This window comes from Mizuhopecten yessoensis, unplaced genomic scaffold, assembly GCF_002113885.1.
Source record: "Mizuhopecten yessoensis strain PY_sf001 unplaced genomic scaffold, ASM211388v2 scaffold7087, whole genome shotgun sequence".
NCBI classification, from domain to species: domain Eukaryota; kingdom Metazoa; phylum Mollusca; class Bivalvia; order Pectinida; family Pectinidae; genus Mizuhopecten; species Mizuhopecten yessoensis.
The window spans coordinates 1047242-1181062 of record NW_018406874.1 but is presented as its reverse complement, the minus strand read 5'-3'; the positions used below and the strand labels follow the sequence as shown (position 1 = coordinate 1181062).

General features: G+C 36.9%; 6 protein-coding genes and 1 long non-coding RNA gene across 10 annotated transcripts in view; 3 read left to right on the top strand and 4 right to left on the bottom strand.

Moving 5' to 3' along the window:
• The window catches only part of LOC110453098 (NADH dehydrogenase [ubiquinone] 1 alpha subcomplex subunit 13-like), an 11360-nt gene extending 5092 nt beyond the window's left edge, over window positions 1–6268 (bottom strand). The window contains exons 1-3 of the mRNA XM_021501935.1: window positions 6138–6268; window positions 2079–2157; window positions 351–422 (exon numbers count right to left, since the gene is read on the bottom strand). Of these exons, the coding sequence (XP_021357610.1) occupies window positions 351–422; window positions 2079–2157; window positions 6138–6225 (239 nt within the window). The 5' untranslated portion in view covers window positions 6226–6268. The remainder of the gene's footprint in view (window positions 1–350; window positions 423–2078; window positions 2158–6137) is intronic.
• A 6488-nt stretch (window positions 6269–12756) lies between these two features.
• Window positions 12757–23584, bottom strand: LOC110453084 (vacuolar protein sorting-associated protein 45-like). The gene is made up of 14 exons (XM_021501915.1): window positions 23440–23584; window positions 22105–22300; window positions 21405–21484; window positions 20970–21038; window positions 20525–20662; window positions 19655–19765; window positions 18130–18264; window positions 17380–17490; window positions 16863–17030; window positions 15114–15272; window positions 14819–14926; window positions 14576–14697; window positions 14187–14318; window positions 12757–13605 (listed from the first exon to the last, which is right to left on the bottom strand). Exons 1-14 carry the CDS (start codon window positions 23530–23532, stop codon window positions 13530–13532), a joined length of 1698 nt encoding a protein of 565 aa, XP_021357590.1. The 5' UTR covers window positions 23533–23584; the 3' UTR covers window positions 12757–13529.
• A 10813-nt stretch (window positions 23585–34397) lies between these two features.
• On the bottom strand, window positions 34398–106551 carry LOC110453082 (furin-like protease kpc-1). Of its 2 annotated transcripts, XM_021501913.1 has the most exons (22): window positions 106108–106551; window positions 95058–95162; window positions 77113–77202; window positions 75968–76120; window positions 54717–54793; window positions 53554–53642; window positions 51576–51748; window positions 51148–51360; window positions 50419–50519; window positions 49764–49867; window positions 49354–49471; window positions 48773–49095; window positions 48120–48211; window positions 47871–47956; window positions 47523–47713; window positions 47060–47200; window positions 45799–45898; window positions 44905–45005; window positions 43760–43860; window positions 42790–42961; window positions 42113–42148; window positions 34398–38401 (listed from the first exon to the last, which is right to left on the bottom strand). In XM_021501913.1, exons 1-22 carry the CDS (start codon window positions 106327–106329, stop codon window positions 38355–38357), a joined length of 2835 nt encoding a protein of 944 aa, XP_021357588.1. In that variant the 5' UTR covers window positions 106330–106551; the 3' UTR covers window positions 34398–38354. The 2 variants fall into 2 exon arrangements, with proteins under 2 accessions (XP_021357588.1, XP_021357587.1); XM_021501912.1 differs by having other exon boundaries at window positions 34398–42148.
• LOC110453083 (flocculation protein FLO11-like) lies at window positions 72928–74421 on the top strand. Its single transcript, XM_021501914.1, has 2 exons — window positions 72928–72998; window positions 73054–74421. The coding sequence occupies exons 1-2, from the start codon at window positions 72928–72930 to the stop codon at window positions 74399–74401; spliced, it is 1419 nt and encodes a 472-aa protein (XP_021357589.1). The 3' UTR covers window positions 74402–74421.
• A 1402-nt stretch (window positions 106552–107953) lies between the features above and the next one.
• LOC110453065 (28S ribosomal protein S36, mitochondrial-like) lies at window positions 107954–110692 on the top strand. 2 transcript variants are annotated; one of them, XM_021501889.1, is made up of 4 exons: window positions 107954–108054; window positions 108640–108712; window positions 109115–109284; window positions 110150–110692. In XM_021501889.1, exons 1-4 carry the CDS (start codon window positions 108028–108030, stop codon window positions 110165–110167), a joined length of 288 nt encoding a protein of 95 aa, XP_021357564.1. In that variant the 5' UTR covers window positions 107954–108027; the 3' UTR covers window positions 110168–110692. The 2 variants fall into 2 exon arrangements, with proteins under 2 accessions (XP_021357564.1, XP_021357563.1); XM_021501888.1 differs by lacking the exon at window positions 110150–110692 and adding an exon at window positions 109882–110091.
• A 6146-nt stretch (window positions 110693–116838) lies between these two features.
• LOC110453081 lies at window positions 116839–118734 on the top strand. The gene is made up of 3 exons (XR_002463251.1): window positions 116839–117202; window positions 117295–117356; window positions 117682–118734. It is a non-coding gene; the product is annotated as an uncharacterized LOC110453081 (long non-coding RNA).
• Window positions 118735–118837: 103 nt separating this feature from the next.
• Window positions 118838–133101, bottom strand: LOC110453080 (protein AF-9-like). Of its 2 annotated transcripts, none has more exons than XM_021501911.1 (6): window positions 132833–133101; window positions 126213–126302; window positions 124512–124698; window positions 123304–123530; window positions 122733–122840; window positions 118838–122343 (listed from the first exon to the last, which is right to left on the bottom strand). In XM_021501911.1, the coding sequence occupies exons 3-6, from the start codon at window positions 124690–124692 to the stop codon at window positions 120139–120141; spliced, it is 2721 nt and encodes a 906-aa protein (XP_021357586.1). In that variant the 5' UTR covers window positions 124693–124698; window positions 126213–126302; window positions 132833–133101; the 3' UTR covers window positions 118838–120138. The 2 variants fall into 2 exon arrangements, with proteins under 2 accessions (XP_021357586.1, XP_021357585.1); XM_021501910.1 differs by lacking the exon at window positions 132833–133101 and adding an exon at window positions 127863–127992.
• Window positions 133102–133821: the final 720 nt, after the last annotated feature.

Here is a 133821-nt window from a genome sequence, read left to right as displayed (position 1 = left end):
TTCATATACACTCCACTACCTACCCCTATCATGTTATACCTTCATATACACTCCACTACCTACCCCTATCATGTTATACATTCATATACACTCCACTACCTACCCCTATCATGTTATACTGTACCGTATTATATATTCAGATACACTCCACTACCTACCCCTACCATGTTATTTTGATCATTGTTTCTATATCCCCGGTTTTAAAAATATATTTGAAATGCATGCCCTACATTAAAACCCAATTTTTCCTTCAATTATAATTTCTCTTGGTATAAATGATAAGCTTTTAAAGCATTATGGTATAAAACTATTACAGTTCTATATAAAACACAATGTGGTGGTGTACTTACAGCCTCTGTTCTTCTGCAAGGAGAAAGGGCCACATGGCCGTCCTAGAGTCCGACATCTCTCTGTTCTCAGATCTGTTCAATTACAATCAACTTACTATAAGGTTAGGGTAATAGTGAACATCGATTCTGTAAATTATGTACCCTGTAACACTAAACAATTGCACTATAAGCAGAGCCATATACGCCCACAATAAATAAGAGGAGTTAATGTAATTCTTGTAAAAATTGACACATGTATGCCTAAAGGAAAAATCTGACAAGGACAGGACTAAAACTCTTGAAAAAATTTGCTGTAGTGTACTGATATTATGACATGCAAATTTTCAGATGATACCAGCTGGGACACATACAAATTTTCAGATGATACCGGCTGGGGCACCTACAAATTTTCAGATGATACCGGCTGGGACACCTACAAAATTTCAGATGATACCAGCTGGGTCACATACAAATTTTCAGATGATACCGGCTGGGACACCTAAAAATTTTCAGATGATACCGGCTGGGACACCTAAAAATTTTCAGATGATACCGGCTGGGTCCCCTACAAATTTTCAGATGATACCGGCTGGGACACCTAAAAATTTTCAGATGATACCGGCTGGGACACCTAAAAATTTTCAGATGATACCGGCTGGGACACCTAAAAATTTTCAGATGATACCGGCTGGGTCCCCTACAAATTTTCAGATGATACCGGCTGGGACACCAACAAATTTTCAGATGATACCGGCTGGGACACCTAAAAATTTTCAGATGATACCGGCTGGGACACCGACAAATTTTCAGATGATACCAGCTGGTACACATACAAAATTTCAGATGATACCAGCTGGGTCACATACAAATTTTCAGATGATACCAGCTCGCACACATACAAATTTTCAGATGATACCGGCTGGGACACCTAAAAATTTTCAGATGATACCGGCTGGGACACCTACAAAATTTCAGATGATACCAGCTGGGTCACATACAAATTTTCAGATGATACCGGCTGGGACACCTAAAAATTTTCAGATGATACCGGCTGGGACACCTAAAAATTTTCAGATGATACCGGCTGGGACACCTAAAAATTTTCAGATGATACCGGCTGGGACACCTAAAAATTTTCAGATGATACCGGCTGGGACACCTACAAAATTTCAGATGATACCGGCTGGGGCACCTACAAAATTTCAGATGATACCGGCTGGGGCACCTACAAAATTTCAGATGATACCGGCTGGGGCACCTACAAATTTTCAGATGATACCAGCTGGGACACATGCAAATTTTCAGATGATACCAGCTGGTACACATACAAAATTTCAGATGATACCAGCTTGGACACATACAAATTTTCAGATGATACCGGCTGGGACACCTAAAAATTTTCAGATGATACCGGCTGGGACACCTAAAAATTTTCAGATGATACCGGCTGGGTCCCCTACAAATTTTCAGATGATACCGGCTGGGACACCTAAAAATTTTCAGATGATACCGGCTGGGACACCAACAAATTTTCAGATGATACCGGCTGGGTCACCTACAAATTTTCAGATGATACCAGCTGGGACACATACAAAATTTCATAATAAAAACATTTAGTCAGATTCATGAACCAAAGTCATATTCTCTTCTCTAAAATGTGAAAGTACATTTTTTACCAACTGGAGTTTTCTGACTTTGTGTTAGACAGATATCACTGTTTATGAATAATTTTCGAAGACTTGTACTTACAAATATATCTCGTTGAAGTAAAGCTTCTTCGCCACACATAAACCCCAGAATGCAGTAGCACCTAGCAAGATGCGAGTACCTATAACACACACAAAAATATTTGACCAGTCATGCACCATATGTAAACTTTTCTATTTCATGGTAGCATAATCTTCTTGATGTTTTTGCTGGACTTCATTACAGGTATATATTGTAAGTGTAAAATTCTTTGTTTTTGAGATCTCTAATTTTCATGGCCATNCCCCCCCCCCCCTGCAAAAATCCAAACAATATTGATAACCCTGCAAAAACTTAAACCCATTGAATTAAATAAACAAGAGGCCTAGAGGGCCTGTATCACTCACCTGAATACCACTATATGCCAAGCATTTGTATATAGTTCTGGGGTGGGGATCTCAACCGTTTCAAAGTTATAACCCAGGGACTATGTCTCTAAGGGTGGGGCCAGACCATAGGCCATCCTGGAAGCAAATGTGCATGCTTCTCTTTATACTCCAAGAAATAAACTTTCTTTGGCTCAACCCCTGGTCGGCCCCACCATTTGTACAATTTTGAATCCCTGCCTCCCATGAATGCTTCTGACCACATATGATCGATATCCAGGGCATAATTCTACAGAAAAAGTTGTTTATAGCAATATAGCCAAATTGCCCCCCTTTCGCCCAACCCCTCAGCCCCCTGGGGGGTCATCCCAACCATTTGTACAATTTTGTATCCCCACCACCTAGGGATGCTTCCAGTCAAATATGGTTGATATCCAGTGCAGAGTTCTACAGAAGAAGTCGTTTGTAGCAATATAGCCAAATTGCCCCCTTTTGGCCCCACCCCTCAGGCCCCTCAGGGGCCAGACCCCTGGTTTATACAAAATTGGATGCTTCAGACCAAATATGGAACAAATCCTTTCATTCTTACAGAAGAAGGATTTTAAAAATTTGCTTTATTTCCCCTATTGGGCTTCGCCCCTCAGCCCCCAGGGTGGCCAGACCCACGGTTTATACAAAATTGGTTCCCCTTTACCCAAGGATGCTTCAGACCAAATATGGAACAAATCCTTTCATTCCTACAGAAGGAGAAGGATTTTAAAGAATTTGCTATATTTCCCCTATTGGGCCCCGACCCTCTGGACCCTCGGGGGCCAGACCCACGGTTTATACAAAATTTGGTTTCACCTAAAGATGCTTCTGACCAAATTTGGTCAAAATCTGGTCAGTCGTTTATGACAAGAAGCGATTTTTAGGAAAAGTTGACGGATGACGGACGCCAGGCGCCGCACCATGGCATAAGCTCACTTGCCCTTTGGGCAGGTGAGCTAAAAACAAAGCAACAATACAGTACTTAAATAAAATTATGTTTATGTCACTATTTGTACAGCAAAATGAAAAAAAACCAAGAGGCCCAATGGGCCTGCATCGCTCACCTGGTATTAATCTCATACTTGTAATCTTAAAAGTGGACTAAAATACAGCTACAGGCAGAATATCAGTGTTTGATTCATAAGAACCTATTAAAAGATTTAAACATATGATGCCTGTGACCTTGAATATCGAACAAGGACATCAGGTTGAAAGTGGATCAAGGTCATTCATTTGAACAAACTTGGTAGGCCTTCATCCCAGCATGCTACAGGCCTAATTTCAGAACCCTGGGCCTTTTGGTTATTGAGAAGTTGTTTTAAGATTTTAAAACATTTGACCCCTGTGACCTTGAAAATTGGTCAAGGTCATTCATTTTAACAAACTTGGAAGGCCTTCATCCCAGCATGCTACAGGCCCAATATCAGTACCCTGGGCCTTTTGGTTATTGAGAAGAAGTCGTTTGAAGATTTTACGACATCTGACCCCAGTGACCTTGAAAGTGGGTCATGGTCATTCATTTGAACAAACTTGGTAGCCCTTCATCCCATCATGGTACAGGCCTAATATCAGTACCCTGGGCCTTTCGGTTATTGAGAAGAAGTTGTTTGAAGATTTTAAGACATCTGACCCCAGTGACCTTGAAAGTGGGTCACGGTCATTCATTTGAACAAACTTGGAAGCCCTTCATCCCAGAATGCTACAGGCCTTATATCAGTACCCTGGACCTTTCGGTTATTGAGAAGAAGTTGTTTGAAGATTTTAAGACATCTGACCCCTGTGACCTTGAAAGTTTCAAGGTCATTTATTTGAACAAACTTTGTAGCCCTTCATCCCAGCATGCTACAGGCCCAATATCAGTACCCTGCTCGTCCCTGGGCCTTTTGGTTATTGAGAAGTAGTTGTTTAAAGTAAAAAGTTGACGTTCGGGCAGGTGAGCTAAAAATTGGGGTTGTCCCAGTGGCACACTGCTCAGGACTATCTAGAGCGGTCATTCATTAATGCATGACCACCAGTATACTATGAAGGCCGATGTTGGTGTGAGGTTAGCGCCCCCCTATATGTAGACCGATGTTGGTGTGAGGTTAGTGCCCCACTTGCTTGTCCCACTAATATGTTTTAGGGTTTCCTGTTATATCTCTCCAGTGCTTCGGTAGCTGTGATCGCTAAGGCACAGTCATTGTACTATGTGCAATCAGGCGTGAGCTTGCTTCAGACCACTCGCTCTCCCAAGAATTTTGGTTCACTCCCCAGCGGTGGCAGAAAAAAGAGAGTGATGTCTGATAGGGTTAGTTGTTATCCGTCCAATGGCACAGTGGTTTTCCCTCTATCACGAAAACATCATTTATTCCATTAGCGGCATAAAAGCTCTACAGAGCTTATCTTTGTTGTTGACAATTGTACACAACTTTAGATAGATATTATTATTGTAACAGGAGTGGAAAAATGCACAGGTCGGCCAGACCAGGGTTCGAACCCGGGACCTTCAAACTCTAGACGGATGCTCTACCAATTGAGGTACCTGGTCGCCGACGATCGACCCAGTCCAGTTCCGCTACATTCCTCCCTCCTTTTTCTAAGTCTTCGCCCCCGAAGACCCAACTAGTTACAACCAAGGTTTGGTTATCCCCTTGCCAAGTGTACACTAAATGCTTGAAACAAGGGTTGGTCACAGGCACCACTTTAACGTACAGGAGAGGAAAAATGCACGGCAGGACAGGGGTTCGAACCTGGGACCTTCCAAACTCTTCATGGATGCTCTACCAATTGAGCTACCTGGTCACTGACGATCGACTCAGTCCAGTTCCGCTACATAATTATTATTAGTGACAAGATGGTTCTCTCTGTGTATTAAGGCTTCCTCCATCACTGAAAAGTTGGCCTCCTGTTACTCTTACCATGGTGATGATGGGTCAGAGGATCAGATCGGTAGTGGTGGTTGGGTGGGGTGTCAGGGAGGTCTGCCTTATCACCTCAATAATATATTAAGGGTCCTCCATTGAAGGAGGGTGAGACTCCTATTACAAACATGGCAGTAATATAGTAGGTGGGAAAGACTATTTCAAATTTTTACATGTTTACATACCAAATTGACAGAACAGCCGTCAGTGTTTACTCTTGTTACCTAACACTGACAGTGTTTTCTTTACCTAAATCTTACAACAGCCTGCTCTTTTATGAATTAGGAAAACATAGCATTATTTGTTTTGAAATTGGGAATATATTCCTCAATTTTTGGTCATTTTGGGTAGGGAAACAGCCTGTATTCGGCAAGACATGTGGTATGCGATCAGCAATGCTTATTTGATCGAAGGACCGAAAGTGGACCCTCCAATAGCCTTCTTGACCCCCAGCCTCCCAATTATAACTTAATGAAACCTGAAGAAACTATGTACATATTTTAGCCTTCTCCCTGGTGAAAAATTAAGTTAGAGAACCTTGGCAAGCATCATTCTAGCCCCATGTTATAGGCCTACACACGAGAAAAATATTACATATCCCTTGCAACAACATTTGACAGGCTCTACTATCATTGAGTGTAAATCTAAAATATGACTGCAACTAAGTCAAGGACAAGTTAGTGCAAGGTGTTGAGAATGTCAATAGCGACTGACCAAGGTGAAAACGTATGGGTACTTTCAGTACCTTTTTGATAGATATCGATCTCTGGTATTAACGAAAGACATAATTTCTTTTGAAAGATTACCTGACAATGCTCTTGGTATTCTCTGTTTCCAATCAATTGGCCCATAGCCACCTTTCGGTGGCATTTCTTGCTTGATGGAAGCAGCCATATTGCCGATGAGGTCACAGGGGAGACCACTCCTGACAGCGATATGGTAGAACACCATCAAAACAGCGTACGCGTGTCACATAGTGAAAAATAGTTCCAATTTTTTGAATATTTAAAAAATCGATTTATCAATATTTCGTATCCATTTAAAAAGAAATAATATTTAAGAAGAGGCCCAGAGGGCCTGTATCGCTCTCCTGGATATCTAAGCAATCATAGCAAAATATTCTCCAAAAGAGATCCAAAGGAATATGCCAGACCACAAGGCCAATTCTTGTAGTATGTCTGTATTAGATTTTTCATGCCCAGCAATTTAATGTATGGTTATGGGGTGGGGATCTTAACTGTTTCCAAGCTGTGACCCGGAAACTAGATCCCTAGGGTTATGGCCAGACCCCAGGATCAATTCTAATATCATGAATGCATTCGTCTCTTCATGCCCAACAATTGTATATATAGTTTTGGGGTGGGGATCTTAAACATTTCGAAGTCATCACCCAGGGGTTAAGTCTCCAAAGATGGGGCAAACCCCAAGGGTATCCTGGAAAAATATGTGCATTCATCTCTTTATACATTTATGTACTCAGCAATTGTATATATGCATTGTTATAGGGTGGGGATCTCAACTGTTTCCAAGCTGTGACTAAGAAACTAGGTCCCTAGGGGTTCGGTCAGACCCCAGGGTCTATTCTAATACCATGACTACAGAGAAGAAGTTGCTTAAATCAATATCGCCCAAAAGCCCAATTGCCCTCTTTTGGCCCCGCCCCTCAGGTCCCTGGGGGGCTAGACCCACGGTTTGTACAAAATTGGGTCCCCTTCACCCAAGGATGCTTCAGACCAAATATGGAACAAATCCTTTCATTCCTACAGAAGAAGAAAGATTTTAAAGAATTTGCTATATTTCCCCTATTTGGCGCCGCCCCTCAGGCCCCTTAGTGGCCAGACCCCTGGTTTATACAAAATTGGTTCCCCTTTACCTAAGGATGCTTCAGACTAAATATGGAACAAATCCTTTCATTCCTACAGAAGAAGAAGAAGAATTTTAAAGGATTTACTATGTGTTCCTTATTTGGACCTGCCCCTCAGGCCCCTCTGGGGCCAGACCCCCGGTTTATACAAAATTGGTTCCCCTTCCCCCAAGGATGCTTCAAACCAAATATGGAACAAATCCTTTCATTCCTACAGAAGAAGAAGGATTTTAATGAATTTGCTTTATTTCCCCTATTGGGCCCCGCCCCGCAGGGGCCAGACCCCCGGTTTATACAAAATGGTTCCCCTTCACCTTAAGATGCTTCTGATCAAATTTGGTCAAAATCTGCTCAGTCGTTTATGACAAGTAGCGATTTTTAGGAAAAGTTGACGGACGACGGATGCCGCGCCATAATTAACTGTTCAGCAAAAACTGCCGAGTATGTTCCATACCAGTTTATCAAAGGAGTACAAGAAATACAAATTACGAGAAGGACTTCATGCAAACCTGTTGAGTCAGTAAGACACCAAGAACATGAGTGTATTCTTTATGTCTAGCATCTTTGTAAATGGTTATGGCATGGGGATCTCAACTGTTTACAATCTTTTACCCAAGGAGGCAGTCTCCAGGAGTTGGTCTGGACCTCCGGCCAATCCTGGAAGCATGAATAATTTCTTCTCTTCATGCCTAGCAATTGTATATTTGGTTATAGGGTGAGGATAAAATCCCTTCTTCTTTGGAAGGAGAAATTTCAAATATTAAGCTCTATCTCCCCTATTAGGCCCCAACCTCTTTCGGGCTCACCCTCCATTTATACAAAATTTAGTTGTATTTGCCTGCTGGTTCTCTTGACCAAAATTGGTTAAAATCCCTCAATTAGTAATGGAGAACGATTTTGAAAATGGTTTCCTTAATTTACAATAATGGGCCCCATCTCTCTGCCAAAATGGGGACCACAACCTCCATTTATGCAAAATCAAGTCTCCTTTGCCTACAGATGATCTATAACGAATTGGTGATAATCCCTGTATTCACACAGAAGGAGAAAGCTTATAAAAGATTTACCTCTATTTCCCCTATTGGGCCCCAACCCTCAGCCCCAAAGGGGGACCTAACCTCAGTTGGGGACCCAAAAATGAGTCCTCTTACCCGAAGGATGCTCCAGACCATATTTGATTTAAGTCCCTTGATTTGTACAAAAGGTTCCCTCTGCCCCCAGAGGGGTCACACATCCCGTTATACAAATTTGATGCCCCTTTGTCCAAAGATGCTCTAGAATAAATTTGGTCAAAATCCCTCTATTGGTTGAAAAAAAAGAAGATTTTTGAAGATTTACCGGTTTTCCCCCTATTTAGTCCCGCCCCTCTGCCCCCTGGGGGGCCATACTCTTCGTTTATACAGAATTTAGAACCCTTTGGCCAACGATACTCCAGACAAAATTTTGTCAAATCCACTGTGCCGTTAAGGACTAGTAGCATTTTAAAGCGAAAAGTTGACGGACGAATGCACACATTCTTCCTTTCCATAACAATTGATTACCAGGTTAAAAGGACCAAGATGCCTATGGAACCCTTTCAGAGAGGAAATGCATTATAACATATATATAGAGTATGTGTCCTTAAAACAAAACAAACTCTGGACTCTCTTTCTTACCTTTATTGTGAATACATGAAATGGTCAACCAATGTTTTATGAAAAGTTTGAAACCTTGCATCATACTTAGGATACATGTTATACTTAGGATACATGTTATACTTAGGATACATGTTATACACTTATATATAAGTGTTGAAATTTGTAACTGTAAGAGCTTGCTGAGACGGATACGTATTGAAATTTGTAACCGTAAGAGCTTGCTGAGACGGATACGTGTTGAAATTTGTAACTGTAAGAGCTTGCTGAGACGGATACGTGTTGAAATTTGTAACTGTAAGAGCTTGCTGAGAAGGATACCAGAGATAATTTAAGGAGATAATTATGAGCTGGAGGTTTCAGATAAGCAGTTAGACATCATAATTTTAAAACAATTTTTCAATTTATTTTACCATAATACAGTTTATACAAAGACCGAAAGCCCTCTTTAATAAAAAGACAGAAAGCCCTCTTTAGTAAAAAGACAGAAAGCCCTCTTTAATCAATAATACTATCTCCTCAGTTGTCATTTAATTGTCAACCAAATATTTAAAGCAAGAAATTCATTGACTGAATATATTAAACTAAAAAATAAAGATAAAGCAAAACTGACTAGTGTTTGTATACCCTTACTGCCGCCGCTTACTTTAAATGACAAATAGGATGCACTAAGCCACAAAAATCTGGCTATCTTACTATTTGTGTAATGAACATAATCTTAATGATAATTATCTGAATTAAAGAGATATCTTAGAATACTCACATGATACAAAGATAATAGCAGCAATGACACTTCCCAGAGACAGTAGCAGTTAGCAGATTTTTCAGAGATCCGAGTTAATCTGGACAATCTTGGTCCTCGTATCTAAACTAAAATGAACCAAGGTTTACAGGTCTGTTTACAGGGGGTTGGGGACACAAGGCCTGATTTCAGTGTGCAACACTCCAAGAGGTATTCGTAAACGGAATTTGGCAATTGTAAGCGAGATATGAGGTGTGCCCAGACAAAGTGAACAAAGGCCCATAACTCTGTAAGCAGTATCACACAAGGACTAATTTCGACAACATCTTGCCAAGAGGGGTTCATATACAGAATATGGCAGTTGTAGGCGACAGAGTAGGTGTGATTTGCCCTCGACTAAATGACTCGTACACTGAATGATGGACAAAAGGATTGAATGCAAATCCCATATACTGATACACTGTACCAGGATATTTTACCCAGTCAAAGTCGACGCCCTTCAATGTTTTAAATCCATTTTCGCCCAATATCAAATTTGCCCTTCACATTTAATCACTATTTGTAGCATGTTGTTCACAGATGTTTTCTGTGTTGATATATTTGCCCTCATTAAAGGGGGCAAAAAAGGTGAAAAATGATCGGTATACAGTAACTAAAATTATCGATATATAAAGGGGTTTAATTTTTTTAAATATTTTGTAAATTCACAGTATTTATCAGTTTAGTAGGGCATAACCTACTGTAAGAAACCATGTTATTATAAGTGAATCATGTCATGACATTATGACTGGCATAGTAACAACAACAATGAATTCTCTACTGTTTTCTAGTCAGCACCTGGCTAACATTTCTTACAGCCACTTTTATATACAGACACTAGGTTCCAGGAACATCAAAAGTTAAGATCTAAGCCTAACTTGATTTGTTTTATGTTCAATATGAAGCGAGTTTACATACATGGTTTACATACATTTACATGTATGTAGTTTATATATATACGAACTAATTCACCAAATTTAGACCAAATTCAAAGAGAAATTAAATACGTTAACATCTAGAATTGCACTTAAATCTACAGTTGTTTCAAGTTCCAGGGGCCTGATACAGGTAACTTAACAGTATGTAACCATAATGTACATATTTCTATTGAAAGTATAAACATTGGAATGAATAAAGAAAGTACTTTCTCTTCTGATGCATCAACATGAGTCTTGAAAAAATTACAACAAATAAAATTTAACATGAAGGTGTTTATGTCACAAACTTCACAAAGCTGCTGAAAACATGTACAATGCTGTTTCCAGCTGTGACTATACATGAATGCAGTAAATCAACGTTCACATACAACATTACTTTATACAGTCAATGAATTTAGGATATCTCACTTTAATCAATTTCCACAATAAACAACAAGAAAGTATCTATACATGTACAAGTAGTACAAATAAAAAAAATATTCTAACAATTGTAAGGACCGCACAGATATCCCCCAGACTGGATGTAATTTATCTCACGCAGTACATATACAAACATATTTCCTCAACAAGATTTCTAGGTTTACAAATGATGCAGATATACCAGATAAATATATCAGTCAATGTCCAACAAGATGCCGAATATGACGGGGTTGTACACATCGGTCATTGGTTATATGTATAAAATGTACGATATTTCTATATCAACTATGTATACTGTAAATATTGTAATTTCACTAACATCACAATTGACCTTTGTATAATTTAACTTGCATCACCTTTCACTGTAATATAATTTTATTTACATTGAAATTCAACAAAGTTGAATTTCACTCACATCTAGTTTCACCATAGAATAATTTCATCTACAACACCTAATTTTTACTCAAGTAATATTTCACCTTGTATAATTTCACTCACGTAATATTTCACCATGTATAATTTCACTCACGTAATATTTCACCATGTATAATTTCACTCACGTAATATTTCACCATGTATAATTACACTCACATAACATTTCACCCTGTATAATTTCACTCACATAACATTTCACCATGTATCAATTGACTCACATAACATTTCACTATGTATTAATTCACTCGCGTAACATTTCACCCTGTATCGATTCACTCGCATCAAGTTTACCATGTAAACATGTCAACTCTCAGGATCTGAGCGTGAGTCTTACAATCTCGACTCATTATCCCATGTAATCAAGGTCTCGTGCTCTTGGTACTAAAATCTCATGCTTTATGTAGCTCCATTTTTTTTTTAAAGTTAGTATAATAATTTTTGTTATAATCAATTAGTTAGTTTCACACAAATTCTGTTTCACCATGATATAATTTCACTTCCATCACAAACCACTTTTGTCGACTTAACTCTTTACACCTTTGTACTTGATATTGTTGTGCATAGTAAATGTGTTGTACATAACCTTCCATTTCCACAACCATCCGTGTTCTTATGTTACTTATATATGAAGGTGAGGCTGTTTTTGTGACCTAGTAAAAAGTATGGTACCGTGATTACATTTATATTGCACTGACCCTTAATTGAACCATGAATTATCTGTACAACAAGTAAATACACAGACAACCATTAATTAAACTGTTTCTGAAAAGTATTGCCAAAAAGATTTTAACAGAATGAACCACATTAAGACTCTTAAATAATGTACCATACAGCAAATTTACAAATAAAATAGATAAATATATGGCTACACTAAGAAACTAATGGACTAACATGTATGTTAAAAAGATCAGTACAGATTCGACAGAAAAGGAAAAGGAAGGAGCAGACTGGGGCAAACCCGAGACCTCAGAAATCTAAACAGACGCTCTAAACAACTCGGGTACCTGGTCACAGGCAATCAAGACCATTCAATTCCACAACACAGCTACCAGATAATCACAAACAACGGGATTTGTACGGAATGTAAATTTGACTTTTGTATTACAATTCTTATAGGAAATTAAATATAAATATTAATTTACAAATAACTGACATTATTTACATGAATTTAAGACTGACTATTTTTGGTCTTAGTGAACCAACATCACAAGACACCCATCAGCAGTTATAACAACCTACAAAACCCACTAAAACATGGCGGTGGTCACGTTTTACACAGATTGCATGTGCCCCAAATTTCTTTATTCATATTTCCATTATACACAAGTCTCCCTCAACAATATGTTCCGAGAAGTAATAATTTTCAACACTTTACATACATAAATCGAAACATGTCAATGTTGCTCCAATGAATTCCGACGTTTGGAAGAGATTTGCCGTGTTGTTCCCACTTTTTCCTGGATTTTCTTTCACCAGCATGAACTCTGTATAACTTCTTAATATCCACTGTATAATCGACAAAGATATAGAAGATACATCACTTATCTAGGATGATGTGTCTCCACCCTTCTGTGACTCCACACACACGTTTATCCTGGGTAGGTGTTTCTGTCCTGTTCACGTCTTCTCCTTAATCACAGATTATCATCAGACTAGGACAATTATAATGTGCACACTTACAGGAATATATATTAACAGATTTTATAACAAAACGTAATTGTTCAAGAGAGTATTTTTGTTGATTCATTTTCTCCAGGGCCACTTTCTTTTATCACAATCCAAACGGTTGGACCAGAGTTGTTCGTTTATGAAATAAGGTCAGACCTAGTTATCAGGTGCTGTTTTCAGGCGAGCCTTGACAAAACCTTGCAAGGCCTGCATAAACATTCCCATGTTCGCAATAATTTACACCCAAAAATGTTGCATTTAAAAACAGGCAAACCTGTTGTTCCACATAAACGAACAGGCCCCAGATGTCAGGTCAGCAAATCTGTTTTATGAGGATATAAATAATTGTAATGGTAACATTGTTTTTGATATTTGTGTAAACCACTAATCGTTGATCACCACTGATCACATTAATGGTAACATTGTTTTTGATATTTGTGTAAACCACTAATCGTTGATCACCACTGTCTTGACCTTCCCTCTGACCGGCTTGATGGCTGACCTCCAACGGCCTGGGATACCTCGTCTAAAAAGCTGGAAAATAACAATATCTGGAATTATGTTTTGTTTCAAAAGATATTTAGATAAGTTTCAATACAAGCCAAGTGGGCATAGAAATTCTAAATACAAATTACCTAAACATGGAAAATCAGGAAAAAAATTGAGTTGGACACGTTTTGCAGCTGCATTTTTCAAGGACACTTTGCCAGGGAAATGCATACAGTGTATTGGGATGTGATCCCCATAGTTTATCGTTTGCTGAACATAACAATTGACATGATTATCATATCAGTAAAAGGTACACATCATACTTATACAAAGGAGATGATGTTAATACTTGAAGAGAATTAATTTTACCGGAAAATAGCAAATAGTGGGGTTCTTTACTATGTGGAAGTTTTTTTGTATAGAGTATGTCTACTGGTCCTTGAACATGTGTTGTTTTGATATAAAACAATCATATTCTACACATCTAAACCAAGAATTGACCAAATGGATTAATAACAGTCTTGAAACAATTTTCATAGAAGTACATGTGATTCATTCAGCTGGAACAGATTAGTAAGATTAGCACCTCAAAATCATGAAAGCTGTGATAATCGCTTTAGACATACCTTTTAAAGTTGTGTACGGTGGTTCCCCCAAGGACGATCCTCACCCCAGGACTTGATCTATTTAGGGTGTGGACGGCTAAAGCCTCCTCATAAGTTGCTCCACCTATCATAAACACCACAATGTCCTGGGGCCTGAAAAAGGGAGATAACCTTAAACTCCTTCATAACATGGAGCCTGAAAAAATCCTATAGTTATCTAAAACACCGAAAAAGTGTGGAGCATGTTATATAGGGAGAATAACTTTCAGCTCACACATAAACGGGACCTGCAGGAAAGAGCAGGAAACATTGTTTGCTCAAGATCTTTGGGGATGTAAAATTTAGCATAAAGAAATATATAGAAATCAAATCAGTTTACAAACAAAGCAGTTTATGGTAGGTATACATACTTATCTCTTAATTGACCTGTGCCCAAATAAGGATAGGCTCCCTCCTTGAGCTTGCCCTTGATCAGCTGGTCAAGGATGCTGTACATCAGAGGCTTATGTTGTGTATAAACATTCTCCACTCCCTGAATAATCAAAAGATGTACTCAGTAAAATCTATTCCAATTTTACAGGGAACAGAATCACTGAATTAAGAAAATGACACATCATGAACTTTGATAGGGATTTATTTTGGACTCGGTTTACCTTTAAACCCTTGAGGAAGCGTTTGGTGATGGCAACTGGGTCCTGATTACCAAACAGATCACTGCCACGGGCCTTCCTCCCCCCGTACTGTAACACTGCATGTACCATCTGTCAGAACAGAAATAAATCATTTTTTATTGTATTCAATGTCATGTCACAATAATGTCTAACTTACAATCTTTATGTCCTCAATATATTTGTAAGACATAGCAATTTCAAATTTCTGCCAAAATGTTTAGAGTATCTGGCTTTGTCCGTTTCCCTTACTAGACAAGCCGTCTGTAATTTAACATACCGATCGGTGTTTTTCGCTGAGACCTTTCCTGCGTAGAGCCTCGACCAAGCCTGACACGTCATTGTTGCTATGACTCTCATAACGTAGGGCATACAGCATCACCAGACGCAGCATGTCCAGCTGGGGCGTCTTGTCTCCATTAAGCAGACCCTTAATTTTCTACAAAACAGATCACAGGAAAATAACTGTAAATGAGTTATTTGGATACTTTTGACATTATAGGTATACCAGAAAAGTTGGTCAATAATTAGTTAAAAGAATATATATCAACTCTCAAAAATAATATCAGGATTTTTTCAATCAAAATGAATTATAACTGGATATTTTAAATGAAATTTTGACCTATGATCTTACATGCAAACAAATACATACCAATCAACTTTTACAAATGACCTTTCATAAATACAAATGGATACCAATTACACAATTAAAGAGGAATGGAAATGACCCTTCATGTATACAAATGCACATACCCATTAACTTAGGCCTATGATGTTTAGTTTATATGTATATATACACACTCATTCACATTGACCTATGACCTTTCATGTATACAAATGAATACTGATTGACCTGTGTCTATGACCTTTGATAACCCATCATTGACCATACATACAATTATCCATTGATGTTGACCCATCACCTCTCATGCATACAAATATATAAACATACCCATCAACCTTGACTTACGATCAGACGTGTATAGGTTGATAAACCTAGGAATAACGCCTGATAATTACTATAAAAAAGAGGCCCACAGGGCCTGAATCTCTCACCTGGATATCTAAGCAATCATGGCAAAATATTCTCCAAATGAGATTCAAGGGAATATGCCAAACACCAACGCCAATTCTTGTAGTATGTCTGTATTAGATTTTTCATGCCCAGCAATTTAATGTATGGTTATGGGGTGGGGATCTCAACTGTTTCCCAGATGTGACCCCTGGATCAATTCTAATATCATGACTGCATTCGTCTCTTTTTGTGCAGCATTTGTATTTATAGTCATGGGGTGGGGATCCCAACCGTTTCAAAGTTATGACCCAGGGATTAAGTCTGCAAGGGTGGGGCATACCCCAAGGCCATCCTGAAAGCATATGTGCATTCATCTCTTTATACTCAGCAATTGTATATATGCATGGTTATAGGGTGGGGATCTCAACTGTTTCCAAGCTGTGACTAAGAAACTAGGTCCCTAGGGGTTCGGTCAGACCCCAGGGTCTATTCTAATACCATGACTACCTTTGTCTCTTTGTGCCAAGCATTTGTATATGTAGTTCTGGGGTGGGGATCTCAACCGTTTCAGAGTTATGACCCAGGGACTATGTCTCAAAGGGTGAGGCCAGACCCTAGGCCATCCTGGAAGCAAATGTGCATGCTTCGCTTTATACTCCACAATTGTATATATGGTTATACTGTGGGGATCTCAACCATTTCCAAGTAATAAACCTTTTTTTGGCCCCACCATTTGTACAATTTTGAATCCCTGCCTCTCATGAATGCTTCTGACCAAATATGATCGATAACCATGGCATAATTCTACAGAAGAAGTTGTTAATAGCAATATAGACAAATTGCCCCCTTTTGGACGAGAGGGCAAATTTAACACAGGCAAGCAGTATTACATAGAGTTAGCAGCACAAGTAGATATAAGTGGGGGGATTCAACATTGGCTGCATTTGTTTTAAACCAGATCCTTGACCTCTGACCTGGTGGGCGGTGATCTTACCTGTTAACCTCTGACCTTACCTGTAGACAAGCTGAGTGATCCCCCTGACATGCCAGCTCCTGCTCTGTTTCAGACACCTCAAGGAGGTTGATCTTACTGACCAGCCTGGAGAGCTCTCCCACCACTGTCACATGCTTAGCTACAGCACCAGACATCTTCTTAAACTGGGGGTACGTCTCTATAAACGCCTGAAACAGAAAATTAACTGGGTTTACGTCTCTATAAACGCCTGAAACAGAAAATAAACTGGATCAAAACAGGAACATTTTTTTATATTCAACGGAAGTTCTGAAAACCTGACCATGCATGAGACAAAACAATGTGCTTTATCTGGCTTTGTGCAAACGAACTTGTACAACTGAAATCTAACAAAAACAAGTTGTAGTAAAATCAGATGCTAGGAAAATGAAAGCCCCAGTTGTATTATGTTTGTTTTGTCTCTATTCCATCATTTCCCCCCGTGTACTATAAAACTCCAGAAGTTATAAAACTATTCAGACAATGCCCAAACCGCCTCTGATAGGATACATTGCTTACCTTCATATCTGCTATAGATTCCACCTTGGCTTGACTTTTGGACTTTTTCTGGAATTCCTCCATCAAATCTTTTATGTTTGTTCCAATTTCTCCAAAGTTATTGTACATATTCTAGAAACAAAGACAGACCACTGAACACTTGTAGTTAAAGCCCCCAAATAATAACCTGTTAATGTTACTTCTGTCATCAGAAAGATTGATCAAATAAAACATAAAATCATACCTAAATGATCGTCATCTAGCTAGAAAAATCATCAATGGATTAAATCAGTAAATTATTTATAAGTATCTTTCCAGTTATGTAGATATTTTGTCTAACAAACAGCACATTACGATAAATGCTTCACTCTTTACAGAAAGTTGAAAGACACACACTTCATAAGTGGTTTATAACAGATAACTCGACAATTTAACTTGTGGTAGAAAAAAACAGAACAGTTTGACAATAACTGTTAAAGATAGAACTCAACTGACTGGCTTTAGCCCCTTAAGAGGTACCAGAGTCTCAATTTCCACAAATCTGCATCTACACATTTAGGTGATTATATTGATGAAATACAGAGCATTATAGGTCAAAATGGAATTTGAGAGAAGATTTTCAAAGCTGTTTATAATCCATGTGATTTCTTACATGGATGTATAACTCTTGGTTTTTAAGGTTCTGATTCAAACAAATATCTGAAGAAGAATTTTGAAATCATCTCAAAATAATCTCTTTAGGCAAAGTCTGATCGTGGGCTAAAAACTTACATTTGCATAAAACTCATCATGTTCAGCAGAGAGGACAACTTCCTGTAGGTCTTTGGTGACACCGGGTATGTGTGCAAGGTTGATACGGTTATTGTTGATCCCCAGTAACTCGTGTACCATAGCCTGGTATGTCCACTGGTCAACAGAAGTAGGACTGCTCTTTATAACTTAAGTTAGGGACTATGACATATAACAATCAATAGACTGTGTCTTCTCACAATGATCTTACTGGGACAATCATGTGAATTAATCTATAGATCCTTCCCTCGGTTCTGAACATGTCATTAAGAATCTTTTGAAAAACAATTCTTCATGAAATTCAACATCTGATTTGTAGTGTAGATATTCAAAAATCACAGAATCCAAATATTATCTACTTAGAGTATGCATCATCAGTGGTCTAAAATTACTGCAGCTCTGTATCGGTACATGGTAATCTAGTGAAGCTTCTGATCCTTAGGGATATCTTTCAGATGTTTTTTAAAATTTCAATTTCAACATGTGACTAATCTTTCTCCATAATCCATGAAGATCGTTTTAAAGAATTAATCAAAACAACACAAACAAAATTCTTACTTCATATCATCATCCCTTTTACATTCATCTATATCTAGATACATTTTGCGTGTACATACTAAAGTAAGAGAGTGACAGGATTATCTCCCATGTTGAGTGAGACGATATGTTTGTACATGATTAAGTAAGAGAGTGACAGGATTATCTCCCTGTTGCGTGAGACGATATGTGTGTACATGATTAAGTAAAGGAATGGCAGGATTGTTTCATCTGTCTAGTGACACATTGAAATATATGTGAAAGTGAGTGACAGGATTACCTTCCCTGTCCAGTGATACATTACGGTATGTGAGTACCTGATTAAGTAAAGGTGGGACAGGATTATCTCCCCTGTCAAGTGAAACATTATGGTATGTGTGTTCCTGATTAACTGGTAAGTAGAGTAGTGACGGGATTATCTCCCCTGTCCAGTGATACATTACAGTAAGTGTGTACCTGATTAAGTAAAGGTGGGACAGGATTATATCCCCTGTCCAGTGATATTTTACGGTATGTGTGTTCCTGATTCAGTTAAGGGGAAACTGGATTATCTCCCCTGTCCATTGATACATTTCGGTATGAGTCGAGGAGTGACAGGATTATCTCCCCTGTCAAGTAATACATTACATTATGTGTGTACCTGATTAAGTAAAGGCGTGACAGGATTATCTCTCCTGTCCAGTGAAACACTACGGTATGTGTGTAACTGATTAAGTAAAGGCGTGACAGGATTATCTCCCCTGTCAAGTAATACATTACATTATGTGTGTACCTGATTAAGTAAAGGCGTGACAGGATTTTCTCTCCTGTCTAGTAATACATTATGTTATGTGTGTACCTGATTAAGTAAAGGCGTGACAGGATTATCTCCCCTGTCCAGTAATACATTATGTTATGTGTGTACCTGATTAAGTAAAGACGTGACAGGATTATCTCCCCTGTCCAGTAATACATTTCATTATGTGTGTACCTGATTAAGTAAAGGTGTGACAGGATCGTCTCGTCTGTCAAGTACTAATAACACTGGAGCTACATCAGTCTTTCTGAACTCAAATAATGCTGCCTCCTTACTGATTGTACTCTGAGAATAGAAATATACGCCAATGATTAACATATTACTGGAAATATATTTCAAAGGTCAAGGTCCATATTTATATAATGAATATAACATATGTGAATTCATTGGAAGTTTTGTTTTTAGTTCAAATGTTTTTATGGGTAACATGGTAAAGTACTTGAGATGTTGTGATGTAATTATAGTCATAGTAGGACGAGGCTCTATGGGCATAGTAATGAACAAGTCATAGTAGGACGAGGCTCTATGGGCACAATAATGATCAAGGTATAGTAGGACGAGGCTCTATGGGCACAGTAATGAATAAGGCATAGTAGAACGAGGCTCTATGGGCACAGTAATGAACAAGTCATAGTAGGAAGAGTCTCTATGGGCACAGTAATGAACAAGGCATAGAAGGACGAGGCTCTATGGGCACAGTAATGAATAAGGCATAGTAGAACGAGGCTCTATGGGCACAGTAATGAACAAGGTATAGTAGGAAGAGGCTCTATGGGCACAGTATTGAACAAGGCATAGTAGGACGAGGCTCTATGGGCACAGTAATGAACAAGGTATAGTAGGATGAGGCTCTATGGGCACAGTAATGAACAAGGTATAATAGGACGAGGCTCTATGGGCACAGTAATGGACAAGGCATAGTATTAAGCTGGTCCATATCCTAAACAATCAAGCTCCAAATTAACCAGTCTTATTAAAATAAAGGTAGCCTGTGTCTACTCATTTTTATTATAACAGCAAGAAATCAAAGATGAAAAAGCTTACTCTGACATTCTCTGCCAGTCTGCGGGCCATTTCAGAGGAGTTCTGGTAGCGTATCATTGGACATTTCTTCAGGGATAACAACACAGCTGTTAATCCCTGGGTAGTCCTAGTGAGGGAGGAAGGCGACCAATTCAGGGCCTGAAAGTACATGTGCATGATACATGTGTGTTTTCATCAAATTCTATAAATCGTTTCAATATTTTACAAACTACTGTGAAAGAGAAATTTTCGCTGCAGTTTCTTTTTCTTCTTTAAGCGCCCTCTGTAACGAGGGCAAATTTATTATTACAGCAAACACTACTAAACAATTAAATAAAAGTAATTAACATCAGGCAATGTGGGTTATAACCAACATGGCAGAGAGCGATAGTATGACTGGGAGAAAATTCCCTGATATACAGCATTTCAAAATTTGTATATGGATGAATTTGAAATATATATTTACCTGACTACAGCCAAGAATATTCAGAGTAAATAAGTGTGGATTGACTGCTATGAAATCACCAAAAAATTCCTGAAACAAACAGAAATAAGTGTAATGGTCAACATGTCATACAGTAGCAATCTTTTCTGATTACTATAACCATATGTTTAGATTTTATACTGTTGGACTAATCATATCCTGGTTGTTTAGGTTTACATTTAACAGGGGGAGCTAGCTATACCATGTATACAGGTTTATGTGATCAAATCTCAAGCGTATTTCGGTCTATACAACATATGTTTAGTCATCTTAGTTTTGGGAATGTTAAACAAAAAGAAATGAGGCTGTACTTGTAACTACTTAGAACCTAATAGAAGATTAAAATCTTACTTAAAAGATAACTTATGGAAAACTGCAACATATATTATAAGGGTGTCATATTTCAGCTGTACTTACCTGTACTTCTCGTACAACTTCCTGGTCATCTGCCTCTGCTAACACCTTTACATCCTGTTTACTGATCACATTGCTGAAATCTGGGGAGGGAAGAAAAACAATCGACAGTTTTCTTTATAGCTCATCATCTTTACAGAAATACTGATGGAACTATGAAATATTTTGATGAGTCTTTTTTTTTAGTTGATATGACCATGCTTTTGCCAGTACTACCTTTCTTCATTGAAACTTTCCTTGGCAAAATCCTATGGTATATTCAGTGAATTGGTAAAATGTGCAAACTTTCAAAAAACAACAATCAGAGCAATTATAGTATATATATTATGTTCAAGGCATTTCTGGATCAATTAGGTACTAAATGTGATATATTTAGTGATTTTTAACCTAACTTTTACAACAGCCTGTTCCAACATGAATTGGGGAAATAGAACCTATTTGTTTTGGAAATCGGGAAGATAATCATGATTTTTTTCTTCTTTTTGGGAAAATAAAGCACTATTTTTGCCAGGGTAAGCAGACTGTATTAGGCTGTTAAACTCGGCCAAATAAATCCCTGATATTGTTTGTATAACATGGGAACAAGATGGAAATCTGTTTTTGTTATTTGAACAAGTGATTTAAATTTGATTTTCTTGGAATTGTAAATTAAACTGTGCAGAATCAAAGCTGTCTAAACATTCACAATATCACTTGAACTTACATATATAATAAAGGCCATATTTTGGCATCCTCAGTTCCTGTGCCAGCAGTTCTACATTGTCTCGGGTTGGTCTCAGGAAACATATACACTTCAGGTGTTTCATAGTTTCTCTGGCTGACGAATCTATCCTCTCAAATAGGTATACCTCCTTCTGTAGAATTTCTGACTGGGCATACACCATACTCACAATACTGGTCTGGAAAAAATAAAGTAGAAATATTAAAGAAAGGATATGATGGCTCCTTGTATATTTAAAACTCTATTATGGCCATGATGTTTTTTTAGATATTAGACCTGCAGGGTTAAGATTTGTTACAGAAAGTCCAGATATGATTGCCTAAAATGAAAATAGTTTTTTTTTATGAAGTTAAGATATGTTAGCAGTGAAATAATTTTACAGACTACTGATGTTAATTTTCCAATTTCTTTAATCTGATAGTAATCAAGCATTTTACCTAAAATTAAGGGTCTGTGCACATGGAGTTTAATTTCAATATATAACTGGAATTGTTCATTTAGCCAACAGTGGAATGCTTAACAAGTAATTAATTGTTAATTACAACAGTCACCAACACTGCGCATGCTGTCCTCATGAATTAGAATCACCTTAAGCTTCCAAACATATACGTTGCTTTCATATTACTATAGTATAATTACTCTTTATTTCAGTCTTTAATTGAATCCAATTGACCAGGGATCCTTTATAACATATTAGGTTTAAATCACCCAACCTGAGCTGAAAGGTTATTTTTTTCAAAATATTTGCATTATGTACCGTTCTTTCGAATTTTAGGCCATAGTCTACTACTATAACATAAAAGACCGCTAGTCGGCCTTTTTTTCTATCGGATATGATTTTGCCGACTGCGACACAGCGCCTGTCAAAAGCATCTCGCCATGTAAACTTCTAACACTGTTGGAGTAGGTCATAAGGCCTGTTTTTCTTCCCCTGGGGAATTACTTTACATCCCTAGGTTCTACAACATTTTGCCGCATTCATTCAGGGATCCTAAATATTGATTGGCAAATTATGTTAAAATCCCGTTACTCGTACATGAATTTAAGACGTTTCGATACCCCGTAGTTAAATAGGATATTACGGTTCCCTTTCGTAAGTAGTTCAAAATACTTTCATTTCTCAAATTTGGCTTTGCCCGTCCGTCTAAAGAAAGAGGAGCGTTCTTTGTTGTACACTTCTGAGTTCCCTTGTTTCTGGTATATCAAAATTATTTTGAGATAGCGAGTGTGGTCCGAAACTGACAACGAGTGTTTGACAGCCGAAGGTGACGTTTCACATCTAGAGTGTCTTATGCAGCGATGCTGTATCATGCTTACAGTCTCTTTGTCCATAAGTAGGACTTTCATTCCAGGCCCACTTTCGTCAATCATCTTACTGATGTACTGCTTCACGGCCAATATAACATTCATTTTGAGTGTTTACGTCTTCCACGACTGTTGACTGAAGAAAACGGAAGTACCGTTTCATCGCTTCCGGGTTAATTTTGCGAAATACAGCACGCAAAATAAAACGGAACGACACAAATAAAAAAATTATGACGTTGTCCATTTATCTTCATGCATGTAAAACGTTGATTAATTATATTATGTATTTTTTGTTATGTATATCACACAACTTAATTGTCAATAAATCTAGATTAAATGAACATACCGAACATCTTAACCGTAATTCGAACTGAAAAAGATAAAACTAGAGCAAATAATCAACAAAGGAAACACACGAAAACTATTAAAAAAGTACAATGAGATTTAAGACCGAGTGTTCCAGAAGGACAAGCGCTTCTTGCTTCATCGACAATACACGCCATGTAAATTTAAGCAAATCCAAGTAATGTCACGTCCTCAAAGCCAGATAAAGGGAATGTCAACGAAGCAACAATTAGGCAAGGTATAATGAGCATAATCATAAACATTGTGTGACACCCCTGATTGGACATGGGTGATCTCGGGAGTGTTTTCATCTGAACGGCGGTAAAATGCAAACGTCACCCTTGTGTACAAAAAGAAGAAGAAGATAAGTCCGTTATAACTAACTACATGTCTATATTCTATACTATATATAGTCGGTAAATTAATGGAAAAATGCGTCTATACGTATATCTATAATTTCCTACATAACCACTCCCTTTTGTCATCTAACCAGTCAGGATTCCGACATGGCGATTCACCCGTCAACCAGCTTCTTGCCATCATTCATGATGTACATTTTTTACTCTAGATAACGGTAAAGAAATAAGAATGGTTTTCTGTGATATAAGCAAAGCTTTCGACCGTGTTTGGCATAACGGTCGTCTTCATAAACTATTTTGTTTTGGCATTCGGGGTTCATTACTAATTTGGTTTGAAAATCATCTTTGTAATCGTAAACAGAGAGTTGTTATCAATGGAAAAAGTTCAAATTGGTCAAACGTTAAAGCTGGGGTTCCTCAAGGTTCCATATTGGGCCCCCTTTTGTTTCTTATTTTTATCAATGATATTGTAAAATACATTAATGCTACCATTTAGTTATTTGCAGATGACACTTCCTTGTACACCATCATCGATTCTCCAAGAATTAGTGCCGGAATTCTAAATAATGACTTAAATAAAAATTCATGACTTGTCCAAGAGATGGTCATCCTCGATATCCAGGGGTTTCGTTCACTTTCGCTCTCTACACCCCTGGAATATGTCATAGCAAGATTGAAGGTTCAGTGTGCATCACCTTGTTGATGAGACAAGAAGGCTAGTTCGATCCTTCGATGTACATCAAAAGAATCTCGCGGTCGCGAAACGGTAGAAAAATACATGCTTTGAAGTCGAGTGCCGGTCCTTTTGATTCTTCAAAGGACAGGTATCAGCGTAGCGGTTGGTCAGGTGTTTTTTTTACCTGAGACCAATCAAACAGCTATCTTCGTACCTTCAATTTTGCTATGACATATTCCAGGGGTGCAGAGAGCGAAAGTGAGCGTAACCCCTGGAAATCGAGGATAATTTCAGGGGTGCATAGATCGAAAGTGAGCGTAACCCCTGGATACCGAGGATGAGAGATGGTTGATAAATTGTAATCCTGAAAACAGAAACCGTACTGATAAGTAGGAAAACTATTACCCGTCATCCTCCTCCTCTAAGCATGAATAATATAGCCATTACTGAAGTTAAGTCACATACACATCTTGGTTTACTTCTGTCTGGAAATGGCTGTTGGATCGAACACATTAACTATTTAAAATCAAAGATATCACGAAAATTAATATTTTACAGAAATTTAAGTTTACCTTAGATCGCAGGTGTCTTCAAACTTTGCAGTTCACTCTTATTCGGCCCATATTGAAGTATGGAGATATTATTTGGGACTGTCCGACTGATTAGAAGACCTCCAACTGGAAGTAGCACGTACGTGTAGAAATTGGTGGTACTCGGCTCACTAGTAGAGTTAAACTTTACCTTGAAACGGGCTTGCTTCCTCTCGAGCAAATGCGTAAACATCACAAGGTAATCCACTTTCATAAAATGGTCCATGGTCTCGTCCCGAAATACCTAGAAGAAATTCTCCCTCGGCGTAACGACTACAATACCCGTGAAGGCAACGTTTTTCGTCCTATCTGATGTCGTACTAGTCTATACAGGAATTCTTTCATTTCAACAAATGTTATTGCAAAAAATATGCAAAGGGATAGGGCATCAGGCAAAGTCTATATAAGCCTTCTCCTTACAACTTCGGTATGGTATATGTACAGTCATTGAAATCATTAAGAAAACATAAACAATTCATATAGTGTGTCTCCATGTCCCTACCAAGTCCGAATTATTCTGACGTTTTATTGACTTTTTTATATCAGTCTGTCGTCGATTAACGTCATTAATCGACGACAGACCGATATAAAAAAGTTGATAAAACGTCAGAATAATTCGGGACTAGTCCCCACCGTACAAGGTATAGTTATGATTAAACAAATCTTTTAGTGTTGATAATGTACTCTGATATACATTGTAGTACAAATGCATTGGTTTCGGTCATGGGTTATATTTTGGTTAATCAGCTGATTTCTAAGTGTCAATCGAGAATGGTTGAATAGCTGATAGAGGACAGATAAAAAAAATGTTCCGCAGTTTCTTCACCAAGGTTGCATGTGCATATTGGAGAATCTTTTAAATAGTCAAGAAAAAGGTCAGAGTTCAAATTGCTGGCTTCATTTCTAAGTTGACACATACTTTTATTTGTATTTCGACTGCCATCATTTGCAAACGTTTTTGTTGTAGCAGAGACAGTTACATTATTTTTGAAGAGTAGAGCTTTAAATTGTGATAGAGAGTTTACATTGGATAAATCAAAATTGAGAGCGAATGAGTTGAATTCCCTAAATCTACTTGGGGAAAAAAGCTAGTAGAATACTGTAGCTTACTGTTCTACATATTGGAGTGTTGAAATATCTAGTCGTCCTTAATGGATTTCTTTCATTAATTTTTCAATGTGATATATAAACGGTTGCACTATATCTTTAAGATGTTGCGGGGCCATGCCATGAAGTATCTTAAACATTAATATTAATTTATGTTTTTGTCGTCTATCTGAGAGAGATTCCCAGACAAGTTCTTTGTATAATTTATGATGAGAGGTACCTCTGCGCAATCCTGATATGACTCTAGCAGCTTCTAAATGAACAGACTCAAGCAGTTGTTTAGATTGTTCCGTGAAATTGTCCCACAAGACGTCTGCATAATCCAATATAGGCAAAATATATGTTTTATATATCTTAAAAAGAGTTTTTCTTGAGACTCGTTTTTTAAGTGATTTTAATATATTTACCCTTTTAAACGCCTTTTCATACATATAATTTACATGGGGAATCCATTTACCATCTTCAGATAAAATAACACCTAGATGTTTGTGAGTAGGGATTGAACTGGGCTATTGTTGAACTGGGCTATTGTTGAACTGGGCTAATGTTAAAATATATATCTGGATGTTGCGTGTCTCTTTTCCTAGTAAATATCATTGATACAGTTTTTGAAGGGTTGAAATAAATATCCAACTTTTTACCCCAAGTACTAATATTTGAAAGATTTCCTGAACTTTTACTAGCTATTTCAATATTGTTATTTTCAATTATTTTACTTAAGGATGCTTCATCAGCAAACAATTTTATGCCACTAGTTTCAATATCGGCTATATCATTAATATACAAAAGAAATAAAAAGGGACCTAAAACAGATCCCTGTGGAACTCCAGCGTTTACAGATTGATAAGTTGAGAAAATACCCTCGGTTAAAAGACGTTGTTTTCTTTCTGACAAGTAATTTTTAAACCAACTTAGCAAGTTTCCTTTAATACCATAGGAGTCTAGTTTGTATAATAACCCTTCATGCCACACTCTATCGAAGGCTTTACTTATGTCACAGAATACAGAGTGGATTTCTCGTCCTTTATCAAGGGAATCCATAATCGTATGATATATCAAAAGAAGTTGATTCACAGTTGAATCTCCTGGAATAAAACCTTACTAGTTCTTAGTAATGATTTCACATTCTCGCAAATAGTTATATAGATATTCAAAAATTACTTTTTCTATTACAATATTTTGCTAAAGCAAGAGGTATCTGAAATAGGACGATAACTAGAAACATCATTTTTCTCACCGTTGCATTTATAAATACATTAATGTTTGCAGCTTTCCAAGACAATGGGATTGAGCCAGTTTCCATGATTTTATTACAAAGAAGGGTAAGAGGAAAGTTTTTCCTGCCTTCCGTAATTGATCGTTGGAACTACTTGCCAGACTCAATAAAAGGTGACCCCTCCACATCTAGATTAAAAAATTACCTGTATGAACCATCCCACAAAGTCCCACCTTTCTACTTTATCGGTAGAAGGCTGGGTCAGATTCACCAAGCTAGACATAGAATGGAGTGCAGTTCCCTAACATTTTACTTGTATCGTAGAAAATTTATTAACAGTCCCTTACAAACGAACATTATTTGCTACAATGCCGCATTTGTTCACAACACCGTGTCGTCACTGAGACAATTTCAAGTATATTACTGCTGTTTAACGATGACGAGTTGTCAGATGAAGAAAATGCATTAATTTCCTCCTGTACTTAAAATTCTATTATCAGTTCTCGGAGATTTGAATGAGTTTTTCTTCTTTTTCAATATATACCTGTCGTTTACATTGGCGTTCATGATGTGCTTAACGGGTTACAATCAATTAATACAGGGTTAATCTGAGCAATTATTTTCCACCTTTTTCCTATCATATCATCCCCTATTTCCCGTTTTTACTCATACTATACTCATCGCATTGCTGCATATTTCGTTCTCAAATATCATAGTCATAAAACGCGTGGTCCTCAAATCTTCCGTGTAATGTTCCTAATGGAGTCTTCAACTTAATATTGTGTTCGGGTGGGCTGTTGTAGTCTATAGTGGTAGGACGCCGCGCTCATGACCGAAGGGTGGCGAGTTCGAGTCACGGCACGGCACTGTGTTATATCTTTGACCAAGATACTTTACTCCGCTTGTTCCAGTCGAGTTGAGAAAGATATTGGCTGGTTGCAAAGGCCCTATAACCACGGATACTAATTTATGAACCACTTTGAGCCGACCTACGAACTAGGTTGTGATAAAGCGTTGTATAAGAACCTCGAATTATTATTATTATTATTATTATTATTATTATCCTTTGACTACGGTTACGTCCACATGAACGAAATCATTACATTTGTATGACTGACTTCTGGAATTGACTTTCCTACATAATTCACATAGTCGTTGCATCCATATAAAGCTCAGCAGTTTAAATCACAGGAAAGCTTATTCTTGCATACTAGACCGAGATATCCGCATTTCCGGCGGTGCTGGAAAAGTCTATCCAACCTACGGGTCTAGATCCTTACACGCGCAGACTGGCGGGATGATTATAGTGACCTTTCGAGACCACGATATTGTTCGTGACGTCATTTTATGCCGTTTTAGGTTCAGTCAGGGTCATTGACGTCACTAACAATTGCCCTCCGGGCTTCATATGCAAGAGCAATAAGCAAGAAATAGAATCCATCCCTGATGTGAGGTAAGGATAAGGTTATTCAAACCCTCGGGATAAAATATTGAGCAAAATACCCTCGGGTCTCCTGCTCAATGTTTTATCCCTTGGGTTTGATTAACCTTATCCATACCTCACATCACTGAAGGGATGGATTCTTTTAATCTGGACGATGTGATTGTTAAAGAGCACAGGACCTGAGAATTTGATACAGATAAGAATTACTTTTACGCTCTAGGAAAAGGGACCTGATAATTTGTAACAGCTTTATTTGGACCTAAATCAAGGTGTTCAGATTAATTTTACGTTTTAGGCAAAGGGACCCGAGCATTTGTAACAGCTATTTGGGGACCTAATCAAGGTGCTCAGATTATTTATTTAGGGGTTCAGATCGACTATCGGTAAACAAGCCACTCCCAATGATGATATAATTAATGTCAGTAATTAACTTCGAAGGTTTTCTGGTATACACATGTACAGCAGTCTATTGTTTGTATCAAACATTGAGCAGTAAATGTAGCCTGGTATTGGGTAAAGCTTGTAGAGTTAGATCAGGTATTCACAAGACTTCACTATGACGTCATGGAGTGTTTATGTAGACCCAATTGGTTCCCACACTCAATGCGTCACTAAATACTTTGTTGATACGTCATGTTATGTCCATTATTTCCCACACTGGTGTACCATTATCTACATTATGCAAGATCTTCATTTTCACCTAAAGGTGTGAGGAGTCAATTGCAAGTACATGTACCAGGAAATAGTCGTCACAGTTAAGCTGTTGCCAATATTTGTATACAAGATACTATACATGGGAATAACATATACAGGGCAAAATTAACTCTCTGAGCAGAAATGGATTGTACCAGTAACGTCAAAATTAACTCGGAGCAGAAATAGATTGTACCAGTAATGTCAAAACTTACTCTGAGCAGAAATGGATTGTACCAGTAATGTCAAAATTAACTCGGAGCAGAAATGGATTGTACCAGTAACATCAAAACTTACTCTTGAGCAGAAATGGATTGTACCAGTAACGTCAAAATTAACTCGGAGCAGAAATAGATTGTACCAGTAATGTCAAAACTTACTCTGAGCAGAAATGGATTGTACCAGTAATGTCAAAACTTACTCTTGAGCAGAAATGGATTGTACCAGTAATGTCAAAACTTACTCTTGAGCAGAAATGGATTGTACCAGTAATGTCAAAACTTACTCTTGAGCAGAAATGGATTGTACCAGTAATGTCAAAACTTACTCTTGAGCAGAAATGGATTGTACCAGTAATGTCAAAACTTACTCTTGAGCAGAAATGGATTGTACCAGTAATGTCAAAACTTACTCTTGAGCAGAAATGGATTGTACCAGTAATGTCAAAACTTACTCTTGAGCAGAAATGGATTGTACCAGTAATGTCAAAACTTACTCTTGAGCAGAAATGGATTGTACCAGTAATGTCAAAACTTACTCTTGAGCAGAAATGGATTGTACCAGTAATGTCAAAACTTACTCTTGAGCAGAAATGGATTGTACCAGTAATGTCAAAACTTACTCTTGAGCAGAAATGGATTGTACCAGTAATGTCAAAACTTACTCTTGAGCAGAAATGGATTGTACCAGTAATGTCAAAACTTACTCTTGAGCAGAAATGGATTGTACCAGTAATGTCAAAACTTACTCTTGAGCAGAAATGGATTGTACCAGTAATGTCAAAACTTACTCTTGAGCAGAAATGGATTGTACCAGTAATGTCAAAACTTACTCTTGAGCAGAAATGGATTGTACCAGTAATGTCAAATTAACTCTGAGCAGAAATGAATTGTACCAGTAATGTCAAAACTTACTCTGAGCAGAAATGGATTGTACCTATAACACCAAAACTTACTCTGAGCAGAAATGGATTGTACCAGTAATGTCAAAACTTACTCTTGAGCAGAAATGGATTGTACCAGTAATGTCAAAACTTACTCTTGAGCAGAAATGGATTGTACCAGTAATGTCAAAACTTACTCTTGAGCAGAAATGGATTGTACCAGTAATGTCAAATTAACTCTGAGCAGAAATGAATTGTACCAGTAATGTCAAAACTTACTCTGAGCAGAAATGGATTGTACCTATAACACCAAAACTTACTCTGAGCAGAAATGGATTGTACCAGTAATGTCAAAACTTACTCTTGAGCAGAAATGGATTGTACCAGTAATGTCAAAACTTACTCTTGAGCAGAAATGGATTGTACCAGTAATGTCAAATTAACTCTGAGCAGAAATGAATTGTACCAGTAATGTCAAAACTTACTCTGAGCAGAAATGGATTGTACCTATAACACCAAAACTTACTCTGAGCAGAAATGGATTGTACCAGTAATGTCAAAACTTACTCTTGAGCAGAAATGGATTGTACCAGTAATGTCAAAACTTACTCTTGAGCAGAAATGGATTGTACCAGTAATGTCAAATTAACTCTGAGCAGAAATGAATTGTACCAGTAATGTCAAAACTTACTCTGAGCAGAAATGGATTGTACCTATAACACCAAAACTTACTCTGAGCAGAAATGGATTGTACCAGTAATGTCAAAACTTACTCTTGAGCAGAAATGGATTGTACCAGTAATGTCAAAACTTACTCTTGAGCAGAAATGGATTGTACCAGTAATGTCAAATTAACTCTGAGCAGAAATGAATTGTACCAGTAATGTCAAAACTTACTCTGAGCAGAAATGGATTGTACCTATAACACCAAAACTTACTCTGAGCAGAAATGGATTGTACCAGTAATGTCAAAACTTACTCTTGAGCAGAAATGGATTGTACCAGTAATGTCAAAACTTACTCTTGAGCAGAAATGGATTGTACCAGTAATGTCAAATTAACTCTGAGCAGAAATGAATTGTACCAGTAATGTCAAAACTTACTCTGAGCAGAAATGGATTGTACCTATAACACCAAAACTTACTCAAATTAACTCTGAGCAGAAATGAATTGTACCAGTAATGTCAAAACTTACTCTGAGCAGAAATGGATTGTACCTATAACACCAAAACTTACTCTGAGCAGAAATGGATTGTACCAGTAATGTCAAAACTTACTCTTGAGCAGAAATGGATTGTACCAGTAATGTCAAAACTTACTCTTGAGCAGAAATGGATTGTACCAGTAATGTCAAATTAACTCTGAGCAGAAATGAATTGTACCAGTAATGTCAAAACTTACTCTGAGCAGAAATGGATTGTACCTATAACACCAAAACTTACTCAAATTAACTCTGAGCAGAAATGAATTGTACCAGTAATGTCAAAACTTACTCTGAGCAGAAATGGATTGTACCTATAACACCAAAACTTACTCTGAGCAGAAATGGATTGTACCAGTAATGTCAAAACTTACTCCGAACAGAAATGGATTGTACAAATAATGCCAAAACTTACTCTGCGCAGAAATGGATTGTACCAGTAACATCATAATTAACTCGAGCAGAAACGGATTGTACCAGTAGTGTCAAAATAAAATCGGAGCAGAAATGGATTGTACCAATCATGTCAAAATTAACTCCGAACAGAAATGGATTGTACAAATAATGCCACAACTTACTCTGAGCAGAAATGGATTGTACCAGTAACATCATAATTAACTCGAGCAGAAACGGATTGTACCAGTAGTGTCAAAATAAACTCCGAGCAGATATAGATTGTACCAGTGGCGTCAAAATGAACTCGGAGCAGAAATGGATTGTACCAGTTACGCCAAAATTAACTCGAGCAGAAATGGATTATACCAGTAATGTCAAAATTAACTCCGAGCAGAAATGGATTGTACCAGTGATGTCAAAATTAACTATGAGCAGAAATGGATTGTACCAGGAACAAGCAAAATTAACTATGAGCAGAAATGGATTGTACCAGTAATGTCAAAACTTACTCTGAGCAGAAATGGATTGTACAGATAACACCAAAACTTACTCTGAGCAGAAATGGATTGTACCAGTAACAGGCAAAATTTGGACTGGGCGAAAGTTTGTGGGTATACAGTACCTCATGATTACAAGACACATTGATGTAATTAAGTAAGATAATTTTCTTTTGTGAATTTTAATCCTCGAAAATTCTGACAAACAACAGACAACAGTTTTTGTGCAAACAATAATATTATTCATTTCCATGGTACATAAATATTACTTAATACATGTGATTACAGTGATATTGCAAAAATATATTTTCTACAATATTTTTTTCTCATCAGAATAATGAATAAAATCATAAAATTGTTCAACAATTTCTTTATCTTACACATCAATATAGAGTCTCCATGCGATTCTGAGAAAATATCGCAATTTCATTCATATCATAAAAAAATCACATTAACATATAGACACATCAAAATACATGTAAAATTATATATTTAAAAACAAAGACCACCTTTGTAGCATCACAGACTAAAATGGCGTTAATTTGACATCCACAAATCAATTTCACCTAAATTGACATGGAAACCATCAGAAAATACACGAGATTGTGAACCTTCTATTGAGACTAAATGGATCATAAAAATATGCTGATTCCATTTCTCACAGCAATTCCAGCTGATGGTTAACCCCCATTATCTTAAGTAGAGTTGCTAAGAGACTGACACAGCATGACATATCAAATGTGTAGTCCTACAATTGCACTTCTTGAATGGTCCCATCATCAGTGTATTATGTAACTTCACTTCACAAAGATTTTATTGAAAATTGCATCTTATACAAATTCAAGTGTGTTATATAATCAAAAGTATGATCAGAAAAAAAAGAAACAGCAGTTACCACGACTATCTGTAATCACTAAACCAAGTCTTTATCAGTGATCACTGAACCAAGCCTTTTCTGTGATCATAGAACCAAAACTTTTTATGTGATCACTGATAAAGACTTGTATCTGTGATCACTGAACCAAACCTTTATCTGTAATCACTAAACCAAGTCTTTATCAGTGATCACTGAACCAAGTCTTTTCTGTGATCATAGAACCAAAACTTTTTATGTGATCACTGATAAAGACTTGTATCTGTGATCACTGAACCAAACCTTAATCTGTAATCAATGAACCAAGTCTTTATCAGTGATCACTGAACCAAAACTTAATCTGTAATCACTGAACCAAAACTTTATCAGTAATCACTGAACCAAACCTTTATCTGTGATTAGTGAACCAAGCCTTTTCTGTGATCATAGAACCAAAACTTTTTATGTGATCACTGAACCAAAATTCTATCTGTGATCACTGAACCACGACTCTATCTGTGATTAGTGAACCACGACTCTATCTGTGATCACTGAACCATGGCTTTATCTGTGATCACTGAACCACGACTCTATCTGTGATCACTGAACCATGGCTTTATCAGGGATCGTTGAACTTAGATTTGATGCCATTGATGTACCAAAGTTTTTGTATGATAAAGTCAAATGTTTAGTGATATACAGCATAGGTCCATGACTTTAATAACTGGAATTGTTTTTTTGTCAACTTGGGTTACTTCCCCTAAATTAACCTCTGATCCACCTCATTATCCTCTAGTGATCCCCTACCCTGTGTTGATAGACCACACACTCTCTAAACAGGATGTTCATCGTTACAGTTTCTACGGTATTCCTGGACAGAGTCTGGAGAGTAGTGAAATGTTGTTACAACATATATACTTCTTTTATCATGTCAACTATCACACTACCGAAGTTTAGCAGTGATAATGGTGGCTGTTCTCGGCACACCCAATATAATTACTCAAGGATAGGCCGATTTCTTTAAATTGATAATTGTTTGGCAGACATGGGTGAGATTCAGTCTGGCTGAATATTGAACCATTCTTCAGTGCACAAATAAATGATTTATTTTTCTAATTTCTAGCTTTTTCATAGCCTTATCTTAAATCTTTGCATTAAGTTTCACATACATCATATTTAAATCTGAACCTAGTACATAAATAAACAAAGAATTAGTCTGCAAAATTTGCAGCACACCAAAAAATGCTAAAGCTCTATTTTTGACTGAATACAATCAATAAGAATTTGGAAATAAGATCTCAAACATGTACAAGCTTTGGAAATAACCAGTTATAGGAAAACAATTCAATCAAGAATTCCTTCAACCTATCACAAATAATCATGCTTCTGGCTGATTCTGATCATAAAAAACAAATACAGGCCACAGCAATTGGTCTTACATTAAAAGTTAAAAGATAAATACAAATGAAAATATTGATATGATACATTTCACTGGTAACGGGCATGTGACGGGTTGTAGAGGCCTCAAACCTTAATTACAGGTAAATTACACATTCAGGTGAGTCAAATTTAAGCAGACATTTAACTACAATGTATATATGTTGTACCCAATGATGAAAGTAGAATGTTTTATAGGTTGTGCCCACCTTAGGGGGATACGTCCTCAATATGTAACGACATTACAGAACAGAACATGTAAATGAGGTTTGGAAACACACCTGGAATATTTCCAGGTATACAACAAACATTTTGTTTGTAGACAAGATGATATTGATATTTTGTAACGACCCAGGTGGCCTCCTAGATGCTAATCTATATCAACATATCAACAGGTATATGTGGAAAACAGAAATTCATCATTTTACATTTTCCTTACAATGGTACAAATATATGCATATTCGGCTCTTGGGCAAGAGTTTTTGACAGTAATGTTACTGTCCTTGTGTCGAGAACACCATTTCTCGATTATTTTTCACACTCCTTTTGTTTGATGGTGTAAAAATGACAAAAGTTATTCTAGACGAGGCTGACTTAACTACTCTCATCGAAAGTACTGCTGAAGAACACCCACAGGGTTTAACTCTGCTTAAATTATAATACTATGATATTAATGGTAATGATTCAAGTCTATATATAATATAAACTGAAGGAGGTCAAGGTCACAAGTATGAAACTTTTAAATGAACAGGATGAGATTCGAACCATAAATAATCATTTTAATTACACTGACACACAACTTTCACAATATAACACAGTATGGTACATGTAGCATTCAAACAAAAGCAAATCATTTTGAATAGAAATTTTCCTGACAATATTTACAAAGACCTAACTTGGTAAAATGTTTGCTCCAATTTCTTTGGCTTCCTGTATCATTTGCGTATGTAAACACCAAGTTAGATATGGCCTTTTACTGATTTATTAATGTTTGCTTTGCAAACACATTTCTATTAACAAGAAACAAAATTAGATCAGTAACGAAGAATAGTTAAAAAAAAGCCCATGATTTGATAAGGACTGTCTCTGTGATAAAATCAATACTTTAAAATTATTTCATACCTAAACATCACTTTCTTTATTTCAATATACATGTACCCCATTTTTGAAAAAGAAAGTTCTACATATTGAATTTCAGATGCTCCCCTATACACACTTGTCAAATATTGAAATTTAAGTAGTTTAATCATTCATAGACAGTCATAGAACAGGCAGCATGCATTTGTTCTAGTCGCTACACATGTATAATGCTATAACAACAGTGTAATACACACAGTTCCTCATTCCCATGTCACACCAGACCCAAACAATTTTAAAATAGGACTAGAGGTCATACATCCCTTCCCCCCAAAAAAAAGTCAGACTTAAAGACATAAACATTTGGTGAATTGAAAACAATATATTCAAAAATTAAAATTGTGAAATTTATATTGAGATCAGAGTTTTATGAATTAACATAAAGTTTGTGTGACTGGGTATTATTCATGGAGCTCAGTCAATTCAAATTATCAGAAATAATTGGGACCTATCCAGCTACAGGTGAAGGATCCCAATCATTACTGTACACTGTACTATGATTACTGTACACTGTACTGTGATTACTGTACACTGTACTGTGTGCTATATCAGTGTATCATGCTATTATCTATATCACAGTGAATAGGTATGAAATCACACAATACGGGATCCAATCAGTATGATAGATAAATCAGAACTCAAATTATACGTAAAAACAGAAGTTTAAATGACACATTCAAACTGTGAAACATCTTTAAAGGATGATGAGGTCACATAAAACAACATAGGATTTCTCATAACAATGATCATACATCCTGTAACATAGGATATCTCAGGCAGCAACAACTTACTGCACAAAATTACTGGTAGATAAATGTATAGTCAGTGTTGTGATTATCATAGAGATTCAAAAGTGTTCCTTCGTCTTCATTTTGTCACTCCTATGTACCGTAACTTATCTAAAGAGAACTGCTCCTACATGTGTATCATTTGATATCTTTGGATAGTCAAGCTATAGAAAACAACACACAGATAATTAACAGAGAAACATTATGGCCACAGATTAAAGCATGTGCATGACACAGACCACAAACTTTGACATGACAGAGATCAAAGTGGCTGTCCATCCTAGTTTTCTGGAAAGCTTGGCATACAATTAAACACGAGTTAATGTTACTTGGTCAGTTTGGTTCCACACTGACCTTTGTTTATATGTTAGTATTCAACTACAATAGTATCTCGGCTCAACCATCAACAAACCCATGCACACGGAACTAGAACACAGTAATCCATTAAGAATTGTCTTTTATAACTGAAAGCATTTATTTTTTATTTGATTTATAACAGATTATTGAAAAATTGGCCGATCCTTAACAAGGCACTTTCCAAAGTAATATTTGTTTCCGTATCCGACTTCTTTGATGTCATGCAAACATATAAAGCATTTGTTCTTCGTGCACCTCTCCTACAATTTGTCTTTTTTTTTTTTTAAATATGTTCTATCTAATAATAGAAATAACAAGAATGAAGGATTTTTTTCTTTTTTTTTTTTGAAAAATAATGGAATTCCAATGTTTGTTTAAATAACCCACACAATGTAATCATTGATTAACCCTAGTATTTAATTGCCCAGTGTGGTTGCACCAGCAACCGTAATCATGCACCAAATAACCTATAACCCTTTCATTACCCCGATATATAGGCATGCCTCAAGGTCAAGCTATTGTACCTCAGGGTCAAAGGTCATGCCACTAGCAGACCTTTGTACCTTATTTTATTCAAATGAAAGGGTCAGAGGTCAATGCCAACCTCAGGTTTCACAAACCTGGGACATGTTACTACTTATGTACCACTATGAATAACATATTGATGCACTGCATGGATATACGGTGAAAGATCCCACAAAATATACAAACTCAGATTCTGTACTTCGCTCACCAACTATTGGAGTTGAGCCATTTTACCAGCCATTTTTTCCGCTCTGTAATTGACAAGGAGAACAACGTTCAAGATCAAGACTGCAAATAAAAATTATCAATGCTTACTGTTCTTAAGGAAAATGTCAGATAATGCTGGTCTAATCAGAAACTCTTTATTAGGTCATGGCCCGAAGCTCTGATAAAATAAAGTTTATCATTACACAAGTTAATCTATAAAATTAAAACATCATACTACAAAGATGTCAAACAGTTTTAAATATTTCCATTTGGATACACTCTGTTAGAACAATGAGACAATTCACATTGACAGAACCTCCTTCAACATGCTATCCTATTCAATGTTATATTGAACATTGAAAAATAGGCAAAACTTCCTAAGGCTACTGCAGAAGTAAATTTTGAGGAGGAATCCATCAGAATCTGCGATGACAACTCCAGGTCCAACACTAACTACATAACCGAGGAAACACTTATATGCTACAGAAATAAATCAACAGCACATCCACATGCAGATAATACTAAGGACAAGGAGATGAAATGATTACAGTATCCACCACCACCACAGGTCTGGGCACCATCAAGCTGTTAGGTAGTACAGCTACCAAAAGCTGTTATAATCATAAATACTTCTATCTGTACCGACTATCACTCTGTAGATCTCTCAAATAATGTGGGGGTAGGTAGCTAGGAGGGTGTTGATGAGCTGATAAATTAATTCATAATAGAAGTACTAAGCATTCATTATTTAATCTTGCACTCATCAAAACCATCTAATTATCAGGAGAACAATATAACAAAAATGTTCAATGAAAGTTACCAATGTGTAATTGTTTTAGGAATGACAACATACAATATATCGGTAGTACTGTCGTAGAGTTACTTAAACATGTACTTTGTACAAAGATCTTACTGTCCCTCCATTGTACCTTGTCCCTCTGGGTACTACAATTTTACATGAGTACAAGATCAAAATTTCACCTGAAAATTACGAAAATGATAATATTCTACATATATTTGCACAAAAAATAAAGTGTTTTATGTGTATAAGTATGGCACATCCAAATGTTATGGACCATGGAAATGATGGTGGTCACATATCCTGGTCAACAAGTGTCCACAGGCAATGAGAGGCCTACAGAGTTCACATATACGTACATAAGGTCCTGTGTCCAGCGTAAATAATACAACAATGTCAAACATCACAGGACGATAAAACCGACTTATGTACAGACGATCAAAAATAGCAGACGACGGAGTAACGTAGGGGAATCAAAATCTCATGATCATTGTTAAATAAAATAACATTCCTCAGCTTATTCTCCGATAACATACCATTAAATTATTTTTTTCAACCGATACTTATCTGCTGTATCTGAGATTTTTAAAGATATCCCTAACCTCACGTTGAATTCACTTTGTTCTGTGCCTTAATAAACAAAAAATCCTGTTTTATTATACTCAAAAAACATCTGTGCATGGTCTTCAGTTAGTCTGTGCCCGCAGCTTGATTTTCTGAAATCTTCATAAAAAATCAAACATGATAAAACAGTAAACATGCAGGCCCCCTATAACAAGGACTCCACACATTGGTGTTATGCTAGCTGTGAAAACCTAAACAATTCTAAAGCATGATGATTAAAAATAAACATGAAAATAATTAAGTGTTACACATGAACACTCAACAACGGTCAATAAGCTAATGTTACGGACAAAATAAGATCAACAATATTATTATAGCAATATGTCGGTACGTCAACCCATACCTCTGATCACAACATACAAACAATAACAGTACCCATACCTCTGATCACAACTAGAAGATCAATATTCTCACACAGACTAGATAACGTAATTGTTCATACAATAAACTTGAATAAAATTATGAAGAAATATGTATACAAACTTATATTTAATGGAAAGTCTCTTCTTCAATAGGCGATGATCTTGCTCCGAACTTGTGAATCTTTTGAGTGCAGGAATATGCACTTGGTCAAATAGGAATATAATATTTGATGTGAAATGTAATTATGAGGATGTGTGAGCAAATATGTACAGGTAGTTCATGATGAAGTCAGGCAAAGGGCAAGTGGTCTACGTAAGGCAGGGCATGTATCACACAATTTGTGTCGAAGTTCATCCTCTCGTAATGTCCGTATTTACAGGTAATGTTTACAGGTAATGTTTTAATAGGCATTCATTCATAAGGCTATGTCATAAAATCACAACAACTTTTCATTCATCTTTCTGACCTGGAAATACACACATGGACAAGCATGTGTGTGCACAAAAAAAAAATACTGTTTAATAATCTTAATATTGGCACGTAAGTTCGTGGCTCAATATGGTCACACAATTTATATTATTAATATACTATTGTAAACACAGTGACATCTGCCTTAAAGATACCTTTGCAAGTAAAACACTGGTTCATTAGTCAAAGGAATAAGCATATTAAAAATGAAAACAGATCCGTGTCTGATAATAAGGTAGCGGCCGAGGCAGGTTTCACAGTATCTACAATATATCTATGATACCATCAAAATCCTACTATTCCCTCAATTTTGTTGGTTATACATGGATTGTTAGCAGCACAGAAACAAGACACATGGATAATTATTGGCGTGGTTGTAGGAGTACCGTCGGGTAATCCCACATCCTTCCCAGACATAGATCCTGCCTTGCCCCTGTGATAAACGGGTTATTCCAAACTTTCCACATACAACTGTGTATCTGATACAGACCGGGACCTCTCTGAACATGCAGTTGATTAGCCAAGTAAATTTTGATTTTAACTCAGCTATTCTACAGTGCATAGAACAATAAAAATCTGACAACACTTCTTTATAATTTAAATTTAATATCATGTAACAGAATAATGTCAATTTTATGAAAAATGCCAAACTTTAAAAAAAATATATATTACTGTCTTAATAATCTAAATGTCTGTGGGAAAAAGAACAAGTTCAATTATTTGAAGATTCCCAGCTGATTCATTTTATACTACTAACATTGGAATTTTGAAAAGCACATGGACAGGGGAGATAACTGGTAATACTATGTTATCAGTACACAGTTGTATAATACGACCCTAAACCTCGGACAAGCACACCACGGTCATGTAAACGTGACGACAAATCATCAGCTGAGGCTGTGTAACATATCAATAAACCCTAATTCTTCCAAATAGTTCTGATAATAATTCCTTTTGTACATATCACAATTATTTTCTTTTAAATCATGCAAACAAATACCTTTGGTATCTTAAGATAATTTCACATATCTAAAACATTCTCTAACCATTAGGGTCTATTAGACCATAAATTGTGCTAAGACAAGTACAGAAAATATCAATTTACAAAAAAAATAATTAGCAAATTATGTTTTTTTTCTTTTTCTGTTTCACATATAAACATGAAACGTTACCTTATAATAATTTTTATATTTAAATTGAAATAATAAAATAATAAGATGCAAAGGAAAGACATTTTTTAAAAACACCATTTTGAATCTAGCATCCATGTGAAGTTGATATAAAAAACTATAATTCTAATAAGATATCAACTGTTAAATGTCATTTTGAGCTAGCCTTTCGTATTTCACTGATGATAGCTTTTCAGTCTGTATTTTATTTAAAGTTGTCTGATTGTTTCTGAGCATAAAGAATATTACAGCAGCCAAAAGAATGATGACTAGAGCGATCACCACGACAACCACAGTCAGTATGACTGTAGCATCCCCAAATCCTTTCTCACCTTTCTGGTTTTTAGAGGCACCGACAATGCATTTGCCTGAAATAAGAAAGTAAAGGTGTGCAAATAAAATTGCTAAGAAATCTTTTTAAAGTTAAACACGGTCTCTGCAAATCAAGTGTACAAGAAAATGCATAAAGGATAAAAAAAAACAAATTGTGAAAGAAAACAGAGACAGTATATCATTGATAAAATAGTACAATCATGCGCCAAATTTGGTGCTTACACAATATGTGTATGTTGTAATGAGGTTGTTGTCTAGGTGTTTCTATGGAACTCCCGAACAGCATTAACTTCATTTTTATCTTCTACCTCAAACTCCATCTTACAAAACCTGGAACTGTGGTAATGAAGACAGTATGTTACCAGCAATAAAGACTCGGAAAAGTGTTCCCAGCATTAAAGACTAAGATTTAATATACTTCAAGATGAAAATAGCAAAAGGAAAGAAATGGAAATTTCATAATTGAAAAGCAAAATGTTCTGATTGTCAGTCATGATTAAATAGGTTTCATGATGGATAAACAAATCAAGCCCCGGTCAAGACAGGATCTATATCATTTGTATGAGATAGCCCTTGTAATAAAATGGTACGGGTAATTAAAACAGTACCGGTAAATAAAACGGTACCGGTAAAAAAACAGTACCTGTAAATAAAAGGGTACCAGTAAATGTCCTACCTTTACTGATGTCACATTTACAACAGCTGGTCGTATCCTGGCTGGAGCCGACACAACAGGACAGACAGGCTTGTAAGTAGGGGTGGAACATCAGCGGACTGCGACACGAGTTACAGTCCGTCGCCTCCGGTCCATGACAGGTGTTACAGTTCTGATGGCAGGCTCTACAGGACTGGACAAACAAACAAAGTCGCTTACAGATACTGATCTTATTCTGTATACTGACAGTGAAGCTATCATTATGTCAGTGTGGCAGTCATAAAATGAGTTATACAATATAACATATAGCTGTATACACAATAAAATGTACAGGATTCTAAAACTGACAACAGGTTTAACACCTGGAACAATCTGCTAGTGTTGAAGTAGCCTGACAATGATTGAGGAGACTTTTCCCTACAAGATGATGGCTTAACGTAAACTAAATCATATACATTACGCTTATCTCTTTAATCTAAGTTTTCTTTTATTGTCACACTGTTTTATATCAATTTTTAATTTCTTTTAATGTTTCTTTGAAACTTTGTTTTTCTGACTATATGGTAAGTAAATTTGACTGATGTTTCCATTAGCTAGTTTCCATCACATACAGTGTTATGGTTTTATCAATATACAACAGAGACTCGACTTCAGATCAGAGTCATTCACAAGTAAAGTAGTCCTTCTCCTCTTCATGACAAGAAGTGGTATTCAGTCATCAAATTTTGCCTACCATAGCAACTAACAAATTTTGCCTACCATAGCAACTAACAAATTTTGCCTACCATAGCAACTAACAAATTTTGCCTACCATAGCAACTGAAAAATGTTCCCTACCAAAGCAACTTACACATTTTGTATACCATAGCAACCAACAAATTTTGTCTTCCATAGCAACTTACAAATTTTGTATACCATAGCAACTAACAATTTTTTCATACCATAGCAACTATCAATTTTTCCTACCATAGCAACCTACAAATTTTCTTACCATAGCAACCCAGTCATAGAAGTTGTTGGTACTACAGGCGCTCTCCTGGAAACAAACACTGTTGGACATCCTGAAGCCGTTGGCACAGCTGTTACACACACCTACAATACATATCAACAATGACAAGTTACACAAATTCCATCCATAAAGCAGGAAACAAACAGTTCATCTAGTTAGGCCAAACAAAATTTGATTACTTGGTTCTCAGGGACCGCGCGCATTTCATTTTAGGGCACTGCACAGCTGATTTTATCGTGAAAATAATAAAAAAAAACAAGGTTACCGCGAGCGGTATATAATACGCCCGTCACACATTGAATGAGCAGTTGTTTGTATGATTAACCTTTTTGTGAAGTTTGAAGTTAATCCGTTAATAATTACTTGAGATATCGAGCGGACACTGTTTCGGCAAGTACATAAAGGGGCATAACTCCACAAATTATGTTCGGATAATGGCGGATATCGAACTTGTCCGAGCTTTCATGGTAATTAACCTTGTTGTGAAGTTTGAGGTTAATCCGTTAATAATTACTCGAGATATCGAGCGGACACTGTTTCGGCAATACCAACCAGGACCTGGAACCTACATACCAACCAGGACCTGGAACCTACATACCAACCAGGACCTGGACCCTACATACCAACCAGGACCTGGACCCTACATACCATCCAGGACTGGACCCTACATACCAACCAGGACCTGGAACCTACATACCAACCAGGACCTGGACCCTACATACCAACCATGACCTGGAACCTACATACCAACCAAGACCTGGAAATCGTCCCAGGGGTAACCCATGATCAGTATTGAAACCACACTCACAATTTAAGCCCATTCTCAAAGTCCACACCCAAGTCTAACCCCATTAGGTAGATTTTAAAGAGAAAGTGAACGGATGGAAATGATGTTCTGCATAATTAATACAGGGTCGCATAAAAATAAACCTAGTATAGATTTTACCTCATTTAGTGGTAAGATAGGATATGTTTTTCCTCAATAGAAAGATTTAATAGGATATCATGGATATGTTTTTCCTCAATAGAAAGATTTAATAGTATATCATGTAACTTATCTACCTAGACCTCGATAAATATGTTTAACTAGATGATGTTTGGATAAAAGTGTGATTCTTGTACGTTACCTTGGTTACATTTGCGACACTCCCGGTGGCTCGCAATCTGCAGCACATGTGGCAGGTATCCTTTCTCACAGGAGGTGACACACCTACCATTCTGGATATAGCTACAAGGGATGTGCAAAGCAATATAATGTAAACGGCTTTATTATTTATCAAATTATTTTACAACACCAGAGCTTATCTACTCTTTTTCATATCATGTTGAGAATGATACTTGTACATGTATTATGAGAGCAAAATCAATATAAGCTAAGGAGAGGCAAAAATTTAGTAAGACAGGTCATTGAATATTTACCCCATTCCTAATAGGCCAAAACCTAATGTTGATCATTATTACCTTTTATTCCATTTCCACACTTAGCTACACTGGGTTGTACTCTGCTGTTAAAGCTGTTAAATACCGTTTATACAAGGATTCTCTGGGTCAAGTTAAAATCCATTACCCTGTACTCACTCAGCTCTTACATCTTCAATAAGATTAATCAGTTTGGGAAAATAACTAATATCAAAATTTTACTTTCTACACAAACAATGTACATATTAGACTTGACAAACGGACCAGTAGGTCTATAAATGTTGTGACATGTTTAATATGTACATTGTTTGTGTAGAAAGTAAACTTTGATATTACTCAGCTCTTTATTTGTTTTGCCTCCGTTTTAGCGTAATACATTTAAAAAGTATTTTTAGCAGTAGGTTAACATACTTGACAGTGGGTTTCATTCTTTGTGGTCAGTAAACCTACTTAAGTCACTCATTTTGTAGTAAGTTACAAATATTTTGAAGTAGTTTCATATTTTGTGGTAGTTTACATATTTTGTGGTAGGTAACATATTTTATTGTAACTTAATCTACTTTTTGATAAGTTAACATTTACTTTGTGATAAGTAAACATACCTGAAGTTGTTTTTGCAGTAGACACATTGCCCTGGACTGTCACAGATACGACAACCTGGGTCACATGACTGACAGTGTCCCATCCTGTTCTTGTACAAACCTGAAACACACCACATCTTAGCAACCAATTGTTTACCTTGACAACAACTTTTAAATTACTCTGTCACTTGGATCAGATAGAAGATAGAGACGGGGAGAGGGAGGTCAATGTGATTCTGTCTATGTGAACTGAATTCTGAATTGATTACCGACGATTGAAATATTTTTAATTTCAATATCATGAGTAAATGTATGCTCACAGAAAAAATTGAAATGATATTCAATGTTTTCATTATATTTGCAATTTTTTGTAATAATCTATACACATTTGTAGATGACCCTCATAAATACATTTCATTAACCCAATATCCTCATACTCCAACAACGAGCAAAATTTACTTGCAAGGAAAAAAAACATGTTAGTCAGTATAGCTTTACTTTTTTTTCATAGTTTACACAGCTAAGACCATGAGGAAGAAATCTTCAGATTCAGGAAAAAGTACTGACCAGAGAACATTTACCGAGGAGTTAAGAGGTTTTGTACTAGTTAGAATTGTCTCCCATTTGTCATGCTATTTGATGAGAGAATTATGTAGATATTAAATAGATGGTCATGCTTACACTACCTGGTATTTCTGGATTTTCTGATTTCTGATGTAAGAGTTATGCACGATATGGTGTCCTAATACGGTCGTTATAACTAAAGTTAGTTGTACATGTAAACGAAACAGAACTGCAACTATATATTAGACACCTGTCATTAATAGTTTGGATCTTGAAAAAATTAGATATAAATCTGTTAAAAATAATGTTTTAAAGCAATATTTTTCTGTAACATTTTTCAAATTTCATTGATTTAAAACTGAATTGATTAATAGCTCTGAACAGATAGAAATATTGTAAATTTCTGAAATAATCCATGTTTGGAGTTTGATCATGTATTGATGGGAATCCCATCAGCGTATAACTTGAATTAATATCCTTGCTTTCGTAACACATTTCTTCTGAGGTGTCTTGATATCTAGATTTCAATGACAGGCTTACCTCACTAATACTAATTATCCGTAATATTTGAAATTCAAATTTATTCATTAAAATCATTCTCAATATGTAAGGAACACATTCAAGACTTCTTAAAACTTGCGTGGAAATGTGTCCCTAACAATTTTGTTTTTAATATACATGACCTTCTTCTAATGAGGAAGCGAGGGAGATAACCTACCTTCAGGACAGAGTGTAGGTGGCAGCACACATTTGTTGTTTTTAAGCACCATGGCAGCGACACACTTCAGACAGTGGGAGGAGGTACCTTCACATGACTCGCACTGCTGGGAGCATTTACGACACACTGAGGAGGTTCCAACTGTCAGCAACAAAGTGTAAGGGAAATAACTCTAATTCTCTATATTATAATATTTCATCAATAAATTTGTTTGTCCATAGAAAAAAAATTGATTTAAACATTTGTTTCAGGTCAAGTAAAGATTTTTACCATTTTTAACTTTAATACAACTTTATATCCATAAGCTTCAGCACATTAAACTATAGTTTTTGTAACTGGTATTAGACAAAACAATTCTTTAGTTTTTTAGATCATTATATTTTTATTACAATCTCATACAGTTTGTTATGAGCAAACATTTAACATGTTGAAGTTGACAATGTATGCGACCATTGTTACTTACCTCTGAAGTAGCCGACCGGACAGGAGCTGACACAAGTTCCTTCGTTCTCTATAGAAAACAAACCTCCCTTACACTGCCGACAGTGTTCCCGAGACCCAGGAACAGTCACACAATACTGACAGTTAGTACTGCACGGCACACAAAGGTCCCGGTCCACTCTGTAGGCAGTCGGACATCTTTCTACACAGGGGCTACAATCAACAGAGCATAATCATATAAATTAATTTATTATTAATTTATGCTTGAATCAAGTCGAAAGTTAGTTGTGAAAAATAACCTTAAATATGTACAACAAATATCACATTATCCCTAGTAATTTTTTAATGAAAGAGGCGTCAGAAAACTAACCCATCTGTGATCCGGTAGTGTTTACAGCTAGTACAGTCCTCAGGATTGGGTCCCTTACATGTATCCACACATTCTGAGTGACAAGTCTGTAAAACAATTAAAAATTAGTTAAAATGATACAAAAATCCTTTAACTACAAACACAGATCTTACATGTGATTCTCTGATAGTAAACAACGGTACAGTTGTACACAATTCCTTATTCTCAACCAATTATGGTATAATTACAGTTACATCAAATAACACTTACGTATGTGGGCGTGACTGATGAGGGTGCTTCCTTGAGATTGACTGGCTTGTCCTTTGTTCCATACAACACTAGCGACCAATTCACAAGTGTTCCTAAAACATCAAACACAAGTAGATGTGTAGAGCTGAGATTTATAAATAATATTATTTTGTTTCAGGTATACTAGCTGCTACAAAGAGAACTCCTAAACATTCTGAATAACTAACTACTTTGTGGTCAAATAAGACCAGTAACATTTGTATGACTGAATGTACATGTTGATGTGTACCTTGCTTCAGCAATATTTCATTATACCTGTAAGGTTTTATTGGAATAAGCTTTCAAGAAAATTAATCCATGTAAAACAACTTCTTTGTAGTCAAAGTAACATACAGTAGATTTGATAACCGCAGGTATTAGGTAACCCAGCCACTTTTACAGCAGATTAGGTAACCCAGCCACTTTCAATGAATGTGGAAATGTGTGAACCCTACCTTACTTAAAAAGTTTTGTATAAAAATAGCCAATATGTCCACATTAAAGTGGTGTCTGTATTCATTCACCCCTGAAATTTCATAATGGACTATTCAAACCTTTGAATTGGAAGATTTCAAATGTGTCTTCAGGGGTAGATGAGTTAATCTAAGCAGTAGACCTGATAAGAGAACACCCACCTTGCTGATCATTGCCAGCGTATGGATTTATTTGATCCACTATCACCAATTTCCAGCTCCCTGCTGGGTTCTCCTCCCAGAAATGTACAGACAGAAACTCCCAGCCTTTGAAACCACCGTCACTCATGTCACGGTTCCTCTTGGGTAAAATGGTGGAGTTTGTCCCACTTGGAGAGACTAAGTTGATAGAGAGGTCGCCTCGACGTTTGTAATTGAGGGTGATTTTGACATGGACGTGCTCCAGGTAGCGGACCTCATTTGCTTTAGCAGCACAGCCATCCGTAGTCACTTGGTTTTCAAACATTGTGTATTTGTATAATGGTCTGGAGATAAAGAAAACTTGTATATAAAAAAAGACGCAAGATTGTTGTACAATTCAATAAATTTATCAATATTTAGCTCAAAACAGAAATGTCATAAATCAATCAAATGAACAGAAAGAAAAATCAAACAGTTTACTTCATTTAATGTTTAAGTAAGATGACAACATATTAGTATGCAATACACATTGATTTCGGCAACACAAAGCTAATATTTATGTCTTTTAAATTTCAGGGGATAATACATGAAGTTATACATACACATTCTGTTTGGACCCATTGATGGTACAGATATGTTGTGCTGGTACCGTGGTCCATCGCTCGGCAAGGTAGACCATCCCTGTGGCATTCATCAGACCATAACCATACCTCAGACTCACTACAAACAGAAAGGTGTACTGTGAAAATAGGCTGCAGCTGGTACTTCAAGTCACTTCAATATGGTGTATACAAAATAGAGTTGTTGATGTGTGTCTCTGTATCTATAAAACAGAGATCAAAGTCCAAATGACACCTTAATTAAGAAAGTATCTTCATAACGTCAATAATTTCTGGGTGAAATTTGAAAGAAATTCAGAAATTTCCTTAAAAAAATACCTGAGCATGATTGATTTGTTTTTCCTATTCAGCCTTAAGACGCCTTTACACCAGGAAAGCAGTCTTACACTCACCTTTCCTGCCCATGCCATTCTCACGCCATTGTCCATCTGCCATTGGTTCTGGGTTGGCTGACAACAGTGTGATGTACTGTACATCTCTCCATGTCAGACTTGGACTATAATTGAAAAATATCTCAAATCAAAATCAGAAAATTATCTTCATCTCTTCTAAATCTCATGTTTGTATGTAAAAGAGCGTGTAGAAAAAAAATGTGGGGGATCTTAGAGTAGGATAGGCCGATTTATTATCATTCACAACCAATAATTAACTTGGCCTTGACTTTGGAATCCTGAAACAAGTTTGTTTGAGGTATTTTCGTACTTGATCTCACTACATATTTGATAAAATTGATTAAGGAATTAAGTTGCTACAGCAATGACAGTGAATAAGGATGGATGTGATTGGATGAATGTGGGTAACTCTATACGCCCCCATAAAATGGCGTGGCAGAAAAAGGTATCCCGATACGGTCCAAATACCGGGTATTTTTTTCCTTAAATGAGGACAACATTTTCAAGTCAACAGATTGAAGTGTTCAGCAAATTTGTTGCAAATTTTGACGGGTTATTGAATACAGTATTCCACCTAAATAAAAATGGCTGATGTAGTTAGTCACTGTAATGTTTTAGTGAGCTATTCTATAACTTACACCTATGTTCTACTTACTTGGCCTCCAGGGCCAGAGCCACAAGTCCAGCAGCCAGTGGTGCAGATGCTGACGTCCCTGTGTGTGTCTCTGTACATCGCTTGCGGAGATCTGTTGTTATCTGTAAAAACGTCATTAAGCTCTTGAATCCCAACTAACCAAGATGATTTTTTAACTTTTAAATTCAAATCCAGTGAAAAAATTGTATAGAACTGAACTGGCACTGTATGAAATTCAAGATTTTCATGAAGAAAGAATGCACAATTGTACAATGACTTAGGATAACACAGGGAGATCATCTGCCTTACTAATACCCGCAAAGTATATAAATGAACACATGGACTTACAATCATGCAGAAAGGTCATATCACTTATGAATGCACAGTAATTTCATAAGATTTACCTTCACACAGTTATGTCATGTTATGTGACTTACCAGTACACATTAAGGTCATGTGATTTACCAGTACACAGTAAGGTCATGTGATTTATCAGTACACAGCAAGGTCATATGACTTACCAGTACACAGCAAGGTCATGTGACTTATCAGTATACAGTAAGGTCATGTAACTTACCAGTACACAGTAAGGTCATGTGACTTACCAGTACACAGCAAGGTCATGTGACTTACCAGTACACAGCAATGTCATGTGACTTACCAGGACATAGTTCGACCATGTGATTTATGAGTTAGGTAATGTGAAACACAGTCAGGTATTAATAGTGCCCAGTGAGGTAAATAACTTACGATCTGATGTTCGTCGGGGGCGCCACTGCTGTAGGTAGTAGCGAGGGTGGAGGAGCACTCCTCTAGGTACCAGGGTTTACCGCCATTTTGAGAGGTACTACTGATGGACAGGGTGTATATACTGTTAGTGTAACCGTCACAACTACAGCTATCTTCTGCTCGCCCACCGTTACCCGATGCCCACATGAAGATGTTCCCTTTGTTGCCTCGACCCTACAGTGTAATATGGAGATAGTGAAATGATACAGCATTCTCTCTAATAAAACTTAATGAGCACAACAACAATGTAGTATAGCTGATATCTTAAATAGTTGATAGTAATATCATAAATTAAAGAAACCTTTTATTCTGCAAAATAAATTTCTAAGCCAAAAATTTCAATTCAGCAGTAAACTGTAGGACTGCTCCCACTACAATTGCCCACTTACGGTCTTGATGCCCTGTACAAAGGACTTCTTGGCCAGAGGTCCTGGTCCATCCACCACACGGCCATCGTCGTCCGGCCCCCAGCTGGCCGAGTAGATGTCAACGTGAGTGTGGTTGTGGCTGAGTGAGTCGGCCTCAACTTTGTCGTACACATTACCATCCAACATACGCACACCTAAAAATGGACCAGTCATCAATATCAATGTATAACCAGTTATCAGTAACCTCAGGTAAACCAGTCATCAATGTATAACCAGTTATCCAGGGTTATCAGTAACCTCAGGTAAACCAGTCATCAATGTATAACTAGTTATCCAGGGTTATCAGTAACCTCAGGTAAACCAGTTAGGAATATTGATATGTCTCTATGGTTTGGTTATGTAAATGTATTACAATGGTATATTTTATCATTGAAGTACTATGTAATGAGAAGGTTATGTGTTTTGGTTAATAATGTCTAACTTAACAAGCGCATGTTTATCACCATGATCGTATATTGCATTTCTCTACGTAGATGTTGGTGTGTTATGAAGTGTTTGAAATGTTGATTCCTGTTGAACAACTTCGTGTTCTTCTTCAGCATATTGTTTTACTGCCTTTACCAGGTACTGACATATGTGGATGGGTCTGGTATGCAGAATTCCCATATCAGTAATCTGTGAACAATTAAAGAAGGTTTTGAGCCATGTTCTTTTCTTTCATTATTTTCTTAGAAATGCGAGTCGAGGAAAACAGGGACACAAGCAGGACTGAAGCCCGTATGTACTTGATGGATCAGTCCTAGGATGTATTATTTCCAACCTACCTGAAAGATGTTTTTGTTATTATTACAAACAAATGACACACCTTTGTGTACCTGATACACTATGTAGTCTGAAGCCATGATCCCATCCCTAACTCAGCACAATGATCTCATTGTTAGATAACCTGTATACCGACCTGTAGATACGGACGGACAAGTACAGCTTCTGTGCCACTTCACTAATTGGTAACACATATATGACAGTTATAGAAAACAACATCTTTAATATGCAAATTGTATGTAAATGAGTACATGTGTTACAAGGTAACTATCAGAATAGTTTATCTCTAAACGTTTCTTCAGGACAGCAGAGGGTTCACAATCCTCTGAGAGGTGTAAACATGTGTACAGAGCTCTCTACCCAATCCTTAAAGGGACTGTTTCCCGAGCTAACACTTATGGTACAATCTGTTTATCACTGTCAGAGCATGGGCTGATCACAGGTAGACAAGGTAATTAATACCTGATCAAATTTCGCAAAAAATCAACTCATTTATGAAAGCTCCACTAAATAATCAAACCAAACGAACATGTTTACACAGCAAAAGATGTTGATAATAAATAAACGTGAGGTTACCCTGGTAACTATGAAAAAGAGCTGTTAATTATTGTTATCAAGTGAATTTGTTGTTTCCCTTTATGCTTGATAACGCTATGATTAGGGCAGCTGTACGTAGGAAGCAAAAGTTGTAGATTGATTTCATATTTCCTTAGTTGCCAAAAACTTTTTTGAGTGATAAAAAGTACAAAGACAACTGCCGAGGACAACGCTTTAGGACTGAACACCTTAATATATCTGATCATCAAATCTCGTCGTTTTTGCCCAGTCAGTAGCCTGAAACATCACATTCACACTCCTGTTGGCTATTGTCTGTGAGCCTGTAACAAACATTGATGTTCTGGGCCCTAACTTGTATGTGCATTAAACAGAATATTGCGTGGATGTGACACATGGATAGATGTATGACTTCAAAACAATGAGGCTACATTTTAACACTATGCTTTACTATGTAAATTTACTACATTGCTATGACATATAAAATTTTGTGTTTAAAATGAAACTCATACATTGTAGCCTGTCAACACATTTTCATTGTTTAATTCTCTTAAGAGACCGGCAACCAAAACAGATATTAATTTTAGGACTTCCATCAATCACCAATGGAGCGATTGGTTACCTCCTATGCCCGAGTTGAATGCTACACCAACAATACAGTTAGAGTTATTGGCCTTGGCAGCTACCTCTCCTGCACATCGAGTTCCATGCCTGCAAAAAGGCGAGCAAGAAATTCAGTTACAAGGATCTCAGTTCTTATGTTTTCTTTACAGAACTAAAGAGAGGCACATTATATAATTGACAAGATAATGAGTATATAAATATCCATTAATTGATGTCTGGTTGCCTAAAGTAGGGACAATTATTAACACAACAACTGACATTGTGAAGTATGTTAGAGTAGTTTCCCACTTATCTAATGTTCTCCAGTCCTAGCCTTGTAATTAGGAAGTAATTTGGAAATGACTTTTTACTGGACACCCAAGTTAAAAGGTCAAGCACGCAATAAAATATATCCTTTTTAATATACTTTTGTAATGGCTAAAAATTTACCAGTATTTACATATACTTGCTGATGGTGAACTTCCAGGTAATTATAAAATACCTCTAATATTTCTACTGAGTATAACATAGGATCCTAATACTGTATCATACAAAACACATGTTTTACTATGGAACATGTTTGACCTCTACAAATGTACATATATGTATAATATATAACAGAGGGAGGTCAGTCTTCTGCTAACAACTCCCAGAGTACAACATTCAACCAAGTCAGTAAATGAACACCGTAAATTGGCATGCTCTCTCGGTAAATAATTCATACACAAAATCTATCAGCTAATCAATAAAGCCTACTTTATCGTGGATGCACACAGAGTACCAACATAACTGATAAGATCTAATTATAACTCTAAAGATTAATGAGCTTGCTCTAGAAAATTTGCCTCTAGTTTTAGTTTGTACCAATGCAATGCGAGCTTGGTATGATTGTGATAAAATAAAGAACCAGCAAAATTCTAACATCAACACTTGAGTGGCAAAAAAGACGAGAGAACTTTTCCTTTTCGACTCAAAAATGTACTAAACTAAACACTGACAGGATTATTTGAAAGTAACCCTGCATTATTTTTCAGCACAGTTAAATATCATGATGAAAAATATTTTTCCTTCACAAAGGAAGTTTCTATGGTAAAGGTGTATTTTTTGTGATACACTGGTACAGGTCCTTAACCCAAAACAACACTTTTGTATCTTTATAGGTCTACTAGAATTCAAGCATACCTGTTCTCGTTGCTGAAGTCGTATCTTGGCATGGGGTCGGAGTCATGGCCGTTGATGTCAGTACTGGCATATGGATCCTGTGTGGAGAAAAGCGGAAAGGTTATCTTTGACAAAGCACACTTGGCGACAGAGGGTCCTTTATCTGGCGACAATGAGGACCTCGTGAGACTAAGGTCCTCATCCTTTATCTTGTTGGAGCAGCACACTTTGATGCTGAAGGTCTCCTCGTAGAACCTGTTACATTACTGGCCTCATTGCTATCTTGTTGGCATGTATTAAACCTAGATGTTAGGCAACAACACAGGACATGATGGTCTAGTAAAACTTTTATCTCAAGGTTTTGACAAAGATTTCCTGTACCTATAACAGATCCACTTAACCTTGAAAACATTGATTACCGACCATCACGCATACAAAATAGCAGACGGTTATTTACGCAAATGTTTACATGGATGTCTTATTCTTCATCACCACCTTACTACAACAGAAACAATTCTGTAAAATGTCTGAGGATTGTTACTGATGTCATTTCTGAGGTCTGAAAAGTCCACTAACACAGAAAATCATAAAGGGCCATGTTATCTAAGAAATGATCACTCTGGAGATTAATCACTCTGAAAACTTACAACTTCAACAACTGACCACTTGACCACTCTGGATATTATACAGTAAATACCACAAAAACATTCATGAGGACTGACCACTTGACCACTCTGGATTGACCATTCTGAGGACAGACCACTCTGGTGGCTGACCAATCTGGATATCATATGGTAAATACCACAACAAGATTAATGAAGACTGACTACTCTGGATATAATACTCAGAGGACTGACCACTAGAAATACTGACCACTCTGGATATAATACTCCGAGGACTGACCACTAGAAATACTGACCACTCTGGATATAATACTCCGAGGACTGACCACTCTGGGACTGATTACTCTGACAGTTGACCACTTTTGACATATATACAACAATGAAATCTCTTCTTTAACAATTGAAGATAAAAAACAATTCATAATCACACATAGGAACTGAAATACAAACACTGTAAATGATTAAACTACACACAAAACCTTTATTTTGGACAAGCAAAATAAACATACATATATACAAATGTATAGAGTTTATAAAAGATAATTGAATGCAGTGTAATCAATAAATCATGTGGTAGAAAAGTTAAGGTCAAAAATTTTCAAAACAAGAAGACGCTGAATACCAAGTCAAGATCCCAAAAAACAGAAATTCACTTAATACAGGGTCAAAGTCACATGAAACTGGAAGTTACTTAATACAGGGTCAAGGTCACATTAACAGAAAGTTACTTAATACAGGGTCAAGGTCACATAGAACTGAAAGTCACTAAATACAGGGTCAAGGTCACATAACATGAGAAGTCACTAAATACAGGGTCAAGGTCACATTAACAGAAAGTTACTTAATACAGGGTCAAGATCACATAGAACTGAAAGTCACTAAATACAGGGTCAAGGTCACATAACATGAGAAGTCACTAAATACAGGGTCAAGGTCACATTAACAGAAAGTTACTTAATACAGGGTCAAGATCACATAGAACTGAAAGTCACTAAATACAGGGTCAAGGTCACATAACATGAGAAGTCACTAAATACAGGGTCAAGGTCACATTAACAGAAAGTTACTTAATACAGGGTCAAGATCACATAGAACTGAAAGTCACTAAATACAGGGTCAAGGTCACATAACATGAGAAGTCACTAAATACAGGGTCAAGGTCACATTAACAGAAAGTTACTTAATATAAGGTCAAGGTCACATGAAACAGGAAGTTACTTAATACAGGGTCAAGGTCACAACTAAATACAGGGTCAAGGTCACATGACATATGAAGTTACTTAATACACAGTGCATGTCAAAACACATTTGGACGTTCCTAATTAATACCAAATAAAAGAACCTGAAAAAAGCAGGTTTAGGGCCTTTTCAATTTTCGTCTAGAGACATTTTTTTATTGTTATCAATTGCCACCATGAAAAAACTCAGGTAGAATGAGGATGAGAATGGCTTGGTTAATAAAACCCTTAAGATCATTTACACCACACTTAAAAGCTTAGGGCTGAGAACAGCTATAAAGTGGCCGACACTCTCACAGGAAGAGTATATAGCTGTAGTGGCGACACTCTCACAGGTAGAGTATATAGCTGTAGTGGCGACACTCTCACAGGTAGAGTATATAGCTGTAGTGGCGACACTCTCACAGGAAGAGTATATAGCTGTAGTGGCGACACTCTCACAGGAAGAGTATATAGCTGTAGTGGCGACACTCTCACAGGAAGAGTATATAGCTGTAGTGGCGACACTCTCACAGGAAGAGTATATAGCTGTAGTGGCGACACTCTCACAGGAAGAGTATATAGCTGTAGTGGCGACACTCTCACAGGAAGAGTATATAGCTGTAGTGGCGACACTCTCACAGGAAGAGTATATAGCTGTAGTGGCGACACTCTCACAGGAAGAGTATATAGCTGTAGTGGCGACACTCTCACAGGAAGAGTATATAGCTGTAGTGGCGACACTCTCACAGGAAGAGTATATAGCTGTAGTGGCGACACTCTCACAGGAAGAGTATATAGCTGTAGTGGCGACACTCTCACAGGAAGAGTATATAGCTGTAGTGGCGACACTCTCACAGGAAGAGTATATAGCTGTAGTGGCGACACTCTCACAGGAAGAGTATATAGCTGTAGTGGCGACACTCTCACAGGAAGAGTATATAGCTGTAGTGGCGACACTCTCACAGGAAGAGTATATAGCTGTAGTGGCGACACTCTCACAGGAAGAGTATATAGCTGTAGTGGCGACACTCTCACAGGAAGAGTATATAGCTGTAGTGGCGACACTCTCACAGGAAGAGTATATAGCTGTAGTGGCGACACTCTCACAGGAAGAGTATATAGCTGTAGTGGCGACACCCTCACAGGAAGAGTATATAGCTGTAGTGGCGACACTCTCACAGGAAGAGTATATAGCTGTAGTGGCGACACTCTCACAGGAAGAGTATATAGCTGTAGTGGCGACACTCTCACAGGAAGAGTATATAGCTGTAGTGGCGACACTCTCACAGGAAGAGTATATAGCTGTAGTGGCGACACTCTCACAGGAAGAGTATATAGCTGTAGTGGCGACACTCTCACAGGAAGAGTATATAGCTGTAGTGGCGACACTCTCACAGGAAGAGTATATAGCTGTAGTGGCGACACTCTCACAGGAAGAGTATATAGCTGTAGTGGCGACACTCTCACAGGAAGAGTATATAGCTGTAGTGGCGACACTCTCACAGGAAGAGTATATAGCTGTAGTGGCGACACTCTCACAGGAAGAGTATATAGCTGTAGTGGCGACACTCTCACAGGAAGAGTATATAGCTGTAGTGGCGACACTCTCACAGGAAGAGTATATAGCTGTAGTGGCGACACTCTCACAGGAAGAGTATATAGCTGTAGTGGCGACACCCTCACAGGAAGAGTATATAGCTGTAGTGGCGACACTCTCACAGGAAGAGTATATAGCTGTAGTGGCGACACTCTCACAGGAAGAGTATATAGCTGTAGTGGCGACACTCTCACAGGAAGAGTATATAGCTGTAGTGGCGACACCCTCACAGGAAGAGTATATAGCTGTAGTGGCGACACCCTCACAGGAAGAGTATATAGCTGTAGTGGCGACACTCTCACAGGAAGAGTATATAGCTGTAATGACGGACACACTTGATATTATAAGTTGACAGAGAAGGGGATGATGTGTACCTGGAAACAGGATGTGAGCCACTGTCTCCTTTATAAAACACGAAACACTATCTGCCACAGGAGACGACCTTTCCCTACATACAGCTGTAGTACAGTAATCATTAGACCTTAATTAGTTAATTGCATTAAAAAATGGTAATTCAACATTATATTAAAAAGAGACCTGGATTGCTAATGGTGATTTGTTAAATTTATAAATAAAATCTGTCTTTTCATTTTAATCAAGTTCAGAAAAACAATGGCTATATGATGTCATATCAGAGCAGAGTGTTACTTTGGAAACAATACACAATTATAGGCCATTCTCAAGTTCACATCACATCACATTTACTATCACATCAGTCAATGTTATACTTCAGAAGTTTAACTAATAAAAACTTGAGGTTCTTTCTGGGAATGTTTCAAAGCTAAGTTTTCTAACATATTTAATGGAGGTTCCCAATAGTACAGCTTGACGTAGCAGACCAATTATGCTGTCCAATATAATACATTTTATATTAAAAGATAACAAAACTTGTCAACCGACTTTCATATATTTATTTATCAAATAAACTATTTGGCAATGGTGAAGGGATTCCCCAAAAGACTATAGAAACCCATATTCACTGGAAATGGGTCCACATGAGTTTCTGAGAACTGGTTGTCATGTTTATAGGATTATCATTCAGACAGAAATCCGTAGATTTGAGAGGATTATAATCTGCACTTAAAAAAGGTGACATCCACTAGATTTGTAAGGTGGTTTGAACAGATTTTATGTTTCATCAGTTTGTTATGAATAAAACAAACAACCCTACATTTATTTGAAATTTAAACATTTAAATAGTTTTGAGTCTCTGGAGCTTACATGAATGACTTCCACTTTACAATGTGTTAATGTCATTAACCTGGTTTAATAAGTTCAGTGACATAGTGACCCATCATTACCTCCAGCTCCTTAGCCATCAATACACATACCATAAACTCCTAATCCATGGGAACCCACACCATCACCAAAAACCTGACTCTCATACCTTACCATAATCTCATTCTACAAGCAGCCCTTTAGATTGCTTCTTTACAGCCCCCCCCCCCTATTTGAAGTAGCGGTCATTTCCTAGTTTTAGTTTTAACTCTAACAATATTTATTATTATTATTTAAATATTTCAGTAGCTACTTGAAATTATAGATCCTTTGTCTAATGTCTGTTGTGACATTCAGCAAACCCAACTCCATATCTTAAAGGTTGACAAATATATTGGTTAAGTACCAAACAACATCAGAAACAGACTTGGGAAATATATTTCACTGTCCTCTAGACATTTCTTGAAATAGAAACTTGAAGTCCTAAAAGCATGAGCTCTGAATCAAAGTGATTATTGTGGTGGCAGTCCCCAGCCAGTAATTATCCCATCAGCCCTTCTTATCACTGGAAATGTTATCCCTAACAATGCTGTACAGTCTAGATCAATGCCCACAACTGTAGCCACCAGGGAAGCCGAACATAAATCATAATTCTCACATCAAAGCGACACACAGAAAGATAGTCCTGGGGAAATCCACATATAGAAAAGATATTGATTCTGATGTGAAACTTGCATAAGGAGAAAATATTGTGGCAGTTATATAGAAAATGAACAGTAAGATAACTGTAAGATAAGTGGTTGGTTCATCTCAACGTACGACTGTGATGTCTAGGAAACTAACTATGCACCTCTGTAGACCACACATACTGTAGGTGTACTTATTTAAGGGCACTCAAATTTTAGCGCATTATCAATTTTAAACAAATTAATTTGCACATTGATGAATGGGCACACTCAAAAAATAATTTATTTTGTGCATTGAAGAATTGACATGCCTAACAAATATTTAATAGAACACAATATACAGTAACTTCAATTCACTTAAATTTGTACATTTACAGTATATGAACTACAATGCATGGTATACCAGAACCATGTCGTATAAAACTCTGTGTTGTCTATAAACATCTCAGCTTTACTATGTGATGTCTATAAATCACACAATTGTATGGAAGACCAACGATGTAAACACAAATAGTACCAAAAACTAGAGGTAGTACACCGTAATATTTTTATTTTTTTTAAATGTACAAAACCACAAAACTATATCCAATAGATGTTCACTATTTAAAGCGTACTTGTGATTATATCCTAGGGGATGAGTTGTAGCGCTATCAGAGGAAACCTGTCTTAGTTACCGACGTCTCAACGTTCCCACTGAATAGCATTTTAGTTCTACGTAGTGTAACAAACAATCAACGCGCACTCAGAACCAACAAACATGGCCCACACAAAGAAACACTTTTTTGCCAATTTAAAATTGAATATAGGAATAAAAAGACATTTTTAAGACCCATTAGCAACACCAGATATTTGTTTCGTAGAAGTTTTTATGACGTTAGTGGAACCTTAAATGACCTGTGGCTGTTCACTCTCCAACCGAGATAGAACATAGCCAGGGGTTTTATCACCAACACCGCCTTGTGACTGGTACACCTATCATTATTAGCCTCCTAGACCCAGGTAATGACAACCTAGACCCAGGTAATGTCAACAGGACTTAAGGATACCCATCCCACTGCAGGCAAAACACTTTAGAACTACACTGTACATGTAGGGTTTTCGTAAATATTGTAACTTCCCCTCAATTTCGCTTCAGATATACATGTACATTGTAACTGTTGCATGTATGCATACCAGTAATTACATGTCTGGTAATGGTATGGGGACCCTTAAGTACTGTACCACAATCAGCAAGTCGCACAGTATGTATGATGATAGTTTGATATTTTAATATTAAACTATAGTTTATATACAATGAGTTTGCCTTGCTGCCGATGTTTTCTGTTTTCTGTAATANGTATGGGGACCCTTAAGTACTGTACCACAATCAGCAAGTCGCACAGGTATGTATGCATACCAGTAATTACTTGTCTGGTAATGGTATGGGGACCCTTAAGTACTGTACAACAATCGCACAGGTACTCCCAGCAGTACTGGTACTGTGTCGGAGTAAAGTGTCACACAGAAAAATGTTCAATTCTTAAAAGAAAGTTGTCGGTTATCATGTTTGACAGCAATGATAAAGGACAGAGTTATGAAAAAAATCTCTATACAGTGTACATCAGAATATCACGAAGGAAACCTACTAGTATAAAAGATGATCATAATAACTTCATAACTTATGTTTCATATAGCTAAGAGCTACATACTGTTCATTGTTATAGCACTATAATCAGTAGGTAGCTGGCATGGTACCTGGTAAGGATGCTAGGTAAGGGTGCTAGGTAAGGGTAAACGATGAATGGTCCACCTTTATTTAGACATGTTTACCCTCAAAACAATAAACTGTACAGCATGAAATGTTCAGGGGTATTTTCTTCAAGGTTTGAAGCTATTCAGATTTTTTCGTGAGTCAAGTATACCAATCTTTTGTTAGACTTATTAACATGGCTCCATATAGAAACCACGAAAACCACATATGTTTTTACAAAGCAAAACATTCATGTTATACGGTAATTTAAGCACTCTGGTAGAATCTAGGGGTATATTTTGAGTGTAATTTAGCTTTGTCATTTAATAAAATTTTAGGTAATTTCGATACCTGCATCTTTCACAGATTTTAAAATGAAAGTTAGACAGATAAATTGCCATACAAACATGAAAAACTTTCTACAATGAAAAGTAAAAATTATTCTCAGCAGGTTTCAAGTACATCTTGATTAGGAAAAGAGGATCGTGTTTGGTAGAAATGTTAACTTGTATATGTTATGTCTCCTGTAGGCAGACACCATAGCTTTGTTGTGTGTAATATAGGCCCCCCTTCGTACTCTGGTGAGTGCTACTCGGTGGGGAACACAACATTCCATCTGGTACATGTAACTGTACATTTCAGATGTCCAGGACAGACACAGGATTGGATAACACAAACCATTTCCTACCTATAGCATCACATAGAGCATATATTACTCACATGTAAACTTATCGTAATGACATGATGATAAAGTACCTAATATACATTTTATACAACAGATCAATGACATCGACTTGTAACTATAAGTCTTAGATAAAACACAAGACATTTATATAATGCCAGTCTTGTAACTAAGACAAACATTACACAGTGCCTTATAAGACAAATTAACAGATTTACACCGGCCAATGAGGTTGTAAGTTTTACATTAAATTATACATCCTACTCCACTGGATTTACTTCAGAATGCACCATCATCTCCATCACAACAGATGCACTGTGTGGTGATAATGTCAGTGTTAAGCTAGAGAATTAATGAGCGTGCTATAGGAATATAACATTGTTATTTACGAGACTTGTATGAGGAAATGTTCTGTGGTGAGTATAGATGGTGGCTATCCCACAGCTACACAGCTGACACAAGACAGTGGTTTATCAACACAACAACAGGCATGATCTGCTGTCTCATGATACCACACATTTCCTGTGACTATTGAACTGCTACTAATGATGGTCCGGTATTTGACATACATTATCTATTTACAGTCTGGGATGTCACCAGTGATGTGCCTATAGCTACATGGTCTGCTGTTTGATACAAAGTAGCTGACACATCACAAACGTTTTCAATTTTTCAAAAACAAGAAAATATTCAATGACCTTTAATTCCATGAAATCAACAGAAACATTTTATTCCTAAAAGTCCTGAAGTTGTTATTTTCTTGTAAATATTGAATCACTCACACTACTTAAGGAAAACCCATTGTCTTTTTATTCCTCCCCCATGTATCATCACTTCCTGATAATAAGTGTTGTGCTGTAAATCCAGCGTAAGTGTCACCGGTATGATGACAGATTGGACAGTTGTGGCTATACGACCAGTACAGCTCTGTATATATCAGGGCCGAGGCCATGATAAGGTTAGTCAGTGAGAGTGACCCACCAAGTCTTCGTGACTGTCCATAGTGACTGGACACAGGTTTATCAATATCTCTTATACTGTCACCACAACATTTTGTCTTTTACCCCAATTACAGAATCTCGTCCTCACTCAATACAATGTTAGTAGTTCCAAACAAAGAATTCTATATGCTATACCATTTATAAATAAGTTCGGTATTTTTTCAATAAATCTATTATTCTCAGCCAGTAGCAAGGCCTCAAAGAGTGTATAACTGCATCAATGTACTAAGTAACAGATAGACGTACTATTAAGTATCATATCTACATATCATAGTGTATCATCATGTCAAAATTTGGAAAGATTAACCTTTTAGATTCCAATATATGGATCATACTCCCATGGTATATTTTTAGTAACAGCGACCCATAATACCTTACAATCTTATCACAATGTATCACCATGTCAAACTTCAAACAGGTCAGTCGTTTGGGTTTTGGAGATAAGGACCATACCTCCGCATGGTCTATTTTCAGTAAGTGACCTTGACCTTACAATCTTTAAAAACCCTATTGCAAATGTACATATCACAGCATATCACCATGTAAAAGTTAAGACAGATTATTTTTTTAGATTCCAAGATAAAACTTGGTACCTAAAGTGAATTACATGGTAAAGTGGGTGAATTAGAGTCAGCGTTGGCTGAAATCAATTCAACAGTGGAATGAAGAGAGTTTTGTGCAGACAGTATCCTGATAACATTGTGGTAACAATTGTCTCAATCTCATCCTCCCCATGGACAACTGCAGTACATCACCTCACACAACTTCTAAAGTTTCATCTAGAGCGGCCATCAGGGGGTGCTTGTACATGTGTAAATGACTGATCAGGTTGGACAGACCTCTCACTGGAGCTAATTTACTGTGCATAAATTTGTATTAATGCTGAAGCCCTATTGGGTCAGTACTGCTTAAAATGGGGATTCATTGTGACAGCAGTGAGGAAGATTAAAGAATGAAACGTCAGAGACTTTAGATTTTAAAACATTAAAGTCTTTTTCAATGAAGCTGATTAATTATTGCATAAGAACTGTTCTAATGNATTCCTACCAACTTTCAGTTCAATCGGCCCAGCAGAACTTGACTTAAAGTTTGAAATGTAAAATGTTAACGGACGACGGACGAAAACGGATAGCAATAGGTCACTTGAGCTAAAGCTCAAGTGACCTAAAAATGAGCTATCAAACAGTCATGCAACACAGAACTGAAGTCTGGTACAGCCGTGTAACACAGTACTGAAGTCTGGTACAGCCATGTAACACAGTACTGAAGTCTGGTACAGCCATGTAACACAGTCCTGAAGTCTGGTACAGCAGTGTAACACAGTACTGAAGTCCGGTACAGCCGTGTAACACTGTACTGAAGTCTGGTACAGCCATGTAACACAGTACTGAAGTCTAGTACAGCCATGTAACACAGTACTGAAGTCTGGTACAGCCATGTAATACAGTACTGAAGTCTGGTACAGCCATGTAACACAGTCCTGAAGTCTGGTACAGCCGTGTAACACAGTACTGAATTCTGGTACAGCCATGTAACACAGTACTGAAGTCTGAAACAGCCATGTAACACAGTACTGAAGTCTGGTACATCCATGTTACACAGTACTGAAGTCTGGTACAGCCATGTAACCCAGTACTGAAGTCTGGTAAAGCCATGTAACACTGTACTGAAGTCTGGTACAGCCATGTAACACAGTCCTGAAGTCTGGTACAGCAGTGTAACACAGTACTGAAGTCTGGTACAGCCATGTAATACAGTACTGAAGTCTGGTACAGCCATGTAACACAGGACTGAAGTCTGGTACAGCCATGATACACGGTACTGAAGTCTGGTACAGCCATGTAACACAGTCCTGAAGTCTGGTACAGCCGTGTAACACAGTACTGAAGTCCGGTACAGCCGTGTAACACTGTACTTAAGTCTGGTACAGCCATGTAACACGGTACTGATGTCTGGTACAGCCATGTAACACAGTACTGAAGTCTAGAACAGCCATGTAACACAGTACTGAAGTCTGGTACAGCCATGTAACACAGTCCTGAAGTCTGGTACAGCAGTGTAACACAGTACTGAAGTCTGGTACAGCCATGTAGCACAGTACTGAAGTCTGGTACAGCCATGTAACACTACTGAAGTCTGGCACAGCCATGTAACACAGTACTGAAGTCTGGTACAGCCATGTAGCACAGTACTGAAGTCTGGTACAGCCATGTAACACAGTCGTGAAGTCTGGTACAGCAGAGTAACACAGTACTGAAGTCCGGTACAGCCGTGTAACACTGTACTGAAGTCTGGGACAGCCATGTAACACAGTACTGAAGTCTGGTACAGCCATGTAACACAGTCCTGAAGTCTGGTACAGCAGTGTAACACAGTACTGAAGTCCGGTACAGCCGTGTAACACTGTACTGAAGTCTGGGACAGCCATGTAACACAGTACTGAAGTCTGGTACAGCCGTGTAACACAGTACTGAATTCTGGTACAGCCATGTAACACAGTACTGAAGTCTAGAACAGCCATGTAACACAGTACTGAAGTCTGGTACCGCCATGTTACACAGTACTGAAGTCTGGTACAGCCATGTAACACTGTACTTATGTCCTTCACCTTTACATAGACTAGCTTGCTGCTACAGCAACAAAACTTCACTTCAAATGGATGATAAGATATCGGCACACAATTGGATTCACGACAGGATCCTGTAGTTAATCTGTTTATCCAATGTAATCAATTCGTGTTGAAGTCAGCAACTAATTTGATATTTAAATAATAAACAAGGTAAAACCTGTTTTGCTGCTAATACAAGCAATAGGGGTACCAGGATATTGTTAGTGTTTAAGATAGATAATATCATTACCAAGGTTAAAACGAATACAGATAGACATTAATATATAGGCTGTATTTATCAATGACACACTTTCTGGTTGGTCTTCATCAGCAAAATCCCCATCATTTTACATACAGATAGAGAAGTAATTGATTAAAGAGAAAATTTATTTTTAAGGTCATAGTAAGAAAATTTTACAGAAGGATCCTGTGTAAAATCAAACATTAAAACAGTCCATTTTGGCCTTGACCAAGCTAAGGAGATTAAAATGAATTACAGACCAATTCAGTTATACAAACATTAAAACAATTATCTGGCCTTGACCAAGCTAACGAGATTAAAATGAATTACAGACCAATTCAGTTATACGAACATTAAAACAATTATCTGGCCTTGACCAAGCTAACGAGATTCAGCCAAGTAATGAATTACATTACTTCAATCTCCCAAATTATACGTAATCCAACTTAATGGTCCACAAATCAAAGAAATCCTGTGTTGGTCCGGAAATACGTAGCACCATCAACATGTCTTATGTAGCACCATGAACATATCTTATAAAGCACCATCAACTTATCTCATGTAGCACCGTCAACATATCTTATGTATCACCATCAACATATCTTATGTAGCCCTGTCAACATATCTTATGTAGCACCGTCAACTTATCTTATGTAGCACTGTCAACATATCTTATGTAGCACCATCAACATATCTGATGTAGCACAGTCAACATATCTTATGTAGCACCATCAACATATCTTATGTAGCGCTGTCAACATATCTTATGTAGCCCCGTCAACATATCTTATGTAGCACAGTCAACATATCTGATGTAGCACCATCAACATATCTTATGTAGCACCATCAACATATCTTATGTAGCACCGTCAACATATCTTATAAAGTACCATCTTCCTAGTATTAAACATTCAACAATCCTAGAATAGCACCATCAGACACAAACTGAATTCAAATATTGCAACAGAAACTTGTCTCGTCTGAGGTCAAATGAAATTGTTCTGGACCTTGTCCCAGTTTACCCCGACTTAAACAGTAAAAGTTTACAACTGGTCCTTGGCTCCAAGATCCTTAACCTTGTCCAAGTTTAACTGATTATGAGCCCCTATTTCATAAGTTCCTTGGCCCTGTCCAAGCTAAATAAATTTAGAACTGTTATTGGATCAGAACCTTGACTTCTTGAGAAGTACAATGTAAGACTCAATATCTTTTTTATTTTCCTTCTCAAGAACCAATATAAATACTGGTCGACATCCTATAAGTGAGAAAATTGTGAACAGAAAAATAGAAAAAAAGATGTAATTATATTACAAGGCCCAATCAGTGGTTTGAGAACAGGGGATCAGACAGAGCCTGATATGTATACAGAGTTCTATGATCAATACAGGAATATTTAATAATTCATAGAATACCACACAGTAGTACTGCCTGGCTCTGTAACACATAATTGTACCCTTACAGTAAGTACTCTCTACTGATCGTCAATCACAAATCAGTTACCAGGTATAGCACTGGGCATCACTTTATATCCACTCAGACCGACAAGTAGGATATTCTCCACAGCTCTAAATCCATCTGAGATTTAGCCACTGAGTCCTCAGCTACCATTAATTCTGTCAGATCAGCCGACAATCTTGTTTGATTCTTTCGAGTTTAAGATGTCAGCGCCAATATCTGCCTAATATACTGTAAGACCTTTATGTTATATGTAACCAGCCTACCAGCATTTCATTTAGTATAACAAGCCTTTGTAATGTACAACTTTACATATTTACACTGATGTTACCCGCCTGTAATTAGCTGAACGACTCTTTATGAGTTACAGTTTAAGTTATCGCCCTATATAAGGTGTATAACTTTTCAGTTTGTATAATAACTATTGCATCATCAAGAGAAATAGTTCACTGCCCTTAGACTTTTTGACTGACCAGATATGCCGTGACTTTTTGACTGACAAGATATGCCGTGACTTTTTGACTGACCAGATATGCCGTGACTTTTTGACGGACCAGATATGCCGTGACTTTTGACTGACCAGATATGCCGTGACTTTTTGACTGACCAGATATGCTGTGACATTTTTGTGATGATGGGTCATTAAGTCTGTTCACTTATGACAGTTGATACAGTAGTAATACCTTCATACAAGACCGGTTGACCTGCCAAACAAACATAAACACAGCCAATCAGACATCCCAATCTATAATGAATTAGCGTGCAACTTTCACATGGTCAGCAATCTTTCCATCTCCATAGCAACCCTAATTTTAGAGTGAGCTTTGTTTTATAAATGCCACAAGCAATAAACAAGACAAACAAGACGAGTGGAAGCATGATACGCCTGTCCGACCCTCGCATGATACGCCTGTCAGACCCTCTTATGATACGCCTGTCAGACCCTCGCATGATACGCCTGTCAGACCCTCGGATGACACGCCTGTCAGACCCTCGCATGATATGCCTGTCAGACCCTCGGAAGATATGCCTGTCAGACCCTCGCATGATACGCCTGTCAGACCCTTGGATGATACGCCTGTCAGACCCTCGGATGACACGCCTGTCCGACCCTCGCATGATACGCCTGTCAGACCCTCGCATGATACGCCTGTCAGACCCTCGGATGATACGCCTGTCAGACCCTTGGATGATACGCCTGTCAGACCCTCGGATGACACGCCTGTCCGACCCTCGCATGATACGCCTGTCAGACCCCTCGGATGACACGCCTGTCCGACCCTCGCATGATACGCCTGTCAGACCCCTCGGATGACAAGCCTGTCAGACCCTCGGATGATACGCCTGTCAGACCCTTGGATGATACACCTGTCAGACCCTCCGGAGGGTATTGATATATTGGAAGCAGGTAGTGACATATGATATAAATGTCATTGTGTTCACTGCCACTGTTTTGTTGGTGACTGTGACCTTGCCATTCATTTACTGTGTTCATATAAACTATTTTGTGTTTCAGAATTACACTTTCGTGGTCAATGTTGCTGTTACTAAAACTAGAACCTTGGCTTTGAGGTAGGAGTCCTGGTATGAAAGTTGGAACGCGACAACAAAACCTGGTATATATGTTTAACATGTTTGGTTTGTGTATTACCATACTAAATTTGAAAGGAATTAATCAAATAATTAAAAATGTCTTCGTTTTCGACAGAATGCCCTTATATGACAATGAAAAAGGGGCATAACTCTGCCGAATACGGTTTAAAAGTCACGATTTAAGAATTTATTCAAAGCATTCAGGTAATGAAACAACCAAGTAGTTTAATAACAAGAGTACCGCGGGGCGGAACAATATACACCCGTCGAATGCCATATAGTGTTATATACTTTCTTACATTGAAATAAGATCTGCATCATTCAAAGAGTGGTTAGCTGACATGCTATAAAAATGAAGGAGAAAATCTCCAGATAAAAAAATCCAATACTGAAATGAACAAAGGACAATAACTTTTGCAAAAATCGTTGAATCTAAATTCTTTTCAAGGAAACACAACAACATATCATGATTATTTAGCCTACTAAGTTTCAAAGAAATCTGTCAAAAAATGTAGGAGATTGCCGGACAAAAATCAAATACTGAAATGAACAAAGGGTAATAACTTTTGCAAAAATTGTCAAATCAAAATTTTGTTAAGGGAGACACAACTTCATATCATGATGATAATGTATACCAAGTTTCAAAGAAATCTGTTGAAAAATGTAGGAGGAGATTGCCGGACAAAAATCAAATACTGAAATAAACAAAGTGCAATAACTTTTGCAAATCTTTTCGAATCAAAACTCTTTTAAGGGACACACAACTTCAGATCATGATTATAATGTATTCCAAGTTTCAAAGAGATCGGTTGAAAAATGTAGGAGGAGATTGCCGGACAAACAAAAGTTTACGCCGGCCAGACAACGCCATACCATAATACTCCCGTCAAATTTGACGGGCGTATAAAAATCGGAGAACAATTGTTTGAGTTATCGTGTAAACAAGCAAAAGTTAATGCAAAAATGAAGTACAGTGTTGCTATGTCAAGTGTGATAAGCCAGCAACTCGACAACAAAAACCCATTATATATGTTGAACATATTTGCTTCTAGCATCAACATACAAAATTTGAAAGGAATTGATTAAAAAATCAAACAGTTTTTGTATGTCAATGTCATTATTTAGCATTGAAAGGATCATAGCCCCGCAATGAGAAAGGGACAAAACTCTGCTGAATAGCATATAAACATCACGATTTATGAACGTTTCCAATGCATTCAGGTAATGCTTGACAAAAATCCAAGAACTATTGTTTGAATTATCGTGTAAACAAGCAAAAGTTAACGGTAAAAACGTTGAACAGCGTTACTATGTCAAGTGTGATATGCCAAAACGCAGAAAGTTGAAACTCATCTCATAATATGTGTTGAACATTAATGCTTCTAGCATTACCATACAAAATTTGTAAGGAAATGATAACAAAAATTAAAAAGTTCTTACATTTACTACACAATGCCCTTATTTGGCAATAAAACAGGCATAACTCCACTACAAATACATGTAAGCTTCTGAAATGCAAACGCGTTCTGAGCTATATTGGTAAGCAGTATGTGTACCAAGTTTCATCAAGATATGTTCATGAACAAAGGCAGGAGAGCGAAGACAGGGAAAAGTTTTCATGTCATTGACAGGTGTACATTATTTGCATGGCTACACAGCCTACTTATTTGGTTTCCACGGTAACCGACTCTTAATCATTGTCAAAATGAGTGTAAGTTAGAAATTCATGTTCAAAACAAGTCAAAGCATTGGAATTTATCAATTGAGCACCAGATAAAAGTTGAGTAGAGAGCAGAGGGCATATCAAGAAATAGAAGATGTGTTTGTTATGGAACTGTAATGTACAGGTTTGGTTTGTTTGTGCTTTACGTCCTATTAACAGCTATGGTCATTTGTGGACGAGTCAGGTTTAGGTAGTAGAGAAGAGTCAGAGTACCCAAAGAAAAACACAGACCAGGGCGACTGCGTCACATAGGCCTCAAACCTGTGACCAAATGGTAGAGGGCGAGTGATCATAGATCAGACACCTTAACCACTTGGCAGTGAATATTAATAAAAATTCCAATTTATAATGAATTTTTCATACAAAACATAATTCAGGTTTTTCATTCAAAAAAAAAATCTGGTTTACCAGTCAAAACAAACATCCTGGTGAAATAAGTGAAGACCAACTATCTGGTAGGCCAGTTGGTGACAAATATTCGGGAAAACTAGTCCTGACAAAAACCGCACATGTAGGAACTGTGTGGTGACACATGCTGATCATGTTTCTTCACAGACCTACAGACAACACAAAGATACCAGACCTACAGACAACACAAAGATACCAGACCTACAGACAATACAAAGATACCAGACCTACAGACAACACAAAGATCCCAGACCTACAGACAACACAAAGAAACCAGACCTACAGACAACACAAAGATACCAGACCTACGGACAACACAAAGATACCAGACCTACAGACAACACAAACATCCCAGACCTACAGACAACACAAAGATACCAGACCGACAGACAACACAAAGATACCAGACCTACAGACAATACAAAGATACCAGACCTACAGACAACACAAAGATCCCAGACCTACAGACAACACAAAGAAACCAGACCTACAGACAACACAAAGATACCAGACCTATAGACAACACAAAGATACCAGACCTACAGACAATACAAAGATACCAGACCTACAGACAACACAAAGATCCCAGACCTACAGACAACACAAAGATACCAGACCTACGGACAACACAAAGATACCAGACCTACAGACAACACAGAGATACCAGAATTAAGGACAACACAAAGATACCAGACCTACAGACAACACAAAGATACCAGACCTACAGACAACACAAAGATACCAGACCTACAGACAATACAACGTTTGAAGTTTATTCTAGTACTCCACTTCCTACGACACTCCTTACAACATTGCCACTACAATGAGATGACATTTCCAGGGCTCCCACAGGCTCCTATCGTCTGACAGCGCCAGTCAACACAGAAAAACACTCCACTTTCCAAGCAAGATAACAGCTAAAGGTTCTCAGACACAGCATTTCTATAAAAACACTGACCATAATTTCCTTTCCATTTTGCCAACAAAAGTAAAATTTTCAAAAGTTTGGTCTTTAAACAATGATAAAGCTTGAATCCACAAATGATCAGGGGTTTATCTGGATAGGCATGATAGATATGTCAATATCTGAATTAGCATTAGTCCAGGAAAATTGGGTTTGTTGAATCAATAGTCTGTATCTATTTCGTTCGCTAATTCATGAGGAAATATTTCAACAGTGCAAAACAAAGCTTCTGTGACAGTTGTTCACAAAGCTTCCAAACACAATATATGTTATAATGGACCCAGCTGTAACATAGACCACAGAGATAATTTGGAAATAAAACCTTTTTTAGCCTACAGAACAACTTATCTTTCTTGCCAAAGAAACAAAGATGATCAATCTGAAAACACCCCAACAGAAACCATGAGTGTCATTATAACAGGGAGTTTAAGTAAATTGAAACATGACATAACTGTGAGCATTCTCCAAAGCCACAATAACTTCCATGAGAAGATCACAGCTAGTTGGCATGTCTGCAGCCCATTACCTGGACCAGCCCTGTACCACTCCCATTACATGTCACGATTACCTGGACCAGCCCTGGACCACTCCCATTACATGTCACGATTACCTGGACCAGCCCTGTACCACTCCCATTACCTGGACCAGCCCTGTACCACTCCCATTACCTGGACCAGCCCTGTACCACTCCCATTACCTGGACCAGCCCTGTACCACTCCCATTACCTGGACCAGCCCTGTACCACTCCCATTACCTGGACCAGCCCTGTACCACTCCCATTACCTGGACCAGCCCTGTACCACTCCCATTACCTGGACCAGCCCTGTACCACTCCCATTACCTGGACCAGCCCTGTACCACTCCCATTACCTGGACCAGCCCTGTACCACTCCCATTACCTGGACCAGCCCTGTACCACTCCCATTACCTGGACCAGCCCTGTACCACTCCCATTACCTGGACCAGCCCTGTACCACTCCCATTACCTGGACCAGCCCTGTACCACTCCCATTACCTGGACCAGCCCTGTACCACTCCCATTACCTGGACCAGCCCTGTACCACTCCCATTACCTGGACCAGCCCTGTACCACTCCCATTACCTGGACCAGCCCTGTACCACTCCCATTACCTGGACCAGCCCTGTACCACTCCCATTACCTGGACCAGCCCTGTACCACTCCCATTACCTGGACCAGCCCTGTACCACTCCCATTACCTGGACCAGCCCTGTACCACTCCCATTACCTGGACCAGCCCTGTACCACTCCCATTACCTGGACCAGCCCTGTACCACTCCCATTACCTGGACCAGCCCTGTACCACTCCCATTACCTGGACCAGCCCTGTACCACTCCCATTACCTGGACCAGCCCTGTACCACTCCCATTACCTGGACCAGCCCTGTACCACTCCCATTACCTGGACCAGCCCTGTACCACTCCCATTACCTGGACCAGCCCTGTACCACTCCCATTACCTGGACCAGCCCTGTACCACTCCCATTACCTGGACCAGCCCTGTACCACTCCCATTACCTGGACCAGCCCTGTACCACTCCCATTACCTGGACCAGCCCTGTACCACTCCCATTACCTGGACCAGCCCTGTACCACTCCCATTACCTGGACCAGCCCTGTACCACTCCCATTACCTGGACCAGCCCTGTACCACTCCCATTACCTGGACCAGCCCTGTACCACTCCCATTACCTGGACCAGCCCTGTACCACTCCCATTACCTGGACCAGCCCTGTACCACTCCCATTACCTGGACCAGCCCTGTACCACTCCCATTACCTGGACCAGCCCTGTACCACTCCCATTACCTGGACCAGCCCTGTACCACTCCCATTACCTGGACCAGCCCTGTACCACTCCCATTACCTGGACCAGCCCTGTACCACTCCCATTACATGTCACCATTACCAAGTTGGCTTTAATGTGTTCTACATCTGAAGAATAAATTAAAAAATTTGTTTTTCATCCGCCGCACTTTTCATAAAGTGCATTAATTTCATAAGATTTGTTTTGCATAAAAAATCTGCATTAAAGAGTCACCTTGACCTTATTTTCACCATTACAACAACAGGATCACGGAAATAATGGCAACCATACATGTAAGGTTAACTTTCTGTATCCTCTATGTATTTCTTACTTACACTGTATGTTAACCACATACAGTATAGGTGACACTGTATATTTACCACATACAGTATAGGTGACACTGTATGTTTACCACATACAGTATAGGTGACACTGTCTGTTTACCACATACAGTATATGTGGCACTGTCTGTTTACCACATACAGTATAGGTGACACTGCATGTTTATATTTACCACATACAGTATAGGTGACACTGTCTGTTTACCACATCCAGTATAGGTGACACTGTATGTTTACCACAAACAGTATAGGTGACACTGTATGTTTATATCTACCACAGACAGTATAGGTGACACTGTCTGTTTACCACATAAAGTATAGGTGACACTGTCTGTTTACCACAAACAGTATAGGTGACACTGTCTGTTTACCACATACAGGATAGGTGACACTGTCTGTTTACCACATACAGGATAGGTGACACTGTATGTTTACCACATACAGTATAGGTGACACTGTTTGTTTATATTTACCACATACAGTATAGGTGGGAAGCATTTGCACCACATTTGTAGCATTTACACTGGATGTTTGTAACACAACCTTTTATTGTTAATTACATGTCAAATATGTAATTACATGTCAAATACGTAATTACATGTCAAATATGTAATTACATGTCAAATACGTAATTACATGTCAAATACGTATTCACACTACGTACAAGATTTACAATGCTTTACTCCACTTGTCATTTTGCAGTAGTTACACTAACCATGATTGCACTGATTTTAGTGATTACAATGTTCGCAGTGCTTACACTGATTACAATTTTCCGTTGGTTACAATGTTTTCACTTTAAACGTTACATACAGACAAGATACTGAAGACCTAGAAGCTGGTTATCTGTCAAGTACTTCAAATATCAGGAATGATGAGTTATCATTGTATTGCCTAGTAATCAGACTTATAACCAATTAATTGTTTATGAACAAATAAATGATAATAATTACATTTCTCCCACAACCACTACAGGTTTCCTCACTCACGATTCATTGTATAAACCTGCTAGGAGTTGGTTGACATTTTTGGTTACCCACTAGTGCGTCTCACTCTGGACATGATTTCATTGGTCAATCTTCTACTTATGACGTCTAGTAACAATGCTTTGCGACGTCATCTACCATTGTGACGTCATGATTCACGGCAATTGTTTACCCCCAATTGGAAGCCAAGGGGCCATAACTCCAGCAAATAAAGTGTGCTGAAAGTTATTGCACGGAAACGAATCGTGACAGACAGACAAACCCAAATTAATATCCCCCGTTTCGGTGAAAGCGGGGGGGTAAAAAAGCAAGCTGTACAAACATCTGACAATCGGTCCTGTTTTCTAAAACCACCTTGGTGTTCTACTTACATAGTTCCCTATAAGGTCTGGATGATCTCGTTCAATCCCGTCATCGAGTATAGTGATGACCACACCCTTTCCTGAGTATCCCATCTTCCAGGCTCCGGCCACCCCCATGTCGAATCCTCCCGGACCATTCCTTCCCCGACGACCACCGCCATACTACAAGGAAAAGGTTCACTATGTCTGGCTTAAACTACATTCCACTTTCATTTAACAAAGACTGGTAGCCTACCACTCATATTATATAGCATTTCATGATCGAAACGATGCAAATTTATGGAGGACTCAGTGCCTCTGTAGATGGGATGGTAAAGGGTATAGTCTAGTGATGGGCAATCGCTTTAAAATCATGACCGATATTCGGTTTGTAATTGGAAGTAGTAAAACGATCGATGATCGATTGCATAATCGGTTTATAATTTTTTGGAATTGAATACCCAAATAGAATGAGAGCACAACTATTACATCAACGGACAGAGTTGTTCACTATACATTAGGTTTCGTTCTTTTATAATGAATGGATATCAAGCAACTTTTAGGCATTTTTATCAATCATATAGTATAAATCATAACAATCTATGACTTTCAAAGCATACTTTACATGGATGACATTTGAATACTTTAATTTCTATGATGAACCGATTATAGCGATTATGGAATTTGTAATCGATAATCAGAATCAGAAAGGGTAAACCGAATGATTTTCGATTATAATCGATCATCAGCCTATTACTTGTTTAGTCTCAGGCTGTTATTTTGTAATGTAGCCATATAATTCTTTTGATCAGTCTCAAAAGGGAACATTCACAATTAAGGACGAGGAAGAACCAACTTGTGAAATTTAAGAAAGACATCATCATACATCAATAAAGGACTTTTGAAGAAATAACATTAACAAGCTTAAACTGTCAAAATAAAGAAATATCAGTGAAGTACTTCAAATAGCAATACATGTACCAAGAAGTGTTTAATTATGGCTAACAGACAAACAGTTCAAGGACGGTGAAAGATGATAGAGAAATTGTGATTTGAACAACCAATTATCTTATGATGGCAGGCAAAAAATAAGGCATTTGTCTTGTTTGTCTCTCCCAAAGTTAATTAATGGTAACATTATGAATCAGAAGATGTGATTATAAATATATACATACCAAATACCACTGTTTAACCCAGAGTGGATCTGTGAATGTTAGGTCTCTCTTAACTCTCTTCTTAACAAACTGCTGCTCAAACCATAAAATCTGTAAACAAAGAGAACATAGTTATGTTGTTACCATCTGTGTGTCCTTATCACTGCTGGTGTAATTTTACCTTCATATAATGATACCAGCTAAATTACAACCTGTTCATCCAACTACTTCCCCATCAACTCAATATTTAGTTACCATTCTTGTAAATCTAGAATTATTTCCTAACAACTCAATATATATCTAGTCACCATTTTGTCAATCTAGAAAGATTTCTATATTTCTATCAGTATCATTCTTGTTAATCTATAACAATATCCCCACAACTCAATATCTGGTCACCATTCTAGCTAATCTATAACAATATCCCCACAACTCAATATCCGGTCACCATTCTAGTTAATCTATAACAATATTCCCACAACTCAATATCCGGTCACCATTCTAGTTAATCTATCACAATATCCCCACAACTCAATATCTAGTCACCATTCTAGTTAATCTATAACAATATCCCCACAACTCAATATCCGGTCACCATTCTAGTTAATCTATAACAATATTCCCACAACTCAATATCTGGTCACCATTCTAGTTAATCTATCACAATATCCCCACAACTCAATATCTAGTCACCATTCTAGTTAATCTATAACAATATCCCCACAACTCAATATCCGGTCACCATTCTAGTTAATCTATAACAATATTCCCACAACTCAATATGTGGTCACCGTTCTTGTTAATCTATAACAATATCCCCACAACTCAATATGTGGTCACCGTTCTTGTTAATCTATAACAATATCCCCACAACTCAATATCCGGTCACCATTCTAGTTAATCTATAACAATATCCCCACAACTCAATATCTGGTCACCATTCTAGTTAATCTATAACAATATCCCCACAACTCAATATCCGGTCACCATTCTAGTTAATCTATAACAATATCCCCACGAGTCAATATGTGGTCACCGTTCTTGTTAATCTATAACAATATCCCCACAACTCAATATCCGGTCACCATTCTTGTTAATCTAGAACCACTTCCCCACGACTCAATATCCAGTAACAATTCTAGTTAATCTATAACAATATCCCCACGACTCAATATCTGGTCACCGTTCTTGTTAATCTATAACATTATTCCCCCTTTGAGAAAAATCTAGGAATCTGATTGGTTAAAAACTACAGTGTACCAAACCGCATTCGTAAATCTCAGGGGGTATACGAAAATCTCAGGGGGTATACGGTCATGTCACGTGATTCTCAGCAGTAATACGGTGGAATCACGTGATTTTACAAGGGGTATACGGGTCACGTGTCTTTGTATCTTGCGACCGGGCATCGGGAGACAACTCGCATTCGTCGTCTGTTTCGCTGTTTACAAAATAGCAAAACGTTTCGCTTCGCATACTGATGAGGAAATACTCGCCAAAAGGGCTAACTATGTGCCACATAACACACAAAAGTCGAACAGACGAGCGGCAAACATGCTGAGGACGTATTTAAAAGAAAAGAATCAGGAAGAACAGTTCGAGGAATTTGATAAAACGAAACTAAATGAGGTACTGAGCCTGTTATTTTTCTTTGCTTTTATTATCAAAGACTCAAAGGGGTAATAAATTTGTTACACAGATTTTTGGCAGGGTATACGGAATGGTATGACCCTAAAGGATTTCGTATTTCCTGAGGCCGTTATCCCGTATACCCTGCCAAAAATTCCGTGTAACTAATAATATCCCCACAACTCAATATCTGGTCACCGTTCTTGTTAATCTATAACAATATCCCAACAACTCAATATCTGGTCACCATTCTAGTTAATCTATAACAATATCCCCACAACTCAATATCCGGTCCCCATTCTACTTAATCTATAACAATATCCCCACAACTCAATATCTGGTCACCATTCTTGTTTATCTATAACAATATCCCCACGACTCAATATCCGGTCACTATTCTTGTTAATCTATAACAATATCCCCACGACTCAATATCCGGTCACCATTCTTGTTAATCTAGAACCACTTCCCCACGACTCAATATCCGGTCACCATTCTTGTTAATCTTGAACCACTTCCCCACCACTCAATACGTTGCACACTTCCCCAAATGGTAAAACTCAAGTTTCATTAATATAAAAAAATGTAAGAATCAAGATATTGTCATGGAAACAGAAGTATCCAATTTACGGTAAACCTCTGGTCAGTTCGAATCGGCTGATAGTTCGAACACATATTTTTTTTCAATAAAAACAATAATTTTCTAGCTAATGATATTTCAAACTTTGATTGACCGTATTTCGAACTCCTATTTCGGATAGTCCGAACTTGTCAAATGAAGAACGTAAAGTCAGATTTTTTTTCGGCAAATTCCATTGAAAGCTTGCGGCGATCGGCCCCGGAAAAATGCCAATACTTTGATCAACAGACACGTTTAGGGCAATGGGATGTATGTGTGAGCATTGCATTACAGTTGTGACAAACAAACCATAAATATATGTCACAGGTTTTAGCGTTGATTCATTTTTTACATTGTTTGAAAAATACATCATGCATGAGACAGCCAATTGCAACTTAGGCCCCGACAATGTATAAATAACATGCGATCAGTACGAACTGATGTCACGCTGTATGGCAAACTAAGAAATCGCCCGTGTGTTGTCAAATACAGTGTTAACTAAGCATTTTGATTTTTTAAATGCGACCAGACATCCCTTAATTATTGCCCAGCTCACACCAGGTAGGGCAGGACACGCGAGATGTCACGGTAGAGATCGGCCGCCCAGCCATGGTGAGTGACGTGATTAGCATTCATGTCCAAGTCCAAACAATCCACAGGTGTCCCAAGTAGCGATGGGTAATTTTGAAGGTGTCAAATAAGTTTGGTAGGTATTAGGACTATATCACTTATAATTTAAAAGCAAACATGTTGATGTTCTGACCTAATTTTATTAACATATAGACCTATATTTACAGTTGCGCTTTGTAAACGCAACAGGTTATGTAGACTATGTTTTCAATTTATTAAACGGACCATTCATTACGAAATAATATATAAAATAGTTTCTGATTCAAATAAAACCTAACCACGCAAAGACTCCATATTTAGGTATCTGATACAAACTAAGTAGTCTAACTTTTGTGTCACAAATGAAACGTGTACTGTTTTGGGGCCTACACAATGGCCTCTGCTTGGCAATAACGATCATAATTATCTCGAAATGAAGAAAGTTAATGAGTAACTAACATTGAATTAAATAATATACTATCATTTTACCCATTTATAAATGTGCCATTGTTCTATGCCAGGCCGTCGTTGTTACGTTTCGACCTTACATTGGATATATATGTCGGGTATATGTTTGTGACTTGATTTGCACTTTGCCGACATTTTTGCCGATAGTTCGAACTCACACTTATTTTCTGAAGCATAATTTAGTATAATCCGAACAGGTTCATCAATATTTATTTGATTTTGTTCGAACTGACCGAAGGTTTACCGTAGCCATTTTTTGCTATAAGGTCCATGCATAATTATAAATATAAGTGCATAAATCTGCATAATATTGGAAATATGCATAAATCTGATTGGTCAGAATGACTTGTCATTGATTGACCGATTGTGATGTCATATATACATAATAGCAACTGTGTGACATCATGATTTACAGTCCTCACTCAAACTCTGGAGTGACTATGTTTTTCACTTGCCACAGAGTTTAACACCATAGGAAATGAAGAATAATTTTCTATGTAAAATCATGAAAGGAATTTGAAATAGGACAGAGACCCATGTGAGACAGCAGTTCAATGGCCAGCCCTTACTGCTGAATAATAGTACAGACATTTCCTGTAACATAATATAAGGCCTCCTAGCTTTGATCACAGTGTAATATAGGTCACAGAACAGAGGAAAGTCTATCAAATTATAGTGTACAGTAAGACATGTATAAGTCAATTTAACATCAATAAAAACTGCCATTAAATGTATTAATTACATTAACCTTGTCTGTTGGCCACATTGTCCTAGTACAGTATTGCTCTATGGAGTATTAACACTACATTATAGTGGGCACAGTATAGTCCTAGTACAGTATTGATCTATGGATTATTAACACTACATTATAGTGGGTACAGTATAGTCCTAGTACAGTATTGTTCTATGGAGTATTAACACTACATTATAGTGGGTAAAGTATAGTCCTAGTACAGTATTGATCTATGGATTATTAACACTACATTATAGTGGGTACAGTATAGTCCTAGTACAGTATTGCTCTATGGAGTATTGACACTACATTATAGTGGCTCAGGTACAGTATAGTCCTAGTACAGTATCGCTCTATGGAGTATTAACACTACATTATAGTGGGTAAAATATAGTGTAGTACAGTATTGCTCTATGGAGTATTAACACTACATTATAGTGGCTCAGGTACAGTATAGTCCTAGTACAGTATTGCTCTATGGAGTATTAACACTACATTACAACAGTTACGATGGTTTGGTCAATTTACACAGTCCTCCATTAGATATTTCAGCGTTCAAACGCTACTGGATCGTTTTTTCCAAGTCACTGCCACTCTGACATAAATGTAGAACAGATAATGGAACATGTATGAACATGGGTGAGGCAGACATCCTCGCATGTCCCTCAGCCATAAACCATGGTGTAATTGTCGAATTGTCTGTGACAAATATAACCATATGGCCGCCACTATTAGATAAGGAAATGTAACAGTGGTGCTACAGCCTAAACCTATTTCCTCCGCATGTCAAACAAGAGCAATGGAGACGGTCAAATACATCCAACACTCCGCCATGACTCATCTACCGCTGGTTATCTCAGAAATACTGAACAATTACCCGAGCACAGATATGTAATTAACCTCCAGGTCACATAAAATGCCTGTGACATTCATGTAAATTAACCTTTTCATCCCTAGTTTCCAGAGAACAGTTTATTGGTCTGAACTCTGACAGCAGTCTGAGACTCAAGATGAACTCAATACCAGCAATGACAGCTGGAGGCCATTGTGTATATGCCAACACTGACCTTGACAGCTGGAGGACTTTTTGTGTTTGCCAACACTGACCTTGACATCTGGAGGACATTTTGTATATGCCAACACTGACCTTGACAGCTGGAGGACTTTTTGTGTTTGCCAACACTGACCTTGACAGCTGAAGGATTTTTGTGTTTGTCAACACTGACCTTGACATCTTGAGGATATTTTGTGTTTGTCAACACTGACCTTGAACTCTGAGGGATATTTTGTGTTTGTCAACACTGACCTCGACGGCTAGATGAATTTGAGTGTTTGTCAACACTGAACTTGACGACTAGAAGAAATTGTGTTTGTCAACACTGCCCTTGACAGCTAGAAGAAATTGTGTGTTTGTCAACACTGCCCTTGACAGCTAGAAGAAATTGTGTATTTGTCAACACTGAACTTGACAGCTAGAAGAAATTGTGAGTTTGTCAACACTGAACCTGACAGCTAGAAGAAATTGTGTATTTGTCAACACTGAACTTGACGGCTAGAAGAAACTGTGTTTGTCAACACTGCTCTTGACAGCTAGAAGAAATTGTGAGTTTGTCAACACTGAACCTGACAGCTAGAAGAAATTGTGAGTTTGTCAACACTGAACTTGACGGCTAGTAGAAATTGTATGTTTGTCAACACTGAACCTGACAGCTAGAAGAAATTGTGTATTTGTCGAAACTGAACTTGACAGCTAGAAGAGATTGTGTATTTGTCAACACTGACCTTGAACTCTGAGGGATATTTTGTGTTCGTCAACACTGACCTCGACGGCTAGATGAATTTGAGTGTTTGTCAACACTGAACCTGACAGCTAGAAGAAATTGGGCCTTTGACAACACTGACCTTGACAGCTGGAGGACTTTTTGTGTTTGCCAACACTGACCTTGACAGCTAGAAGAAATTGTGTGTTTGTCAACACTGAACTTGACGGCTAGTAGAAATTGTGTGTTTGTCAACACTGACCTTGACGGCTAGTAGAAATTGTGTGTTTGTCAACACTGCCCTTGACAGCTAGAAGAAATTGGGCCTTTGACAACACTGACCTTGACAGTTGGAGGACATTTTGTGTTTGTCAACACTGCCCTTGACAAGAAAGTAGCAATTTATGTTTTTTACATAAAGTTATAATCATTTCCACAGAAAGACACAACATTCAGCTGCATTCTTTTTAATACTTCTCTAGGAGTAAGTAATATATGTAGGTATTTTTAAAATGCTGGTTATTTGAACGACTGATAATTGCACTGTCATCAACCTGTTGTGTATAACTATATATAGTGCTTTTACTCAAATGTATTGTTCTCATTGGCTGGTAGATATATCAAACCTCTATAAAACTGTAGATTTGTAAAGCATAATAAGCCCTTTCATTATTAATCTTCAGATTCTTTACACATAGCTACATAAAGACACAAGTTATCATGTAATTAACAAGAGGCCCATGGGCCTTAACGGTCACCTGAGTCCTACAGTATTTATTTTTGTTGTTGAAATATGTACCAATTTGAGTAAAAAATAGTTAAGTATAATGTTAACTTAACTTTGTCAGGACCATGAGCTGATCATTCCTAGACCGATTTTAAATAAGATCGGCCTATTAGAAATTGTTTTTAAGTTTAGAATAGGTATTTACAAAATAGCGGCTGTGGTGGCCATATTGGATTTCTGATTGACCTGAAAAATAACAACACTTTGTCAGGACCATGAGGCGATCATTCCTACCAACTTTCAGTTCAATCGGCCCAGCAGAACTTGACTTTAAGTTTGAAATGTAAAATGTTAACGGACGACGGACGACGACGACGGACGAAAACGGATAGCAATAGGTCACTTGAGCTAAAGCTCAGGTGAGCTAAAAAGTTGACGGACAAACGCCAGACGATGCAGTACGGCATAAGCTCACCTGGCATAAAATGTTATTAGATTGACGAGGTTCTCAGAGAAATCCTCTTATAACGTCTAATTCCAAAGTAAGGGCGCTCTATATCATCTACTACAACCTGTCATATGCAGGCCCTTTACATATGCAAATTCAGAAAAATTAAAGAGAATATAAAATACCATTGGTATTAAATATCTGCACAAAGTTGTATATATGTAAAGTATTAAAGACTTGATCTGATGCTGACATTTCCAGTCAGTGCTGAAACATGGCTGTCTCAATAGGAATTAATGCTACCTCCTGTTGCCAATCTGGTTTAACACTTAGCCATGTAAATAGGCTTGTAGCGCTGGTAAATATGTCAATATGGCTAACACTATACACAAGTAACTGGAAAAGACTCAATATCGTAACAAGATTGAATCCAGCTTTGGTACAGCAGTATGGGTTATGTAACAGTGTATAAATCTGTGTAAGTGAAAAAGATTGCTGATAAACAGGAATCAATAGATTTGATGAGTTTGGAGGAATGGAACCTCCAGTTACTAACACAAAAGGTTCCCCAATGGTACACAATACCACATGGCTACCTCAAAATCAATAACATGAGGACTAATGAAACACACAATAGCTGCCATGATGTTCATCAACATGGAAAACCGTTCTAGTCATCCCTGTTAGACAATGATTAAAAAAATTCAAGATTTCTGCTACCAACAATTTAATAGCTAATAAAGACACTGTCAGTCTGACTGCTGACAAAGGCTGAAAAACTGACTCAGCACAACTACATCCTTTGATATAGAGCACTGGAGCTACTGATTACATCCTCCATGTCAATAACCTGTGTATTCTAAGCATACTTTGGGTCTCTCAACTAAATCATTATGTACGTTTAGAAAACTTCAGTAATATTTATTTAATATCACTAAGCCTTGATGTGGTAAATTCTATTTAAATTCATATGAAATATTTCTATGTCAATGTTATATGCAGCGTTTGTATAAAATATTCCCCCACAGAAAGGCTTTCCTACAATAGAAACATTCGCTGTGATAATTGGTCTATGTGTTACGTCAGAATATTGATAGGTATAATGCGTCTTCAGCTATCATTATTGTTATTTCTCAGTTTCATAAATACTTTATCAAAATTTGATACAACAAATTGAATTTTCCAGAAGGAAGTGGCAACCAATATTGGTTATCACTCTTTTTATGACATGAAATTTGATTAAAAATCGCTCAAATTTTTCCAACAGTTTCATCCTATGCATAAATTCTGATAATATTTCATCCACAAATAATAGCTGGTGTAATGCGACGTGAATATTCATCGAGTATCATTAATTTTTACAAATGGGATTTTGTCATCATCAATTTCCCACACCAGCCTGAGTTATACCATGGCATTGATCATACATATGTGATTTTGTATTTGTAACCTGTAAAATGAAACTTTAAAGATATTTGTTACAACTGGACAAATGCAATCTGGAACCTGTACAAACCAGACCTGTATGTATCCCTATCATTACATCAGAGTTACCTCCCTTCTTATAATCACTTGATTATCAATGAAGGGATACTGCATTAATGATGGGTTACCAATGAAGGGTTATCAATGAAGGGTTATGATCAATGGAGGTTAGACTAGGGATATCAGTAAAGGGTTACCAATGAAGGGTTATCAATGGAGGTTAGACTAGGGTTATCAATGAAGGGTTATGATCAGTGGAGGTTAGACTACTTGGTTATCATGAAAGGGTTATCAGTGAAGGGTTACCGATGAAGGGTTATCAATATCATCGGTTTTCAATAGAGGTTAGACTAGGGTTATCAGTGAAGGGTTATCGATGAAGGGTTATCAATGGAGGTTAGACTAGTGTTATCAGTGAAGGGTTACCAATGAAGGGTTATCATTGGAGGTTAGACTAGGGTTATCAATGAAGGGTTATGATCAGTGGAGGTTAGACTACTTGGTTATCATGAAAGGGTTATCAGTGAAGGGTTACCAATGAAGGGTTATCAATATCATCGGTTATCAATAGAGGTTAGACTAGGGTTATCAGTGAAGGGTTACCAATTAAGGGTTATCAATGGAGGTTAGACTAGGGTTATCAGTGATGGTTACCGATTAAGGGTTATCAATGGAGGTTAGACTAGGGTTATCAGCGAAAGGTTACCGATGAAGGGTTATCAATGGAGGTTAGACTAGGGTTATTAGTGAAGGGTTACCAATGAAGGGTTATCAATGGAGGTTAGACAAGGGTTATCATGAAAGGGTTACCAATGGAGATTAGACTAGGGTTATCATGGAAGGGTTATGATCAGTGGAGGTTAGACTTGGGTTATCATGAAAGGGTTATCAGTGGAGGTTAGACTAGGGTTATCATGAAAGGTTTATCAGTGAAGGATTACCAAGCAAGGTTATCAGTGGAGGCAAGATTGATACAGACAGAGCGAATAATGTCACTCTGGAAGATAATCCACAATATGGCCACCAGTCCCAGCTTAATCTAACAACAGGCTCACAAGGGATAAAGGATTTCATAACAGTAGATCCTTGGGCTCTAACAACAGGCTCACAAGGGATAAAGGATTCCATAACAGTAGACCCTTGAGATCTAACAACAGGTTCACAAGGGATAAAGGATTTCATAACAGTAGCCCCTTGAGATCTAACAACAGGCTCACAAGGGGTAAAGGATTTCATAACAGTAGACCCTTGAGATCTACCAACAGGCTCACAAGGGATAAAGGATTTCATAACAGTTGCCCCTTGGGCTCTAACAACAGGCTCACAAGGGGTAAAGGATTTCATAACAGTAGACCCTTGAGACCTAACAACAGGCTCACAAGGGATAAAGGATTCCATAACAGTAGACCCTTGAGATCTAACAACAAGCTCACAAGGGATAAAGGATTTCATAACAGTTGCCCCTTGGGCTCTAACAACAGGCTCACAAGGGACAAAGGATTTCATAACAGTAGACCCTTGAGATCAAACAACAGGCTCACAAGGGATAAAGGATTTCATAAGAGTAGACCCTTGAGATCTAACAACAGGCTCACGAGGGATAAAGGATTTCATAACAGTAGACCCTTGGGATCTAACAAAAGGCTCCCAAGCTTAAAAGGTATAAAGGATTTCATAACAGTAGACCCTTGAGATCTGACAACAGGCTCACAAGGGATAAAGGATTTCATAACAGCAGACCCTTGAGATCTAACAACAGGCTCACAAAGGATAAAGGATTTCATAACAGTTGACCCTTGGACTCTAACAACAGGCTCACAAGGGATAAAGGATCTCATAACAGTAGACCCTTGAGATCTAACAACGGGCTCACAAGGGATAAAGGATTTCATAACAGCAGACCCTTGAGATCTAACAACAGGCTCACAAAGGATAAAGGATTTCATAACAGTAGACCCTTGGGATCTAACAACAGGCTCACAAAGGATAAAGGATTTCATAACAGTAGACCCTTGAGCTCTAACAACAGGCTCACAAGGGATAAAGGATTCCATAACAGTAGACCCTTGAGATCTAACAACAGGTTCACAAGGGATAAAGGATTTCATAACAGTAGGCCCTTGAGATCTAACAACAGGCTCACAAGGGACAAAGGATTTCATAACAGTAGACCCTTGAGATCTGACAACAGGCTCACAAGGGATAAAGGATTTCATAACAATAGACCCTTGAGATCTAACAACAGGCTCACAAAGGATAAAGGATTTCATAACAGTTGACCCTTGGGATCTAACAACAGGCTCACAAGGGATAAAGGATATCATAACAGTAGACCCTTGAGATCTAACAACGGGCTCACAAGGGATAAAGGATTTCATAAGAGTAGACCCTTGAGATCTAACAACAGGCTCACAAAGGATAAAGGATTTCATAACAGTAGACCCTTGGGATCTAACAACAGGCTCCCAAGCTTAAAAGGGATAAAGGATTTCATAACAGTAGACCCTTTAGATCTAACAACAGGCTCACAAGGGATAAAGGATTCCATAACAGTAGACCCTTGAGATCTAACAACAGGTTCACAAGGGATAAAGGATTTCATAACAGTAGCCCCTTGATATCTAACAACAGGCTCACAAGGGATAAAGGATCTCATAACAGTAGACCCTTGAGATCTAACAACGGGCTCACAAGGGATAAAGGATTTCATAACAGGAGACCCTTGGGATCTAACAACAGGCTCCCAAGCTTAAAAGGGATAAAGGATTTCATAACAGTAGACCCTTGGGATCTAACAACAGGCTCACAAAGGATAAAGGATTTCATAACAGTAGACCCTTGGGATCTAACAACAGGCTCCCAAGCTTAAAAGGGATAAAGGATTTCATAACAGTAGACCCTTGGGATCTAACAACAGGCTCCCAAGCTTAAAAGGTATAAAGGATTTCATAACAGTAGACCATTGAGATCTAACAACAGGCTCCCAAGGGATAAAGGATTTCATAACAGTTGACCCTTGGGCTCTAACAACAGGCTCACAAGGGATATAGGATTTCATAACAGTAGACCCTTGAGATCTAACAACAGGCTCACAAGGGATAAAGGACTTCATATCAGTAGACCCTTGAGATCTAACAACAGGCTCCCAAGCTTAAAAGGGATAAAGGATTTCATAACAGTAGACCCTTGAGATCTAACAACAGGCTCCCAAGGGATAAAGGATTTCATAACAGTAGACCCTTGAGATCTAACAACAGGCTCACAAGGGATAAAGGATTTCATAACAGTAGACCCTTGAGATCTAACAACAGGCTCACAAGGGATAAAGGATTTCATAACAGTAGACCCTTGAGATCTAACAACAGGCTCACAAGGGATAAAGGATTTCATAACAGTAGACCCTTGAGAAATTGTTTTGACTCCCCAAAATCAGCTTTGAATTTTAACATTTGGTTTGACTCCATAAATTGAAGGGAAAGTCATTTTTTTCTGAAATTGTCAAATGCCAAGGGTCAACTGGAAGCCCTTGGATACTGTAACATGTGGTACATATAACATCACAATTCTCGCTAGCAGGTATAGAAATTGATCAAATTGTCTTAAAGACATTTTTCATTTTTTAATTTAGAATCAAATAAATTGGAAATGTGCTGAAGTGTAAAATGTTTAAGATGTATGTGGTATGATAAACCTTAATTGATCATGAGGTGCTTCAATACCTCAGATATATGTAAAGCTTTCACGAGATACTGATCTGTCAATTTCGTTACAATCACAGCTATCTCTGTAGTGATTAACTAATGGAATACTCCCATACACTAGTGATAGAAGCCTGTCTACAATCAATGATCATCCTAATTTTGAGATTTTGTATCTTTAAACTTCTGTACAAGCAATTAACTTACATAGCTCTGCGTGATCATTTAACGAGACATACATGTAATTCAGGTGGAGACTAACTGATCAGGGCACACCTAGTGCAATACAAACAGGAACAAACCATGAGATAAATAAAGCATCAAGGCACACATGTGATTTTTATTGGCACAGTTAATATGTTCACTTGAGTACTTATTAAGAAGTGGTAGCGCCAAAAGATTTTCTTTTTAAAAGGAACATTTTGTACCTAACTTGTACATCATCTATATATTAGGAGATCTAGACATAATGGGAGAGTATTGTACATGTATACTGGGGGATGTTCACCTTATACACCCTCTGTAGCAAAGAGTTTAGAATTTCTATGACAGTGAGTATTAATACACAGTATGTGTATTATGATATATATATACTATTATATAATAGTGTATTATGATATATATTATTATATAATAGTGTATTATGATATATATTATTATATAATAGTGTATTATGATATATATTATTATATAATAGTGTATTATGATATATATTATTATATAATAGTGTATTATGATATATATTATTATATAATAGTGTATTATGATATATATTATTATATAATAGTGTATTATGATATATATTATTATATAATAGTGTATTATGATATATATTATTATATAATAGTGTATTATGATATATATTATTATATAATAGTGTATTATGATATATATTATTATATAATAGTGTATTATGATATATATTATTATATAATAGTGTATTATGATATATATTATTATATAATAGTGTATTATGATATATATTATTATATAATAGTGTAGTATGATATATATTATTATATAATAGTGTATTATGATATATATTATTATATGATAGTGTAGTATTATATATATTATTATATAATAAGAACATGTGATGGGACAAATTAAAACCTATGGATTTTACAAGTGAATGGTGAAAGTTTGACTTGTGATCAGTGGTCGTTTCCCATTATACAATGTATTGGTATATATAGACCAACAGAAATAAAAGGTTTACATGTTGTTTGTACCTATATTACACCTCCCTGTTCATCAGTGTCTATATTACTTGGCAGACTTCATAATCTGGTGGATAAGATTTGATCATGTACAACAAACTAAAGCACTTAAACCATTACTAAGCAAATGAAAGAACACTGACCTCGGGCAGAGATTGACTTCTCATGAATATTCATGCCCAAGCTGTTGAAACAAAACAAGCTATTTGAGGATAGACACACCACCGAGACTGACAGACAAGTTCCTTAGACGCCAGGGTTAGTCGGGCAGAACAAATGTGTTTGGAATGATCTGATTACTTGGACATTATCGCTTGACCCGAAGATTAACTATCCACAGCAGCAAGTCTTGTTTGTATTATGTAGGCGTGTGTAGGAACAGCAGGCAAAGAAAAACTAAAAGTGCTCCTGTCAGAAATGTCACTCTGTAATTAAGTCCTGTTTTCACCTGAACCTGGACTTTCACTGACCTGGTAGTTACATTTAAAGGCCAAATAAATCAAGATGAGTGTTTCATGCTTTCCCCACTGTACCACAGTTTCCCTGAATGACTGAAGATATTTATCTATGTATATTTTAAAACAAATATTGAATTCTGTTGATGTATTCAACCAACTTCTACATTGTATCAATGCAATAGTGATTCATTTATTTTTTATTTGAAACATTCCATTAATATATACATCATTGCAGTTACCTACTCAAAACATATACAGAAGAAACCTGAAACAGTCCATAACATTTGTGTAGCCTAACGTGAAACAGTCTATAACATTTGTGTAGCCTAATGGTTTTAGAGAATGGGCGTTACACCTGTCTTATTTCCTCCAGTCATTATTAACAGTGAGCAGAGAAGGTTAACTCCTAAACTGACCTGGACTGGACATTTGACCACCACAACACAGAACGACCATCTAAAAGCAAGTGACCACACAGAGAAAAAAAATATGATGGAAGACACGTGTAGGGATGAACGAAAAACAACATACTGTACAGGTATGATCAACAGAAAGATGGATGGAAGACAGAGTAAGGGAAGGGTAGGAATTGGTTACAAGCAAGGGAGATAATACACAATCTTTAATGTAACTTTGTTTAATAATCAACATAATCAAAACTCCTCACTTATCTCTAGAACTGTCCATTTTTGGTTTGTAATATCTCAATGCAAGTGATATTTCCAGTTAAACCCATGGCCCCTGACACTGTACACATTTCACAGCCTAGTAATGGGACACACAAAGGGCTTACATATTCATTACATGCTGAGGACTAATTCAAGAAACCATTGCTTCAAGTTTTAAATATGTACATAATTCAAAACATTTGCATTAATATGAAGTAAAATCAATATTATGCAAGAACAGACATGTTTATCCAGCACTAGTTCTGTTTATAGAAAAAATAAAAAAAATGTTTAAAGAGCATAATAGGTAACACTTACACACAAGTTACTTCTACACATTTTAAAGGGTTACATTTACAAGCAATGAGATCTTTGTTAATTTGACCCTTTTACCCCAAGGTAACTTTAGTAGACTCTACCATACATTGATCTGGATTAGTCCATTATGGTCTACAGTGGTGAAAGGTTTAAGCAGTTTGGATATGCGACCTTGACAAAGATGATTGCATCCAAAAACACTCGTCAACGAGACTCGATTCCCAGACTGGCCTTGGTACCTTGTGATGAGGAACATCAGTGTTAGATTGTATCAAGGTTAATTTTGTAGTCACATCATGGATGATCTTACATTTAACCTGGTATAGGAATGATTTTCTGCCACCAACCTCTGACATGAAGTGAAAAGAAAAATGGATAACTGGCTAAATACCAATTTCGGCTTTTTACATATTGGACGAAGATAAGAGACCTTTCAATGTGATCCAATGTCAGCAGCCCGACAGTCATATCCAACACGATCTGGCTCCCGTCTGTCTCCTTAACGGCTGACCATCTCTTTATAAAAACCTGGCCTAGTTGTCCTTCATTCAATATTTGCTGGCTACCTAACACTCTCCTACATCTCAACATCACCCATGGTTCCAGTCATTCTTTGTATTGATGCTAATATAATGCTGTTCTTCAGTTTCTGCACTAGGAACATGAAAGTTGTGCTATTTGAATCTGAATCTTTACCAGAGATGGTGTCAAAGCCACCCAATGCTCGCCTGTTTAAACTATAAAATGTCTGTAAGACATAAAAGCCCCCGCTCATGGATGGGACGGGACGCGACGGGACGGGACGGAACGGGACGCGACGGACATGGGCAACACTATATGCCCCCCTATTTTATGGCGGGGGCACAAGAATTATCTTCTTCAAAAATGTGTTAGTTTTTTGGGGTTTAGCATCCCTTTAACTCATGTATGGGTCATATTGAGACGGTGTCTGCTTGCGACAGGTAGACTTATGGTGACTTTATAGTGCTGTCTCACTGAAATATCATGCCGCACCCACATTGACTTGCTCCTTCACTCGGTCACATTATCCTTAGCAGGGAGAGAGAAGATTGCCTTATTTTAAAGTCTTAGGTTTTGACCCGACCTGGATTTGATCCCCTGACCGTGGATTCTAGCACCAGTCTACCAGCACAAAGCCAGCACCCTAACTACTGCAGAGAAGTCTGAGCCACACAATCTTAAATCATGTATTTGTATATTGTTATCAGTTAAAAAATAGTGTCGTAGATAAATACATTAGAAAGGAAAAATGGAAAACATGAACATGATGCAATGATTTCACATCAATGTGTCCAACTCATCATAATATTGAAACAAATATTGATTTAGGCTAACCATTACAAGAAATTTTAACATTGATATGCTTCAAAAAGTGAAGTACAAAACAGGTCAAAAATTACAAAAAATTGTGAAATTATTTATAAATTTTAACTTCACTTCATCAATATGATACTCCACAGGAACCTCCATGCCAAATATCAGCTTTCTAGTACACATATTTAATGAATGACAAGCTTCTAAATAACTTGCAGGTAAAACTTTAACTTTGATATGCTTCAAAAAAGTTAAGTACAAAACAGGTCAAAATATTTAAAAATTTGAGTGAAATTCTTTTTTTAATTTTAACTTCACTGCATCAATATTATACCCCACAGCATCCTAGTACACATATTTAATGAATGACCATCTTCTAAATAACGTGCAGTTGAGCTAAAAATGTTTTTTATTCTTCTGTTTTTACAGCCATGAAAAACTGTATTGTCTTATGTGTTTTTGTTGGTTTGAACATTTATTCTTCAATGTTTTTAACAACACTCTCCAAACAATAATCGTAACAACAACAACAACAACAACAAATGATTGATAAAATGGTATCCATGGTATTGAAACTCCAATTGTTTTTTCCCAAAGAAAACGATACTGAAACAAGCTTTAGACAAACTTCAAAATCCAAACAACTGAGGAGGCGGCTCCCATAACTAAATCAATTACCTGTTTTTGAATTACTTTTAAAACACATTTGATCATTATGACATTGAAAGTACATCAAGGTAATTCAAATCAGTCTGATAGCCTTAAAAAGCTTCAACGCCAGTAAGCGACAGGACAAATGTCTGACTCAAGGTCTCATGATACAGCGAAGAGAAAGTTTGAACAATTTGATCCATATGAAAGTGGGTAAAGAGTAATACCTTCATTAAATGATGCTGAAAAGTGTGAAATGGGTCTTGTCTAGTGTATTAATTTACGACAAGGAAAAAGTCGATAGCTATCTACTCCAGCAAAAAAAAAAAAATGTACAGGATAAATGTAAGGCCAGTGATAGCAGGCTTTTCACAAACCTATGTTAGAAATGAGAAGCAAAAGACTTCAATTTATGAACAAACTTAATTAATGAGTGGCACATAAGTCTAACACATCAATTTAATGTCATAATGACAATACTGTAGAAAAATAGATGAAACTCGAAGGGGGGCCTTCGTGAATACCGCTGCTTTGATTGATCAGGAATTGGTGGGAGTAATGGGCATGTGGATTGGAAGAATCAAATGAAGAGCGTATATGCTGCAAGTCTCACATCACGTAGGTCGGAGTTCATGGAAGAGGTCACAGTGACCTACATATGGTACGCGACACACCGCCTTCCATGCATGTACCCACAAACCAAGATTCATAAGCGTAAGTGAAATAGTACGGGAGATATGCTCCGGAAACCTTTCTGACGACATCATGTAGGTTAGAGGTCACAGTAGAGGTCACAGTGACCTACATAAGGTACGCAACACAACCCCTTCCATGTATGTACATGTACCAACAAACCAAGATTCATAACCGTAGATGAAATAGTACGAGAGACATGCTCCGGAAACCTTTCGGACGGACGGACGCACAGACACACGGACAGACGGATGAAGCAAACACTATATCTATACCCCGGACTTTGTCGAAGTGGGGGTATAATAAACTAGTACCTTTCATAAGTGGTACTGATTATACTCATATGGCGACCTTTGAGCTGTGAAAAGAGTGTCAGATTAACGGTAAAATCAATGAAGGATTCCTGTAATACGTTTGTAACTGTTAATCATGTTACTGATGTCTTACCTCCGGCTCCTGTGAAAAACGTGCATGGTGTACGTGACTGGGACTAGTGGATCTCTTGTGTATATGAGGATGTTCTAATAAATAGTGGTCCTTTAAGTTTCCGATCTACAACAACAAAAATTAAAACATAAATATAATGTGTTAATACAACCCCTAAAGACAAAATAACCTCACAAAATAACATATTTTGAGTTGTTCTTTCAGATGTAATCTTAGATCTTGGAATATAGGAATAGTTTAACAAGTTCACTAGTTGAAAATACTAAATTTATTTTTAGTAAGGGACCAAAATCGAGTCTCCCTCCTAAATAGGGAGGGTTGGCAAGTATGCAGCACATATATAAAGAAATTCAGAATATAGTATTACAAATATGACTTATCATAACAATATACATGTAGTATTGCTGTATTATAAAAGTACACATATGAGTATCAAGGTATTTCAGAATTACAGTATACAAAATTACAATAATATAATATACAGTACTGCAATTACATATATCATATATTGTTAAAACTGTTTGGACTATTTTATCATGGAATACCTATAACTGCTCATAACATATTGATTTTCTCATTTAACAAATACTTCATGTAAATATGGAGCTGTATTAAGGTGTTTAATTAACAATTAACAGTGACAGCAGACCTATACCTATATAAATACACAGTACTGTGAAGGAAATTCTGAGAAAGGTAAACAGGTTTCTACCTATACCTTTATAACTATAAATACACAGTACTGTGAAGGACATTCTGAGAAACGTAAACAGGTTTAACTAACTCTTAACATCACTTACATTTTCTAGGTATTTACACCTAACAATGACACCTGACAAACTTACATGTGTTACCTTGTGTTCTGTCACTGACAAACTTACATGTTTTACCTGTGTTCTGTCACTGACAAACTTACATGTGTTACCTATGTTCTGTCACTGACAAACTTACATGTGTTACCTGTGTTCTGTCACACATTTCACGGAATATGATCATAAGTGTATGCAATTGTTCCCATTACAAATGAATCAATGACAATGACAAGTTTTTATTCTCTCAAACTGGTTACACTGTAGAGAATTATATACATATATATATATATATAGTACAGTTTACATATAAATCATGGTGTTAATGGCCAGTGTTAATTCGCTCAAGTACTAGGACTTTCAAAATAGTATCTCGACATAAATTTTCTTCTGTTTTGCAGTATCTGGTGGTCATTACAATTAAATAAATAATGATATTTGTCTCCAATTTCATTTAGATCACAAAAAATACATTTTCTAAAGGACTTTCAAAATAGTATCTCGACATAAATTTTCTTCTGTTTTGCAGTATCTGGTGGTCATTACAATTAAATAAATAATGATATTCGTCTCCAATTTCATTTAGATCACAAAAAATACATTTTCTATCTTTTCTTGGAATGTTATTCCATCTACCACATTCAATAGGAATTTTTACATTACAAATTCTGAATTTACAATAAACATTTGCTAGTCTTGGAGGGAGATCTAGAATGACATACATGTGTTCAAAACAAAACAGCAAGAACTAATTAGGAGATCTATGGCAAAACTCCTTAACATTAATTAGTGTGTTCATGATTAGATTATACTTGTTAACTTAGTTACATATCTATATTATATACATTGTACAGTACACATAGTTAAATTAATTGTAGGCAATACAGAAAACAGATCTTTATTTAATTATCTTGTCAACTGAGTACAGATCTGCACATACTATCAATCAAATGCTACAACAACTGATGTTAACTTCCTGGACAACTTGACTGACGTCACATCACTAACATTATGGACTTTAAAAGATTAAAACAATGAGGTCTTTACAAACTGCGGAGGATCACAAGTTTTGAATGATCACAGCTCTATTTTTAAACCAGGAACTTGTTGATCATTATCATTAAAGTATTCATATGGTAATTTTAATAGATCGGAATTTTCTAAAATCATACGTAGTCACTAACAAACAAACTTTCAGTTATTTCCAAAGTTTGTAGGTGTTGCCTATTTTTCCATTTAAGCTATTACAAGGAGGACGGCAAGTCTCTGATCTTTTCTTTCCAGTGTATATATATAGTGTTCTCTGCACTTAAAATTCAAATTACAAACAAAATGCTTGTTACAAAATATCTACCCTCTGGACTACAACTATTATCGGGGTAGACAGTAAGAGACTAGAAGTGTCCTACTGACATGTAGCCACATGTGTAAAACAATGCTGATAAATGATTCTACTTCTCACTGTGAAAGTGATATGTGTACATGTCTGCTAGATGTGTATCCACTCACTGCCATAGCTTCATGTAAATCAAATAAAGGCAACAGATCTCGCTATAGACCAATGACAGGATTTTTCAATATATATAAAGTAACAACGACCTTGACATATGGTGTAAAAATCTGTAAAAATTATTAAGATATCTTGGTGTTTTACTTCGGTATGAAGTTTTATTCAAATCCAAACACAGCTAATCACGAAGGTTCTGGACAGATGGCAACGTTGTTCTTTTAATGATGATGATGACCTTGACCTTAGGTACAAATGCAGAAACACAAACTCCTTCAATCTACCTAATGGAACCTATTTCTGGTATGAAGAAATTTCAACAATATTTTTCTATTTCTAGAACTGTGACCTTGACCTTAGGAACAAAGTGCTGAACTAGGACCCTCTCAAGCCACCTTTATAGTAATCGTCAGTTTTAAGTTTCATGAAAATGTAGCATTGGTTTTGAGTTTTATTAATTTATTTTAGTCAATTCTAGATTTGAGATTGCCCATTGTGAATAGTCGTTTTTGTGGCCAGGAGATATTATGCAGAAATATAAACAACTCTATAACAAGTACCAAAAAAACCTCCCACACAAAATGTTTAAAATGGTATTGGTGCCATGTTACAATGGTATTTGTGCCCTGTTACAATGGTATTGGTACCCTGTTACAATGGTATTGATGCCCTGTTACAATGGTATTGGTGAGTTTTTACAATGGTATTGGTGCCCTGTTACAATGGTAATGGTACCCTGTTACAATGGTAATGGTGCCCTGTTACAATGGTATTGGTGCCCTGTTACAATGGTATTGGTTCCCTGTAACAGGACACCAATACCATTGTAACAGGGTACCAATACCATTGTAACAGGGCGCCAATACCATTGTAACAGGGCACCAATTCCATTGTAACAGGGCACCATTACCACTGTAACAGGGCACCAATACCATTGTAAAAGGGCACCAATACCATTGTAACAGGGCGCCAATACCATTGTAACAGGGCACCATTGCCATTGTAACAGGGTATCAATACCATTGTAACAGGGCACCTATACCATTGTAACAGGGCACCAATACCAGTGTAACAGGGCACCAATACCATTGTAATAGGGCACCAATACCATTGTAACAGGGCCCCAATACCATTGTAACAGGGCACCAATCCCATTGTAACAGGGCACCATTACCATTGTAACAGGGTATCAATACCATTGTAACAGGGCACCGATACCATTGTAACAGGGTACCAATACCATTGTAACAGGGCGCCAATACCATTGTAACAGGGCACCAATTCCATTGTAACAGGGCACCATTACCACTGTAACAGGGCACCAATACCATTGTAACAGAGCACCAATACCATTGTAACAGGACACCATTAACATTGTAACAGGGTACCAATACCATTGTAACAGGGCGCCAATACCATTGTAACAGGGCACCAATTCCATTGTAACAGGGCACCATTACCATTGTAACAGGGCACCATTACCACTGTAACAGGGTATCAATACCATTGTAACAGGGCACCTATACCATTGTAACAGGGCACCAATACCAGTGTAACAGGGCACCAATACCATTGTAACAGGGCGCCAATACCATTGTAACAGGGCACCAATGCCATTGTAACAGGGCACCAATACCATTATAAAAACTCACCAATACCATTGTAACAGGGCATCAATGGTATTTGTGCCCTGTTACAATGGTATTGGTGCCCTTTTACAATGGTATTGATACCCTGTTACAATGGCAATGGTGCCCTGTTACAATGGTATTGGTGCCCTGTTACAATGGTATCGGTGCCCTGTTACAATGGTATTGGTACCCTGTTACAATGGTATTGGTGCCCTGTTACAATGGTATTGGTGCCCTGTTACAATGGTATTGGTACCCTGTTACAATGGTATTGGTGCACATGCCCTGTTACAGTGCTGTTGAGTGAAAGAAGACATCATTAGTCTGTGCGTCAGAAGCTAGGTGTCCAGAACTTGACTAGAAGTCAAGACTAGGTTGATTCTAAATTTCTATATACACTTATAATAAATTTAAGAAATAGTTTATCCAGAATACCAAAAACATAAATCAGATTTCGAATTGTCTTTGGTCATGAAAATGTTCTAGTTCTGGATCTCGGTGAATGTCAAAGTTGCATGCAAGTCATTAAAATGTAAAACCCGCCCAGAAATGTATCAGATTGCGTAATAAAAAAATTTCCTTCAGGATTTAATGATGCCATAACCTACTTATCCCATTGTATCATCAACCTAATACTTAACATATAAAGAACAGGGAAAGATGGGAGACACATGCACTGTCACTGACAAAGATCAGTCCTGCCAATACTGAAACTCTTCACAGAGGGCATTTTGTAAAACAGTCTATTGTGTTCATCATCTCATCACAAATGTCACTACATTTTTATGTTGAAATATTTTGATAAACAAGAGGCCCAAGGGCCTTAGCGGTCACCTGAGTTATATCATAGGTACTGGTAGCTTTATTTTATTGTTTAGATGTGATGTGGAAATCAGCATGTAAACTAAGTGAAATACAATACTTGTCATGTCATCAAAGGATAAGAATTTGAAAATATTGGTAAATGTTCCTTTTGGGGCCCCGCCCTAGCCCCTGGGGATGGGGCAGGAATCCCAATTTTCCAAAGTAATACTCTCATTCACCAAAGATGATTCTGACTAAGTTTGAGTAATTTTCTGCTGAAAATGGATAAAATATATACCCAAAAGTGTTATTTCCCTATATAAACTATAGTAAACTTTACCCCCTCCCCAAGGGAGAACGGATAGCTCGGGGGTCCTGAAATTTACAATTTAAATAAAGCCCCTGATGATCTTTCCATCCATGCAGAGAAAATGACTGTAATACCTCTGAGTCTGGAGAAGAAGATTTTTGAAATATTGGTTAATTTTCCCTTTTGGGCCCCGCCCTGGCCCCTAGGGTTGGGGTAGGAATCCCAATTTTACAATTTGGTATCCTCATCTACCAAGGATGATTCTGACCAAGTTTGAAAATTTTCCATCCACTGGTTCTTGAGAAGAAGTTGATTATGTAAAAGTTTACGCACGACGGACGACGACGGACGTAAAGTGATTGGAATAGGTCACTTGAGCAAAGCTCAGGTGACCTAAAAAATATGCAACCTATCAAAACAATATATAACACAGACATGTCCAGGTATCATAAATCAATTAAATGACATTAACATTTCCAGATTATATATAAGCTGAATTGATTGCCCACCCTAAGTTAAGTCACAGATGTATTCGAGTCCTAGTACAGGGGCATGCTCGGCTTCGACATGCCCGAGTTGTAGCAGACACTTGATCTTATTAGTTAATCAGAAAGGCAGTATTATCTTACTGTAGAGTTTTAGACTAGGAAGTAACATGATCTGTACTGAGGGAAAGAGGGGGGGGGGGGGCATGTTCTAGACTAACTAGGAGGTATGTCACATTCAAGACTAGGAGGAATGACACATTCTAGACTAGGAGGTTACATGATCTGCTTGAGGGGGGGGGGGGGGGGGCATGTTCTAGACTAGTAGCTACTAGACTAGACAGAACATGGAAGATGGTGGTTGGACCATATTGTTTGTAAGTACTAGACTAGACAGAACATGTTAGATAGTGGTCGAACCACATTGTGTGTACATACTAGACTAGACAGAACATGTTAGATGGTGGTCAAACCACATTGTGTGTACATACTAGATTAGACAGAACATGTTAGATGGTGGTTGGACCATATTGTTTGTAAGTTCTAGACTAGACAGAACATGTTAGATAGTCGTCGAACCACATTGTGTGTACATACTAGATTAGACAGAACATGTTAGATGGTGGTTGGACCATATTGTTTGTACGTACTAGACTAGACAGAACATGTTGAATGGTGTTTGGACCACATTGTACATACTAGACTAGACAGAACATGTAAGATGGTGGTTGGACCATATTGTTTGTAAGTACTAGACTAGACAGAACATGTAAGATGGTGGTCGAACCACATTGTGTGTACATACTAGACTAGACAGAACATGTAAGATGGTGGTTGGACCATATTGTTTGTAAGTACTAGACTAGACAGAACATGTTAGATAGTGGTCGAACCACATTGTTTGTACATACTAGACTAGACAGAACATGTTAGATGGTGTTTGGACCACATTGTACGTACTAGACTAGACAGAACATGTAAGATGGTGGTTGGACCATATTGTTTGTACGTACTAGACTAGACAGAACATGTAAGATGGTGGTTGGACCATATTGTTTGTACGTACTAGACTAGACAGAACATGTAAGATGGTGGTTGGACCATATTGTTTGTACGTACTAGACTAGACAGAACATGTAAGATGGTGGTTGGACCATATTGTTTGTACGTACTAGACTAGACAGAACATGTAAGATGGTGGTTGGACCATATTGTTTGTACGTACTAGACTAGACAGAACATGTAAGATGGTGGTTGGACCATATTGTTTGTACGTACTAGACTAGACAGAACATGTAAGATGGTGGTTGGACCATATTGTTTGTACGTACTAGACTAGACAGAACATGTAAGATGGTGGTTGGACCATATTGTTTGTACGTACTAGACTAGACAGAACATGTTAGATGGTGGTCGAACCACATTGTACGTACTAGACTAGACATAAGAACATGTAAGATGGTGGTTGGACCATATTGTTTGTACGTACTAGACTAGACAGAACATGTAAGATGGTGGTTGGACCATATTGTTTGTACATACTAGACTAGACAGAACATGTAAGATGGTAGTTGGACCATATTGTTTGTACATACTAGACTAGACAGAACATGTTAGATGGTGTTAGGACCACATTGTACGTACTAGACTAGACAAAACATGTAAGATGGTGTTTGGACCACATTGTTTGTACGTACTAGACTAGACAGAACATGTTAGATGGTGGTTGGACCATATTGTTTGTACATACTAGACTAGACAGAACATGTAAGATGGTGGTTGGACCATATTGTTTGTACATACTAGACTAGACAGAACATGTAAGATGGTGGTGGAACCACATTGTGTGTACTAGACTAGACAGAAACATAAGACGGTAGTTAGACCACATCGTAAGTCTGTTCTACACTAGTCGGGAACACGTGTAAGGATGATAAGACTGTTCTACACTAGTCGGGAACATGTGTAAGGATGATAAGACTGCTGTACACTGTACAAACAAGGGAAGAAAGGCTGCTGTACATGGTACCAGGTTTCAAACAGTTCACATCCAACACATTGCTGAAGGGTATGGTCATGGTCACTGCCCACCATCACAGGTACAATGTGCTGAGTTAGCTAAAACAGTTTAATCCAAGCTGAAGATAAGGTTGGCGGTGTATAGTACTCCTAATATACAGTGGTAAATCTGTATAAAACTTGACAATATTTGAATCAAATAGACCATTTGTAACGTATTTGGCCTAGAAAATTGATTGAAGATAATTATCACAAATATCTGAGCTAGAGGTTCAGACAGTTAGCTTATGAAGCTTACTTAAAATCCAATAGTATCACAGATCTGTTTACAAACTTGCACATCACTATAACCCACTACAGATGAATCAAGGAAATACGACAGTGAAAATCGATCATACAGAACACGACTATCTTTACAATGCAATCAACGTAACAGTCTATCAGCACATACGTTTTGGGGTATGAATTTCTGTCAATATAAACTGAACCACAAAACTCAATAATCATACTGGATTGTGATTAAAGCTAGGTTTAGAACTTTAATGTATACGATTGCTTCTGTGAATAAGTTACCAAATTGGGAAATAAAAACATTTTCGTATACACGGTACACAGGAATCCAAAGAACAAGAAAAGAACAATTTGCTGTGGCCTTATTGACTTAATTTGAATTCCCATATATATATATATTGACATGTCTTAATTATATAACTTACAGATCAGCCAAGAAAAAACAAATAAGTGTACAAAATAAGGTATGGGCCAATAGCCACTGATATTGGAGAAATGTTGTCTTTGATATTTTTAAACTCTCTTTTTTTATATAGTAAAATGATACAGAATGGGCTATTGGTTATGATAATGTAATTTCTTTACCTTACAGGTAAATGTCCTGGAACATTTGCGAATTGAAGAGACCACTTAATGGTTTGGTATTGTGAATCATGACAGTGTGTCATGCATGGATTGAGAAATAATTGTCGTCACATTCTACCTGTATGTATATATTTCTCAAGATAATGTCACTACATGTTTCATTGCCCGAGGAACGCCTAAACCAATCCTTGAATTACACCATATTAAAAGCTTTATGTCTTCTTTTGGCACAAATCTGAACAATATCCTCACACTCCTACACAGATCTATACGATCACCTATTATCATTATCACATCACCATCAGCCCAGTCGAAGCTTCTATAGTGTCCCTAACCAGTCTGACGGGCGGCGCAGTCAATATCAGATTTCTGCATTACATGTACATGTACAGTCACCATGACTATATATATATAATTTTCAGTAGTAAATAATAATATTACTAAATATATTATGTATGACTTCAACAAATTCCCTATAACCCACATACCATCCTGTATATATGTAACCCAGTAAATGTACAACTATATCCTGTAACAATAAAAATTCAAGTACTCATCCCATTCGCAATGCTGTAAATGAAATACGTACTAATAATCTATTTCTAAAAGAATCTTCTTCACCTCCCCAAATGGTTTTATAAAAATTTGAAATTCAAAATGAAAAATGCATTCAAATCTTATGAAATAATAGCATTTTAGATGTATTTATAAAATGTTAAAAGAAATAATTAATCTTGTAACATCATCAAACTTTAATTCTGTTTAGATTTTTCTGTCTTTGTATTAGTAATCAACCACCAAATTGTCAATAGAATTTTGAATCAGCTCAGAGTAATAGAGAAATATTAACCCAAGGGTAAGATTTTCCTTACCTAGAGAGTTAAGATTTCTCTGTCTGCATCACCAATGAGTGATTGATTATTTTTCTCTCGCACTTTCCTGTCGTGAAAATAAATATGGATTGGTTAATCCAATACAATACACGGCCATCTAGGGTGGATGAAATATGGAACAAAGTTGATATGTTACCCTGGTTACGCTGCATAATGTGATGATGCAATAGTGACATGTTCGTCTTTCCCTGGGTAGGTAAAGACAGATTTATCTTTCTCCTCTAACAAAATCAAGAATGCACTTGTTCTACCATTGAAAACAATTCGTTTGAAAATTGATCATCCTTCCTCCAAAATATGGCCTTTTCAATTTGGATAAGTAGTTAAAATATCAATCAACAAACAGGCTTTTAAGTGGATCTGTCATATTTTTGTCATAGTTATTGGCGATCCTCATTTTAATATTACTTTGTGTTTTTAAAACACTGCTCCCCATTCAATCTATCTCATTAAATATTAATGTGATATTGTGATGAGTGTCAGTAAAAAATGCAATCATTCTCTTCATCAACAATATTTACAGTCAATGTTGAAGGTTCACGTTCTGTCATTATCACCTTGGATGTACACATGTTTCATACAGCAATTGTTTGGGGCGACAAAGAAGTAAAACAATTTTAAAACACAAATCTGTCATTCTAACTTCTATTAATATTAGCCATATTTTGGAGGTAGAATGATTGATTCTCCAACAGGTAGTTTTAAATGGTATTTAATAGAAAACTGTCAGAAGATCTTAAAACAATTGTTATTATCATACTGCTGCATTACATTTTCGTAAAGTGGCTTCGATTCAGAAACATGTTGTACAGTTAACTTTATCATGTTTATAACAGCTGGTTGCTGACTTATTCTTGGTAAGTATCCATTCTTGCCACAACAAGTTTATCACTCAGGCCCAGCTAAAAAAACATGTTTTTTTTTGTTCAAAGCAAACTACAGATGATGTGTTTGTCTCTGTGACCACAATGTTTTATCAATAAGTGTGCTACGTGACAAGTATGTAAATAATAATGTGTATAAGTTTTATAGTAATAACTATTATTATTGTAAGATGTATACTGTAGATCACCAACCATTACATTATACCACTATATATATATGGCTAATACATGTACTCGATGCCATTGCCACTATGCATACATATATATAACCCTACCAAAATCAGATGGCATTCATATGAGCTATTAATGTCATGACTCACATGTTGAGATCAACATTATCATTTCATTGTATTGTAATGTTTGGTGCCACTGACACTTGGTAATTAATTATTAAAACTTTTTTGCAATAAAATATTTCTAAAAAGGTAATATTTGCAATGCTTTCTGTTGGTCAATATCAATGCCAACTTGAAAAGACAAATTTACCATGAACCACTATTTAGCTAGTGTGCTTGGTGGATTTGTCATTTGAGTTGGCAATCACATGGACTATTGGCTATGAATGTCAGCTGAAAAAATCCAATGCTTTAATAACAAAATCCATAGGAATATAAGTACATGTATATCCGAACCCGTGTATCAAACCTAACACAATTTTATAAACAAATATACTTTCTGATGATATAGTTGGGACACTGATCTCTGTCGCTCCCATATGACATGGTTATATGCAAAGTGAAGTGTCAATCCTAAACCTTCGTTTTAATAAAATGTAAATGGCTATTTATAAGGTCTGTCGTTATTTCGTAAACCAATAACAGAAACAACTCACCTGTCCGCGGTTGATGAACCCGTGCCTGTCAGCTATACGATCGACGACAGATCTTCCCCCCGGTACATGGACGGCGATTTCGTTCAGGTATACACCAGAAGCAAGCTGACTAGATACAATTATTGTGATAAATATACAACATACTATAGCCCTAAAGTCACAAAAACATGGAAACTTTATAACAGGCATCCACGACCATGTTTGTGTATAACGGTTCGTCATGATTTATTTCCTTCCCCGGAAGTTCTACTTTCTTACTTTTTGATTTATCGGCGCAGCTTTACCGATCACTTCTGCTATCAATATGATAGATTTTTTACTGTCTCGTCATTTTGAAGTCCTGTCTTAAATCTTATGTTACAATATGGCAAGCAAACACTCACCAACACGTCACACATGGAGAAATTGAAACCCACATCCTCGTACACAAGTTCAGAAGGGAACGCCCTTTGACCTTAAAACAACGCCGCCTGTCGGTACTTCAAAGCTCATTGACGACTAATGGGATAACTCTACATGCTTTTGTTGTAATTCCATTAGAACATATGCTGGAGGCGAGGCGACACAAGAATGAATAATAAACATGTATTTATTTGAAGTGAATAACGAACGTTTTCTTTATAATCAATGGACTAGATTAAGTACACCTACTTCAAGAATCCACTGGAATAAAAAAAGGAAAGCAATATAAAAATATTCCGTTTATTTTTAATTTACGTTTTCCTTTCCCATTCATTTTCTAATCCTTAATTTTCAAATTATTTTAGAATTATTCATTTATAAAAACTGGAAATACGTTTTCTTCAATTATAATTTTTTTGCAAAAAAAATAATTTTATTATGTAAATATGCTTATATTTAGATTCCTTTTTTCTAATATTTGAAAATCGTTTTGTAATATATACAATATACATAAATCATTTATTAGTTTATTTTAAATATGGAAAAGATTGGTATTTAATAATATTAAAAAATCGGATGTTAAATATATTATTTTTCCTTATTTTTATTTTTTGTTTTAATGAATAAGTGATTAATTAACATTAATTAATGCATATAAAATATGAATTATTAGATATTTAAAAAAAGTGTTTTCCACTTTTGCTTGCCATAGAAAATATCCCTATTGTTGAAATAACTAACAATGGTAAAGTTAAAAAAAAAATAGTTATCCTTAAACAATCTAAAATAAACCCGACTATCTTATTATATTTGCCTTTTTTGGACTGTGTTTCAAAATATTTAGCGGTTTTGCTTGCGGAATGGGTCTTAACGTTTCGGACATCTAGATTTTGTTAGAAAATAATTCTATGTTTCGGTACACAGAAAAAAATCAATCCGCTCGGCAAGCAAAACGTCCTCAGGTCAATATTGTAACCTTTAACTTTTTGTTCAAATGGTTTTTTATTTTTTATTTATGACTATATTAAAAAGCGAGACATTATTTGATCGGTTTTTTTACAGAATGTTGGTATAAACTCATAAAACATCTACTATTTTCCTTTACACAACATAGGTTCAAGCATATCTACTGTAATAAAATCGCATGTACCTTTGATAAAAGTCCAGTGTAATAAATCTGAGACGTAAGTTATAGTATTATACTCTGGTATAACATATAATGATACGTCGTTCTATTCCTAGTGTATACCAAAATTAAAAGTATCTCTAATCTGGTATATTAATAAAGGACTTTTTTTTCTTTCTAACTTTTTTTCTCAGCAACATGTGTTCTGTCATTTTGTGACTCAAGTTTGACATGTCGCGGGAAATGAAGANGTCCAAGTGTGTTCATTTATCGTGGAAAATTTCTGCGCCACACGTACCGTTTCAACCGGTAACGCGAATGTAGCCCAGAGCATGATTGGTATTTATCTCCCTTCGGTATAGCTCTCCCGAATACTTGTCGTCTGTTTCAAGATGGCGGCTCCGGCAAGGGCATTTGTTGTAAGAAGAAGTATTTTTGTATATTCCTTATCCCTTTGAGTATCACTCAAAAATATTTGATGTTTAACAAATGCCAGACATGTATATACATGAGTAGAACTTATCAAAATGATATCTGATATTCTTTACTCATTCTGGTCAAGAGTTGGAGCAATAAATAAAATAGCCCGGTAATATCTATAGATACAGCGTCATGTTAGTGTATAGTTTGTAATTGTCTTTGAATAGCGCGCTTGCCTTTCACCAAGGTGGCCGGGCCTCATTTCCTTCGTAGGTTTTCTTCGTGTCTTCTGGTTTCCTCCCACATTAGAACCCCGTGGGCACTAACAATAGTAACATCTGGGCCAACAAGAGTGATAAATATAGGTTGAATTTAATAGAAATAACTTGTTTCATAATTGTTGTAAAATAAAGTTTATATATATTACAGCATGTCTTCATATTAATAAAAAAATGTTAAAAAATGTAATTAAAAAAAAGAAAGCGATAACTATGTATAGTTTATTTACTTAACTTTTTATTCGAGACATACTAAATCTAAAGTGGATGCAACTTTACACTAATTTGAACAATTTATCTTTGTAGACTGCAGTAAGACCTCATATACCAGCAATAAAGTTTCGTTATGGAACAAACGTTCCATCAACAGGAGCTACCGGTAAGAACCTTATCATCATCAACATAAAATGGTGAGATAGTGGCCTTTTTGGCAAAGAAGAAACACATGTACATACAACTGATCCTTTTCAATTTGTTTTTAGCCAAACAAAATTATATTTCTTTTTCAACTTTAACAAAAATGGAAAGGTGGGCAAATCTTTATATTTTTTCTATGTGTTAAAAATTGTATCGACCAGATATATTGAATTTACAAATGCTTGTTAGAAATTTACTCAAGGTTATTTCAATTCACATATATTTTGTAGTACTTCATGCCAAAAGCTATGCTGGCCAATTATCATGACTAAAGGGGATAAAAAGGTTTAAATATTTGTATTGTTATGTATTTAGATTTAGTAGTCAAGTGTTGATTACTTCATGTTTACTTTGATTTTATTAGATTCATCATTACAACCTAGACAGGCAGCCATATCTACTCCCTCTTCCTCAGCAGCACCAGCTGGTAAATCTATAGGCAATACACCCAAAGGCTTTGGTATAGAGGACAAGGACCTTCCCAGTCGCTACCATAGGAAACCGCTAACAGAAGAAGAAATGGAGTTCATACAGGTATATTGAATACATTAATGAATATCAAAATGCCCTGGATGAGAAATGAAACAGATTCATTTAAGCATTGAAATGTTACCAGTTTCAGTATACAATCGATATGAATGCAATTTGGGTGACAGATAAATAGAATATCACTGAAATTGCATTCATATCGACTGTATACTGCATCTGGTAACTGTTCAATGCTTTTATTTACATTTATATAGTTATAACCTACACATTGGGTATTTGTAAATTAAGATATATTCATATTAGAAACCAGGGGGCCTTATATAAAAAAGGCCACAGTTCCAAAGTGGTTATGTTCCCCTAAAGGAGTGAATTCTACTGGTTCCCCACAGTAAAATCATGCTTTCAGTTACTGCAGTAAATAACTTTGTAAAATACACTCATATTCCATGGAACTAGAATGGTTTTGATCTCAATTAAGGTTACTAGGTTTAAAGGTCAAGGTTACTGTTATTTCCTCCACTCTTTGTGCTTATATCTAGGTACTTATACTTAACACTCTTGTACCTTGGTTCTTACAGTATACAAATACTTTGGCATTTATATTTTATACCTTGGTACTTGTATTTTGTGCCGAAATAACTGATGGAACAAGGATACAAGGACACATGGATCACAGTGGAGGTTGCTTGGTAAATATGTTACATTGGTGTAGTATTTAAGTGGGATGGATGTGAAAAGAAATGTATGCTTATGTTACAGTAACAATTAAATCTAGCTATTGTTGTTTCATTGTAATTTCAAACGAAATAGCATGGTCTACATTTCATTATGTTCATTTAAGTTTTATAGACGAGAACCTAAAACTTAAAAACCTTGTAAATGTTTTGAATATAATTTGTTTGTGTTACAGAGAGGAGGACCTGTCTAGTGAAGTGTGCCATAGAAAAGAGTAACATTTATAGTGATCAGCAATCATTGACAAAGCAACAGATGAGTGAAAGATGAATGTAGGATAAAGTACATGTACAAAGGAACATTTGGTGATATAAAGTGACCGTTTTATTTTGCGACTCGGATGCTTTATATATTAAAGGAAGTCACAAAAGTTTTAGTATTTCTACTTCTTCAAATATTTACTGAGCCAGATGTTATGATAAATATTAAAGCAGTGGACTGTGTAATAATTAAATAGGTGTTAATTATATGTAATCTGTTGATTGAATGATGTTTAAAAATTGGGAAACAGAGATGAAATTCCAAAATATTTACAATACATTGGTGCCTTACAGATCAGCAGGGTATGCGTCACCATCATCAGATTCTCCCCAAACATGGAGCAGGATTAGTGTACTGGTTCTGTACATAGTGTAATATGCCTGTACAGATAACGTTGAAAGCATGTGCCAGGTTTTTATATAGTCATGGAAATGAATTAATAAAAATTTGTATTTGACCTTTTTGTTTTCTAGTCTTAAGATTCCAATCAGCCAGGTGTTAATATATAAATATATACATGTAGATCTTCTATACTCCTGAAAATACCCAAACAAACGAAATCTTGCTCAAATTTACTTGAATGAGGTATTATTTGCCAATTATTATCAGATGCTGGGCTGTTCAGATTGCTTTTGTCCATGGTGTGGCATCTGTCATTCAGTCTGAAACATTTTTTTGCCTCAGAAATTGTAAATGGGATCATGATGAATCTTAGTATTCATGTCCTTAGCCTATAGCTATGTCTGGTTCAAATTTGGTCTTTAAGGAAATATTAAAATGACCACCTAACTCTACTGGGGCCTGTTCGTTTATGTGGAACAACCGGTTTGTACGTTTTTAAATGTAACCATTTCGGGTATAAATCCTCATGGACCTGCAAATGCAGGCCTTGCAACGCTTTGTCAAGGCTCGCCTGAAAGCAGCATCAGATTACTATATCCGACCTTATCTACTAATTGAACAACTGTTGTCCGACTGGTTCAACCGTTTAAACAAAAACAGCTCTGGATTTTGTACCGCCATTTCTGGGAAAGTGCTATTAAGGATTGTGGTGAAAATTATTATGCATAATCCACATCATCTGCAGTTATGCATGCTTCAATTTAGATGATTAAAAACTTAAAACAGCTTCCACGAACACATCTTCAATTTTGCATTTCATTTTTTTACCAATTTTTCAGAAGCTAATGGCAATGCATCGTTGATATTCCAGGGGTTATGCTCACTTACGGTCTCTGCACCCCTGGAATATGTTGTGACATAATGGAAGGCACACAGTTAGCCATTTGATATTGGTTTTAGGTAAAATCAAAAACCTGACCAATCGCTAAGGTTGATACCTGTCTTTTAAAGATTACAGAGGAGCGACACTCGTGATCGACTTCAAAGCGAGTCAATTTTACTGTTATGCTACTGTGTGATTCTTTGGGTATACACAAAGTATCAAAACTATTCTACTGTTATCACCCACAAGGTGGAAATCCCCACCTATATACAAGGTGTACCATTATTAGGCATACAGATCCAGGTGAGCAATAAAGACCCTCTGGGCCTATTGTGATTTACATTCTGGATGATCATCATTCATGTAGAGTTTGACCTTTAGGTGACATACCTGATTGGTATAACTCGCCCCTTGTCCTAAACCATCTACATTGTATTTATATTTTCATGATTCATCAAATAATTATTCAGTAGTTTACCCTAAATCTTATGGGGTATAAATAACAGAGACCATGAACATTATAAAAGAAAGGGAGAGCATTCTCCCACTTTAATGATCAAAGCAACTAACAATAACTACAGACATTCTTAATACCAAGTCGATACAGATACACAACAGTCTGAAAATTGCGTTGTATTTAATGCGTCTAATAGCATAGTAACGTGTCAATAACAAACACAGAAAAGGCTTCAGCCGTCATCTGCCATCCCTTATGATGGAGACACTCAAAGCATACATTTGTAGATTTAGTCTTATTCTGGCTGTTTGTGGCTATCATCAATGTTCTAGTACAAAACAGTAACTTTTACTATTTGCACAAAAATATATCTGAACATCATTTACTGAAAAATATGATAACTGTTTAACATGTAAGGTTTATTAATATATATAACCTAATTGACTGTTTTCAACAGCATTAGATTCTCAAGTTAGGATATTTGATTAAATTACAATATCAGTGTAATCAGATACATTACTTTTCTAGAATAAGAAAATAAACAACAGTAAAATAACAACAGAATAGAATATGAACCACAGTAGTGTTCCTCTTGGGGAACACACAACACGCCAACCATATTAACAGGTCGGAAAGACGTGGGGGAAAAAACCCCACAGAAACACAATAAGTTCTCAATTATTAAGACTAAATCTACAATGTATAAAATACCTATTCCACCATATTGCAATATGAATCAGGTAAAAAGTCCACACAAAGTAACTTACTCTATAAGGTTGAAACTAACCTATGTTGGCACATGTAAATGCATCATACAAGAACAAACACATTGTCTATTAAAATAATTTTGTAAAGCAAACTGATTCAACAAATACTGATTATATTGTTGCCATTTCTTTACCGACTTCTGTATCGAAGGTCTTGTACTCGTGTGTTGTGAAACAATGTAAATTTTGTTATATTTTTTGCTTAAGACTTGGACCATGAAAATGGCCAGGTGAAACTCAAACCTACATGCAATGCAAATCATTTATATCACATAAAGAAGTTACTGAATTTGAATTTTGAAGTTTCCAACTTATAAGGAGTTTCCCTTGTAGAATTCAAATGAATAGTCAATTGGAAATCAGTATAAAATAAATTAATAATGGGAAATATAGCTGATTTATATTGAGATATAAGCGACATCCATTACAGTCAAACTCAAATCTACACTGTTGTTCTGAAGTCCAAGCTATACCAAAGAGATTGACACTAGATAGTCAAAGAGGGGGAGATAACTTGTATGTGGTAATATCCCACTAACCCATTTATCTCAACCGACTCCAAAAAATTAAAATTATTCAACATCAGTCTGGTATATTGCCTATCTAATGAAAATTCTATTTTGGTAAAATTAAAAATCCACATTTCTGCTAGTATAAACAATGGTGTATATCAAAACGTAATTGCAATAGTGGGTCATCATGATTTAATTGCCGTGTACAAACACTTACCTAGAATAAATACTTGTCAATAAATACCTGCGTATGTCATATCTCCCATAACTCATATACCATCTGATATGTTTTAGTTACGTATTCATTCATGAGTTAAATTTGTAAACAAGCTGTTATCTAACAACATTTGTAAATACTGTATATATGGCACAATAAGAACAGCACTTACTACTAAATATTGTAATGAAGCACCAATTATAGAATGGCTTACTTCCCCTTATTCAATTCTAGACCCATTTTTTTGTTCAGGTCAATTTCTCTCCTGAAAATTTGAAGAGCTTATTAAGTATGTGTTTTCTAAATCAAACAATATGACCAAACTTATTTCCCTTGTACAAAAAGACCCCATATGAGACAAGGTGCAAAATTCTTTGTACAACTTATGTTGTACTTAAATATAACTTAATATTTAACTTTGCCCTTTTTATATAATCTTTGGTACTCCTGGATTCAGCTTATAAATATCATGATGAACCAAAATGTTGGTACTATCATTATTTCAAACAATCGTCTGCCATCCAAATAAATTAAATATTATCAATTGTGTAAATATTTAAAACTAGTAACTTAAAATACACCATTTATACAAAATGAAGCAGATTTAGTTGTAAACAAAATCTGTTAAAAATACTTTTAAAAAATGAGCTAATAGTGGTATCCCCGGAGACATGAATGGATGTACCAGTAAATCAGTCTGAAATCACACAATAAATTTATACATTAGCACATCCACATTTTTGCATCCCAAGCCAATATTATAGCATAATAAAACAAAAATTCAATGATAATGCTGCAAATCAATTAGCACTTAAATACTAGCACTGTACACCATTTCTACTAAACCTCTTCCTTCAACAAAAGTACAAGTATTTGCGAAAATTCTGTTTTAACCAAATTCTTTTAGAGTACAATTTGTTTTCTCTTCACATCAATACAAAAATAAATAACAAAATAATTTACAAATGAAGCTCTTATTTGTATTATGAAACTACGAAAGAAAATCAATCAAAAATAAGTACTTTACTGTTATGACCACACTATACTTTATATATACAAGGGGACATATGACATTTGAAAGAAATTACCAATGCCAAATGCCCACATTGCTCACCTGTTATTTCATTTTTGTTTTGCAAACACATTTCACATCTGTATCTTGTTATTTGAAGAAGAAAAAAATAAAAATAAAATGTGGTATTCCTACAAATGACAATCTTAATGTTACTACCTAAGGCCTTAAGGATTTCTCAAAAGTTGTGTCAGCTTTAATTTATTACACATCTGACCCTGTGTGACGTATGAAGGTCAAGGTTATTTATTTAGACAAACTTGATAGCCTTTCCCACCAGTAAGTAACATGATAAATACTACATTTGACCCATACAACATAAAACTAGGCCAGATCATTCATTTTAAAACCTTATATATCCCTTCACACAGCATGCTGATGACAAAATACATGTATCATGACCATCTGCCACAAACTATTCCTTTGGGTTTTAATTAGATTTGCAAACTGTGTCCAGTTTTATTCCTGAAACCTACTGCAAATGGTTCTTAAGAATAAGATTTAAAAAAAATACTGACGGAGGACACAAGACTGAAAGACGACTGATGCCACACCACAACATAAGCTCAATTGGCCCCTTGGGACAGGACAGCTATAAACTTCCAAGAATATATTATGCATCCTTATAGAGAAAAATCAACAGAGCTGTAAGTTACACCTTATACACTTGTTGGAACATGTAGACTGTTGGCAAAGATACACTGATTAACATGTCACTTAATACTTGGAACAACGTAATTGCATTGTGACATCAAAATAGTTTGCTTGCTTGCAAGAAAAAAATGGTGTTTTTTTAAAAGTGAAATAAAACATGGGAAAGAAACAATTCCTAACAGGTGGTAATTGGTTATCATGTAAGTATAAGTTAAACAAGATGTATGATAGCCAACTACCCCTCATCTGGAAAAAAATTACATTGATACCATTAATATTATGCCATGGTACTGACTGTGTTTATACAAGAATTGAATGTGTAAGGAAATTGTTTCAGCTTCATCCATTGATAATTGTAATGTTAGTACTTAAGGTAAAGGGTACACTGAATTAGTTTGAATCACAAAGGATAGTTTCTCTCACAGGTTTTGTTTTACCTGGAGTCTACTCCCTTCTATATAGAAGCTGAAGCAACCAAAAGGATTTATTCTGACTTAGAGCAACATCCCCTGTCAAGGGTTTCTTAGACTCTATGGCCCATTAATGGGATAGTCATTTTGATGCAGTGCAACTATAACACCTGGATGGCAGCATTGGTCTAGTAAATGCTTTGCAATGTAAAGGTTCTGAGTTTCCACCCTGAATTTTTCAGTTTTCCTTTCTTCTATTTCAAGCAATCAAATTTTAGAGAACTATAATTATGTAAAATGCATGGCAGCAACAGGACATAATAGTGACATGGTACCCTTTACCATAGATAATCACGACTAGCAAGGTGTTGAAAAACGCAAATACGCATCTGGTAGGAAATCATATATAAAAGCAAATAAGTCCTTCACAAGAAGATGAAAAATTGTTTTATAAAAAAAACAATAAACAGGTCATTCTGCTACAATGATAGCATATGTCAACAGGACAGGCCATTCTGTTCCTACTACTGTATAGCACAGGTCAACAGGACAGGTCATTCTGCACCTACTACTGTATAGGACAGGTCAACAGGACAGGTCATTCTGCTCCTACTATAGCACAGGTCAACATACAGGACAGGTCATTCTGTTTCTACTATAGCACAGGGCAACATACAGGACAGGTCATTCTGTTCCTACTACTGTATAGCACAGCCTTTCTTCTATTTCAAGCAATCAAATTTTAGAGAACTATAATTATGTAAAATGCATGGCAGCAACAGGACATAATAGTGACATGGTACCCTTTACCATAGATAATCACGACTAGCAAGGTGTTGAAAAACGCAAATACGCATCTGGTAGGAAATCATATATAAAAGCAAATAAGTCCTTCACAAGAAGATGAAAAATTGTTTTATAAAAAAAACAATAAACAGGTCATGCTGCTACAATGATAGCATATGTCAACAGGACAGGCCATTCTGGTCCTACTACTGTATAGGACAGGTCAACAGGACAGGTCATTCTGCACCTACTACTGTATAGGACAGGTCAACAGGACAGGTCATTCTGCTCCTACTATAGCACAGGTCATTCTGCTCCTACTACTGTATAGCACAGATCAACAGGACAGGTCATTCTGCTCCTACTATAGCACAGGTCTACATACAGGACAGGTCATTCTGTTTCTACTACCGCACTGTATAGCAAAGGTCAACAGGACAGGTCATTCTGTTCCTACTTCTGTATAGCACAGGTCAACAGGACAGGGAATTCTGACCCTACTACTGTATAGCAAAAGTCAACAGGACAGGTCATTCTGTACCTACTGGTCAACAGGATAGGTCATTCTGTTCCTACTTCTGTATAGCACAGGTCAACAGGACAGGTCACTCTGTACCTACTACTGTATAGCACAGGTCACCAGGACAGGTCATTCTGTACCTACTACTGTATAGCAAAAGTCAACAGGACAGGTCATTCTGTACCTACTATAGCACAGGTCAACATACCGGACAGGTCATTCTGTTCCTACTACTGTATAGCACATGTCAACAGCACAGGTCATTCTGTTCCCACTACTGTATAGCACAGGTCAACAGGACAGGCCATTCTGTTCCTACTTCTGTATAGCACAGGTCAACAGGACAGGTCATTCTGCTCCTCCTATAGCACAGGTCAACAAACAGGACAGGTCATTCTGTTTCTACTACCGTACTGTATAGCAAAGGGCAACAGGACAGGTCATTCTGTACCTACTGGTCAACAGGACAGGTCATTCTGTCCCTACTACTGTATAGCACAGGTCAACAAGACAGGTCATTCTGCTCCTACTATAGCACAGGTCAACATACAGGACAGGTCATTCTGTTTCTACTACCGTACTGTATAGCAAAGGGCAACAGGACAGGTCATTCTGTACCTACTACTGTATAGCAAAAGTCGACAGGACAGGTAATTCTGCTCCTACTACTGAATAGCACATGTCAACAGGACAGGTCATTCTTTTCCTACTACTTTATAGCAAAGGTCAACAGGACAGGTCATTCTGTACCTACTACTGTATAGCAAAAGTCAACAGGACAGGTAATTCTGCTCCTACTACTGTATAGCACATGTCAACAGGACAGGTCATTCTGTTCCCACTACTGTATAGCACAGGTCAACAGGACAGGCCATTCTGTACCTACTACTGTATAGCACAGGTCAACAAGACAGGTCATTCTGCTCCTACTATAGCACAGGTCATTCTGCTCCTACTACTGTATAGCACAGGTCAACAGGACAGGTCAAGTACAGACTTTGATTCAAACTTTCCATACAAACATAACCATGGATTATCAACACATACAAGATTATCAATAAAAGAGCAGAAAACAGTTTTCAAAATTGTCAAGAATACATCATGCAATTCACAACACTATGCCAATAATTAATACTGATGATTATAACGTTTTACCATTAGCATCTCAAATAAATAAATAAATACATGTACCGTGCTGCAGATGAGAAGATTTACATAATCTAGTTCCTCACAGACTGGTCAATATGATGTTAATTAAATGCTATTTCAGAATAGGTTGGAAGGATAGAAATTCGTAAATAAATAAAATCGTATGTACAGGATTCAAAATTATTCTTTGAAGTAAGAACCAAAACTGCTTGAAAAATGTTCACTTGGATTAAGAATGAAATAAAAGATTTGTATACCAGTTTCCACTTCTACAATCATCACAATAGTGTAAGCCATTCCACTAAAGTTAGCACGCCTCACTGGTTTGGGGTTTTGAAAAATTAAAACTGCAATTTTGTTATTAAAGAAATTATGATTATGTAATTACACATTCAAACATCATAAATGTAGTACAAGATGTAAATGTACAAAAGTAGTTCAATCCTTGTACTACACTCAAGACCCTATATATTCTGATGTTTGGAAGTTCCTCAAGACATCAGCATGAAATTATATTTGAAGGTCAAAAATGAGCATCCACATGTAGATTATATATATATAGCAGCTGGCCTAGGGCTGGACAATAACAGTAGCCTGATCATGATAGTATTAGACTAGTGATTTATCCAGGTGGACTTTTAGCTCTCTAAAACTGCTAGCCCAATGGACTAGGTTGAATCTTGGTTGGTGGAAACTGCCAATGGACTAGCTCTATAGCAAAGCACAGAAGTAAAGATATGACATGAAAGACATATGACAGACTTTTTGCATTTTAGTCAAGAAATGTTACCCATTATAGCTGTTCCATAACTTGCCTTCTTCTTTTGTTCTACACTTGGGTACAATGAATCTGTTATTACATCAAACTTTGTCACCTAGATATTGTTTCATCCTTGGAAATTCAAATGACAGATGATTTTTTTGGTACAATTAAGCAGATATTTTGGAAAGAAGAACTGTCTATAAATTCAGCACCATATATGCACCAAGGCAACATAGCCAATACAAGCAGTTATGTAGGTGACCTCTATATGGTAACTTGGTCATGTAGGTGACCTATATATGGTAACTAGGTCATGTAGGTGACCTATATAGGGTAACTAGGTCATGAAGGTGACCTATATAGGGTAACTACCGGGTACTGGTCTTGAACCACGTCACTTTAATATAACTAATTCAAACAGTATTATAACCCTAACCCTAACCTTACTAGTATCCTATCGGTTATACTGCAATCCAAATGAAATTGAAGAATTGAAACAGCTAAGTAAAAAACAGGTATCAACGAGTCCAAATACTAGTCCTCATGCATACTTCTGTGATATTACTGGATCCTACTGTATAACATACTTTTGTATGTAAATGTTTGGACATTGAGGTCGCTTCCTCTGCCATTATATACAGGGTACATTGAACGATTCATGAGACAATCTTAGGATCTGAGGTACTGCAAAGATTGAGATAACTAAAAGGATGCATGATCTGTGACTTTGAAATATTATTAGAAAATGATGCATTTACCAACCAAAAACTGAAAGGAGATGTGATTAGTTTAAGGTTAAAAAAACCCAGATACCATTAGAATATATCATCATATTGAAATATTCAGTACACGTTCAACTTTTTTTGTTTCCAAAGTATGAAATAAAATTCCTTCCAAAAATTAGCATATTTGATTGAGTTTCATCAATCTACCCAACACTAACGATAATCAGGTTATCCCACTCTCCAGAATTAACAAGGGAAATTCTTTATGTATCAATAGGTATCCGGTAATTAAGTAATTCAAATATTTTCAAATTTAAGACGCTTAAGGTGGTCGAATTATTGCCACTCTAACAGTACTGTATTGAGAATTTCTGGATTGTATTATTGTTAACACCAGATATAAGTCTACAACATATGAAAAACACATTGGAAATTTCAGGGCATCATATAAATTACTGGTCCTTTTGACACGACATCAGACTTCAATCCTTTCTCATCCCTTGGATTTGAATGCAGAGCAAAACAAAATTTCCTCAAATCCATGACAACCATACCTCTTTAGTTCACTTTTATCACCATACAAGGAGGTGAAATGAAACACTTATTCTGGAAGAGGTCTTTTATCTGGCTGTACATCAGACACTGACTAGGGAGCTGAACCACCAATGAAGTTCTGAAGCCTCTCCACAGTCTTGCTATCCAAAGCACAAAGATCAAAGTCCAATGATGCTTCTCCGATTTCGTATTTTCCTGTCTCCAATATAACAGTCACAATTTGTTGAAGAACTCCACGATCTTTCATTGTTTCTAGTTTTTTATGGAGATCCAGCAATGAGACAAGATCTTGCCCATTGGGAGCATTTCCAAGGTTGTGCTGCTCCAGAATATCTCCGAAATTGATATGGCCATTTCCATTCATCTCTCGCTCCGGCTCATGTGTTTCACTGGCGTAATTGTTATTGGTGTTTGATCTTTCTTCTCTGTAGGAATTCTCTTGATTTTCAGCAATATTTTCCTTGCATGCTTTCCTTTGCTTTGCAGACTCCTTACTTGACTTCCGTTCCTTATCTTTAGATTTTTTCTCTTTCACCGTACTTTCAGTTTTGACACTTGAGTCACACTTGGAGTTGTCTCTTACAGATGCACTAGAATTCCCTTTGTCCTTCTTGTTGCTTTCAGATTTACTGTCATTTTTATTTTTGGAAGAAGATGATGATGATTTAGATGATTTCTTTTGCGATGACTGAGTTGAAGGTGTTGATGAAGAGGAATGATCTTTTGATTCAATGGTGGAATGATGACTAGATTTGGAACTCTTCTGGGAATGAGGTGACAAAACACTTTTTGAATGTGATGGTGAACTTTCCCTCGTAGTTTTCTGAGATGGTGGAGAATCCATTCTCAAAGATTTCACAGCAGGAGACGATGAACTTTTTGTACTTTTAACAGATCCTGGCGAAGCTCGAGAACTTTTTACAGAGGAGGGTGAAAAAGTTTTAACAGGAGAACGAAAAGCTTGAGGAATCAAATCATCGTCATCATCATCGTCATCATCATCTTGGTCACTCAAATCTTGCATGAGTCTATCAAGAGCCCGTTTTGTTTGCTGTTGCATTGTGGGTTGTGGGGAGGGGTTAGTGGAAGCCATGGAAGTGTTTGATGCCACAGAACTTGGTCTTGTTGTACTTTCCTCACCATCATCAATTTCATCATTCAGACTATCCTCACTATCACTATGAGTCCCATTAAGTCGTGATTGGTGTAGGTCACGAAGCTCTGGCTCCTCTACATCCTGTTCCATATTATCTTCCGACGATGACGAGCTGTCATTACTACTGTCCTCACTATCATCAGAAATAATCCGCTTTCGCTTGTTTGGTGGTTGTGATGTCCCTGCACTTGATCTTCGGGGTTTCTCCTTATTCTTTTTACCATGAGATGATAACTTCTCCTTGGCAAATGCTTCTTTTGAAAAAGTATTTTTGGTGCTAGGAGAAGAATGTTTGTCACTAACCTCAGTCTTAACTTTCACTCTCTCCTCAGAGACCTCTGTCTTTACTTTACTGGACGTATGGGTTTCACTTTTAATCTCAGATTTTACCTCCATTTCCATTTTCACCTTACTACTAGAAGAGACTGTTTCACTTTTCACTTTAGATTTGGTGTCCTCTCTAACAGAATCATGCTTACTCTCATGTCTGCTACTTTTGGAGGATTTGCTTTTGTCTTTATCTTTATTGGATTTGTGAGATTTAGAGGATGAAGATTTATTTCTATGTTTGGATGATGATAAACTGTCTTTAGATGATGAATTTTTCTCCTTAGATTCTTTTGAAGAAGACTCTTTGTCCTTTGAAGAGGATTCCTTATCCTTTGAAGATGATTCTTTGTCTTTAGAAGAGGAATCCTTATCCTTTGAAGAAGAATCCCTTTCCTTTGAAGAAGAATCCTTTTCCTTTGAAGAGGATTCTTTATGTTTTGATGATGAGGAGGAAGAATCTTTCTCCTTTGAATGTTTGTTTTTTTCCACAGACTTTTCTCCATGTTTATCCCTGACCTTACCATCTGATGGTGAGGACCCAGACGAGCTTTTCTTAGCCTTCTTGCCACCATCATCATGAGAGCCATCATAAGACCTTTTCTGCGAAGACGAGGAATGTTTGTCTTTAGAGGAACTTTTATGTGATTTAGAACTTGATTCACTCGAGCTGATAATGGTGGTACTCGACGTGGTGTTGGAAGTGACCGTTTGAGCTAAAGTCCCTGACGATGATGATGAAGAGGAACTTGAAGTGTCCTTGGAACCAGACCCAGGTATGGACTTGCCAGAAATAGATGAACTTCCTTTTGACTGTGAAAAGAAAATATGTTTAGAGATATATCAGAGCTTGCCTGTTCAATGCTCTCCTTTGAGAAAATGTTCTCCTCTGTACAGTTACTGCATGCCTACTGTCAGGATAATATGGAAAGTGTTAATCAAATGGACATAGTTCTAGTTTCGCCCAAAACATTTTATTAATGACTAGCAAAAGTATGGTTACTAAGATCATTGAACTGGCAAAATGGAACTTTCCACAGATCAACCAAATTTTGTATGGCTGTAGGCCATCTGGTCACAGTTACTTTTTAACTCTGGTTAAAATAATCATAATCATGTAGCTTGAGATCTTATTGTGATGTGCATGCCTTTATACCACTTCACTAGTTTAATTCTTTTGCCTGTAACTTATCTTTAATTACCTTGGATGATGAGTGTTTAGATTTCTTCACTGTGTCAGTCTGGATAGGAGGACCAAACAAGTCTGTAAACTGGCCAGTTTCTTTCTCCCCATTGGGGTTGACAACAATCTGTTCAGAGATAACATCATTAATCTTATAGGTCCTCAACTGCATATTAACACACTTATTTTATTAATGGTATATTTTTTACCCAATGTATACACAATATAATTATGAATGCCTCTCATTTCACTGTTACATTGATAATAATGTCAGTGTTACTGTTATTAAATGTATCCAACTGTTTCCTTTAATATCATCGCCAAACCACTTTAATGAAATATTTCTGCCATAAAACATGTGTCACATACTCTTCCTTCAATATCAAGTCCAGCACATCATGTTTGAAATACAATATTTATTTCTATACATTTCAGGTTTGAAACCGAAATTAAAGAAATTCAAAAATTCTACCTAGTTTTTAACTTGAAATGTCATATTATTTCCAGCTGACAGATCTTGCTTTTTTCAATATGGCCACCTTCTTTTTCAAAAAATAAAATAAATAAATAAATAAATATTGAATACCAACCCCTCCAGCTTCCAGTAATTTGCGTTTGAATTCCTCAGTAGGATTTTGGAAAGTGAGTTTCTCACATCGGGTATGGTTCACAGGGGGATTGTCGGCCATTCTCAGAAACAAGTCATACTGGTAGCGAATTTTACGCGGCTCCTCCTTGTTTTTAAAGTATATGTCTATTGGAAAGTTAAATCCAGCATATCCTGACTCTGACACATAGTAAGGTGGGGATGTCTTTACTGGAAATAGAGAAATTAAAACATATAAGATGATAACATTTCCAAAATAATGTCTTCAGGTCTTTAAATTTACTTATGTCTGAAACTTTGTAAATCAGAATTTAGGTCAGAAACATGTGTATACTATAAATATATTTAATAGAGTTACAGAAACATGTGTATACTATAAATGTATTTAATAGTTACAGAAACATGTGTATACTATAAATATATTTAATAGAGTTACAGAAACATGTGTATAATATAAATATATTTAATAAAGTTACATAGTTTCTTCGGCTACCACAGCTCACCAATTCTATCAGCATCATGTCAATATTTTACAGAACATGACCATGGTTATCAGCTGTTGGGAGTCAGTTAAAATTTAATGATCGATGATTGATTACACTCAACTCATTGATGATGGATTAATTATCATTTAAAATAAATATCACGAGACTGCTGCTGCTTTAAATTCTTGTTAGTGTCTAGTAAACAATCACTCTACAGAAAACTCTATAATATCTACACTCAACAGTGTAGTCGATCAATCAGTTTATTGGCCTAACCAATCAACAGTTGATTAGATGGAATACCAGTAGCAGTCACTTCAACAATTTCCTCACACAATTTGTGTGCCATTGATGATGGCACAATGCATAATTGCATTCACAATGCATTACAACATGGGAGTATTTTTTAAAGTTAAATCTGGAATTAAGTGTGGAAGAAAAAATAACACTGTAGGCAGTGAAATCTCAACTCTTACGATAAGATTTTATAAGTTTAGCGCGTGGCAAGAGCTACATATACTAAACCTTGAGAATGTTGCCCTCTGATGACAATTTCCGTCTATAACACACAGGAGTGAGAGATTCTATTATTTACATGTGCATTGTGCCTCTCACTAATCAACCTGAACATTTCAATATACCAGATGTCAAAATAAAATTAAAGCTATCAGTATATCAATGCAAGAATAACAACCATGATACTTACCTCGTTTAGCATTGGTGAAGCTATGGTGAAGATTGAATACGACCTTCTCAATAAAGTGAGCAATATCACAACCATCAGGTCCCCTTACAAACACAGTCCAGTCGTGGGTAAACCCATTCTCTGTTGGATTTGAACGCACCGAGGCCCTGTGACCTAGCTCAATCTTAACCTGCACAGACATTGGCGGCTGAAACAACAAGAAATAGTTCAGGTAGGGTATTTAATATTTCTACCACACCACATGTTTCATGCACCAGGCCTAAAATAAAACATTATCTCCACCGATCTGCAAAAGAAACCCCACTTCAAAATATCTGATAGAGATTTTGTATATATTTACCGTTTCTAAATTATGGAAATTTAGTCGGTCATCCATTCAAATATGTTTTCAGTATCTTTGTTTTAAACTAAACATTGAGGAGACCTGGCAGAGTACATAATCAGGGTCAAAGCAGGCAACTTATCAAAGCTTTATTTTAAATTACTCATTTAATTTAATCCTGTATAAAAGACATAATGAAATAGCATCCCCATATAATAGTATGGAGATGTAAATAATACATGAATGTAGTTCTTCGAGGGGTTGACACTGAATGGGTTGACAAATTTACCTATAGACTGTAATACTGATTGTGTTCTTGACATTTACACCCCTCAATATGAACTCATTTGAGGTTTTGTTATACTTGACCTTTGTATCAAGTTGCTAGATTGATGACTTGGGACAGATATGATTAACACTAATACACCCCCCTTCTCCCTTGTAAAATGGCATAAAGGATACAAAATAAATAATCAATGGCAACAACATTATCACTAGTGATTTTAAATTGTCTGATGTGTAACCACAAGATGTTGGTTAAGCAGGAAGTTGGAGACCACAAACGTACCACAATATCATATATCCTACGTGTAGGTCGGCACACACATACCCAGTACTGGTACAGGTTATATAACCATAGGGTACATATAGCAGTGTAGGAGAAGACATCATTTACCCCTGGGTATGGGGTACTTGTACTGATATGGGCATACATTGTATAGGTAGAATTATTATTACAACTTGTTTTGCTGATGTCATTTGACTCTAGCTCTTTGACCTGGTTCTGATGATACCATATAACATTAAAGATACTGCATGACCTATAGATATCCAAGACATATCCCCTTCTCCCCCTCAAATATACTCACCATTCCCCCTCAACCCCAACACATTTCAAGGGTGAGATGATTGAACTGCTTTAAGCTAATTAATAACATATATGTGAAACAAACATTAATTTGGTAATTTTAAACACAACATGTGAGTGTAAATCTACAATTAGTTATTACAGTTGATGTTACAGGTTTCAACACAACACTTACCTGGTATTCGCTAGTCTTAGGCTAGTAATTTCACCAAGGATAAGTTAATGATCACTTAACCCAACTTGTCATCTAGTACGAGACTTATAGATTTTAAAAAGCACTAGTGAATCACCTTTATTTTCTAGTCTTTGGGACTTGAAAATAATATGCTTTCATCATATCCATTGACTGATAGATTTTAACATTCTTCTTAAAGTACAGATAAATACTGAAATGAATGTTATTGTTAATTGCCAAAACTGTCATATGACTTCATCATATTTCCATTACAACAGGTTTCTTTTGTATCCTCTATCAATTATTCTATTTTCTATCTTTATCAAGCACACTTACTTTTGTTTGAGTCAGGTCAAAACTATAAGCTGATCTCTAGGGGCCAGGTCACTTCAGCTTTTTGTTTTTGAAGACTGTTCGGGTTGATTTCTGATTGGGTATATAAAGTGCTGTCATTAAACAAATTGTGTAATTAAAATAAAGTTGTACTACCCACTATGGCTAAAAAATAAAGTTATACTACCCACTATGGCTAAAAAACAAAGTTATACTACCCATTATGGCTATAAAACAAAGTTATACTACCCACTATGGCTAAAAAACAAAGTTATACTACCCACTATGGCTAAAAAATAAAGACACATCCAGTCAAGAACTTCCATTACATTATAACTATAGTACCTATTTATGAACTACTGTTGACACTCCACACGTACAGTGAGTTTTGTTAAGTGTTTGGTCCGGTAATCTTGTCATATCTAAGTAGTAGTCTTCCTCAATTTGTATTAAAAAATGGTCAATCTAAACACCGCTGTTACAGGCTATACTTGTCTCTAACATTAGCTTACTAAAATTAGCAAGCTTAAAACAAACAAATAGAATGTCAGATCTACACATGTGAAAGATTAGCGGACAATGCAATGCTACGGGAAATAAGGACAAAAGAACATCCTTTAGCATTTTTTGAATGTTTATCTCATAAGAATCACATTACCAAAGATGGAATTGTCACAGTTTTGGATCGAGATATTTATCGTACAAGAAACCATTTACAGTTTGTTACTTATGTTGGATATAATGCTATCTGGTGCGAATTCACTGTCAACCTATTTTTAGGGACAAGTATATCATGTACTGTGTGTTGAAAGCTTAGAGGTTTTGTATTAGCTAGTTTGACAACTGGGCTTGAACCTACAGGTAGGTATCAGTCGGAGGAGCCTTCAAGAGTTATCCAGTGTTCTTCAGAAAATCGAGTTAGTTCATTGGTTTAAATCAGGAATTCAAAGTTAGCACAGACTCTATGAAGACTTCTTTGGGGGATCAGTTGTTGGGCCTGGGGTAATTAAACACAGCCTCAGGCTAGGAATCCCATTTGGTTCTGTTGGTATGATTGTTTTCTAGTCTATATATGTGTTCACCTGAATGTACAGCATGTCATAAGCATGTCATAAGCATGACTTGTATGTGAAAGTTGCACTTGATCTGACCTGGTACTGTTAGGGGGCCATCTAAATACTTTGGCATGTGTTATTCTGTGCTGTATAGTATAATGTTGTTGTGTGTAATAAACATTCCATAACTAATCTACTCTGTCTTTTGAGATGTGCATCATATAATTGAGTAATATATGTTATAAAACAACTTTGGGGCGCAAGATTACCGACCTGTGTTTTACAGTATGACTTTACGTTTTATTACTTGTCATGGCACATGAAATTATTAATATTTCTGGGGGAGACAACCTATATTCACATCGGTTTCAGAATGAAATTTCAAAAATAAACAAGCCATATATTCGGTTTCAATCTCACAATTTTAAACAAGTTTACTTGCAATGCCAGACATACAGATAAAGTACATAGTGACAGAATGACAGGACCGTAGGTTTCGATCGTAATCTGCAGGCCAGACGATAAGAGGCTTCTGACGTTTGATAAACAAAGGTGAATAACAGATAAACAAAGACCGGGACTGATCCACAACTATTACCTGTGACATGTCGAGTGTTTACAGGTTACAATAACGCTCAGCAAACCCTTCTATAAAACGAAAGCTTCTGTTAAACACAAAGAACATAGTCTTCTGTGATAATTCATTATGCTGATCACAACACGATGTGTAGGCGGAAGTCGCTTTGCGCAGACTCACGTAAGAAGGAAGTGGGTAGGGGGAAGGGCGAGAAAGTGAAAGTAACTCACATCAGAGAGCCTGAGAGGTATACAATTATAATTTCATTGACGCCGGTCCTTCCTTCCTTCTTAGTAAATAAAAGAAAATCTTGGACTTTATCACTGAGGGGAATCCACCTTTTATTTTAGTTACATAAACCTGCCGTTATATTCCTATCAAGAGTTCTATTTCAAAAAGAATTTTACCATCAAAATAATTGCCCTTTTTAATTTAATACCGAAGTGTTAACATAGCTCAAAACTGTAACATGAATACGACCTTCTTAATGAAACCTGAGATTGAGACCGGCGCCTGTATTCGTGATTTTGCGTGCTCGAGTCAAGCCAACTTTCTTGTAACTTGCCTAAATTATTAGTCACGATCAAAAAGGCAAGTGTTCACATTAAAAAACAGTATTTGGCTGTAAGTAGATATGCAAAAATTCTTCCAAATTAAGAACAAAAAGTCAGTTTTTGATTAATTCATCACAGTGAAGGAGAACGGAAGTTGGGTCTGAGCATAGAATCTGAGTTCGAGCATGAGAACGGTTCCATGAATACGGGCCCTGGCCATGGTATTCCAGAAGGGGAAGCGATTCGAATGCCATTAAAGATTGTTCGAACAAAAAATCAAGTTATCTGTGCAGAATCTGCTAAAAACGCGAAAGCTTCGAATTCAAGTAATGTCACCTCCTCACTGAACATCCTATACATCTATATCGCACAAAGAGGATTTATACCTTCTTTCAAGTCCTCACTCGAAGGGTACCACCAGTCTCTCTACTAATTTTGCATCCTCCTTATGTACATATTTTTAATATAATACTTTAAAAAATACAGAAATATATTCTTTGAAATGCCACCTCCCAGGGTCAATTCCAAGTTCTGATCCTTGTCATGGAAGAAGAAGAAGAAGAAGAAGATGACCATAATCTGACTTAATGATACCACTGACGGAATTAGATTAGATCTTTCTTGCAGTTCGTACTGAAAATAGGAAATATGTGTATGTCCGATCGCGTTCACTAGAACTGTGATATGATTGGCGGGGTTCGAAAGTTGTAATCGAGCAGGTGTTGAGGATGATAGTGGGAATGTGAGAGCGCGTCAATCTAGTCTGTTAATTAGTTACACCTGACCAGACATCTAGTCTGTTAATTAGTTACACCTGACCAGACGGTTGGGCTTCTATCAAAAAGTATTAGTGTTAAAATAAAATGCTATTATAGTGAAAGTAACATGTGTTACGTCACAATTTGCTGTGAGGTGAAAAATTGTTTGAAATGTTTTTGAAATGATGATGGGTTTTGATGATAAATAAAGAGGTTTATAGAGATGCTTACACGTCCACGGTGTGTTTCAAAGATTTTGGACTCTGTATTGTTTTCTTTGATTTTTGACCTAGGACTCTTGCAATGTAAAAATATTCATATAGAAAACATTTGCGTGATGCGAGAAAGTCAAAACGACTACAAAATGTTTCTAAATTAAATGCCGATCCAGATATGATGTTTGTTAGTTTAGTTTTGCAGTAGGTGAGATAGAAGAAGGTAATTGGACGAGAGATGCAGTGACGTATTGAGCAGACTGTGTATGGCATGTACCGCATGGCCCTTTCAAAAGAATTTGTTACATCTACTATAAATATATATATACGGTGTTCAGCGTAATTTTACACAATTTAGTGGTTTAAATCAACTTTCAGTTAAAATACCACCAAAATTAATGTATATCGATATATATGACCATTGGGGTGGCATTTTAACCGAATGTTGATTTAAACCACTAAAACGTGCAAATTATCAGGTGCCTTCGGTGTGTGCGTGTGTTAGACAACTCCGCCGTAGTACTAGTTACTATGTACATCAACTGTAAGGTCGGGATATAACTAAAGTGTTAGACAACTCCGCCGTAGTACTAGTTACTGTATACATCAGCTGTAAGGTCGGGATATAACTAAAGTGTGAAACAACTCCGCCGTAGTACTAGTTTCTATGTACATCAACTGTAAGGTCGGGATATAACTTAAGTGTGAAACAACTCCGCCGTAGTACTAGTTACTATGTACATCAACTATAAGGTCGGGATATAACTAAAGTGTTAAACAACTCCGCCGTAGTACTAGTTACTGTATACATCAACTGTAAGGTCGGGATATAACTTAAGTGTGAAACAACTCCGCCGTAGTACTAGTTACTGTATACATCAACTGTAAGGTCGGGATATAACTAAAGTGTGAGACAACTCCGCCGTAGTACTAGTTACTGTATACATCAACTGTAAGGTCGGGATATAACTAAAGTGTGAGACAACTCCGCCGTAGTACTAGTTACTGTATACATCAACTGTAAGGTCGGGATATAACTAAAGTGTGAGACAACTCCGCCGTAGTACTAGTTACTGTATACATCAACTGTAAGGTCGGGATATAACTAAAGTGTGAGACAACTCCGCCGTAGTACTAGTTACTGTATACATCAACTGTAAGGTCGGGATATAACTAAAGTGTGAGACAACTCCGCCGTAGTACTAGTTACTGTATACATCAACTGTAAGGTCGGGATATAACTAAAGTGTGAGACAACTCCGCCGTAGTACTAGTTACTGTATACATCAACTGTAAGGTCGGGATATAACTAAAGTGTGAGACAACTCCGCCGTAGTACTAGTTACTGTATACATCAACTGTAAGGTCGGGATATAACTAAAGTGTGAGACAACTCCGCCGTAGTACTAGTTACTGTATACATCAACTGTAAGGTCGGGATATAACTAAAGTGTGAGACAACTCCGCCGTAGTACTAGTTACTGTATACATCAACTGTAAGGTCGGGATATAACTAAAGTGTGAGACAACTCCGCCGTAGTACTAGTTACTGTATACATCAACTGTAAGGTCGGGATATAACTAAAGTGTGAGACAACTCCGCCGTAGTACTAGTTACTGTATACATCAACTGTAAGGTCGGGATATAACTAAAGTGTGAGACAACTCCGCCGTAGTACTAGTTACTGTATACATCAACTGTAAGGTCGGGATATAACTAAAGTGTGAGACAACTCCGCCGTAGTACTAGTTACTGTATACATCAACTGTAAGGTCGGGATATAACTAAAGTGTGAGACAACTCCGCCGTAGTACTAGTTACTGTATACATCAACTGTAAGGTCGGGATATAACTAAAGTGTGAGACAACTCCGCCGTAGTACTAGTTACTGTATACATCAACTGTAAGGTCGGGATATAACTAAAGTGTGAGACAACTCCGCCGTAGTACTAGTTACTGTATACATCAACTGTAAGGTCGGGATATAACTAAAGTGTGAGACAACTCCGCCGTAGTACTAGTTACTGTATACATCAACTGTAAGGTCGGGATATAACTAAAGTGTGAGACAACTCCGCCGTAGTACTAGTTACTGTATACATCAACTGTAAGGTCGGGATATAACTAAAGTGTGAGACAACTCCGCCGTAGTACTAGTTACTGTATACATCAACTGTAAGGTCGGGATATAACTAAAGTGTGAGACAACTCCGCCGTAGTACTAGTTACTGTATACATCAACTGTAAGGTCGGGATATAACTAAAGTGTGAGACAACTCCGCCGTAGTACTAGTTACTGTATACATCAACTGTAAGGTCGGGATATAACTAAAGTGTGAGACAACTCCGCCGTAGTACTAGTTACTGTATACATCAACTGTAAGGTCGGGATATAACTAAAGTGTGAGACAACTCCGCCGTAGTACTAGTTACTGTATACATCAACTGTAAGGTCGGGATATAACTAAAGTGTGAGACAACTCCGCCGTAGTACTAGTTACTGTATACATCAACTGTAAGGTCGGGATATAACTAAAGTGTGAGACAACTCCGCCGTAGTACTAGTTACTGTATACATCAACTGTAAGGTCGGGATATAACTAAAGTGTGAGACAACTCCGCCGTAGTACTAGTTACTGTATACATCAACTGTAAGGTCGGGATATAACTAAAGTGTGAGACAACTCCGCCGTAGTACTAGTTACTGTATACATCAACTGTAAGGTCGGGATATAACTAAAGTGTGAGACAACTCCGCCGTAGTACTAGTTACTGTATACATCAACTGTAAGGTCGGGATATAACTAAAGTGTGAGACAACTCCGCCGTAGTACTAGTTACTGTATACATCAACTGTAAGGTCGGGATATAACTAAAGTGTGAGACAACTCCGCCGTAGTACTAGTTACTGTATACATCAACTGTAAGGTCGGGATATAACTAAAGTGTGAGACAACTCCGCCGTAGTACTAGTTACTGTATACATCAACTGTAAGGTCGGGATATAACTAAAGTGTGAGACAACTCCGCCGTAGTACTAGTTACTGTATACATCAACTGTAAGGTCGGGATATAACTAAAGTGTTAGACAACTCCGCCGTAGTACTAGTTACTGTATACATCAACTGTAAGGTCGGGATATAACTAAAGCGGAGACGATACCAGAGAGACCACTGTTTCATTGTCTGACATTTATCAATGTCTAATATCAACATCAAAATTAAATGAGTTGAACTTTTTACCATAATTTACTTCGTATACAAATATCGGATGACGTATGAATTAGATATGACTGTCACTTTTGATTTATAGGCAGCTTATACTATCAACATCAGCATTAATATAACTCTTGTTAGATTATAACACAGTTTTGCCGGGGAACCCCCCGACTCACCCCCTACGGCCATGTATACGATAACCAACCATATTATATATATATATATATATATATATATGTACTTACGTTATGCTGATTTTTAAATCCCATTCTTGAATTGTACAGTTAAGGAATGCTTATGTTGTATAGTCCCAACACGACGATCTTGGGGAATAGTTCAACGGCACACACGTGTTCTACTGATGCTAGCATATATATATATTTAACATCTATAGTATGAAATTCCGATAAAGAGTTAATTTCCCTGAAGTATCACTTGAATTAACACAAGGAAGATTTGTATAACTAAGAACAGGACGATGTCGACATGAAGAGCTCGATTCTAGGTTTTCTTATTTTATAAATCGTTTAGAATTGTGAGAACACTACTTAAAACATGATTGGTCTAAACAGTTACATGTAATGCTGCCATGGGGATACCCAATGCAGGCGGCTACATCCGGGTGTGACGTCAATCTATATTCCTAAAATAGACACGGTATCCACCGAGTGTGTCACATATCGACTAATCTGAGTGGGCACATGCCTACACGTTTTGTTCTTTTTATATATTTTTTTTATTTTTATTATGAATCATGACACGTGCCTTAAGAGCTTATATTCAACGTACCTACGCACAGTTCTGGGTCAGGTACAGACAATTCGAATCCTTTTTATTAGCTCACCTGGCACAAAGTGCCAAGTGAGCTTATGCCGTGGTGCGGCGTCCGTCGTCCGTCCGTCCGTCCGTCCGTCCGTCCGTCGTCCGTCCGTTGTCCGGCGTCAATATTTTACTTTAAACGACTTCTTCTTAATAACCAAAAGGCCTAGGGTGATGATATTTGGCCAGAAGCAAACTGGGATGAAGGGCTACCAAGTTTGTTCAAATAAATGACCTTCATCTATTTTCAAGGTCACAGGGGTCAAATATGTTAAAAACTTTAAACAACTTCTTCTCAATAACCAAACTGCCCAGGGAGATGATATTTGGTCAGTAGCATGCTAGGGTGAAGGGCTACCAAGTTTGTTCAAATGAATGACCTTCAATTATATTCAAGGTCACAGGGGTCAATTGT

What these genes read in the sequence shown, in the direction of transcription:
- LOC110453084 (XM_021501915.1), bottom strand. Translation starts at nt 23,532, where the DNA reads ATGAATGTTATATTGGCCGTGAAGCAGTACATCAGTAAGATGATTGAC. An exon ending in ATGATGAGTTTTATGCAAAT is followed by an intron (nt 17,491 to 18,129) that starts GTAAGTTTTTAG and finishes CTTTGTTTCTAG; the next exon opens with AATATGTACAATAACTTTGG. An exon ending in GCTTCCTCAAGGGTTTAAAG is followed by an intron (nt 14,698 to 14,818) that starts GTAAACCGAGTC and finishes TTGATTATTCAG; the next exon opens with GGAGTGGAGAATGTTTATAC.
- LOC110453083 (XM_021501914.1), top strand. Translation starts at nt 72,928, where the DNA reads ATGAGAAGATCACAGCTAGTTGGCATGTCTGCAGCCCATTACCTGGAC. An exon ending in CCCTGTACCACTCCCATTAC is followed by an intron (nt 72,999 to 73,053) that starts ATGTCACGATTA and finishes TGTCACGATTAC; the next exon opens with CTGGACCAGCCCTGTACCAC.
- LOC110453082 (XM_021501912.1), bottom strand. Translation starts at nt 106,329, where the DNA reads ATGACGAACCGTTATACACAAACATGGTCGTGGATGCCTGTTATAAAG. An exon ending in GTTTTTCACAGGAGCCGGAG is followed by an intron (nt 77,203 to 95,057) that starts GTAAGACATCAG and finishes CTTTGTTTACAG; the next exon opens with ATTTTATGGTTTGAGCAGCA. An exon ending in CCCCCGACGAACATCAGATC is followed by an intron (nt 50,520 to 51,147) that starts GTAAGTTATTTA and finishes ACGTTTTTACAG; the next exon opens with ATAACAACAGATCTCCGCAA.
- LOC110453065 (XM_021501888.1), top strand. Translation starts at nt 108,028, where the DNA reads ATGGCGGCTCCGGCAAGGGCATTTGTT. An exon ending in CTCCGGCAAGGGCATTTGTT is followed by an intron (nt 108,055 to 108,639) that starts GTAAGAAGAAGT and finishes TTATCTTTGTAG; the next exon opens with ACTGCAGTAAGACCTCATAT. An exon ending in AAGAAATGGAGTTCATACAG is followed by an intron (nt 109,285 to 109,881) that starts GTATATTGAATA and finishes CCGAAATAACTG; the next exon opens with ATGGAACAAGGATACAAGGA.
- LOC110453080 (XM_021501911.1), bottom strand. Translation starts at nt 124,692, where the DNA reads ATGTCTGTGCAGGTTAAGATTGAGCTAGGTCACAGGGCCTCGGTGCGT. An exon ending in CTTCACCAATGCTAAACGAG is followed by an intron (nt 123,531 to 124,511) that starts GTAAGTATCATG and finishes CTCTATTTCCAG; the next exon opens with TAAAGACATCCCCACCTTAC. An exon ending in AATTACTGGAAGCTGGAGGG is followed by an intron (nt 122,841 to 123,303) that starts GTTGGTATTCAA and finishes ATCTCTGAACAG; the next exon opens with ATTGTTGTCAACCCCAATGG.